This window comes from Ursus americanus, chromosome 29, assembly GCF_024610735.1.
Source record: "Ursus americanus isolate L20-20 chromosome 29, mUrsAme1.1.p, whole genome shotgun sequence".
NCBI lineage: Eukaryota > Metazoa > Chordata > Mammalia > Carnivora > Ursidae > Ursus > Ursus americanus.
This window is the reverse complement of record NC_142155.1, coordinates 5,379,971-5,524,149: the sequence shown is the minus strand read 5'-3', so window position 1 is coordinate 5,524,149 and position 144,179 is coordinate 5,379,971. Positions and strand designations below refer to the sequence as shown.

The following is a 144,179-nucleotide window of genomic DNA, read 5'->3' as shown; positions in this document are numbered from 1 at the left end:
AAAACAAGCCTGTGGCTACATAATACTTCATGGTGGAAGACTACGTGCTTTTCCCCTTGTTCCCATTTGGGAATCCACTTTTACAACTTTTATTAAACATCCATATGACTCGGTAGTTTCATTTCTAGAGATCTACCCAAGAGAAATGAACACATATCTTCATAAAGACTTGTACAGGAGTATTTATAGAAACTTTATTCATAAAAGCCTCAAGTTGGAAATAATCAAAATATCATCAACTTGTGAATGAATAAGCAGATAGTGGTATATCCATATTATGGACTACTACTAACTGTAAAGAGGTACAAATTACTAATACACACAACAATGTTGATGATTCTAAAAGGCATTATGGCCGGTAAGACAAGTTACAAAAAAACCCTACATATTATATTATTCCATCACATGAAATTCAAAGTGATCAACATTTTCCAGAGGGTGAGGATCAGGAATTAACTGCAAAGATAGCATGCAGTGACTTTTCATGGTGATGGAAATCATGGAAACCATATCATGATTGTGTTGTGTTTATACTACTGTATCCAATTGTCCAAACTCGTTGAAGTACACATTTAAACTTGGTTAATCTTATTTATATAAACTGTACTTCAATAAAACTAACAAAAATTTTTAGTAGGAAAAAAAGGAGTGGGGAAAAATAGACCATTCAGTGACTCTCCTTTGTTCATAGTAAAGTTTGTTGAGTAAATCACAATAGCCACAGGAATAGGGGTAAGAGAAAGGTTGCCTCAAGGCGTGGATGTGGAACAAAGAGGAAACAAGGAGTTTCTGAAATGTACATAGAGAACTGGCAAAAGGAATAAGCTACTTTTGGCAATAGAGAAGGAGTGACTGAGGAACTGTTAAGGGAGAGCCATTTTGACTATGGAACAGTTAAAAGAGAGCCAAAATTTACATTATTTACATATATTGAGCTGAGAACTTGCCTACATTCTCCGTCTAACTCACCTTCTCTTTCTCTTACTCTCTGTATTCACTCTTACTTTTCTGTCAACTCGTTTGCATTTTCCTTAGTGCACTTCTCATAGTTCCATGCTTGACACTATCCTTTATTCACTTTACACCTTTTGCCTCTTTAGGTCAATCATCCACTTGCATGTTTCAATTATTATACCAATGATGGCAAGCTGGGAAAAGCCACAGAAATTCTTTCTTCCCTCCTTATTGTCAAGTGTTCTTAGGAAATAAGACTAGCTATCTAAATTGGGTTTGGGAATAGAAAAGGAAAAAGAGGCATTTATGGAAGAAGGCAAGAATGGGCAAACACGAGGGAGATGAACGTTTGTTGGTATTTCAAAATTATTATCCTTTCAGACTGAGTAGTATCCTCTCTTAGCATCCTATGTTTGTTCTCTGAAGAACATGACACACTTGAAATAATTTGTTTAGTACCTGTCTTCTGGTCTAGCCTATAATCTCTCTGAGGGTCTGTTTTACTCACTTCTAACCCCCCCAAAAGCAAGCAGGGTACCTGGCGCTTAGTAATCACCCAATAACTGTTTGTTGCCTAACTAACTACTCTACCTCTCAGACTCGTTGGCTCATCCAAGCTGAGCTTGTGCTCTGTATTGTTTCATGCCCCTGTGCATTTATTTTAATGATTCTTCTTCATGCATTGTCCAATCTTCCCAATTTTTTCCTAACCACCCTCCAAGCCAAATCCACCAGAAAAATTCTTACTTTTACTTCCAAACCTAGCTTAAACATCATCTCTGGAAAACCTCCCTGACTTCCCTTAACTGGAGGTTTGTGCAACCCCATAACCTTGTACAACCTTCCCTTATAGCCTTGTAGCTAGCTCTGTATTGAAATTATGTGTTCATGTCTGTTTTCCCTTCTTAGCTGGTTCTGACCCTTCGCTGCCTGCCATTATAGTTGTCACATAGTGGACTCTTAATACATATTTGTTAAACGAATGATATCTCCCATTGGTTATGTGATACATACAGAGAAGTATTATGCCTAGACAATTATTAAGTTTGTGAAGAGAATGAGCCCTAAATTCCTCACATGAAAACTAGTTAAAAGCAGAGTGAATCAACTTCTACAAAAGCAGATGTCAAACTTCAAATCCTTCAAGAGAGCTGTTTTTGGAATTTCTAACCACTGCTATAATGACATTTAAATAAGTAGTAAAGCAACCCAATTTTGTCAAGTTCTCCAAAGGGAAAAATCATAAATTCATGCCTACAATGCCTTTAAAATCAAAGGGGAGCTGCATTGGCTTGGAAATAACTAAATGCAACGTTATGAAGAGGTTTATGTAAAAGAAGTTTTCATATGGCCTAATTCAACGTTGTGTAAGGCAAGTGCCTTAGTTAACTGTTTTTTGTTTGTTTGCTTGCTTGCTTGTTTTTGTTTTGTTTTTTTTACCTACTTACTTCCAGGAATTAGAATTAAAATGTCCTTACTGGGAAATTTCTGACCAGGACAAACAAAAGAACTTTGTTGGCACATAGGACAAATAATGCCTGAGTGTGTGTCGTTTTTAAGTGTGTTAGTTCTGTAAAATGATGGTCTAGTTGAAATGAAAGGACTTTAAGATAAGTACGAAGAGGCCTCAACTTCTACAACTTTTACCAACATGCTAGAGAAAGGGATGTGTCGTCCAGAATTGGGTCTGAAGTTAACATATTCAATTCTCCCCTGTGACACCAAGATTTTAAAGCAGGTGATCTTACTGATGGAAATGAATACAGTTCTGATTGTTTAAAATAACAACAGCCATGTACAATTTAGAAGCAAAAACCTCACCCCCTTCTTCCTGATTATATATATGACACCCTGTTACAAATACCTAAAAATCATTTTAGGTTGAGATGATAAGTATGAGAGAAACCATAGATAAATGTGTGAACTGTCTATGATTTGCTAGTCTCAGGATTCTTGGTGGGAGTGGGGCAGGAAAGAACTAGAAGGAGATCTGAGTTCTAGGTTCCAGTCAACTATATTACTTGAGTCGCTTAAGGAAAATTTCAATTCCCTCCTCACATAAAATAAGCCCTGCCTGCGGGAAGCTCCATGCCCAGAGCCAAGGCCAACTGTATACTTTGTACATTCTGAAGGAGTGGAATTGTGGTCACAAAGGATCTTCCTTTTTCCTTTCATTTCATTGAACTCAATGAAAAGAATTCTCCTGGAAACATACAACCTACTGAGATAGATGATTTCACTTCTACTGAGAGATCTTACCGCAAATTCCATTCCACTCTGGTCAAGCCTCTCCTAAAATATACACCTAGAATTAATGTTAAACTGTCATATGCTTGTGAAAATGTTACACTGCAATTATTTCCTTCATAAATTAGTCATTTATTCAATAAGCATTCTTCAACAAAATTTACTGAACACATACTAAGGGCCAGATATTGCCCTGCTTATTGTCATCGCCCTCCTGGGATATATGATCTGGTGGTAGAAGCATACCATGATAAATGAACAAGAGTGAACCCCAGTGTAAACTATGGACTTTGAGTGATGATGTGTCAATGTAGGCTCATCAATTGTAAAAATGTACCACTGTGGTGGAGAATGTTGGTAATGGGAGAGGCTGTGCATGTGTGGGGGCAGAGGGCATATGGGAAATTCTATACCTCCCTCCCAATTTTTCTGTGAACTTAAAACTGCTCTAAAAAATAAAGCTTTTAAAAAATACATGTATAATAGAAGAAACATATATAAAAAATGAACAAGTAAATGATATGATTACAAATCACAGTAAGTACAATGAAGGAAATAATAAGGAATAAAAGAAAGCAGGTGAAGTGACTTATTTTACCTGTGGGTTTCAGGGTAAGTCTCTCCAGGAGGTGATATGTAAGTAGAAATCTGAAGAATGAGAGGGAGCTGGCTATGGTGTGTGTGTGTGTGTGTGTGTGTGTGTGTGTGTGTGTGTGTGTGTGAATGTTCCAGATGGAGGAGAGACATGTGTAAAACTCTGAGATGGGAAGAAGCAAGGCAAATGTGAGAGGCTGAAAGAAGGCCAGTGAGTGATACCAGAAAGAGCTGAAATTTAAGAGGAAGAAGCATGATCGTGCAGGACTGTATAAAACAAAGTAATCAGTCTGAATTTTATTCCACAGACACGGGAAATACTGAAGGGTTTTTCAGCAGGTACATAATATGATTCTCTGTATCCTGAAAAGATTAGAGAACTCAAGAGTGGAAGGAGCCAGGTGAGGTCTGTCTTCTTGCCTGCAACTAGCTGTTAATAGTGAGGAGAACAGGTGCTGTCCTTCAGGGCCTAGCCCTGGGCACAGAGAAGGCATCCGATGCATGCTTATTAAATGATGAATGTAATATTTACATTCTATGATCTGGTGTACTTTGTTACAATAACATTTATAATAGTAATGAAACAAAAGGTGAGTGTTTTAAAAGACCTTTCCTTATGAGACCAACAACACCTGTTTAATTTTTGCAGCTAAAATTGGGTATCAAACAAAACCACATTCAGCCAGGCAAGGAAGATGAAGAGCTGAAGGAAGAGAGATGACAATTTTTTTCCCTCTTGCCCATGATCCTATTTCCTCCAACTCATTTCTCTGTGAATGTCTTTGGCTAATTTAAGGAACCTATTCTTGACTACAGGAACCATATGTTGTTTCTAAATGTTATGCCCTTAGAAACAGCTTAAGTTTTTTGGGGGGGGTTACTCATACTTGATCTTTATAAAAAGCATCATCATCATAATAAATAATCTCAGTAGCAGTATGATCTTTTGAATGTTTGATGGAGATAGTAAAATATCTCGCTTTTGCTTATTCATTAAAGCCATGAAATTCTGCTATTAGCTCTGCATGTGCAATAGGACCTAGATTTTTCACTCCATGATCATATAATTCTGAATAACACGTCATTTGATTCAGCAAGTATCTGATTTACATGTGCAGGTCCACAACACTTGAAAGATCAGGAATATATCTCATGTTGTATTCCACATTTCTCTTTTGGGTATATTCACCTAGTCTAAATTATAAAAACAGAGCCGAAATTGATTCTTGATATGTACAACCAAATCTTTTGCTTATTATTTCTATTTAATTTGCTTTAATAAAAAAAAAGTCCTTATTAGATGAAACGGCTCTATGGCCAAAATTATGCACCGATCAAAGATGTAGGCCCTTGGGCTCTCTGATTTTGTCCAGTTCGATGATGGCTAAGAGCGAAAGGGGAGCCAACTATGGTATCCTTGGGTGCCATGCTCAGCCTCCACAAATCCCTACTCCTTCAAACACGTGCTGAAGGCCCCCAGAGTGGCCAACATGTTTTCAGAATAAGGATCTTGAGCACAAGTCTTTGAGAATCAGTATCCGTCTGGTGTGGCCTTTGCTTAGAAAGGTGGATCCTATAATGCAAAATTCTTCAAGAAATTAGGGATATGAAAACTATTGTTTTTAAGAATAACTTACAACTAGTTAGGAGTTTTATATTTTTCAATCTGTGAGCAGCATTATTACCTCTAGTAATTACAATCCAAGATTGATGTATAGCTTTTTCATGATGATGATGATAACAATAATAATATTAATAATTTATAACGTTTTGAATGATTACTATTTGCAAGCTCTGACACTTCCTTTGTATCATCTCATTTATTCTTCACAACAACCCTATAAGCCAGATATTACCCTCTCCCCTTTATTGGTGAGGAAATGGAGGCTTCGTGCTTTTAACCACTCTCTCTTAACGTTTCTTACAAAAGTAGTTCTTTCTGAGAAAGGAAATTTGTTAGAATATACTGTTCTCCCTAGTCCTGAAGAGGCAGTCCAATGACTTTGTTATCTTTACGCTCACTTCAAAGCTTTCGTCTCTGGACAACTTGAAATTGTGGGCCAGGATCTGTGTTCGATTAGTAACAATGTATCTCTATTTTTCTTAACGGTTAAAGAAATTGAAGCTCAGAGGAAATGTATAACTTGCCCAGAGTGCGAATTACAATTTTGCAGCAAGAGCCAGGTTTAACTTATGATTCTACTATTCACTAGCATTGCTACATTTGCCAAACTTTTAAACCTCTCCTAGCCTCTGTTTGTCTTAAACCATGCTGATAGGAATGCCTATAGAATAGGTTCCTAATTGTCAGGATCCTATTGTGAATATTAAAACAAGAGCCTGGGGGCGCCTGGGTGGCTCAGTCATTAAGTGTCTGCCTTCGGCTCAGGGCGTGATCCCAGAGTTCGGATTGAGCCCCGCATCGGGCTCCCTGCTCCGCTCCCAGCCTGCTTCTTCCTCTCCCACTCCCCCTGCTTGTGTTCCCTCTCTCACTGGCTGCCTCTCTCTGTGTCAAATGAATAAATCAAATCTTAAAAAAAATAAACCGAGAGCCTGCCACAGAGTAGCTCCCCAATGAAGGTAGATTATCACTGTGACTTCCGTTTGTGAGCCTCAGACAAGAGAAGAGATGGTGCCCATTTCTCTCCAGGCATTCACAGACTTTACCCGGGGTGTGCTTTTCTTGCTGTCTAAGGAGGGAAAGTTCCATGGAAGAATTGTTGACCTCAGTTTCCTCCTGGAAACAAATCTGAAATTTAATCTTGCCTTGGTGACAGTAGCTGCAAGCTATGACCATTAGTTGTGTAGATTTATATGTTCTTTTCTTAATGCACCATAATTATATATTTTTACATTGGCAGGGTAATGGGTTTGTTTAGGAATTAATGACATTAATAACATATAATAATATTGTTATGAATAAATTAGTATGAATAAAGTAAAAGGGGGCATGCATAGACCAATGATGAGACTATCACATGAAGCAAGGATTATTATTTAACCTGATTCTATGCAGCTAGAGTTCATCAAAAATAAAACAAAACAAGAAACTTCACCCTTTTTCAAAAACTCTCAATGGCTCTCATTGCATTAGGCCTCTCATGGGCTTTAAGCTGTGATGTCTAGACATTCCCTATTTCTTCATTTCTTTAACATAATGGAAGGAAGGGAAGGAAGAAAGGTGGAAGAAAAGAAGAAAAGAACAAGAAAAAAGGAAAAGGCCACAGGACTGATTGATTCTTAAGGTCAGTGAAGCTCATCTGAGATCAACAAGTCATTCTTTTTTTTCCTTCATAATCTATCATAAGATAAACAAAATAAAAAAAAAGTTGACTTGAATACTTTCTATTTGTTCCCATTTAGTAGGAGATGAATAAATCAGTTAAGATGGAATAGAGCATACAGATGATTAATGAGTAATTTGGTTACTATCTTCCTGAGGGGATACATATATAGAATACACATATATATTATATATATAATTTGTATATAAATAAATAAATTTTAAAAAGGAATATATAGAGAGGAATATATACGTATATTCCTCTTGCAGGATGAAATTTGAAACAACATATAGAGGAAATAGGCTTCTATGAATTTTAAAGAAGTCCTCAGTGTTAGAAAAAATTCTCAGTTGCATGCTTTTACCTTTGGATTTTGAAATGTTAAGACCTTTGCTCTTTTTCTTGGAGAGAAAGAAAATGTTTGTAAGAGTTGAAATGCCAGAAGTCATTCTTCATGCCTTTCAGGCCTGGGATCAAAAACCCCAGGATGGGCAGATTAAGAACAAACAAAAGCTGAAGCAGAAGATGTCCAGCAGAATTCTGAACAGGCCCTCTTGCTCTTTGACCATTCCTTCTGGCATTAATTCATTTCTAGCTAACTACTCTGGCCTCTCCTTGATTCTCTCTTGGTACATGCTTTTGCTCACCACCTTGGTTACCTAGACTCCCCTTGCTTGCTCTTTTTTTCTCTCTCTCTCTCTTTTCAATAACTCTGTTGGGGCCCAACCTGCCTTTGATCCTTGGTTCCAGCTTCTGGATTTGCCCTGTACCTGTGTTCAACCGAGCTCACCTTGACTCCTTTTGGTTTCTGATTCCCATTTCAGGGAAAACCTTTGCTGAAGGTTTGCATGCATAGTTACGCCTCCTGATTGCCTCCTGCCTGGGTCCTCCTCAGCTACACCTAGCCAGTCTTAGAGTGTGGACCAACCAATATATACGTATATCTCAAGACACCTAACTATCCATCTATCTATCTATCTATCTATCTATCTATCTATCTATCTACCTATCTATGTCAAGCTTAATAATCAATATCAATAGTCTCCATTTTGGGGACTGGTGATGAACTTAATATGTGAAAGAATCCTAGTTTTTAAAAAGCATTTTCTAACAAAAGCAAGGCCCACACTGGCTGACTTCTATGTGGTGTATGGATTACGATAAACGAATGAATAGAACAGTCGTATGTGGCCCGGACCCTCTTGTTTATGTGCTCCGATTGTACAACAACAACAAAAGATTCAGAGGATGATAATTTTTGTCCTACACTTCAAGCCGACTGCTTGAATGTGATAATCAACTGAATAAGCATTATGGAAATACTCAAAATTAATGGTTGAAATTATATCCTAATATTTTAGTTTTATTTGTAGCCCAAGCCTTATCATCTATTTCAAATTTAAATTTAAAGAGCTCTGACTAATAATTACAGCTTCCTCAGCATATTTAAGAAGACCTTTCCTTAAACATTTGGTTAGCTTTGTTATTATTATTTTCAATTAGTCAATTCTGTTCCAGCACTAATATTTTCATTTCATGTTCATTTATAACATCTATACCTCATATATAAGCAAAATTCACTTCTAGATTACTGCTGTTATAAACATTGTCACCAGTCATGGGAAACATGCCAGGGTACCCCAGCCTTTATCACAAGGCATTGTATCATAAATATTGAGATACACTTTAAACTCCTTTAAATGGATAGTTGGCTTAGTATGTATTTTGTGTCATGTTATGTTTATTTAATGTTGCATAAATAATATATTATAATGCTATTAGTAATTCTTTTTTAAAAAAATATTTTACTTAAAGAGTAAGCAAGAGAGACAGAGCACAAGCAGAGGAAGTGGCAGGAAAGGGAGAAGTGGGCTCCTTGTTCAGTGAGGAGTCCTAGGCAGGACTGGATCCCAGGACCCTGGGATCATGACCTGAGCCGAAGGCAGACACTTAACCGACTGAACCACCCAGGCATCCTGCTATTATTAGTAATTCTTTATTTCATGCTACTTGTGCTACCAACCAATTTTTAAATAAATAATTATTTGTTTTCTTTTTAAAAAATTAAAACAGAACCCTAACATAAATAATACCTCAAAAATTGCAACATACACCCTCCATTCTCAATTTTCAGAAATTTTACTACTCATGGATTTATTTAGCCATTTATTCACTAAACATTTACTGAAATCTTCCATGTGCCCGGCACATATTACTAATATGTGTAAGTACATATACTTACTAATGTAAGGTGCTGAGTATATGGATCAATAAAATATGATGATTCCCTCAATGATCTCATTGTCTAGATGAAAAGTCAAGAAATCATACAAATAATTATAATACACTACAAGTTAGAGTTATTTATAAATTGCAGACACAAAAGGCTCTTTTTCTCTATAAGATTCAGCAAAATGAGGGATGAATGATGCAAAGATGGAAGAAACAATTCTACATGGCCCTCAAATCTGTTTTGTATTTGCAGTTTTCAAGGAAAACTCCATTTCCAGCTCCCTTGCTGTTAGGCAAGGTCATATGAGTAGTTTAGGTGAATAAATTCTGAGCAAAATTCAATGTGTTACTTGTGAGCTGAGGCAGTGAAAAGCCCCTGTGTTATTTTCCAGTGTCTCTCACTGCCATGGGAACCAATGGGGCCTCATGTTGGTGTGGGGAACCACATGATCATAGCTGCCTAAATTCATGAATCACCACATCAAAGAATTGCCCTGGAGAGCTGCTTAGCTCCGCAATAGTTTTGGTGGAAGGAATAAACAAAAACAATTTTTAATTACACCATTTGATTTGGGGATTTTTGTTTTTGCAGTATAGTATAGACGATTCTGACCAAAACACAAATCTGAAAGTCAATGCTAATGGGCATACAATTCAAAGGAGGCAGAAGAGGATGGATTCAAGATCATAAATTAAGAGGTTTGGAGAGAAATGGGACCACTTCTTCCTCTGACACATGTAGGAAAGTTTAGGAAGGGACAAAAATACAGAAAAATTTGGAGGCTGAAAAGGGGAATTTAAAGGAGTTTATGATGGACACTACATTCTTGTGACATTAGAAATTAAGTCATCTGCCGAGAAGGTGAGTGGTAAGATTGAGGGAAATAAAATTACTGAGCAGTTGAGGGGACTGTTACTATTGAGAATGGGAAATGCAGCCAGGTAGAGAGAAGGGAAGGGATGCAGAGCAGCGGTAGGCAAGTGCCCAGCTCGGTCTTTGGTGATGCATTTGCAGAAAAGTCAGTCAGCACGAGTTTGCCATTTGTTATAGCTCTGATTGCCAGCCCGAGAGAAAGAACAGAAAAAACAAATAACTACGCCTATAGTAGGGCTTGGAAAATAAGTTATAGTACAAGGAGGATATCTCCAAATAATTAAAGAGGCCCGGGAAAGTATAGCCGAAGGGATTGACAGTAGTGTTAAATCCAAACAGGAAGAAAGTGAAGTCAGGGAGTCTGATAGAGCCAAAGACTCTACAAGAAACTGTATGTTTTGGGGCGCCTGGGTGGCACAGCGGTTAAGCGTCTGCCTTCGGCTCAGGGCATGATTCCAGCGTTATGGGATCGAGCCCCACATCAGGCTCCTCCGCTATGAGCCTGCTTCTTCCTCTCCCACTCCCCCTGCTTGTGTTTGCTCTCTCGCTGGCTGTCTCTATCTCTGTCGAATAAATAAATAAAATCTTTAAAAAAAAAAAAGAAACTATGTTTTAATGGGGTTAAAGGGAAAGTTTAGCGGGACTGTTGGTGTAGAAATAGTAAAAGGCAGGAGGTTATGCTTGCAGAGACAGTAGTATAATACAGTGGTTAGGAGCATGTTGTCTGCTCAATAGCAGCTCTGCCCCTTACTAGCTACAGAGCACTAGGCAAGTTAGTCACATTTTTTTTTTTCTGTGCCTTAGTCGCTCATACGACATTTTAAACAACGCTGAAGGATTTTTGTGATGACTGAATGAGTTAATGTACATAAAGCTTTTAGAATTGTGCTTGGTATAAAGTGTTCTATAAGTGTACGCTGTTATAATGGCAGAGTTTACGTAGCTACGAAGTGGGCGTTGAGGAATAAGGAGATGAGCACTGTAGATGGAAAAAAGATTAAGGAATTGCAGGATGGGGATTTGGTGAATCACTAATGTGAACACCGTGTATTCTCAAGATGCTAAGGAGAAACAAATAAAATAAGATTGTGGGGGTGGCTGGGCGGCTTAGTCGGTTAAGTGCCTGACTTCAGCTCAGGTCATGATACCAGGGTCCTGGGACCGAGCCCCATGTTGGGCTCCCTGCTCTGTGGGGAGCCTACTTCTTCCTCTCCCTCTGCCACTCCTCCTGCTTGTGCTCTCTCTCTCTCTCTCTCTCTCTCTCAAATAAATAAATAAATAAAATCTTAAAAAAAAAAAGATTGTGAGCTAATGTGACATACCTCAGCTGATGCAGTGATATCATAAGGTAATGACCATGAAGAGAGTGGCGTTAACTACAGCAGGGTTCAAGATTGGCAATTCTGTGGTGTGGGAAGGTTGTCTACCCTAAAACTTGTCGCAGAGACACAGAGGGCATGAAAACATGAACAGCCTCTTCTTTCAAGAGTTTTCAGAAACTTTTGTCAAGAAAAAGCCATGTTTTAGTCAATACAGCAAGGAACAGAAGAAAGAGAAGGGTTTAATTAAGCAAAATCTGTGGGTATATATAAATGAAGAGTCCCAGAGTCACTTTGGACAAAACTTTTTTTTTTTTTTTTTTTAAGGAGAACAGGTAAGGGCAGGATAAGAGAAATAAAAGGTAAGAAATTTTCTTTCTTGAAGGGGAATGTAAAAGTACTCACTGAGCCATTATCATGGAGTAAGAGATAGGGAGGTAAGTTACCTTAATTTTTTTTTCAAATGAATAGCTAATTATGCAATTTCTAATATGAAAATATTTTCTAATATGAAAATAAAATTTTTGTTCACCTCAATTTGACATATCCATTTTCTTTTCTACCTTGACCATGTATGATATTCTTAAGAGGTATGTATTCTTAAGCATAATCAAGAGTTGACTGTGGGGCCCTTTTATTATGCAAATAAACTATAAGTGCATTTACACATTTAAAATTGTTAAGGAATAAATAATTCCAATGTTATTTAAACTATTCCAAATCATAGAAAATGATGTTAAGCTTATAAATATATTTTATGACGTTGGCATTATGTTCATACTAAAGCTAGCCAATAATAAAAGAAAAAGAAAGTAATGGCCCAATTTCACTTAAGAATATAGATACAAAATTAATAAAAATATTAGCAAATAAAGTCCAGTATGTATCAGTAGTGACCCAGAATAATTTATTGCCAAAATGCAAAGATAGTTTCACATCAGGAACATTTTTAATAACATAATTTATTACATCATTATTTCAGTTTAAAACCATATTAATAGATGCTGAAAAGTCATTTGGTTAAATTCACCAGCCATTTCTACTAAAACTGCAATCAAAATAGGAATAAAAGGAAACTACCTAAACATAATAAATACTACTTATACAAAAACCAAGAGCAAATGTCATTTAGACATTAGCCTAAGAGGCTCCAGTTTAAAACTGTTATGAGGGAATTTGCTCACATCCCTATGTATGTGATACTTATTTCAAAAGCAATAGTATGGTTCTATACTAGAAATAATCAGAATTAGAAATGTAAGAAATAATCCACAGACAATAATATAAAAGCTTTAAAATATTTTGAAAATAAATTTAATCAGAAAAGTACAGGCCTATAGGAAGAGAACCACAAAGTCTTATTGAAGAGCTCATCCAAAGCTGAACATATGGAAACATATGTGCCATTCTTGCAAGAGAGGACTTAATTTCATAAATTGTCAATTCTGCCCATGTTGTTATATACACTTAATCAAATTCCAATTTAAATCTCTTCTTTTTAAAAAATTGAATTATCTTACCTTTTATATGGAAGAATAAATGTCCAAAAGAAGCTAAGAAATGTATGAATATGAAAAATAATAATAAAATTCCTTGCCAGATATTAAAATGTTATAAAGTCAGCATGATCAAAATGGTTGGGTATTAGCATAAGGTTAGACTAATAGATTTTCATAGACCAAATCAAAAATTGCAGAATCCATGAGAACTTAATGTAGGATAATGGTAGGATTTCACTTTGAAAGGGAGAGAATGGTTTAGTAAATGAATACATTTTATTTTCATATTAGAAACTGCATAATTAGCTATTCATTTGAAAAAAAGTAACATTGGACCATTACCTCACATGATATATAAAAACATTGCATTAATCTTAAAAGCTAAAAAATTATAAAATTTTTAAAAGATGAAGTTTAGGGGAGCATGTATATAACGTATATGTTGGGGATATCGTGAAAAGCAAGTTAGTAACCAGAATATTAAGAAAATGCACGATTGACCCTATATAAAAAACTTTTTCTTCGGGCAAAAAATACCTGTGTTAGTGAGGATGCATTCGGCTTGAAGTACCAAGAGATCCAAATCATACGGGCTTTAACAAGAAGGGAATTTATGGGCTCACATGCCTAGAAGTCCTGAGGCAGGGTGGCCTTTGAGAATGATTTAACTCCGTGTCTTTATCCAAATCATTTCTCTGTGATTCTCTCATCTTTGCCCAGTTTTTTGAATTGGCTTCTTCCCGAAGCTGGTATCAAGAGGGCCATAGCAGTTTTTTCTAGAAGTGACATCTACACTTGACAATGACTAGGATAAAAAGAGCCAATTTCTTCTCATGACCTATTCTTTAGAGTGAGCAAAAAAACCTTTCAGCAAGTTTCTTCTCACATCTCATTTATCCTAACTGGCTGCATTTCTGATTCCCCGTGGCTAGGGAAATGAGCTGATGGGCTCAGGCCTAGGTGTGTACGCAGAAAGGATTGTCACAAAATTTGTTTTTCTCAGTGTGGGGGATTTGTGTAATTTTTACTTTCTTCTTTAATATCAGGTAGAATTTTTAGAAGTTAACAGGCATTACTATTATAATAAAAATGATTAAGCTAAAATTATTTCATAACAGATTACTGAGGAGACTATGGATTTATATATATTTTCTTTTTATAATATCATTTCTCTTTTTCTCCTGGCAGGGAGTCTTTTTTTTTCTTTTTAATGTAATCTTCCTTTAGAACTTTATCCTACATTAAGTTCTCATGTATTCTGCAAACACAAAATATTATGTGTGTACGAGAAACAATTTTCCTCCAACAATTTGCAATGAGTTTAATTATGTTTTGTGAAACATTAGCACCACAATTAACACTTACTTCTCATCAAGCCTCTTTGCTTAGTTGGAACAATGGTACGGTTGACAGGCTTGAATTATATTTCTACCTCAACAATTATACTCATTTTATGTCCTTGAAACCATGATAAGTTATGCCACTCTCATCTGAGAAGAGGAAACACACCAGTTCCTTTTGATCTGATCTGATCTGTCTAAGAGTGAGTGTGAACGAATTCCTGCGGAAGCCTGAGCATGGTGGCAGCGGGTGCAGGGGAGAGGTACAGGGTGACCCCACACTCGCTGCACCAGTTGTTCTTACTGGGGCCCTCATTCCCCAGGAAATGCCATCCGTACTACCACCCAGAGTGGGTTATTTTTAGCGCTGGGTCTGCTTGGGGAAACTGGAGAACTTGAACACTCACCAACAAGGAAGTTGAAGAGAAGGAAGGCTTAAGAGAGAAAGACGAGATGCTTTATCTTTTCCTCCTGTGATTTTATTCATCCAGTTAGCAAGGTCTAGGAGATAACGAAGAGATAAAATGCTGAGTAGTGAGAGATGCTGGGTGAAGGGAAAATAGCTGCCAGTGAGAAGGAGTGTGGAACATTCTTATGTGTAGAGGAGGTGAAGCTATGGAATTGAGTTACTCAAACTTAGAGGGAGAGTTAAGGGCAAAGAGGTTGTTCTGGTGAAGTTAGTCAGTCAAGACCTGAAGTGAAAATCCTTAAGAGTTTGGAAGACTGGCTAAAAAAAATCAGATATGACTTATGATAACTTTCCAGCTATGTTAATTTAGGCAAATTACTTAAACCTCTCTGAGCCTCAGGTTTTTATTTATAACATGTGGGTTTTAAATACCTACCTCATAGGGTTATGAGGCTTAAATGGGCCAAATGTATGTAAAACACTCAGCATGGTGCCTAGAACATAGGAAGCACTTATAAAGAGTGGCTATTATTAGTACTTTGGTTTAATTTCTATGCTCCGAATAGAATTGTTCTAGTGTTCATAAAGAGGCAAAAAATAATAATAAACTACATGGCAAGGGGGCCATTTGAGTTCTTGTTCCTTATACCCATACACTCACACACAGGGAAACAAATTACAGATGTCTTCTTGGCAGCATAATCCATCCATAATGAGGCAATGCTCAGGAGAGTTATTATACTACCGTACTCGGACACTGTCCACCTCTGTTTTGTAGTTGTTCGGAAAAGAGGGAAAACCTCTGAACTATCATGAACGTGGGTCAACTGTAGCCTAAGTTTGAGGGCAAACCACAGTAAATCAGTGTATCTCCTTTAGACACTCGTTGCTAACTAAATGTAATAGTTTCCAGGGGCCAAATTAAATAAAAGATAGATAAATGCACTAATAGTAAGACAATCAAAGAGTGATAAAAAGCAATGTCGTGCACAGGACCTCAAGTTGATATTTAGGAAAGATTATTAATTGAACTTCAAAATGAGAAAATATAAAATTAATATTAGAAATATAGTTATGTGTTCTAAGCAAAAGTAAAATAACTCACAGAAGATATTCTTGCACTGGCCAGGACTTGAGACTGTATGACTTCTAAGGTCTTCTAACTCTCAGGAAAAAGTAATATTATCGTTTCTTTGCATAAAAAAACACAATGAATGTTGTCTCTTTTAATCTTACCTTCTCTTCAACTTGATTTTCCTCAGTTTTCCAGTGAAAAGCAATTAACACTAAAAGGCTTGGCAAATGGTATTTCATAGTTTATATAACAAACATCAGCTCCACTCTTCAGGATGACTTAAGTTATTTTGGCTTTCAGAGAATTTTATAAAATTTTATAATTCATGTTTTAAAAATTACCAGCAACTTTCATTTACATTTCTTTCTTATTTTTAATTCTACAAGTTCTCTCTCTCTATATATATATATACACACATACACACACATATATAAAATCCTTTCCAATGCAATCTAGAAAGAGATAAATGTGCAAAATTTTTTTCTCCCTTATCTTTTCCCTCTCCTTGCAACAATACCCTATTGACTGTATCCAAAATTTAAAGTTAACAGAAATAAACTTTAATTCTTTTTCCATGTGATTTGTTTGAGGGAAGACTCTAAGTGACCTGGAAGCTCCCCCCCACCCAATTTTTAGGTTCTGGAACTGGGAGATAGATAAAAATATATATATAATCACAGACAGAAGGAGTCTAAAGCAGGCTGTTGCAGTACAAGGCTCCCAGGAAGGAGATCCCGAGATAGAGATCTGTGTGCACAAAATATACTGGACTGTTCTTGGAACTGACAATTCCAGGGGAAGAGAAGGAGGCAGGAGGGGCGCAAGAAGTTGGGCTGTAATGTACTCACAATAAGACTTTAGCCAGGTCCTGGGACTGAGTTAGGGAAAGGGGCCTGCCTTTACACTGAATATGAGATGCCTAAGGGAAGGGGCCCTACTCTAGGAAAGGAGGCTCTCTGTGGCTGAGGGAAATTCCCAGAGAAAGCTTAGAGCTGATGGCTGTCAGCAGGCAAAGCTCCTAGCTTCCGAGAGAATAAGACCTTTAGTCCCGGAGGGAGAATCTAAGCGGTGTGGGACTGGATCCAGAAGTCACGGAGGACAGATGTCATCATCCCTGGCTATGAATGTGAGGTGGACTGACAGTTGAGATAATATTTGTTTGCTCTTCCTTCCCCCACATACATATTCCTGTAGCCCGTACTTGTCTGCCATTCCATCTGCTATTATCTTGGCAGAGGGACGAAACAGCAGAATACAGAGAACACAAGCATTGATTCTTTGCTTTGGAGTTTCAAAAGGTTTGGCCTTGGCAAAGACAAACTATGTGGAAGAAAGCGGTGTAAGAAGAGAAGGTTTCTCAACCTCTCCCAGACTAGATGAAGGTTCTGGGGGCTTTGGCAAAGAGAAAAGCAGGAAGGAAAACAGAGACCTTGGAGGATTGTGGATTCCTGGGGTGGAACTCGGGAGCTGAGAGCACAGGAATGAAGACAACACTCTCCCTTCCCTCAAGGAATTTACAGAGTAGTAGGAAAGATACATTACACAAATAAATGCAATAAATCGAATTGACTATTATGATAGATCATACAGGAAGGGAACCTAACCAGGCCTACACATCTGGGAATGACTCGCTAGAAAAGAGGTATTTAGTTGGGAACCTGCAGCATAAGGAGATACTGTCTAAATAGAGAATAGAGAGAAAAAGTGTTTCAGGGAATAGGAGGACGTGTGGAAAGTGGTGGAGGAAGAGAATGTGATATGTTTTAGAAGTCAAGAGAAGTCCAAGATGATTACTGGAATGCAGAAAGAAGAGGAACAGCAGGAAAGGTAGGCAAGCTCATTGGGACTTTGGTGCTGTAATCAGTAATGGAGGGATGGTGGTCAGAACCCTGGAGGAACCCTGGGAATGTATGAAAGCAAATGGATTGGAGAGGTATTTAGGAGGGAGCATTGACAAGACTTGGTGATTGATTGCTGTGAGAATGAGAAGGAGCTTGTGGCAAATATGAAAGGATTGCCAGAAAATACTGAGGACCCTGTTTAGGATGATGACCAAGAACTTTATAGTAGCACAGATTCTCTGGGAATATAGTGTAAATCATAGCTATGCATTCATACATACCCATGAATCGGGTTATTTCAGAAGACTTCTTTGCCTTTGGGCTTCCCACTCCTATGGAGTTATAGACCTGGAGAGAAAAACTACCACTTTGAGTTTACTTAGGGACTCCCCCCATGTGCAGTGACTTCCTAGAGGGAACGGACTTGCTAAAAGGAAGTGGAAATAGGAGGACAGACGGAAGGGAAGATTGGGGGTCCTAAGGAAGTTCACTTTTTTGGCAGCTCAAAGTTACACTTTCTGGTGAGCTTCACTTATTGATTGATTCGTTCAGACTCTTTTCTTGAGCACCTCTTCTGCAACAGGCACAGTGCGTGCAAGGCCTTGTGAAAGAGCAAAGGAGGAATAGCAATTAGAGGGCACAGCCTCCCCTGGCAGCTCTTTCAAGGCTGCCTCCGATTCACTAGCCCTAAAGGATCACCCCAACCTTAGTGTTGGATTGAAAATATGCAACTCCTCAAATTAGATTGGAACTCGTTCAACATATCTTCCTTCCACCATTTGGGAACTTCTCCAAGTGTGAATCTTCCTGCTTCTCGTGGAGATAAACACCGTATCAGCTATTTCAACTCTCGTCTGCTTAAAGTCCTCAAACAACACTCTTTTGGGGCTCCTTTTTACTTTTCTGTCCTTAGGCTGATAATGGTAATGCTATTAGCTAACATGGCCATCTCCCTTTCTGTCCTACCCATGTACGTCATCATGAACGTATCTCAAGCAAGAACACCCTTGTTGCTTCAGACCTTCAGAACCCTTGACTCACGCCTCCTCTTGCCCTTTTCAGCAAGCCTGACGTAGCCTATAGACAGTCTTTAAAGCACGTACTCATGGGTTTGGACACTGCTTGTTCTTCACTAACCTTGTCTTTCCTCAATGGCACAACCTTTAGTCCCTCTCGTTCCATTCCCCATCTTCCCTCCTTTCCTCCAGTTTCCCCCTCTTTTCCTCTACTCTTCTTACTGAGTAAATCATTAACGGAAGCAGAGATCTGTAGTAATGAGAGCTGGGCAGGAGTTGAGTTCTCTTTCCAACTCTCCATTGGAAATACTTTATAGGTCAGAGACTATTGGGATATGGATCATTCTACCAAAATAATAAAATATTGCTATTAGCTTACTGGGCCATTTGCTAGGTATATAACTTTAGGTGAGTTATCTCTAGGCTTCAGTTTCTTGTATGTATAATGAAACTAGTATGTGACTGATGAGTAGAGATGGATTTATTAGGAAGCCTATGAAACTTAGCTGGAACTGCCCAGATCCTTTTCTAAGGCCCAGTAAAGGGCCATGGTAATTTTGGATTATTTTCTTAAAGATCCATCCTTCCCCAAATCATGTAAACTTCCAGCCCTATCAAACTTAGCTCTGCCTCTACTGATAGAGTTTTGTAAGAATGAAATAAGCAATGCATGTGAAGCTCTTAGCACATGCCCTTGAAGCTATTGCTATTACCATTATTAATGGTAATACTACTACTATATTATTTATCTACAGGAAAGATTGTAAAAGGCTTAATCAAAATTAAAAATCAACCCCCAAAACTAATATAACATTGTGTTAACTATACGCAAGTGAAAAAAAAATTTTTTTAAATGTTAAAGTCAAACGTTAAAAGCTATAACAGTGAATGAAAAACACATTTTTCCAGTTTTTATAGGGCTTTGTTATAGTATATAATAATAATATTTTTTAAAAGTTTTCAAATTAATTTTTAATTTTAAGGGTAATGTATGATTATTATACAAATTGAAACAATATAGTTACATAAAAATCTTGAGTTAAAAATAAAAATCTCTTTTCTTTTTCTCCCCTCCCTGGCCATTGCTCCTCCCACCCTAGAAACATTCTCCTCTCAGTGTAACCATGGATTAAGACTTTGGTGTATATTTTCCAAATCTTAAAATGTACTTTGTATTTGAACATAAAAAATTCTATCTCACAAGCAATACAAAGGTAATTTTTTGTTTTTTGTTTTTTTAAATTTCCCCCTCTTGAAAACTAGCACAGAAGAGCAATACCGAACAGGTAACTAAAGGGAACACATACACACACAGCACACGCATATTCCTAGCAGTTTCCTCAAATTAAAATACCCAGAATTAGAGGAAACCAGGACTGTCTTCTTACAGATTTTGCCGACTCATGAAAGACCGTTATACTAAGTCTTATGAGAGAACGTTTGCTGAAGACAACGCACATATTAGCTCAGGGTCAACCCTTGCTGAAGACCAGTGCTTCGGCCTTGTTCTACGCAGGTCGGGGTGTGAAAGGGAATGAGAGCAGCCTCGGGTAAGGGTAGGCAGATGGTACCAGCTTCCTGTCTCTTTTATCTTTCTGCTTCTTCGTTGTAAATATTGTGTACCAAGTTCCTGTATTGAGGAAGAAATAAAAATTAGTGTTGCTTCTGTATGAATTTTTTTAAAAATTCAAGAGTATGCCAAGCATAGAGAGAGATATTAGCTATTAGAAAATTCCATAGAGGGGCGCCTGGGTGGCTCAGTCGGTTAAACGTCCAACTCCTGATTTCCGCTCAGGTCGTGATCTCAGGGTCGTGAGACCTAGCCCTGCATTGGCTCTGTGCTGAGCACGTGGCCTGCTTAAGATTCTCTCTCTCTCCCCCTCTGCCTGCTCCCCCCGCACTCTCTAACAACAAAACTCCTTAGAATACGTGTACAGGTACTATAAAAATGTGTACTATGAACGTTGTAAAGACTTCTTGGTAAATTTTTTAAGGTATTTTTTTGCTACCATTATAAATACTACCTTGAAATTATTTCCAGTGCTTGATATAACATTCAGCTTGCAAAACACATTCACCAAAGAAAGAGTTAAATAGATTACACATTTAAAAACCTCATAATCTAAGGGAGAGATGGAAACAATCCCCGAATATTATTTAAGACCTTTGTGTCATACTCTTCCAAAAATAATTATTTTTCAGAAAGAACATAGATGATTGTTCTTATAGTTTAATTCTTAAGGACTTTTCATAAATACTTTTTTAAATGAACACCTTTCATGAAGTTTCTTTCCAGTTTAACCTATTAAGTGCAGTTTAAAATCAAAGAACGGCTACGGTTCGTAGTAAAATCATTAACAGGATTTACACAGAATTTTGCATGCGTCTATGTAGTCATAAAATGTATTTTGTAGCTTACGATAAGAAATGTGAATAAATGAAGCTATAATTACATATTATTTTCTCTAACTTATGAATTTGATTTGTTTTATTGTTTTGCTATGACCTACATAAATAAACCAGTTCAAATATTAAATTGTAAGGGAAATATACGTCAGGTCAGTTAACAAAGAACCTAAATTTAAAAATGTATACTATAGAGAGAAACCTGTAACATTGCATACGTTTTTATAAAAGAGTTATGGCAACTTTTAATATGAAAGGAAAGCTCTCACTTGAGTCATTAAAATTCCAGACCATCTTAAGACACACACAAATTTCCATGGTAAAATCATGGTTGGCTTGTTTTCCTTTGAATATATTGTAGCACAAAGTCTATTTTTTCTTGTGCAGTTATGTGCTTACTAGATTTCTCTTCCTCCCTCTCTCTCTCTCTGACTGTCTCTCTCTCTCTCTCTTTCTCTCTCTCTCTCTCTCTCTCTCTCTCTCTCACACACACCTTTTACTAGTTATTTCTTTTTCTGCCATTTTGGTTTGTACCCACAAACCATAGCTAAAGTGGAACTTGGAAGTCCAAGTCCAACAGTACTAGAATTTGATTGTGAGCAATGAAAACAAACCCTGCCTAATTAAACAGAAAAGAAATTTGTTGGAAGAATATCGGTTAGCTCACAGAATCAAAGGGAAAGCTGACGAGCAGCCCGGGGAAGGCAGACGTAGAGCAGTTGCAGAGATCTAGGTACAAAGGACCAGTGGACAGTGTCCTCAGAAAGCTCAATGGACTGAATCTGCACTCATCCTTGTGCTCAGGACCCAGATTCGCAGAATTAGAGTTTACAAGGCCACACCTTGACTGAACATCTTCACTGAAATTATCATGAAGAAGGCAGAGAGTTGGGAAGACATAGATCTCCAGATGTAAATCGAGGTGTGGTTTCCAAAAATAGGAAAAGATTCTGGGAGTTGAGAGTAGTATATATTCTTAGGTTCTAAAATATAGCATATTGTAACAACTGTAACATTTATTTGTAGTTGCTATGTATGGCTTTGATCATTAATGGTTAAAACATTCATATGGGAGGATATTGTAGCCAGCAAGGCTTTAATTAAGAATAATAAATAAGGTGGCTTAGCCAGTTAAGCATCTGACTCTTGATTTCAGCTCAGGTCATGAACTCAGGGTCATGAGATCAAGCCCCACATCAGGCTGTGTGTTCAATGGGGCTTCTGTTGGAGATTCTCTCTCTCTCTCTCTCTCTCTGCCCCTCTCCCTGCTCACATCCTCTCTCTCTCTCTCAAATAAATAAACCTTAAAATCAGTCAATCAATCAATCAATCAACCAATCTTTTAAAAGAAAGAATAATGAATAAGAAAAACAAGGACACTTCTTATTTATATTATCTCCCTGCTCCATCCATTTGTTACTACTAAGCTTTCAATGGAATATGCAAACATTAAATGAAAATTTTCTTTGCACTTAAGTAAGTACAGGCAACATGCGAAGACATTGCATTGGGCAATGGAAAATGGCTGTGAAGTGAAAGATAGTCTAGGGATGAAAGGGGAGAAGAAGGAGGAGAATAAAGAAAAGATGTTTTATTTTTTCTGAATTTTTAAAAAAGATTTCATTTATTTATTTGAAAGTGAGAGACTGAGAGAGAGAGAGAGAGAGAGAGAGAGAGAGAAAGTGCACAGAGGGAAAGGGAGAGGGAGAAGTAGACTCCCTGCTGAGCGGGAGAGGGATGCCAGGATTCTGGGACCATGACCTGAGCCCAAAGCAGATGCTTAACTGACTGAACCACCCAGGTGCCCCAGAAAATGTGCTTTAGACAGAAGAGTAAAGAAGCAGCACACCTGTAGTGTTATCAAAATGTGAAAACAGAATAATATTAATGGTTAACGCTTCGTGCTTGCTCTTTGCTAGGCGCAATTTTAATTGTTTTCTATGTACCAATTTATCTTTGAGACAGATCCTATTATTATTCCTGTCTTACAGTTAAGAAAATGATAGAGAGTTTAAGCAAACTGCCCAGGGTAATGTAGCAAGAATGAGGCAGGTTTGGGATTTGAACTCAGACGAGTCAGGCTGCAGGGTCTGGGCATTTAACCACTACACTATACCACGTCTCTGCACATATGTAACAGCTGAACAATCATCCAGTATAAATTTAGTAGGGTTGGTCTATTTTAGACCAATTCAAAATACAGAGCCAGTTTAAAAGAATAAATTAGTACCCACAGCTATAAATATTCTTCTGAAAATTACACTATCATCTCCTTTATATAGCTGCTTCTTTTTTTTTTAACCGTGGGCTAATCCTCCCCCAGATTCAGCCTTTATGACAGAATCTTTGACCAGAAATTAATACTTGACTAGAACAGGGGAAAATCTGAGCCATTGGGTCTTCCTAGGTTAGAAAAAGAAAACTTCTTTTGAAAATTGAAAAGTGTGGTTATTTTGTTTGTGTGAATAGTAATTCTGGCTCATAATAATTCCTAGGTGAGAAATGAGGTCTTGTGAATTTGAAGAAAACCTGACAGTAAATTGATGTATTCTTGCAAAACAATCTGGTTACAATTCCCCCCTCAGATTTAAGTAGTAGCATTATTGTGAAGAGTTATAAAATTTCATATTCAATTACAGGGCTCTTTGTTTTCTTAGTCCACTCATTTTTATAGCTATGAATTTATATAAATACATTATCTGGAGATACATAGTCATGCAAATAATTTTGTTTTTGTTGTGGTTGTTGGGTTTTAATTGGTAACTGAAAGAATTTAGGGATGAAAATCATTAAAAAATAAACAGCATGACATACCCAATCTCATAAAAGAGATTCACAGCACAAACATGTTTGAGGGCTCATGTAAGAGATAACATTTTGGTCACTGTAGAATTATCTTTCACTAAATAATGAGAATCTTAAGTCTAGAGCCTGAACCTTTTCTCTCAGAATTCTCTCCAGATTCTCAAACCCATAAACATCTTTCCTTCTTCTCAACTTCCATGACACTCACTCTCTCTTCAGTGTATCGTTGGTCCTCATCATGCCCTTCCTGAAGGATAAACGACTGTTGTTTATGTGTGTATTGTTATTATCTTGCTGGGCTGTACGGTCTCCGAGGTGGAGATGGTGATTCACATTCCTCTGTACCCTCTACTACAACCTACCACGTGGTAGGCCTTCAGGAAATAGACCTTAAGGAGATATTTGATCAGCTAGATACCACATTGGGTAATTCAAGCTAAAAACTTTCATTAGAGAACATTATTTAAACAGTCTGTTGGTCAACGTTGACTCAAATGGGTGATTTCAAAGTTCCGTTTCACATTAACTGTTTACATGCAAATATATCTGATTAAATGCATCAGGGAAGTCAGATTTAAACAATTGTCTTAACTGCAAAAACAATGTTGATGTGGACACATATGGGCCATGTCTTCTATTTTATTTATTTATTTTTTTCTCAGTATCTAGTACATTCCTAGGAAAAGCCCAATAATTGCTGTGTGATGTTGAACGTGTACCATCTCTGTATGACTACAGTTTTGCAGATGTTTTATTATTATTTCCACAGATGTATTTTGATAGATTTCTGTATCTCTTCTCAACTCTCTATTTTTTTTTTTTTAAAGATTTTATTTATTTATTCGACAGAGATAGAGACAGCCAGCGAGAGAGGGAACACAAGCAGGGGGAGTGGGAGAGGAAGAAGCAGGCTCATAGCGGAGGAGCCTGATGTGGGGCTCGATCCCATAACGCCGCCGGGATCACGCCCTGAGCCAAAGGCAGACGCCCAACCGCTGTGCCACCCAGGCGCCCCTCAACTCTCTATTTTTAATAAATAATTTGAAGTCAGAAAAAAATCAGTTGTCCCCAGCTAATGTAAGGAAGCAAAACATAATATCTCTTTTCTGATAAGTAAGCCACACTTTCCATATGCCGTTAACCTCCACTTCTCTTTCTTTCGGGACCTTCTCCTGGTTTAGAGAGAGTTGTATGAATATGCCTGGCGGATCTACAAGTTAAGTTTTGCCAGTTGTACAATGTTTAACAATTTCAAATTTTCACTGGCATCTGGAATTAAATGGAAACTCCCAATAGTATTTTCATGCCTATTTCATACCACTTCTGTACTAATATTTCCCAAACTCACCTTTCCCAAGTGATGAACACACTGGCCTTGGTAGAGAGTTTTCACCCTCTGGGACTTTGCCAAGCTATGAGTACATATGGTAGACAATAACTTTGGGTGGACTTTGGGTGGTAAACAGATTTCAAATGCAAAGTTTATGTCACAATTCCCTTGGAAGTTTTGTAACATTATAAACCAGAAACTCGTACATGGAAAGGCAATTGTCTTTTTACATAAGGCAGCTCTCTGTGTAGTTCCAACTATTCCATTTGCATACAGCAAAAAATCCACGGTGAAGGCTGAGCATGTTAAAGAAGTAAGAGTTTGACCTAACAGATGCTAGGCACACAGTCAAGCAGCACCAGCTTTGGACAAAGGCAGCGATCACACTGGGCTTGTGGTTCGTTGGGGCTCAAGGCTTGGAGCCCTCTCTTCAACCCAACTAGTTCTGCTGAGAGAAGGACAATGATTAGCATTTCCAAATCAAAGACATTTTGAGTGTATGGCGGTTTGCTGGGTTTAAGTCAAAGTTACTACAAAGCTATAAATTAGGCCCCAGCCACACCATCAACGTGGCACCATGCTAGTATTTTCCAAATTTATTGACAATGAAATACTATAAAAATTTTAGTGCTCATGTGGGTTTGGATAAAGGTACACAGTACAGAAATGATTTCATATACTCCTTAAACTCAGACAATGTTTTATATGTCAATTACACCTCAATGAAAAAATTAAAATTTAAAATCCATTTGAAACAGAAATGACCTCACAAATGAATGGAATTCTGTAAGAAATGATTAAAAATAGATCTGTGGCTTTAAAAAACTATATCCAGACTCTAATAACAATAATGAGAAATTATAAAAATTAAAGTATTTCAATTGTGAGACTAAAATGAAAAGAATGATATGTAAAGTTAAGCATACATTTTATAATTTCATTAGAAAACATTTCACACAAAGCCCCCCCAACATTTTAAATTAGCAAACTGATTTCTTTCTAAATTACTAAGTACTTTTTTTTTTTTAAAGATTTTATTTATTTATTTGACAGAGATAGAGACAGCCAGCGAGAGAGGGAACACAAGCAGGGGGAGTGGGAGAGGAAGAAGCAGGCTCATAGCAGAGGAGCCTGATGTGGGGCTCGATCCCGGAACGCCGGGATCACGCCCTGAGCCAAAGGCAGGCGCTTAACCGCTGTGCCACCCAGGTGCCCCTACCAAGTACTTTTTTAATATTAGAAATAATATTCTTGATTCATACTTCAAATATATTTCAAGACTTTGTTTTTATCATGAAGTTTGAAAAAGAAAAATCATTTACACAGCTCTACTGAAGAAAGGAGAAGAGCACGATCATCATGTTTCGAGAGTTCGGCATCTTGAATTATGCTGCTTTGCATTTCCAGTCCAGATATCATTTTAGAAGCCCAGAGCCCAACAGCCAACTGCTTCTCCAGGGCTCCATCTGGATTTCTCACGGGAGCCTCAAATTCGGCTCGTCCCAGCCGAACTCCTTGTGCCTTCACCCCGCACACCTGCTCACTGTGTCTCTGGGGCAGCTTCCTCAGGGAAACGGCATCACTAGCTGCTCAAGCCAGAAAACTGGACTAGTTCTGACCTGCTCTTCATCTGCCCTAAGTCCACTCGGTCCCCAAGCCCTGTCACTTGTACTCGACGAGTAGCTCACGCATCCATCCTCCTCCCCCTGCTCCCTTGGTCTGCGTCACCATCTGGCCTCAGCTCCCCTCTCCTGCCGTATTCCCCTCCACTCCTCCCACCTGTTCTCAGGTCACACTGAATCATTCGTAGTTTTCCCAGCATGTTCTTCTGTTCCGGAGTTTCTTTGACCTCGTGAAGAATGCTGTTCCCTGGCCTGGAGCACCTTCACACACTTGCTCACTTAGCTACTGCCTACTCCTTCAAGTCTCAACATAGATAGAGTGTTTTCAGGAAGCTCTATCGGCATCCCACCCTCACTTGTATGTCTGCTAGTACAACCTGGCACATGGTGGCCCTCAATAAATATGCTCGGAGCTATCTGATCAGCTAGGTACCACACTGGATCGTTTAAACGAAAAAATGTCATTTTCCCTCTGTTCTTCCTCCATGCTCCCTTATCTCCCCCATTGTGCATTGTTTTAAAGGTCTATTGACTTATCTGTTCCTACGGGATTGTTAGCAAGGACCTCTTCATTACCTGTCAAAGACAGTGGCGCCAACTAGGTGCCGTAAATATGAACAAATTAACATATAGTCCATCGAAATCCCTGAATCTATTACCCTGCCCTGCATTCTTTCTTTTTTTCCTTTGAGATTCTATTACCAGCTGTAATATAGTCAGAAGCTTAACCAACTTTGCCACCCAGGCACCCTCCAGTGATTCTTAATTTTAAATCAAGGCTCTACCCATGGGACTAGGAGCCACCCTCTGCTGCGTATCTTTAGTGAATCTGCTGTTAGATATTCAGTGTTATTCATCATAAGTTTAAGTACGGAATACATCAGGTAGCCCTAGGCCCTGTGTCGTTCCTGAAGAATGTGCCTCCATGTTGCTTCCCCATGTAGGGAGGTTGTATTCAGACCTGGTCCTCTGCTGCCACTTGGCTCCCCTTCCACAACTTCTCAGCTAAATCTGCAGCCCTGGACTTCTGGTCTAATTACCACGTAATTGGCTTGAACTCGTCTTCCTGTCAATGTCCTTGCCTCCTGGCCCAGAGCTGAGATGTACCGACTCTTTGGTCCTAATTCTTGCATGCTTGGGGCCGCGTGCACAATCGCCATTATCATTGCCTTCAGTGAGTGCTCTCACTTTCCAGAGGGGCTTCTGATCAGCTGACCTGTCTGATCCTCATAGCAGCCAGGGAAGGGAAGGTATTCATCATTTCAAAGCCTTTTCTATGTGTAATGGGGCTGCAAATTTAATAACTATTTTTCTCATAACTGATTTACTGTTTCTCACCTACTACACGGTATGTTTTAAATTTAAGGCCACTTTAACTGAATTTATGCTGGTTTAATCAGTCTTTTTTGGGCATGCCAGTACCTTTTGGGCAAATGCTTATTATATGAGATTTTCTCTACTTCCCCTTACTCAACTCTAAGATACTATTATGACATCATGTGAGGGGGGTGCTGGTGGGGAGAATAGTGACGAGAAGGAGCTTTGGACTCAGATGGTGACCTCAGTGGACCCTCACTGGTCTCTATAGTTGAGTGCTCGATCTGGTCCCTGAAGTTGTGACTGCTGATTGCTCACAGTCCCATGTGCCCTGTGGACCATTGTAGGGGCACCCACCACTGGACTGTTTCCCTCTTTGCCTTGCCCCTGGATCTTGTTAGTCTACTGGGTTATTCTAGATCTTTGCTGTCCCCACCAGGGCACACAGGCATTTCTGAATCTTCTGCTCACGGCACACAGACCAGGAGAGCCAGGAGATCAGACTCTTCGGACCAGACAAATTCTTTCTACCAAATGTGATTGCTGGGCATTCATGCCACATCTTCTCCCAAGGTTCTACAGAGGGAGCGAAGCAAAGGCCCTCTGCCTTCAGGATTCTCCAGCATATTTAAGGTACTACCCATTTTGGAAGGGCTTCTGCCTGGGTCTTACTTTCTACCCCTGTCTCTCTTCTGTTCTGTTTGCTGCAAATCTCCCTTAGCCAAAAGAGATAACCAGACCACTCCTTCCCGTCTCCATGATCTTCCCAAGTTACAGGGTCCTCCCTCAGGTCTTATCTTGAATTCTGTCTATCCTGGGTTCTTGGTAACTTCCACAGATAAAGTCAATATGGAGCTAAAAATTTTTAGAAAATTGCACAGTCTTTTTTTGGTGTGTGTGTGTGTGTGCGTTCAACTTTTTATTTTAGTAAAATCAGAATATGCATAGTCTTTTGATAAAGACCAGATTTCAGGGTTATTTTCTTGCTGCAAACTCAAAACCCCTGCTTTGGATATTAAAAGCTGATTATTAAAACCTTCTTTATTTTTGCATTCCAACTATAATATAATCCTAATGCCTTGGGCAGAATGAGCAAAGGTCACACATTAAGAAATGCAAAGGAGAAAAACTCATTAATATATATCAAAATATTCCCATTACAGCATTGATTCAGAGAAAACATATTAACTATAGCAAAATTCCACTAATTTGGACTGGATGGTGAGGTCAGTCTGAATTAACAAAATGTTTAAGTTATTGACTATTACTAAAGAAATGTAATATTAAAGTATGTAGAAAGAAAATAAAATACTATTAAAGATAAGAAAGGTACAACTATTACTAAACATTTAGAAGGGCTGGGCTCTAGATATTTTTTGTGTGTATACATATATTACACATACATGTCAATATATAGAGATATGCATATATTTTATACATACACGTGGTGTACATATTAAGTTCTATATACATGTGAGCCAATTTATCTTTTCTTGAGAGAGAGAGAGTGAGCTTGTGCGAGTTGGGGGGTCATAGGGACAGGGAGAGAGAGAGTTTTTTTAAATTATTTTTTATTTATCTTTTTCAGAGTGAGAGAGAGTGAGCACAAGTGGGGGGAGGGGCAGAGAGAGAATCTTAAGCAGGCTGCACACTCAGCACAGAGCTGGATGTGGGGCTCGATCTCATGTCTCTGAGATCATGACCTGAGCTGAAATTGAGAATCGGTCACTTAAACAACTGAGCCACCCAGGTGCTCCAAGCCAATTTATCTTAATAACTGATTTTAAGAGAAGGAAGCAACACAGAAAGATCGACTTGCCTGATAGTTGGTAAGTTGTTTTGCTAGGTTTGCCTGGCTTTGGAATCCCAATGGATAACTTTCATAACCCTATTTTTAAAAAATGGGGGGCGCCTGAGTAGCTCAGTTGGTTAAGCTCTACCTTTGGCTCAGGTTCTGGGATCGAGTCCTACATCATCCTTCCTGCTCAGCAGGGAGACTGCTTCTCCCTCTCCCACTCCCCTTGCTTCTCCTCTCTCTCTCAAATAAATAAATAAAATCTTAAAAAAAACGAATTCTATGAAGATAACTTCAACCAATATATGAAAAAATGTAATTAAATATTTTGTATAGAAATGACAATCCTTGAAAATGTTTTATTCTTCTAATATTTTATGGTGACACATGGTAGCTGCACTTGTGGTGAGCACAGCATAATGTATAGAGAAGTCGAATCGTTATGTTGTACACCTGAAACGAATGTGACGTGTGTCAACTATACTCAAATCAAGAATTTTTTTTGGATGTTTTATTTTTCTAGTAGTAGATCAAATTTTTTTGATTGTTTATTTTTTTAAAAAACACTTCGTAAATTTTACAATGAAATTTTTAGTGACTAGTTTACCTAACCATTCAGAAAGTCCTCACTAAAGGGATTCATCTTAATGAATTTTTAATATATGATTTCCACAGAACTAAACATAATCTTTCCTTAAGACATTGGCATTTCATTCGCTTTCTCTAGCTACCATATAAGAGATAAAAATATTTAGTCAATTCACTAAAAAAAAAAATCACGGACACTTAACATCTCTTAAAACCAAATAGCTACTTGAACTGACTGAATTGGCAAAATAGAGAAAAATTCAAAATTTCAGACTCTAGATTTAATTAGGAAGATATAAAAAACAAAATATATGTATAAATTACTTGCTTGAAATAGAGGACTTACTGTTCAATATAGACAGAAATCTTAGACTGAAAATGACTTGAAAATTAAAACTATAAAAAATCAAAATTTTACGACAAACTATAACAAAAATAATTTAAATTTTTAAAATTTATTTATTTCTTTTAATTTTTGAGATAGACAAAATGACAGTAAAAGAATGATTTAAAAATATTTTCTTAAACTTAGTGCCCAGATCTTGCTTTCTAATACCATTCTCTAATGGAAGAAACCAGGGTTCCTTGGAGAAATGGCTGATTCTAGGACGAGGGCAGGGAACATGCATGATGAACCTGGGGTATCTTATATGCCAGAAAGTACGGGAGTATTTACAAAACAACACACACACACTCGCAATGATGGGGTATGACAAAGGGACACAGGAGCCAAGGGAAAGAGCTCCTAATGGCCAAACCTGGAACAATTTGAGCAACAAAATAAAGCACTATAGGATTGTATCCAAAATATAAAATAAATATGCATGAATCATACCAATATAAATGATTGAATAAATAAATAATAAATAAAGGAGTAGAGAAAAATCTCCCATGCAGAAGCATTCAAAATAATTTATGTACTATACCACCTACAGGAGATGCAACATAATTCCCTATTTCATGAACATGGGTTTCAGATAGAGCTGTCCTTCCAAAGGGAGTTCTGTGGAAAGAGGAGAAAAAGAGTTGCTCTATATTGAAGAAGCCTGACAAATACTACCTCAGCCAGGTGATCGAGGTTAACATCAGTAGCGATAAATCATCGGTATAGTATGTACCTTTGATATGATCGGATGAAAATGACACTTTACCTGTGTTGTCTTCCCCTCCAAAGTCCTTAATCCTAGATCAATCTTGAGAAAGACATCAAACAAATCCCAAGTGGGGGACATTCTACAAAATAATGCACCAATACGCCTCGAAACTGTAAAGGTCATCAAAAACAAGGAAACTCTGAGAAATTGTCATAGCCAAGAGGAGTCTAAGGAGATATGACAACTAAATGCAATATAGTACCTTGGAGGAGATTGTGGAACAGGAAACGAACGTCAGGTAAGAACTAAGAACACCTAAGTAAAGTATGGATATTAGTTAATAATGGCATATCCATATTTGTTTATTAATTATAATAAATGAATCATCTTCATGTAAGATATTAATAATGGGGGGGTAGGTGAAACAGGTGACGGGGATTAAAGAATGCACTTACCATGATGATAACTGAGTACTGTGTAGAATTGTTGAATCACTATATTGTTTACCTGAAACTAATATAACAGTGTATGCTAACTATACTGGAATTTTAAAATAATTTAAATTTAAATTTAAAAATAAATAAAGATATTAATAATAGGGGAAACCGGGTGTGAACTCTCTGTACAATCTTCACATTTTTCTGTAAATCAAACTATTCTTTAAAAAAGTTTATTTAAAAAAAAAAAGCTACACGTGGGTATTACATTGAACAGCACAGTTCTATACTAATATTCAGGAAACACATAAGACTGAAAAGCGTATTAAATTATACGACAGGAGGCACTCAGTAAAATCTAGGCTGTAGAAAAGACCAAAATAATATGGGATACGGGAGAAGTGGGTGGGGGTACAGATGAAGCAATATTGGCCATGAATTTGTAATTGTGAAGTTATGTTAGGTATATGGGAATTCTTTATTTTACCCTTTATGCTTATACACATGTTTAACATTTTCCATAATAAAAAGTTAAACGAAATAAAAACTACAAAGGGAAAATAACTGTCTAATAAGCCTTCCTGTATAGTACTCTATTTCTAAATAGTAAAGTGTTTTCCACCTACATATCACCAATACTCAAAATAGCAGTTTCAAGATAGAAAGTGACATTTAAGCTGTGTCTACAGGAAGCCAAAAACCTACTGGTTGATTTGATTAATTCAGACAAAGAGCTAGTCAGTTTAGAAGAGGGGGAAAAAATCAAACTGTTCGTTTCATTGAATAACGCCTTGTATAGTGCTATGTACATAATAAGTGATTAATATTTGCTGGTCAATAAATCAGTGAATTAAACATTTGTTCTGACACTTCAGTGAAGACACAATGAGGCTGTGAAAAGCAATTGCAAGAGAACTCAGAAAACGAAGGTAAAAGGCTAGCTCTGGGCAAAACAGTGGAGAAGGCAACATCTGTTTTCCAAATATTCACATGCAAAGAACATCATTGCAAACACACACGGCCTAAATTCATGAAAAGAACAAGAACCCGCTCTTCAAACTATCGGTAGATTAAGTTGACAAAATTCAACCCAAAGTTGTTACAATAGATATTTGTGCTGCTAAATTGGCATTTCAATGATTTATATACGATACATATTTATGTAAGTCATATTGTAGTATATCGTGTTACCTCATTTTGTGAATCAGACAAAAATAGGTAACATTATCCCTGTTTTTCAGGTAGAGGATAGGCTCTGGGAGGCCTCCTAGCATTGTCAGTGCCAGAAGCAGAGGAATGGGGACTGGAACCCAGGGGTCCTGGCACCAAGTCCGGTGCTCTTTATAACACTTAGCTGTCTCTCAAGGGGAATACATAATATACTCTTGTTGCTTCTACTTGGATTATGTTGGAAAGAAAGTTGGCACGAATAAATCTCTCTAGTTTAGGAACACAAATATCCTTTTCTTTTGCCAATCTCTAGTATTTAAATAGTGTCAGTAAACTGGTGCTTCTTTTTAATGACTGTATATTATGAGTAGTCAGTATTCTGGGCAACGTAATGCTCCATTAATATTACATTCTGTTCGTTCAGTGATGCACAGCTGAAATCCAGAAATCGAGCTCTGTGAGGATGGTAAACATTCTTCTCAATATTAAATCTTTGATGTTGAAAAGAATATGTATTAAAGCATATTAAAATATTATGCAACAACTTTATAATAGCAATTAACACAAAGCTCATCATTCTGCTCCATTATTTGGCAAATGGCTTTATTCTTTCACAGTATCTTCCTCTAGGAGGACTTCTATTCCTCCTCAGTAGATTTCGTCCATCTATTTATCACGGCTTCACTACTGCTTGATTTCATTTTCCTGCCTATTTTATGTGCAAAGAAAACCATTCATAATAGCTTGTGTGTGACTGTTTCTCACCTCCAGTCAATGACCATTTCCATTCAAACTATTTTAAACAATGTCTTGGAATCAGTCCATCCCTTGTTTTCGCGTATATTCTATATCTTTTTCCAACTTTCCCAAATGACTCACTTTTTGCCTTTGTTTTTAATTAGAGGTTCCTCTTACGGTTTCTTCCTGAGTATCCCCTTTGGAGCTAGACAGATATTGTTTTGCAGAGCAGAAGGTCCAGCTGAGAACAAAAATACAGACACATATTTGTTGCAACAATGTGTAAGTGGGTTTAATCAGAATGCAGTTTAACGGTTCGAATATGTCCATATTTCAAGGACCACAGAAGAACTTAACGTTATATGCTCTCTGTTTCAGCAATAGGAACAAACCAAGCTGTCAAACACTGAGCCAGTAGAAGATGAATGTACTTCCAAAATCATTTCCCTGATCCACCGCAAACAGCTTGATCACACCGGAGAACGTGACCCGTGGAACTGTCCACATGTATTTCCCTGCTTTACCTCATGCAGAATAATCAAACTGAAAGTTTTCGAAATGTTACTTCAGAAACACACCGAAAAACTGGAAGAGAAGAACTAGGATTTCTGGGTTGGAGATAATTCCTTTGGGCCACGCAGAGGGGCAGTGTATGTACGTGGGAGAGCCTAGAACTCCAGTGAGGGTCAAAGACCGGGACTTGGTGCTGAGCGGCAGGAAACTGGTCTTCCTAGAGCTTTCACACCGGGGACTTAGGATGCCATCTGCTTGTGTCATCAGGCGGCTCACTTCCCTGCTTGGCCAGGTGTATTAGTTTTTTATTGTTGCAGTAACAAATTGCCACAAACTTAGCGGATTAAGGCAACACGGATTTATTATCTTACAGTTCTGTAGGTCGGAAGTCCAGTGAGGGTCTTACCAGATTAACATCAATGGGTCAGCAGGGCTGTGTCTGCTTTTGGAGGCTAGCGTAGCAGGTGGAGTCTTTCTCACAATTATCGCTGACTCTTTTGGCACCACATCTCTTTCTCTGACCACCGCTGGAGAAGCGTCCCCGCTTTTAAGGATCTGTGTGATTAGATGGGTCTCATCTAGATATTCCAGGGTAATTGCCCCATCTCGAGGTCTGTAACCTTAATCATATCTGCAAAGTACTATTGTCATATAATGTAACATGCTCACAGGTTTTGGGGAACAGGGAGTAGATTTCTTGGGAGGCCATTATCGTGCCTACCACACCAGGTGAAGAGTAGAATGATGAAAGACTTTCCGGCGTCCACCTTTCAGCTTCTCCTTACCTTAACCTACTGACTGGATCTGGGCCTACCACTGTACACCCAACATATTCTAACCCTACACTCTTCTTATCACTTAGTTTTAGCCCACCAGGTTTGAAAACCATACCATCTGTAATTTCCCCCATTATTCGCAACAATACCTAGGATGTGGAAGATTTATAAGAAACAAATTGCTCATAAATAAATTTATAAGAAATAAATTAGAAGAAATAAATAAAAATTTATAAGAAATAAGTTGCTTAACTGAAAAAAAATATGTGTTAATTAATTCTCAGTAACAATCTTGCCTCTACACATCAGCTATCTCCTGGGGGGGGCAAAATTTTTTAATAAAATTAACACACTCATTAAAATAGTACAATGAGATGGTCATAATATATTTAACAATGGCAGCCAATTGGGATTCTTTGAATAAATAAAACTGAATAGATGGGTTTCTTCAGAGGAGGACATTCAGAGAATTCCCACCTTCCTTTTAGTCTATGCCCTAGGTAGCCTCAGGAGGACAGAAGATTATTGTATTGTGTTCTTAGGTCCAAATGAATAAACGTTATTTGTCTATTAAAAATTATGGTATTTTATTTTTAAAGAACTGTGCTAGGGGAGCCTGGCTGACTCAGTCGAACATCTGACTCTTGATCCCCAAGACCCATGTTGGGTGTAGAGATTACTAAAAAATAAATTAATAAAAATGTAAAAAAAGGTTAAAAAAGAATTCCAGCTTAAAAAAAAACTGTGCTAATACAAGTTTTGGAGGATATTTATCTTTGCTACAATTTTATTGGTGAATGAAATTAAGTTTTTTTTAATATTATATAAACTGAAGACAAAATTGAATTTACCTTGGGGTGCCTGGGTAGCTCAGTGGCCAAGGGTTGGACTTTTGATTTTGTCTCATGTTATGATCTCAGGGTCGTGAGACTGAGCCCTGTGTGGGGTTCCATGCTGTGCATGGAGCCTGCTTAAGATTCTCTCCCTCTCCTCTCTTTCTGCCCCTCCCGCCACCTAGCCTCTGCTTGCACTCTCTCTCTCTCTAAAAAAAAAAAAAAAAAAAAAAAAAAAAAAAAAAATTAAAAATATTGAACTTACCTTGAAGATAATTAAGCTTAAACTTCAAGTCCCTTAATTTTGTAGTAGTATTTGATCATATTTTTCTAAAGAAGGTCACAAAAATTGCATAGGTTTAAGACCCCATAAAACTTGGGGCCACCACTGACTGGAGGAGTTTCCTGTTTGAATTGCATAAATGTTTAATAGTCATAATATTTCTTTACAATAAATATATTTGGTCATGTTATTTTGCTGTTCTCTACATCTTATGTGTGACAAACTATTTTATTTGTTCACAATTTTTTATTCCTCTCCACTTTTGCCATATTTCCTTTTAATGCAACATATTTCCTCACTGTACTGACTTTGGACTTGCTTGGCCAATGGATGTGAGCAGATGAGAAGTATGCTGTGTCCCAGCAGAAAATTGTAATATCCTTGTGTAATTTGGCTCTGTCCCTCAGCTTCTGCTCTCTACTATGAGTATTACCTGAAACCCAGAATGAGAAGATATGTAGAACCCAGCCAAGCTCAGCATAAGCCCTGTAGACCTATAGCTTTCATGTAATGTGAGTGAGAAATAAGTATTTGTAGTTCCATTGAGATTTGGGCATTGTTTGTTATTGTAGCAAAAGTGATTATCATTCTATTTACTTTTCTATTTCACAGTAAGGTATCTATCTATCTAGCTAGCTAGCTATCATCTATCTATCTACATCTATCTAATCACGCTAGTATTTTCCGGGATTTGCAGTATATATATTATACTCTTTGGTTGCCTTTAACAAACATACTTATTGATGGTTGCCAAGGACTAAGTCATTAAACTCATGCCTTCTCCTCCCCAGAGACAATCCTTTTTGTGTGTTCTTCTTTTTTTTTTTAATTATTATTCCTTTTCTTCTTCTTCTTCTTTCTTCTTTCTTTAAGTGAATTGGCGGGTACACAAGGAAGGAAGCTTGTATCGTTGGGGACTTCAGATCCCAAAACTGTGTTCCATGCTTACCATTTTCTGAAAATGCAAAATCCATCCCTTTCTGTTTTCTTGAAGTTAATTCATAAAATATGTGGGTTTTTCTAATTATTTTTAATTATGCCCCTACAGAATTCGTGCAAATTTCCCCCACTTGTTTATCTGAAAACCCATTATGTGAAGTGAGGCTATGTCCCCTGATGGGTACCATTTACATTTTAAAGCATCTAAGGAGTTTCTTCTGTGGATGCTCTCCAGTGTAGCCAAATTAATGTCATTTCAATCTTTTGCATTTCCATTAAATTTCCCCAATCAGTAATAACAGATGTTATTTGTGTGTGAGTTCATTAAATACATTATTTCCTTAAACATACAAAATTATCAGGAAATCTATCCCTTCCCTACAAGGTGCTATGATTCTAAACTATCAACTTTTTTGATTATGTAAAATGTATCACAGTTGAGATATCTTAATATATACCTGTTGAAAACTCATTCTTGGTAGAAGGATAAACTGTCTTTGAAAAGCAGCATGATATTCTCATTATTTTACAATTGCTCTGATGGGCCTGACTGAATGTGCACTCCTTGGCTCTGTTTCAAACCACTCCTAAATCTGAATTGTAAAAAAAAAAAAATCTTTATTTAAAAAAATTTTTTAAAGAAATAACCACTTGCAGTTATGTAAAATCTTAAAACTATTTAAAATATCCTAAATTTAAGCAAAGGTAACAAAAAATTAATATTCAATAAATTAAGTTAAAAAATAACCCAGGATGTAGTGAATGCTAGAATATCTTTATGCCTTTTTGTATGTGTGTGTGAGTTCACATGTATTTTTAGTCTAAAATAAAATGTCCAAGAGGGATTTCAAGGGAGATTATACCATAAATTATAGTAGGTACGCAACAAATGTTGAGAGAATAGATTGGACTGAGTTAGAGAAACGTATTTTTTTTTTTCAGGTGCTAAGAAAATGGAAAAAGGCGCTTTTGGAACATTGCATGAATATCTAAATTTAGGTTACATTGATACCTATTCGGAATTGATTGTGAAAAGAACACCTGTAATAGCTTGACTGTATTTTTTCTTCTATTAGACTGAATGTTCTTTTAGCAAAAAGAACTTTTATTTCTTTTAGGTCAAGACTAGTGGAGTGTACAAGGCCATCTGTGAACAGTGTTGTCTGAGGTTGACTTTTCCATTACTGAGGACAGTGCCATGTAACTGACCAAGCATGGGGCAGAGCCTATCAGCACTGGATCCAGGCATCATGGAGCCTCGGGGTGAATCTTAGCTCATGAAGTGCCAGGATGCTTTGGTCAAACATTTACTCTTTCTAAATTTCAATGTCTTCACTTGTAAACAAGAAATAGGATGCCCATCATACAATTGCTTTAAAACGTAGGATTCTGGAAGGAAAGTGCAGTGGGCTGGATGGTGGTTCCCCCAATAAAGATATTCATGTCCTAATCCCTGGTTTGTGTGAATGTTAACTTATTTGAAAAAGGGTCTTGGATATTTAACTAAGTTAAGGATCTTGGGGCGCCTGGGTGGCTCAGTCATTAAGCGTCTGCCTTCGGCTCAGGGCGTGATCCCAGTGTTCTGGGATCGAGCCCCACATCAGGCTCCTCCGTCGGAAGCCTGCTTCTTCCTCTCCCACTGCCCCTGCTTGTGTTCCCTCTCTTGCTGGCTGTCTCTATCTCTGTCGAATAAATAAATAAAATCTTTAAAAAAAAAAAGTTAAGGATCTTGACATGAGAAATCATCTTAGCTTGGTCACCTGGGCCCTAAATCCAATGTCAAATGTCCTTTTAAGAGTGAGATAGCAAGACATAAGATAGACAAAAGAGAAGGTTGTTGCAGGTGGAGATTGGTGGGAAGTCACCATAAGTCAAGGAATATCTACAGGTATCAAAAGCTGGAAGAGGCAGGGAATGAATTATTCCCTAGAGCCTTTGAGGGAATGCAACCCCTCTAAATGCTGGCACCTTGATTTCAGACGTCTGGCCTCAAGAAGTGTGAGAGAATAAATTTCTGCTTTAAGCCACTCAGTTTGTGGTAATTTGTTGCAGTAGCCATAAGAAACTAGTACATAAAGTTTGTGGTGTATAATAGCTTTTAAATAAATATAAATTTTGTCCTTTTATTCTCAAGTCTTCATCATTGGAGAGTACATTTTAAAAAGGTACCCAACATTCAGTGGTCCATATTTAGGGACTTTGAAGTTATTCATTCGCTGAATTCACTGAATGTGAGTTTCCACGTTTCTATGGTCCTTAATATAGAGTAACCGTTGGAGCCTAAGATGTATCAACAGAAAAGTAGACTAGTGGGTCAGTGGGAGAGGTACTGACATTGGGGGCCGGAAAATTGCTTTAGGAAATAGTCTCAAGCCAGCCAATGTCTCTAACGTTTCCCTCCCCTGCCCACTAAATCACTGTGACAGTCCTAAATTTCCCACCTTTCCAATTGCCCCCCGCCCCGTGATACCAGCCTCATTTAGACCACAGGTCTGTACTAGGTCTGCACTGTGCAACGTAGATTAGGCCTTTCAGACTTGCTCTATATCTCCTCAGAAAAATGACTCTCAGCCTTGCTCTCTGTCCCCAGAAACTTTGTCTAAAACTGGCCCCATAGTTGCTTCCTACTTCAGATATTCTCAAACAGGCTATGCTACCCCGGCCCCCCAGAACTCACTCTTCAGTACTGGCTGCGCAGCGTCCCAACAAGGAGGGGAAGGACTTGGGAAGGAACAAAAGAGCTCAATGTGATAAAAAATATAATTCATATATTTGTGTATTTGAAGCTATGTGTATATATGATGCATTTCATGCCATCTAAAAATGTAAGATATAATGTAAATTTTCAAAAGATAGATATAATGTATCACAAATGTTGTATATTAAATTAATTTTTTTAAAGTTATGCTTGCCCGAATTAGAAAAATGCGTCAAAAGTCTTAATATTCACAAGCTTTAACTCAGTAGTGTCACTTCTAGAAATCTATCATAAAAGAAAAAAAGTGTTAAGTGTGACCAAAGAACTATACATAAAGATATACTTTGGAACATTGCTCCTTATAATACAAATTTAAAACAACCTAAATGTCCAACAATAGAACAATGAAGAGTGGTCATATAAATTATGGCATACTTAGATGATAGACTCATGGAACAATTAAAAATCATTTTTACAAATATTTTTTAATGATGTGGAAAACACTTTTGATAGTAAAAGGTGGTATATAAAATTTATTTTGGTCAGAAGAACTGAATAGATACTTTTCCAAATAAAGAAATCGGACATGTTTCCAATAGGACAACTTCTATACAAATGACCAATAAGCATATGAAAAGGTACTGATCGTCACTAATCATCAGGAAAATGCAAATCAAAACCACAATGAGATGTCACCTCACACCTGTTGGAAAGGCTATTATCAAAAGACAAGAGATAATAAGTTCAGGTGAGGATCTAGAGAAAAGGGAACTTTGTGCACAGTTGGTGAGAATGCAAATTGGTGTAGCTACTATGGAAAACAGTATTAAGGTTCCTCAAAAAGTTATAAATAGAACTACCATATGATTCAACAATTCAACTTCTGGGTATATGACTGAAGGAAATGAAATCATTATCTTGAAAAGCTATCTGCATCCACATGTTCATGGCAGCATTATTTACAATAGCCAAGGCATGGAAATAACCTAAGTGTTCACTGATGGTTGAATGGATAAAGAAAATGTGGTGTAAATCCACAATTAAATATTATTCAGCCATAAAAAGAAGGGAATCCTGCCATTTGCAACAACACGGGTGGACTTTGAGGGCATTACGCTAAGTGAAATAAGTTAGACACATAAAGGCAAATACTATATGATCTCACTTGTATGTAAAATCTCAGAAAACTAAACTCAGATACAGAGAATAGATTGGCGCTTGCTAGAGGTGGGGCCGTGGGGGAAATGGGAAAGGGGGGTCAAAAGGTACAAACCTCTAGTTATAAGATGTGATGACTTATAAGTGTGATGACTATAGTTAATACAATATTGCATATTTGAAAGTCACTAAGAGAGTAAATCTTAAAAGTTCTCTCACAAGAAAAACGATTGGAACTATGTGAGATGATGGCTGCCAACTAAACTCATTGTGGGAATCATTTTGCAAAATATACATATATCAAATCATTATGTTGTATACCTAAAATGAATACATTGTTACATGTCAATTATATCTCAGTAACACAGGAAACACATTTGTTCTATTTAAAAAATTGTTTATTGCATCCAAATCAGAAAAGAATAAGATTATCTCTGCACACGATTTAATCTTAGATGTAGAAAACCCTGAAGATTCTACAAAAAACTGCTAAAAATAAACAAATTCAATAAAGTTTCAGGACACAAAATCAACACACAAAAATCAGTTGCATTTCTATACACTAATAATGAAAAATCTGAAAGGGAATTTAAATAACAATTCCATTCATAATAGCATCAAAAAGAATAAATTGCTTAGGAATAGGCCTACTGAAGGAGGTGAAAAAAAGACTTTTACACTGAAAACTACAATATACTGCTGAAAGAAATGTTAAAAAGAGAAAAAAAAATGGAAAGATATCCTGTGTTCATGGATTGGAAGACTTAATATTATTAAGATGTCAATACCGTCCAAAGCAATTTGTAGATTCAATGCAGTTTCTATCAAAATCCCAATGGCATTTTTTTCAGAAATAGAAAAAAATCATTCTAAAATGTATGTGGAGTTTCAAAGGTCTCCAAATAGCCAAAACAATCTTGAAAAAGAAAATCATAGGTGGAGGCCTCATACTTCGTGATTTCAAAACATATCACAAAACTATAGAAATCAAAATGGAGTAGTACTGTCATAAAGACAGACATTTACAGACAAGAAAAATAGAATAAAAAGCCCAGAAGTAAAACCATGTGTATATGGTCAAATAAATGATCTTTGACAAGGATCCCAAGACCGTTCAATGGGAAAATGACAGTCTCTTCAACAAATGCTGCTGGGAAAACCGGATATCCACATTCAAAAGTATGAAGTTAAACCTTTATCTTATTCCATATACAAAAATTAATGCAAAATAGATAAAAGGCTTACACATAATGCCCCAAACTATACAACTCCTAGAAAAAAACAGGGGAAACTTTGTGACATTGGATTTGGCAATGATTTCTTGGATAGGACATGAAAAGCGGAGGCAACAAAAGCAAAAATAGACAAATGGGACTGCATTAAACTTAAAAACTTCTGGGGCGCCTGGGTGGCACAGCGGTTAAGCGTCTGCCTTCGGCTCAGGGCGTGATCCCGGCGATCTGGGATCGAGCCCCACATCAGGCTCTTCTGCTATGAGCCTGCTTCTTCCTCTCCCACTCCCCCTGCTTGTGTTCCCTCTCTCGCTGGCTGTCTCTATCTCTGTCGAATAAATAAATAAAATCTTTAAAAAAAAAAAAAAAAAAAAAAAAAACTTCTGTGCATCAAAGGGCACATCACCAGAGTGAAAAGGCAACCTATGCAATGGGAGAAATGATTTACAAATCATATATCTGATAAAGGGTTAATATCCAGAATATACAAAGAACTACACCTCAACAACAATAAAACAACCTGATCAAAAAATGGGCAATGGACTTGACTAGTCATTTTTCTAAAAATGATATACAAATGACCAACAGCATATGAGAAGGTGTTCAACATCACTAATCATGAAAGAAATGCAAATCAAAACCACGAGGAGGTCACACCTCACGCCCATTAGGATGGCTACCATCAAAAAGACAAAATAACAAGTGTTGGGGAGCCAGTGGGAATCTGGACTCTCTTGTGCACTGCTGGTGAGATTGTATAATGGGGTGATCATGTGGAACACAGCATGGTGGTTCCTCGAAATTAAAAACAGAACTACCCTATGATCCAGCAATTCTACTTCTGGCTCTATATCCAAAAGAACTGAAAGGGACATCTCAAAGAGATATCTGTACATCCATGTTTACAGCAACTTTATTCCCAATAGCCAAGAAGCGGAAGCAACCCCAGTGCCTATTAATGGATGAATGGACAAAACAAATGTAACATATACATACAGTGGAATATTATTCAGCTTTACAAAGGAAGTACATTCTGCAATATGCTACAATATGGCTGAACTTTGAGGTCATGACACTGAGTGAAATAAACCAGTGACAAAAAGAAAATATTGCATGCTTCCACTTATATGAGATATCTAAGTATCTAAAGCGGTCAAGTTCATAGAAACAGAAGGTGGAATGGTGATTACCGGGGCCTAGAGGGAGGGAGAAATGGGAGTTGCTATTCAATGGGTATAGAGTTTAAGTTTTGCAAGATTATAATGTGAATATATAATGTGAATACACTACTGAACTGTACACTTCAGAATGATTATGATGGAAAAATACTTCTTTTGGAAAGCTTTCAGCATTGTTTGCAATACATATAATAAAAGAGCAGATGTAGAAATAAGAGAACATGGAAAGTAGGACATGAATCCACTTTCTGTTTCTACTGATTTGCATTGATGAACTTTTCATTTAAATGGAATCATATAATAAATGGTCTCTTGTGACTGGTTTCTTTCACGAAGCATTTTTTTGAGGTTCATCCATGTATCAGTATTTCATTTTTTTATTGCTGAATAATATTCCATTGTATGGCTATACTATATTTTACTAATCCACTCATCCGTTAGTGGGCATTGGGTTGTTTCCACTTTTTGGCTAGATTCTTAAACTGCTAATAATTTTTCCTACATGGAGCCCATTTCTTTAAGGTTGCTCTTTATGAAAGTCTCATTGGGTTTATATTAATCAAAGACATTAAATGACTGCTATTCAGCATGACAAGATAGCATGAGATGTTCAACTATCAATTGTCCTCTGAGATGATCAATTATTACACTAAGCTGATATAGTCTCAGTCGAAAAAATAGAAACTTGACATTTAGTTCACACAGCTTTAAGTTAAGTGTCCCATTCCTGTAAGGTTTTCTGATATAATGAAAATAATGCACAGATCCCCATCATTACCTCTGAGGCCATTGAGGGGCCTAGAGATAGGACCTGAGGTTAGGAGTTGCTGTTTCAAATTACAGAAGAGTATAACAAGACTTAGCTTTATTGTTTTCAATTACATAAAGTAACAAGGACTAATTTCCAAAGCATTGACATAAAATATCCCCAGGGAATTTGGTTTAACGAACAGCTAAAAGTGATCTACGATGAATGCATTTGCTATTGTATATAAATGGTGCTTTTAAGGAGCATTAGGGTTTTCTTCTGAGGGGGTGTGGAATCTAGTTTTGCCTATTCATATGTTTTTGGTGCACACAAAGGGACCCTCACCAGGTCGTCCTGAGCTGTGATCACCAATGGTCCCCAGAAAAGTGAGCACAAGTCCTCTCTCCTTACTGTCCTCCCATGCTGCTTGCTTCCATCCCAGGAGGAGATCTCATCCCAGGGATCTGATTTCAGCACGTGGAAGAGGCTACTTTTTCCAGGGGTGACACTCTCAAAGGACTTCAAAGGTCTAGCGATTTCAGGTAGAGCCCTTTTCTTCTGATTCCATTTTAGCTTCTTCTTCTTTTTTTTTTTTTCTTTTCCAACACTGTGTACAGCTTTGCTGCTCTGGTCTGAGAAGCAGAAGCAAGGCAAAGGGAATGGAAATACTTGAATGAACTTTCGAAAGGAGAGTATGAAGTTGATGAGAAGGTAGGTAAAATGCCATGAAATTGAGGCTATCCAGAGAGTAATGCCCTTTTGGATTCTCCCCTACAAATACAGTCGTTCAGGAGGAGCTCAAGCTCCTTCTATCTTGTGACCCCACCATCATCGACACATGGACCAGTCATCACAGAAGGGGTGGCCAGACCTGCAATAATGTACATCATTACTTCCCAACTTCCATTGGCCAGAACTTACATGCCCCAGCCTAACTATAAAGGGGCCCAAGAGGAGGTTAAAATGGGCTTGGTAAACACCTGCAATGTGTCAGCCGCACCAGCTCTGGGCTGGGGGATACACGCTGTTTTCTGTTGTTCTCTGGAGGTCTAGTTCCATTGTCTCTGGAAGAGGTTCCTTGTCACGTTGTAGTGGTGACTTCTGAGATTTTGGTTTGAATTTAGTGATGGATGGGGATTCGTCTGGTTCTACGGGCTGAAACACCATTTCAATAGCATCTAATAGTACCTAGATCAAAAGTCAGACATTCTGAAAAAGCACAGTTCCAGAGTTTTGCTGAATCCTCTGATTAAGTGGATTTGGTTTAGCATGATTAAGGTAGAAGCCAACAGTCCACTCACTATAGCGTTGGCTTTTTCCTGATTAGCCTTGTCGGAATTTTTTTTATCACTGAAAAAGTTTCACTTTGGTGAGCAGTGTTGCTGGAACTTTCATTTAGCCTATGTGCACAAAGGACCACAACGTGACTGTAAGGAGACGGTAGAGGCCCTGTGGTTAGGAGCACAGGCTCTGGAGCAGACTGCCTTGGTGTCACCTGAGGCCATCGGCTTAATTCTCCGTTCCTCAGTTTCCTTATTTATTCAAAGGGGCACGAGGATGGTGATACAGTCCCCACCTGGACTAATACTGCGGATTACCTTGTTTATGTTCTGCCTCTGTCCTTGGGTCCTTTCTCTCTTTCAGAGGTTGAAAAGCTAAAATTCTGCATTTCTCAAACTCCTTCGCAGCTAGGGGTTTGGCTGTGATTTAGGTCCCATCCATTTAGATGGATTTATTCGAAATTTGGAAAGCAGACACTAGGAGGCCATCCTCTCCTCCCACTTGGCCATTTTACTGCTGGCATGAAAAATCCCGGAGGCGTGAGGCTCCCTCGGCAGCAGTGCTCCAATATTCTTCTTCCAGCTGCCTGGGTGTCAAAAGCTGTGGCAGCGGTAGCAGCTTTTTGAATTTGGATTCCTGTTCTGGGACACGGTTTGTAAATGTCCTGGCTTCGGTGACTGTGACGGTAAGTGCTCTCCTAGTTAGGCCAGTTCTGTATTTCTCTGGAAATTACTTCCGGCGGTCCTGTCTAGAGCCTAGTCCTCCCGCCCACCTAACAATTTTCTAAACACCTAACTCCCTGTATTAAACCCCACCTTGCTTGAAATACTTAGAGTGGTTCCTCTTTTTTTTTTTTTTTGGAGTGAATCCTGATGGAATCAATATCTCATAGGGTTATCGTAAGAATGAAATAATAGGTGTAAAGCACTAAAGCCCTGTATACATCAGTACTAGATACCTGTGAGTTTTATTAATAGGCAGAGTAATGACCAAGAACGTGAAATGAACTCTTACAGGATTCCCAAAGTGTTCCATGTTTAGGGATGAATCTGGCTCTAGCAACATGTCACCAGCAGCAAATAAAGTGGAGTTTAGTCAGACACAGTTAATTTGCCCACATTCCTTTCACATGCTAATTCAGGAAAAGCTATTTGGCCCTCTGCTGACCCCATCACACTGATAATTGCCATTTCACCTGGTCCCGAAAGGGCATAACCCCAAGTTACTCTCTAGCTCTTGGACTCCGTGAGGATGTCGTGGAGGAAGAGACAAATGCATCAGGAGCAGGGGTATTTTATTAAAACTCTCTCCTTTTAAATCAATCTATTTAGTTACAGAAGCCAGCTAAAGATAAATAACTGGCTATTCTAAAACAAAGGCTAATATAAAAGAAGAAAATGTGCAACAAAGGGAAATTACACTTGGTCACTCTGAAGCTTCCTTTAAGATTTAAAAGCCTAATTTCGCACTCATTATTTCAACCTGAAATTCATTCAGTCTGCCTTTCTTATAAATTACCTTTTTAATACATACTTTGCATCAAGCCACAAGAATTAGCTTCTTTTGCTGTTCCTTCTACTGAGCCCCTATTTTGAATCTGAAGTAGCCATTAACCTGCCGTGTGAGAGGAATTTACACAACTCAGTATCATTAATGAAAATTGAATGGCTGCTGTTTGAGAATGGCAGGTGTTTGTCATCAGTGATGATGATGATGATTATAATTTTTTGACCAAAGAGGGTTTATTTAACTAGCTCTTTCTGGAACTTAGAATTCATTTTTACACTGATACCCTTGCAGAACTGATACGCCTCATACTGTCGAAGAGGAATTGCTGGGTGCCACATAGAAGAGAGCGACCAGGTGGACTTTAATGAGAGTCTTCCTAACACTTTTATTAGCAACTTTGGGCAAGAATTATTCCTAAGTTCCTGTTTCTTCATCCATGAAATAGGAGTAATAGTTTCTCCTTAGATTTATTATGAAGATCAGAGGTCATAATATATATAAAATGCTTAACACAGTGCCTGGCTCAGCAGATCTATTGAGTTGGGTTTTTTTTTTTTTTTAATGTCTATTTATTTACTTGACAGAGAGTGCACAAGCAGGGGGAGCGGCAGAGGGAAAGGCAGAGGGAGAAGCAGCCTCCGTGCTGAGCAGGGGTAGAGCAGGGGCTCGATCCCAGGGCACTGGGATCTTGACCTGAGCGAAGGCAGACCCGCTTAATTGGCTGAGCCATCCAGGCGCCCCCAATGAGCTATGTGACCAAAGGAAAGTTGCTTTAGTTTTCTCACTAACACTTCTTTGCAGAGTATTAAGACAAGTTTGTGTCAAGGCCTAGCACATGTATGTATCTATCATTTTGCCTATTATTATTATTCTTTACAAATAGTCAACTCTTTCTTTGAATAAGAGTATTAGGCTAACATAGTACTCCCCAAATACCTTTTTTACAACTGTGATTATTTACCGAAGTTGATGAGGGTATTTTCCTTCTTAGGCTGAAAAAGAAAAGAAATGCATGATTGTCAACGCAAATAACTTTTGATAGCATTTACGGATATAACCTGTGTAATATATAGAACCTGTTGTAATTTCTACTAGGTGTTCATTGCCATCACTTTTTGAGCACCTGGATGATGAAAAACTTACCCCCTGCAGAGCCTCCTCTCTTTCCTTCATAATTTCTCAATACCATTTGATTTGATAACTTTATAAACTCCCTTCAATTTCATATCCATTACTAATTTATTGCTAAATCTTACTCCTTCTCTCTTATCATATTGGCACTGAAGTCTTATCTCTTTAAATTGTTACTCTCCTCCTTTCTCCTTGACCACCTAGAAAGCTGGAGATATTTTCTCTATTGTTAAAGCTATTCAAAATTCTTCCAGATAAAATATCAGTCCACACATTTATAATTTTCCATCTCGAGTAATAAAAACTTCTCCTGTTGGCCTTACTTATAAATCACTTTTGTTCACCAAAAATCATTTTTCATCTTTGTTCTTGTAAGAACATACCCTTACTGACCTCCTCTTTTGTTAACTGTGTTCCTCTCTCAGGATCTTCATTACCTCATGAATCTAGTTCGTCCTCCCTGCGTATCTCTTGCAGTCTGTTTTGGCTAATCTTTTATAAATTTTAAGGTGCGAAGCAAGCCACATCTGAGAGGACTTCAGTCTCTGGGTGGCTATCCTATTGAAATCATTTCTCCTGTATCATTCCAGAAAGCACACCCAAGTATTCACTATTTACTAAACTGAGGCTTGGAAGCCAGGGAATGTGTTATGTTCTGGTCACCTGTGTATCCTCAGCACTTAGCACAGGTCCCAGCACAAAGACGCCTCTTCACATTCCTGGATAGCCAGCGCCTTCCATGTGCCTGACAACCTGCCAGGCTCTGGGGACAAAAAGGGGAAGTAGGAGCCGTCCAGGGCTTTGATGAGCTCATGATCCAACTTCAGGCAGTGTGAAAAGGACAACTTATGATTCATTGTGATGAGTGCTATAATGGAGGCATGGACAAAGTGCTGGGGGACACACAGACAAAAAATCTGCCTGGGGAGGGTCAGTCAAGTTTCAGGAAGAAGCTGCCATTGGAACAGGGCCTTGAAGGAGTTTCTGTCAGAAGGGAATCTAAGCAGAATCATTCCATAGACAGATAAGCTGTTGAAGCAAGGTGGAAAACGGCAGTCTATTAAGAGCAAACATTCTGGGCTCTAGGTTATAGTCAAGATCTTGGATATGTCACTTATCTGTCTTCCAATTTCCCATCTTGTAAATGAGAGCGACACTAACAGCATCCCAATCAAAACTTCTGTGAGGATGGAGGCACCTGGGTGGCTCAGTGGGTTAAATGCCCGGCTCTTGATTTTGGCTCAGGTCATGATCTCAGGGTCGTGAGATTGAACCCCACATGGGGCTGTGCCCTCAGCTTGAAGCCTGCTTGAGATTCTCTCCCTCACCCTCTGTCCCTCCCCTACACCCCCCCCACCCCCTACTCACACACTCTCTCTGAAATAAATAAATAAACACAACCTTAAAAAAAACCCAACTTCTGTGAGGAGCACATGAAATGATGTGTGTGCAAACTCACTTGTAAATTTTATTTTATTTTATTTTATTTTTTTAAGATTTTATTTATTTATTCGACAGAGATAGAGAGAGGGAACACAAGCAGGGGGAGGGGGAGAGGAAGAAGCAGGCTCCCAGGGGAGGAGCCTGATGTGGGGCTCGATCCCATAATGCCGGGATCACGCCCTGAGCCGAAGGCAGACACTTAACCGCTGTACCACAAAGGCGCCCCTCACTTGTAAATTTTAAAACACTATATGAAAGTAGCTTAATTTTAATATATGCTGTACATAGGCCATGAAAGTTTATATTCCCTACTTGAAATCCAATAGATAACATTTATGATTATAAATGATTTTAATAATATATATTATTATATTATATAGATTATGTGATACATACTTATATTTAATTGTATAATTATATATATGTAAAATTATATATAATTATAATGTTATAATTATATATAAATTTAATAATATTATGATATAAAACATCAATCCCTAGGGAGAGAAAAACACATTATTTAGAATTATGGATGCATAATAGCAGAGGAAATACCTGAAAGCATATGCCTTTGGGGAAAGGGCCTGCTGGAGAAGTGTGTAGCACGTCAACTGTTAGGTACTACTTGACTTCTAAAGCATTTGATTAAAAAAAATAAAGTACACTAAAATTAAAAAGTTGGAATGGAGAAACATAGAGAAGGAAGCTTATTTGTACCCTCCATACCCTCAGGCCCCCAAACAGGAACAGAGGCCCCACCTCTTAGGACCTGACCTCACACCCAGGTTCGTTTCCATCCTGACTTTACCGAGAGGTTACTAAGGTTCTAGACAGGTTTTTCTTAACGGTGGCCATCCCATGCCCTCAGAGGGCATTCGGGTTTTTCGTGGAGTCATCATTAGTTGTCACAATGACCAGAAGCCGGGAGGTGTTGAGATGGGTCTGGAGGAAATCACTGGCATTTCCTGGGCAGAGACCAGGGATGCTGGACATCCTGCAGCGTGGGAACGGTGCCACACAGCATAGCATTGGCCTACATCTCTCACAACTTTCTCATGTCCTCACTGGACATTCACGTAGATTAAAAAAAAAAAAGTCCTGGTCATAAGTTTTTTGTGTTTTTGGTTTCTGTCTTTTTTAAGAGAGGGTGGTGGTGGTGGGTAGGGGCAGAGGGAGAGAGAGAATCCCAAGCAGGCTCCACACCCAGCACAGAGTCCCACGTGGGGCTCAATCTCATGACCCTGAGATCATGACCTGAGCGGAAATCCAGAGTCCCAGGCTTAGCTGACTGAGGCTCCCACGCGCCTCTACACGCTGAATATTCTGAATACCTTCTGCACACTTGTGACCGTCGTGCCTCGTTTGGAACTTGAACAAGGGTTGGGCAGCATTTCAGAAACCCCCACGACCAGCTGCAGCGTCCTCAGCGCATTCGAGCCTCGAGCGCAAGTGCAGCCGCTGCGCCCCCCGATTGCAGGCGCACTAGAAATGCAGTTAACCCCGGTTTCAGAGTTTCCAGGATAAGGGCAGTGTGTCGCTCATTCACCAAATACGTGTGATTTTTCTTATATCTAAACTTCTGTTGTGCAGCTATCTACTTCATTATGTCTTCTTGTTAAGTCATGGTCAAACATTTACATATAGAAATAGTCTATTATAGATTTCTTTTAAATTCTTCTACATTGTGGAAGAATGGTGGGTTTTAAAAATTATGCCGATAGGTATATTATCTATAGACATTAGTTCAGTATAATAAAGGGGATGTTAACAAATATTTGTTATACAAAGTGGGTGCCTCTGACCGGGTCTAGTACAGCTGTGCTGAGAAGGCCTGGAAGTTCTCCTTTGGATTTGACCTGGGTCCCTTCTGTCACTGCTTAATGGTGCTTTCCATTGTCCGTCATTTCTCCCTCCCTTTGGGGCTGGAACAGAGCTATTCAGAACCACCTTAAAATCGTCCTTCTTTTTTTCAAGCCCAAAGTAGAAATGATGTAAGATCTTAGGCTCACTAGGTTTGGCATTACAAAACCTTTTTCTGGATAGAAGTTTGCATGGCTCATAGTTCAAAATCCATGTTCCTGTGCAGTCAGCCAAAAGACGGCAGCAGCTTTTCTGCAGTCTCCCCACGGCGGCCTTTCTTGAGTGGCCCCCACTGGCCATAGGACTGGTCTCGCTTCGTCATCTGTGGGGCCTCCTATGTCTCCACCCCCAGCGCTGGGGCCTGCTGCACTCTGCATTCTGGCCTTCGTACTGCTAATTCACCAAGCTAATTAGGCTAGTTAAGGGTCCATAAAGGCAGAAATCTGTTGGAGTTTAGTCTCATTCATTTCTTTTAGAAAAACTTGCAAGGAAGCTCCTGTCAGCTTTTGGAACGGGAACAGAATCTCAAAGGCTTGGCATGAGAAACAGTTGAAGGTGCCAACCTTCCAGGCCAAAGATTCTAGTCACAAAGAGTCCCAATTCAACTTTTTCCCTTGAGGCAAACTTCAAAGTATGCAGAATCTAAAAACTCATATAATGAAAATAAACCAAGGAATAACACACTTAGCTAAGACTTGCTGGAAACACATTTCTCCCACTGTACCTCAATTCTCTCTGCCTCCAGAACAGCCTCATGGTACTTAATTACTTATAAGGAGGACGAAGCCAGGTTTCTGATGTTCACTCACTTTATTCTCCTTGTGTCTGAAAAGTTTCTTTTGCTTGTGGTAAAAAATCATATTAAACAAAGTTATATAGCTTACTATGTGCCAGGTAGTGTCCTAAGCCCTTTAACAATATTAATTCACTTAATCTTCACAACATCCCTATGCTATAGGCACTTTGATTATTTTATTTTATACGTGAGACTACATGTAAACACCATTTCCTGTTTCCTTATGGTGATGTGTGATTTCTTTCTTTCTTTTTTTTTTTCTTTCCTATGTAATGTTTTAGGACAGTGCATAATTGTATTTTAGAATCAAATTTTTTTAATGATAGAAAAAATCAGAAAATGATTATAGTTGAGATCAGAGCAAAGCATAATCTCAAGATACATTGTTTGGAGTTGTGGGTTTTCTGTTTTAGATGAAATATAAGCCACTTAAGGAATTCCATAGAGGGGCACAAACTAAAACCTCTTAAGAGATTCGTTTGGCCATTAGGCTTCAGTTAGCAGAATAAAGCAGCTCCAGAGGTTTAATCTTTTGGATCTCTCTTGTTTTTATGTACTCTTGGCATTGCCTAATTTTTTCCCCCCACTAGTGAATTGCTTACCTCCAGGCTTTTTGGGGGTGGCAAGAGAAGAATAGCATCCTCGCAACCTGTGTAAGGGCATTGTTCACACATCAATGCACATATTCAAAGAGCAAATGCCCGACTTTGGTGACTACTGCAGAGAGTCATTCACGCTTTTTGCTTGCACCTATATAGTACCATTTGTCTGGAAGCTTTTGTAACAATTTGATTAAAATTTAACGCATATTCAGCTAGTTGATTTACAAAATTACCAAAGTGCTTGCAAAGTCTTGGAATTTGTGGCTTGTTAAAATTAGACCTTTCCTATTGGACATTTTGAATTTTGCAAAAGAAGAATATAGGAGCTTCACTTGTTAGACAGATCTTTCCTCATATACTTTCTTTAGGGTATTGAAATTTTTGCCATTCCTATTTTTGAATTCTGAAGCACATGTCATTTAGATTTGGATTATTGTCAACTATCAATTAGTGGAGAGAGGTGTGGGACTGCTCTCTCTTTTAAAGCATTTTTTCCATGCCACTGAAATTTTACAGCGGGCCTCCTATTAACTAGAATGGTCAGAGAATGTGGAGGTCTTGCTGCTTGGGTAAGGGGAAAGTTTATGAGAAAGCCCATTCTGTTAGGACTCTTGGACTTCTTTATAAAATTAATTAGTCCACTTAATGGCCTTAGAAAACAAAGTGTGTAGTATTACACATCACTGAATCTTTCTTTCGGGGCAGTGTCTTGCTGTGCCTCAGGGTGTTCATTCTGAAGGTCCATTATTATTATTTTACATTTCTGCAGTTAGAGAACGAGGACACAGGACTCAACCGACATTGCTCCCTGGACCTATGTACTCTGGAATTCCTTTCACTCGTATTCCTGATGGAGACTTGTTTCCTTATCCACAAGATGCACTAGCCCTGGCACGGCCTGCCAGGGTTTAAATCCTGGTTCCAGCATGTACTCACTGTATAATCTCGGGCAATTTAGTTATCTGTCCCTAGGTGTCCTTTTCTGTGAAATCGGCCAAATCGTAGGTCCTACTGCAATTCATTAATGTTTCGGTTATGAGTATTAAATACGCATGCAAAAGTACTAAGGAGAACGTCGGAGCTTGGTGTTGGCCACGCTGCAAAGTCTAAGGGTACGATTCCCAAGACTGTCCTCTCTTCTGAGACCAACTGCAAGTTTGTGGAATTCTCAAAACCACTCCCGGGGTTGATAATGTGATAAAATTGGAAGGATTCACAGAACTCACTGAAAGTGTGTTACACTCATGGTTATGATTTATGAAGGGCAAGGATACAAATTAGAACAGGCCATAGGAAAAGACACATAGGGCGGAGACAAAGGCAAAGCTTCCATTTTCCTCAGGATGTCTTACCCTTCTGGTATAGATGTGTGGTCATACACAGGGAGCACTGCCAAGCTGGGGTGTTAACCAGAGCTTTGCTGGCCAGTGTTTATTGGGGCTTTATTACATAGGCATGGTTGATTGATTGATTGACTGCCCATCAGTCTCCAGTCTTTTTACCTCACCCTTCCCACCCCAGTTTGGACTGATACCCATGGCCCACGGGGCCCACCAGGAAAAACAAAAACACTTCTATCACTTGGGAAATTCCAAGAATTTAAAGGTTACTTCTCAGGAGCTTTGGGTCAGGCCAGTCTTTTTACTTTACAATCCGTCACAGAGTAAGTACTCTCCTAATGGGTATGAGTATCGTTATTGATTATCATTATTAATTGTTCTCTTTCTTCTGTAAGAAGATCAAAGAAAAACACTGTTTCCCCACTTCTTTTCCAACTTTTTATTATGAAAATATGCAAGCATACAGAAAAAAATAGTACAAGGAGTTCCTGTATACCAACCACTAGATCTGACAATTAATATTTTGCCATGTTTGTTGTATCTACGTAGATGGATATATGTATACATATGTGTGTATGCATCTGAATTATTTGAAAACGTTGCAGTTATCACAACCCTTCATCCCTAAAACACTTCAGAATCTATTTCCTAAGAATAACTATAATACCATTTTACACCTTAAAAAATGAACAATAATTCTGTAAAATGCATTGTCCAGACTATATTCCAATTAAAGGGAAAATTTGGGGTGATTGAGGAGCCCAGTGAATTGCCAGACTCCTCTTCCTTGGACACTGTGCTCATCCCGTCTCATCTCTGTGGAAGAATCCAGGGTGGCTCCGTGTTTCTTGCCGAATCAGGTCCAAACACTGGTGACTGCCATTCAGTGCTTCTGTGACCATGCAGACCTCACATTCCTAGCCTACAATATCACATTCCCCCATACATTTACACCACATTTCCTGAGTTGTTACTGTGTGCTAGGCACAGTGCTGAGTGATTTATGTTCCTAGTCTCAGTTCTCTCTGCTTCCCACCATCAACCTTCTACTCCAGTCATCATGTATCCCTGTCTTTCTGCACAAACTGGGCACGTTGCCGGTTGGGAGGAGGAGTCATCTGGTCACCCAGGCCTGGTTCGATAGTCTTCAAATAGTGTTCCATGGGCTCAGTCAATGAACATTAGGAGCTGCCCCAAGGGATGAGGTGATGGCCAAGAGGGTGAGTCATACACCCCCTGCAGTTTCCCCCACCACTATCAAGAGAGAATTATTGGTATCTTACTGCTTTAAAAATGGCTTTATAAGCTATTAATCAAATCTAACCCAATCATTTTACAGAAGAAAGGGAGCAGGCAATGGCTAATCAATTTATTCAGGTATCCGAAACATAGTTTTGGGAGATGAACCTACTCCAGATATATTTGACTCTAGCCTTCTTCAAGGCTGTTCCCTTGTCTGACAGGTCCTTCTGCTCCTCTCTGGCTCATCCAGGACTCCTTAAGAAGTCAAGAGCCCTCTGCTTTTCCCACCATTGAACCTTCCCACGGCTGCTCAAGATAGTTCTGAACTGAACATGTTTAACCCTTAATATTGCATGCTAGAGTCTTTTCCTCTTTTATGTGCCATAGTTTTGCCTTCCTTTGAGGTCAGTAGTACTTTGAAAGTGCAGAGAGCAGTTTGGACGTTTAATTTAGTTCACCTAAACATTTCAATAAACATTCATTAAGTATCTACTATGTACTGAGCACCAGTTAGGTGCTTTGGAGAATAAGGATGAAAAACTCCCTGCCTCCAGATGCTCAAGTTCTACTTGAGGAAATAGACAAGGAAACATCATTTTACAGTAGCAGACAAATAAAATAAGTATGGAACATAAATCAGGAAAGGTGCTATGAGAACGCATGGGAAAAGCAGCGCACTGTGACAGGAAAGGTCAGTACAGTTTCCTTTTGTTGCGATCCACCACGGGACACATTGTAGACATTCAACAGTTGTTGATTAATGGAGGATTTTACTGAAGCTCAGTTTTGATGAACCAGTATTCAACTTCTTAGAGAAAAAAAAAAAAACCCAGCAGAAATGCATATAGCCAAGGCCTGTTTTATCTCTAAGAGCAAAGCCAAAATTCACATCTCTTTTTGGGTTTGTTAGTACTTCTGTAGCAACGTTCTCAGAACACGGTAGTTGCGTGACGGTTGCTAGGTCAGTGCAGCTCCTGGGACTCTGTATGTGCTCAGTAAACCAGTTTTTAAGCGTATCATGAATTACCAATTCCTTTTGTAAAATTTCTTTAGTTTTTTTTAGAGGGGGAAAGAGAGGGGTGTGGGAGAGAATCTTAAGCAGACTCCATGTTCAGTGCAGAGCTCGATGTGGGGTTTGATCTCATGACCCTAAGATCGTGACCTGAGCTGAAATCAAGAGTTGGACACTTAACTGACTGAGCCAACAGGTGCCCCATTCATCACCAATTTCTTAAATTGAATTCCATCACAAAAAGTAAACATATATTTTTAAAATCCCCTTACTCTGATTTAGAGCCTACTATTAAAAGACCTCAAAAACTGTGCAGAAAAAAAAAAGCAATATTTTTAGAATTCAAAGGAGACTTGGCTCTAAGAGGAAAGCTACATCAGATGCCCACAAAGGTCAATCCAGTTCTGTGATTCCCCGCTCTGAGGCCACTCTCCTCCCATCCTCTATTCCTTCAAAAATCTGTTTCACCTGTAGAGTCATTCAAATTCCCCCAGTGATTTGTGTGACTGGGGTCTTTGAGTCAAAAAGACATCAGTGGAAGAGCCATGAGAAGTACTCAGGACCAATTATTTCCTGGAAGAACAACTAAATATTCATTATGCCAAGCCCAAATTGTTATTTTTCACAGGCACTTTATAGCAACCAGGTGAATTAATACTTTAAAGATGCTATTCATCTTTGGCCTAGTTTCTTGTGGGATTGTTTGCGGCTAACATCTTTCTCAAAATGGAGTCCATTAGAGGAACTACATGAAGGGTTTACCATGAGGAGATTAGAACTTTGTAATGGCTCTTGTAAATACACATTTATATGTGTTACTAAGTAATTAATGTTGGTTTCCACTAGATTCTAAGCTCCTTAAGAGTAGGGACACTGACCTTCTCACCACTGAATCCCTAGTGCCTCGCAAAATGCCCAGCATTTAGATGTTCAATGTATTTTTGATGAATGGATAAATCTGGAAGACACTATTTGGTGCAGTCCCAAAGTGCTCTTTGCCCTGTAAACATTCTTATTAGACATCAGGATGAACTCATTAATCAAGCTTCCAAAAGGGGGAAAAACTGAGGAAAAGTATAGGTTGAACCATATGGAATCACTGTTTTTGAAGGTCTGTAGGACAGGAGAAGATAGGCATTTCATATAGTTCAACCTAATGTCATTGTTTTGAAAATTTTCTGCTTGCATTTCTCAACTATCTGAATTTATGAGACTAATTTAAATGCATTATATTTTTAAAAAAGGTCTATGTCCTCTGACCATAATCCCTAAGGATGTGTGAGAGAGACCGAGGTGTTTCTGAGGCAGGGGTGTTTTCAGATGTTTGAGGGATTGCTGGGTGAAGAATTAATTAGTTCTGTGTGTCCCTGGACCTGGTGAAATGTACAAGGAGATGATTCTTGGCTCAACAATGAGAAAGTACTAAGTCTTGGAGATGTTTGAGGGATAACTCTTTTATGACCAGATGTAAGTCTGAGGAACTCTTTGTTGGTTCTGTTATAAAGGGGAATCAAGCCACATCGGAGAGGAGCTAGATGACCTCAGGTATTCTTCCCATCTTCAGAGTTGATGATTTGGCTTCAAGGAACTCAACAAGACCCATTAACCTAGGTCCAGGTGTATTTACCTCTAAGCGAGTATTCCCTGTTTAATTGTTAAGTGCTTTGTGATCTGGAAATAAAGGCATTACCTATTGTAGTGTATTTTTCTAGAAAAGTGAAGTTGGGTCTAAATTAAAAGTATGTGAGTATACAGCTTAAATAGGCATTGTTATAAGAATAATACCACAACCAACAGAAAAATGTTCTTTAAGTTATGGTATTGGTGTTTTAAAAGGCGTTAGCTTAAATACAAACTAAGTGAAATAAAGATGGTTTAATTTTTATGTTAATTTCAAGGAAGACTGGCCCGAATTGTGTTTTGTATATTTGAGTTACACCATCCAATTAGCTTAATTTGGAGATGGACATAGCAATGGTAACAACCCTGAACTTGGTTCTTCCCTGTCTCTGGAAGACCACATCCATTAGGCCTCTACTATATGTCGCAAAGGAGAATGAGACAATGATCCCTTCTTCCAGGACCTCACATCTCATCTGCTTCATGTTTCGACCAAATATAATACTTCCTGAACACTTACTTTGTACCATTAACATATAACACCCTAGACAGTAGGTGCTATTTTTATTTCTGTTTACAGGTGAGAACTCTAAGATCTACCGAGTATAGAGAGACTGAGTAATCTGCCCGTGGTCACACGGCCAGTAAGTAACAACGAGGATCTGAACCCAGGCAGTCTGGTTTCAGAGTTCATAAGTTTTACCATTACACTATATTGCCTTCTAAGTGGAACACGATTCTTCCTTTTGCACTATTCAAAGGAGACTGACTGGAGGCTGACTGCCTACAACGAACATACATGATATACACTCATCTATGCCTACTCTGCTCCTTTGTATTCACCCAATTTCAGTTCAGTTGGCATCTACGGAAAACCTACTGTATTTTAGGCACTGCGCTAAGTGATTTCACAGTGACCGTCTCATTTGATCCTAACAGCTTTGTCAGACAGATATTAATTCTATTTTGAGGATGAGAAACTGAGAGGCAGAAGTTAAATGACCTGTCGGGTTTCACACAGTTAGTGAGAGAGAGTGCTGAGATTTAAAACCAGACCCCCTGATTCTAAGTCCTGTGCTTACAGTAGCCTTGCAAACGTCAGTTTTTAAGTGTACACGTCTGTGGGTTTTAGTATATTTTCAAGGTTGTGCAACCATTACTACTATTCCAGAACATTGTCATCACTCCAAAACAGAAAACTCTGTACCCATTGGCAGCCATTCCCCACTTTCTCCTCCCTCCAGTGCCTGATAACCACGCATCTACTTTCTACCACTATGCATTTGCCCATTTGGGACATTGCATATATATGACATCCTATAATCAGTGGTTTTGGGTGACTGCCTTCTTTCTCTTAGCATGGTGTTTCATCCATGTGGTAGCATATCAGTACTTCATTCCTTGACTAATTTTCCATTGTATGGATATACTTACTATATTTTGTTTATGCACTCATCAGTTAATGGACATCAGGATTGTTTCCTGATGTTTTTGGCTTTTTTCTTTCTTAAAATTTTTGTGATGCTGATTTTTTTACTTGGTTGCTTGTACTTTTGGTGTCATACCTAATAAACCATTGCTTAATTCAAAGTCATGAAGTTTATATATAAATATCATTTTAAAACTTGGATTTCAAAGACTTTCTCTTCTCCCGTGTAGGAGAGATAACCACAAAGTTTCCTTTGCAGTTTTAAATTAGCCTGAGCTCTATTTGGCACTGGAAAATTGGGTTCATTTCACTAGGGGATGAGAACATTAAAATACAGAATTCATAAGTTTTCTCCCAAATTAATTTACATAAAGTACTTATCACAGGGCATTAAATAAGTTATAACTATTATCTTAATCATTAAAATTATTCTGGGAGATTTAAATCAACATTCTGAATAAAATAATAAATAGAAAATAATAATAAAATTTTGGAACTCATGATTAAGTGAAAAGCATTCCGAAGACATGTTAGCATATGTGACAGCTAAAAGTGGAGATGACTTCCCTATGCCTGCTGGGTTGGCAAAAGGGTAGTGCTTGTACCTCAAGCCAAGAGTGAAGTCCCCTAAAATTTGGGGACAGGAAAAAAAGCCTTTGTTTGAAATTCCTTAATTATGTAAATGTACATTCAAGATTTTATGGGACAGTTCATCTAGTGTTGGACTTGACTTTCAGATTATCTTTTCACATGACTTAAAAATGGGAATTTCAGGGCCACTTGTCTCCGAGCCCGCTCTTATCCCACCACAATCCATGGGGCCAACTCCAGGGAGAATATTAGGACTAGCATGTATGATTATACAAGCAGCGCATTGCTTAACTAGAGGGGATGCCAATGACTCAGTCATCGTAGATTCATAGGGTTATGATTTTTCCATCAGATTAGCAGACAGGTGTTTTGGAGAAGGAGGCCACTTTATAACATGTATAAGTTCACTGCTGGGGTAAGCAACGTGGCAGTCATGGGTATGACCAAAATTTCCATCTGTTTGCAGGCAGTGTATCCATCAGGTCAAATTATGGGGAACCAAACTTGGGCTCTTATGTTATTTTGGTAGTTGTCTGCTCTATAGTATTCCCTCACTTTGTTAATATGGTAATGATAATGCCCATAAACTTTATTTATTTTTTAAAAATGCGGGGCTTGAACTCATGACCTCGAGATCAAGACCTGAGCTGAGATTAAGAGCTGGATGCTTAACCAACTGAGCCACCCAGGTGCCCCAATACCCATAAACTTTAGTAGACACATACTAATGACTTAAGAATCCCTGATCTTTGTGTATTGGAATAAAATAGCTTCAGTGGTCATTGTGAATAATGATATTTTTTCACGAATTATTAAAACATACTGATTCCCTACAGAAAAGTAGTAAAACCTCATAACTCACAGAAGAAATTCAAATGACCACTAAATATATGAAAAGTTCAATTTTACTGGTAATAAATCTAAAATTAAAGCAGTGAGACATTATTTTTCATTTACTAGGCTGACCAAAATAAGACTGCTGGCAAAGGTAAGAAGATGGCATTTATATGCTGTTGATGGAAGTGGATGGGTACAACTTTTTGGCAATAATCAAAATGTCAAATGTACACTTCTTTTGATCCAGACATTCCACTTCTAGGAAATTATTTAGTTGAGTAGAAATATCTAAGTAGGCAAAAGCTTTGTGCCTAAGAATGTTTATTGCAGTATCATTGGCAGCACTGCAGTATTAGAAATAATCTTTATCTCCAACTATAATTTATTGGTTGAATAAGTTCAAAATAGAATGTAGAATGTATATAATACTCTCTCCTTTAAAAATTACATGTGCATATGTGTGTGTGCATGTATGTTCATATATATATGTGTGTGTGTATATATATATATATAGAGAGAGAGAGAGAGAGAGAAAACGGTGTGCGGTGTTCCCTCTAGGACACAAGAGTGGGAGAAAGGAGGACTTGACCTCTCTCTTTATGTACTATTGTTATGTCTATTTTAAAAATATAACTTGTAGCACTTTTGTCATTGTTTAAAAAGTAGACCTGTGAAGTTTATACTGCATTTGTGAACTGGAAGCAAGCCAGCAATATAGTTTAACTGTGTACTGACTGCACACTGAAAATATTTTCATACAGCATTCACAGGGTACAGCTATTTTCCTTTGGGTAAAAGTGGTGTTCAGCATGTCCAACACGAATTAAGGTGCATTTTGTAATGAGAAGCCAAAAACAACTATGAATAAGACTAGTCTGTACATAATATGGCTGGTAAAGGCAGTTGATTCACAACAGACTTGGGGCAATTACACAAGTTCTGAGCCCTCCACTATAGGCTAAGGCCCCGAGGAACAAAGGGCTTGCTGCAAGAGAGTCCTAAACAGTGCAGGTGCTACTTTCCATCTTAAAAGATTCAAGTCTTCATCTAAGAGGACTCCCTAGAATTCAGCTTTCCTGGGGTGCTCATGCAGTCTCCAAACTTCTCAGGAACGCAAAGAAATAAAAAAATTACATTGACAAAGTAATTCCTCTGTCCCTGGCACTCCTATGTCCTTCCAGAAAGAGGACCCCGGTATGGTCTGAACGCCTGTGATCCCCCCAAGTTCCTATGTTGAAATCCTACCCCCAGAGACGATGGTATTAGGAAGTGGGGCCTTTGGGAGGTGCTTCCAAGAGGGTGGAGCCCTCATGAATGGGATTACTACTCTTAGGAAAGAGATTCCAGAGAGCTCCCTAGCCCCTTCTGCTAAGGGAGGACATAATGAGAAGTCTGCAACCTGGAAGCCAGCCCTCACCTAACCATGCTGACACCTTGAGCTTAGACTTCCAGTGTCCACAACAGTGAGAAATAAGTTTCTCTTGTTTATAAGACAACCTGTAGTATTTTGTTACAGCAGCCAAACAGACCAAGACAGGCTATGTTTAAAATTCAAAAGACCAGGTTCGAATCCTGGTTTTGCTCATTCCTGAAGGCATATATATCCAAGTCCCTATTTCTTAGCCTAGAAAGGAGCTCTACCATTACCTGTGCCCCCTCCTTTCTTCGGTTGATGCAAGGCTAAAATGTGGTCATGCTGGGTAAAGAGTTTCAAAGTGATGAAGTCCTCAACAAATGCGAAAGTATTTTAGTAAAATGTGATTTAGTGTATTTTGAAAGTGACAGATTTTTTTCTTTTTTTTTAAATTTTATTTGACAGAGAGAGAGAGCACGTGCGCATGCACAAGCAGGGGGAGCAGCAGAGGGAGAAGCAGGCTCCCCGCCGAGCAGGGAGCCCGCTGTGGGGCTTGATCCTAGGATCCTGAGATCATGACCTGTGCCGAATGCAGGCGCTTAATGACTGAGCCACCCAGGCGTCCCAAAAGTGACAGATTTTCAAGGTTCAGCCCTCGTTTATGGTTTTTCACCAGCTCTGGTTTAACAGAACTCTATTCTGTTTGTTAAGACCTTTTAAAAAGTAGTGTTTTGTTAAGTTTATTATATGGTGACCATTGCTGACCACTTCTGGCAAGTGTTTTAGATGTAATTCTTCCACGCTAGCACTCATAGATGGCTTTATTAAAATAATAACATTTTTAAAGGCCCAACAATTAAGAAATAATCCTGTTTGGCTTATTAGAGATACCGTTATGGCACAAACTGTAACTATTCTTCACATCTTCTGCAACAACAAAGTGAAACACTGCCCAAGTTTAGTAAAGACACTAAAGAGGCAGGTATTTTGCAGGCAAGAAAACCTTTTATTTTAAACCACAAATAGTCAGCAGGTGGCCACAACTATCCACGTTTCATTAAAATCACATAAAACCTAGGTACAAAAGCACCACTGATTATTGCTCTAGAAAAACTGCGTGAAAAATTTAAATACGCACAGAAAAAACACCACAGTATGCACAGGACTCGATTTTTAAAGCAAGCGCATGGAATGCTGAATCAATCTTACACACAGCTTCCAATATCAAACTGGTATTTATTTCACTTGAGGATGATGGAAATTTCCAAAAAGCACGACTATGAGAAGATAAAACGTCCATCCTTATATATTTTTGTATGCCAACTAGTAGAATCCTAAAAAATTAGCATTTACAAAATACTTGGTAAAAATAGCTTTTAAAAGTTGCCCCGAGAGGTACATAAAATCAACCCCAATTTTTCACGACAATTCATTCTCCCTTGTTATCTACAGATTCAGTTTTCTGTGCCTGTGAAAAAGAAAGGGAAAAAAAGAGACACAGTTACTATTAAAGCTACTAGAAGCCAAGGAAAAGTCTACCCAACCAACACACACACGCTTTGAACATCTGTTTTTTAGCAGCTCTAGTGCAAAACCTATTTCAGCTCTGGGTGTAGAACAGACAAGGCGGGAATACAGTACGCAAACGCTCTGCGGCATTGATTGCTTTCTGCTTTTCAAACGGCCGCAGAAGCTTTACCTGCAAGCTCCCACTGCTCTTATACAAAACACCACACTACTATGTGCTTCTAGTCACTGCAAACATGCAGAATTTTCTACTGTACCCTTAACTCTCACTGTTTCGATCTGCCCCTTTACTGACAGTGTGCTGGGTGGGGCACCTCTGGAGGCTGAGACATTAACAGTTGAGCGAGAGATGAGGATCTGCAATAACATTACGGGCAATAAAGAGAGACATTATGAACGTGCTATCACCGGCTGAAGCGTTGAGCAGTTTCCTTTAAGACACTGAGTCAATCAGTGGGAGGTATTCATGGAAAGTACCTCTTCAGCTTTAGTTTCACCATTTTCAGATGGTGCAGTACCTTCCTTTCCAGCTTCTTGCTTTTCCTCCTTCTTCCCTTTAGCACCTTTGTTAACCTTTGTTCCCGGTTCTTTCTAACAGAGGGTCAAAGCACAGGGAAACAAAGCATGTTAGCCAGGGTGTGCGGTCAGTGAAAACCCGTCGGCCTCGTGCAAACCCAAGGTGAAGCGGAGCCACGGCCCACGGAGGAGGGGGGGGGGGAGGGAACCGATTCCGCGGGGCTTCAAGTGAGTTACACCGGGGCTCTATGAAAATGCTAACGGGCTGCTCAGACTGTCCACTGACGTTCTCTTCTGGGGAAAAGAGGGGGGTTCTCCTCGTGTATTTGCTCCGTGGGCCTCCTCTCTCGCTACAGAGAAGTGGTTCTGCCGCGGAGAGCAGCAGCAGTGGGGACTGAAGGACGAGGCGGAAGCCAGGGCAGAAACCAGCAAGAGAAACTCCTCACGTCGGGCCGTGGGGCTCGAGGGACCAGAAGGCTAAGAAAATGCTTGAAAATGAAGCCCCGTGTGAAGAGAAGTTCTTGTTTTTAAGACGAAGCCACAGAAGTGAGTTCTGCGTCAGAATCATCTACTCATGCCACAAATACACGTAGTTTCTTTTTTTAATGAAGATTTTATTTATTTATTTGAGAGTGCGCACGCGCGCGAGGGAAACAGAGCCAGAGAGAGAGCGCACGCGCGCACGAACAGGGGGAGGGGCAGAAGGAGAAGCAGGCTCCTCGCTGAGCAGGGAAGCCCAGGTGGGGCTCGGTCATAACCTGAGACAGAGGCAGACGCTTAACCGACTGAGCCACCCAGGTGCCCCCCGTTTTCAAACAATTCACAACAACGCTCTGAAGGGCAGAGCACAGAAAAACTATTTGGGATACGTTTCTTAATAATTCTGTGCTTGTCTCTTTTTCAAAACCGGATGTGTGTACCTACCTCAGTAGGACTGATGTGAGGGCTTCATAAGAAAAGCAATTAGAACAGGGTCTAGCATAGAAGAGCCACATAAATGTTTGCTGATGTTAATTGTTTGCCAGTATTAATTATTGTATGATGAGTCATCAGCCTAGCCCAAGACCAGTTACAGGAAGTCAGATCCCCTCCCCCAACCCCTGGAGCTGCTGGCCGCTGTGCTGCCAGGGCCCAGCCTCATGCCTTCCCAGCCACCATGTGAGCTGCATGCTGCTACCAAAGCCCTCTTGGACGTGAGGCTTCTCGGAGCAACACGCTCTGACTTCCTTCGCCTTTATTGACCGAATGGGAAGCACTCTCCAGGTAAAGCATAAAACCGTGCTTTATGTCTTTTGAGAAAGACTGTTAACAATGGCGACAATTTTCTAGTCATACGTTTAGCCTGAATCCATAAATGTGATCTTTCCTTGGATGAGTTTTAGATATGGAATCCTAATTTATTCATTGTTCAAAAAGCCAACGTGGGGGAGGGAGCACCTCTTACCTTAGCAGATGTTTTTCTTGGTTTAGGTTCAGGTTTGGGTGGAGCAGGTTTCTGCAAAGATAAATTAAATTATACAAATACTGAAAAAGACAACCCTCAGGACCAAAAGGAACGCAGCAAGACTGCAAAAACCAACAGTCCATTTTTTGACTATGATTCTGTTCATTTAAAAATATTTCGTTCTATTTTCAGCATCAGGTAACAGCATAAAGATCTGTGCATTTCATAACTATTTTCATCCTGAGTTCTCAAGTGAACAGCAGGTGAGATTTAAAAGCCGACTCATTATTCCCCAGTCCAGAGTAGCTCTCCAGGAACAGGCTTAAGCGTCGGTCTCTGATGTCTCTGTACTTCCTTTGATCACAGCACAGCAGCAAGAGGAATGACTCAGGCCCTCGGCCAAATGACTCAATGAATTCGGTCATACTAGCCTTCCCAACAGTCTAGAAATCACAGCACAATCGCAGGCAAAGCCCATCCGGTAATGAAGACTGCTGCCTGTGAAGTATTTCAAAATCATTTCCACATCCTTCCACCTCTGATGTCGATTTCCAGTTCTGTAGCCAGGCTTCTTCCTACTTTCATCCTCTCCAATGCCAGCTCAAGGTGAGAGAAGAATCTCTCACCCACCCAGACACTGACTGGGCTCACTTGCCCCTAGAGCTCTTTATTAAGATCATGATTATAATAATAAAATGTCCACTGTTAGTTTCCAAAGTTTAAGATTTTTCTTAAACTTAGCCAAAGAGTCCACGAAGAGACTATTCTCTTGATTCCTGTGGCTCTCTTCCCCATTGCCATGAGTGGTGCCCGCCCTGTGGCCAAGGTTCCCTCCACACCAGGCTTCAGCCCTCTCCTGCTTTCCAGGGCTTCTAGACTGGGGGGAGGGGCATGGGGACACTGGGGAAGATACCGGGGTTAAGCCTCTGATTTTCTATAGCTATTTCAGGGCAAATATTTCTCTCATCAGGCTAGAAAAAAATAAGTGTACTTCTCTCGGAGCACTAGGGAGTATGTTTTTTGTTTTTTTTTTTTAAAGATTTTATTTATTTATTTGACAGAGATAGAGACAGCCAGCGAGAGAGGGAACACAAGCAGGGGGAGTTGGAGAGGACGAAGCAGGCTCCCAGCGGAGGAGCCTGATGTGGGGCTCGATCCCAGAACACCGGGATCACGCCCTGAGCCGAAGGCAGACGCTTAACGACTGAGCCACCCAGGCGCCCCGGGGAGTATGGTTTTTAAGCAGAAAACACTGTCCAGGGTCTCCCCCTCTGGAGAAAAATACGCGTTCCTCCCCAATGCCTCTGGGTGGTTCAGGTTCACATTGAATATAGCCCTGTTCCTCACGACATAAAGGAAAATCGTAGACAGTGCAATTCCAGAAGACTGGCTGTTAGACATGACTTTCCGAATTAAAAAACAAACAAACTGGGCTTGAGAAGTAAGGGATGTTTTTATTAATCTGAGCACCCTAAATCTGTAGTCTGTTTCCCAAATACAGCAGCTTGCAGAGCTCCTAAATTCTCAGGATTTAAAAAAATTTTTTTTCAGGCTTTGATATGTGGTATTAACATATATTTGTTTTCACAATTTACAGCAAATCATTTTCTTTTATATTTTCTGTGAGAGACCTCTCCCCGATTCAGCATTTAAGTGTGTTGAATGGGCAGGAGAGGATGAGGTTCTGTAGCCCGTGGTCCCACTGGCCACTGAGGACGCTCTGTGTCAGCAGCACGGGCAATGAGCTCAGTGGAAGGTGCTTATACTGCTGGTTCATGGTGCTCAGGAAAAGCCTGGTTTTAAATTTTGGCTTTTATTTGATTTATGAGGTCTATTCCCGTAATGGGCTAGAGACCCACGGACTACAGCGGCTTGTAGTATTATCTAGAGTTAAGCCTACAGAAGTTAAAATATAACTACTGAACCATGGTGGAAGTTAATATTGGACAGAGCACACCACCTTGAGGGGGCTTAGTTTAACTGTGTACACATACATGTCCCGGCTCTTAATCCTTCTGGTGGCTCGGATGGCGCTTCCTTAGGTTGGGGTTCTCGTGAAACACTGCCTCACCCAGCCCACACACGCCTATACTTCTGAACTCGTCAGTGCCCTAAGAGCCATTTCTGCATTGAGTCCCTGCTCTGTGCCAGCCACAGGTGTTGGCCGAGGATGAAACCCGGCTTCCCGGAGGGCCAAAGTAGCGAGCAGCTCTTGGCGGCCAAGACTCCAATGCCTTTCTCCCTACATCTCAGTGCCCAGCATGGGCTGCAGCTATTTTAACCAAATTCCTCCACCAGAGCGCCAGGCGACCACCTGTCTTGGCAGAATGAGGGCTGGGCATCGGCAGGGCAGCAAGGAGCACAGCACGGTGACAAGGGCTGGAACGCATTCATGGCAAGGCTTGGACCTAATGATCTTAACCCCTGTCTTTTCCCCAGGCCTCAACCACAGAGGGAGACTCTGAGTGGCAAAGTGGAATCATTCCTTTCCCAAAGATTCTCTGGTTCTGAAATGAGGCTACAGCACATGGAGTCCGATAGCTTTCAGCACATTCTGATGGAAGCTTGCACCGCGGAGACTCCGAATTCTTGTCCACTTTAGCACATCATATGTGGAATCTGAAGGTAGGACTTGGCTTACTGTGCTTCTTTTGCTGCAGACATCTACCCATATCCGACAACTTCCTGGGCTTTACATTCTTGGTAATGGGGTTGGCTGTGTGACTTTTCACTGACCTATCTGATCAAGTGAATTGCTTGGCAACACTGATCACATTTGCTAAAAATTCTGACCCAGGTAATTTCCAAAAAGGAAATAAAAAAACTCAAGGGAAACAACACCTTAATCTTCCTTCTGCTGCTTTGTCCTGAATGGGGGGGGACATGGACTCACAAGAACTAGCGACAAGGGGGTTCTAAAGTACTTACCGCTGACAATCTGGCAGACCGTCTGGTGGGCTACAAAGGAAATGAAAAAAATTATGTATTCTTATTATACCCGACCAAGTTGGTTTTTAAAAATTCACTCCTGGTATCTGACTTTGCTGAAAGAGTATAATGGTATGGCCCCCATCACCGTCTCCAGGTGAGCACAGGAAGGCATATTTCAAGTGCCCTGGGTACCATAACACTCAAGAGGAAGCTTTCTAAAGACATGTATACGCACTGTTCAAAGGAATGGCCTTTCCTAATTAAGGGTGTAAGAAAAAGAAAGGAAGATGAATTTAGGTTCTGACCCATAATGTACTTTTGTGATAAAACGAACAACAGGAGCATTGAGGAGCTATTTAAGAACTGGTTTCAGTCTGACTCTTGTTCCTTACAAATAGAACAAAAACTTGTACATTAATACAAAAAAAGATGTATGTAATTGTGTAGAAACAAAAAGAAGAAGGAGTTCCCTGATGTGTCACTATGTTAGAAAGGAGAATGATGACAAATCTTAAGCAGTTAACAAGAAAGGCTTCCTTTTACTTGTAACAGGTATTTATATTTATTTATCTGCTAAATGTGTATGCTAAATTAAATATTTAGAGTAAAAAGCCCATTAGTCTTTTTTTAATAAAGATTTTTTTTAAAATTTATTCATTTGAGAGAGAGACAGAGAGTGAGCGAGAGCACGAGCAGGGGGGAGGGTCAGGGGCAGAGGGAGCAGCAGACTCCTGGCTGAGCAGAAGTGGGGCTCCATCCCAAGACCCTGGGATCATGACCTGAGTGGAAGGCAGATGCTTAACCAAATGAGTCACCCAGGTGCCCCCAAAATTCACTCATCTCTTCTTTTAATTTGGAAGTTTAGAAAATTTAGAAAAACTGGGTTGAGATTGGTATTTTTCAGGAAATCTTTTTCTCTTCAAGGACGGTGCAAATTAAGCAAATGAGACTGCAAAGAAAATTTAAAATAGCCAAACTGTTGTAGGCATTTCAGAAAGAAGCATGCAGAACTGATATTCTACTTACCATCAGTAAAAGATGGCTCCCCAAGGGATCTCCCATTCTGAAAGTACAACCGCCTTTCCCTAAAAGTGTTCCAGAAATAAATACTCCATCCTTTTGTCTGTTGTACTCACTGCTCTGTCTCTGGCAGAACACCTAACATATAGTAGATTCTCAAAAGGAATGTGCTGAAAAAATGAACCCGATTTTTCCCCTAATTCTTGCTGCCTTATGCAGACGCTGCCTCATTACGAGAGCTTAAATGTTTCAAATAATTGTCTCAAGGGGGTCAGCAAAAATGGTCAGTAGGAACCCGTGCCACAACTGCAAGGAATTATGGAATTCTTGAAGCTGTGCTTAGGTCAGCATAGGTCAGCTGGTCAGGCCAAACTGGAAGAAATATTTCTTGCCATCTTCACATCTAAGAACTTTCTTCCTGAAAATAGCCGGAGGAAGCTAAACTCATCTTTCTTTAAACTACAGAAGGAAATGAAGGGCCAGAGCCTCCATGAATAATTTTAACCCTGGGGTCTCAAGGAAAGAAATCAGAGCTGGACTTAAGGCCAGCTAGCAGAATGTGCAGAGACCAGGAGACGGTGCCGGTGAAGCCGTGGCCGTGATGTATTCACTGCACCGAGGAAGAGGTTGGCCAGCTCGATGCTCAGTATGGGAGGAACGCCTGTATCAGATTCGCCACAGTAAAAACACCACGGTGACTGCTAGGATCAGCACGGGCACATTCATGACAGTGCACCCAGGAGTCACAGGGAACCAGAACCCAAATCCCGCGATGCCTTTCTTAGGATGGTTAGTTGCAACGAACTGAGTATCACCAAAGAAAAGACAACATCAGCAATTAAACCAGGCAGAAGTAACTCATGCTTCTTCAAAACGCTCTCGGAGCATCCACTAATTACCAAAGAGAGCTCAGCTGTGACTTCTGTCTGGCCTCAAGAACCAGCCCACCATCTCCCAGGTGAAGCAGAGCTGGCAGGAGAGTGTTCAGAAAGAGACACTCTGGGAGATAAAATGGCAGCCTCTATGCTCAAGAGGGGTGCATGGATCTTATCTGAAATCCTCCTCAGTTGGTGTCAACGTATGTGTACCACATCGGCCTTCCCTCACTGTTCACCTCCTCCGTCTCATGTCTGTACCCCTACTGCACGAGACCCTCTTCTCCTGCAGTTCTGTAGCTCCAGTGCCTAGCAGGGGTCCCCAATAAACACCGAGGTGAAGGGAACAGGTAAGCACCAGACATGTGTCGTAGTGTGAACTTGAGGGGAGCCGTGCTGAGGCCACTGCTCAGTTACTGTCCAGGCTGGGATCTGAAAAGAGGCCAAATATATTAACTACTGCTTATAACTGCCTTCCTATCCCCCAAGTAGTGGTCGGGAATAAAATCTCATTGAAGCGAGGCCAAAGCACACGAAGAATTTCCCAGCTCTGGTGCTGTCGCTCCTTTCCTCTCCATGTGAACCCCTGAGCACACAGAAGAGGCAGACGTCAGAGAGCCCTCTGGGATTTCCAGATGTACTCCAACCCCAAGCAAGCACTATTCTTCAGGGCCCAAAAGCTGTTCTGATCCAAAGGACTCCCTATCTTTTTATAATTCAAAGGCCCAGGACAAGAGTTTCAAAATAAAAAGCCTAGGAAATTAATGCAAAAACAAGGTCTGCCTCTCCAGGCTGTCTAAACCAACCGTCTCTAAAAAGCACATCTTTTACTGTAAAATCATTTTATGACTTTCTGTCTAAAATTTACCAGCTCTTCTTTCTTTTACTATAAAAAAAGGACTTCTCTTAAATTTTCCTTTCCAGTAACCATCATAAGAGATTTTCTTTTTCCCTGCTAACAGTGGAGGCTGAGACGAACCTTTCACTCACAGGCAGAAGCACGGTTATGCATGCGAGTGTGTTCACCTTCCTGGAAAGCTCCATCAGCTTGCAGAGTCTTAAAATCTATAAATGATCGGGCTGTTTTATTAGATATAAAATGGACGAGACTGCCATTTTTTCCTCCTTAAAGCACTAGAATTTTAAGTATTCATTTGAGACTCGGACCGTTGGGCAGGACCAGTATGAAAAAAAAAAAAAGACAATAAGAATTTTTCTCAATTTGTTGACTGTGAATCCTTGGGACAAGTGGCCAAAAGAGTGGTTCTCAGAGGAGGAAGGAAGACTTTCAGAATGACACGTCACCAAGAATTAACAGAGACAAGAAATGGGAGGGTTTGTCACTGTGTTGTGTAGGGGCTGGGCACAATGAAATTTTTCAATGAGCATTTGATTAACTGATCATTCCCTGGGTTGGAGTAAATTCTGGTGAAGGCTACTCTGAAAGACAGAGTCTTTTACTTTAGCATCCTGGTGCAAAAGAACATGGAAGTCTAATTTCACTATGACAAAGTTCACCGGGTAGCTGGGTTCAAGTAGAATCACTGGACTTCGCTGAATACTACTTGAAATATATGGGCCATTCCAATGGGATCTGGAAGTATGTTTAGTTTTATGATTTCTTAATGCTCCTAAGCCTGACCATGTACAGATCTTCCTCAACTTCCAATGGAGCTCCATCCTCATAATCCCATCGTAAATTGAAAATATCCCAAGCTGAGAATGCATTTAATATGCCCAACCTCCCAAACATCATGGCTGAGCCTAGCCTCCCGTCAATGTGCCCAGAACACGTGTATTAGCCTACAGTTGGCCAAGGTCATCTAACACAAAGCCTGTTTTATAATAAAGTGTTGAATATCCATGTAATTTATTGAATACTATACTGAAAGTGAAAAACAGAAATGGTTGTCTAGGTACAGAAGGGTTGTACACGTATCGGCTGTTTACCCTCGTGATCACTGGGCTGGCCGGGAGCTGCGGCTCACAGCCACTGCCCAGCGCCACAGCGGAGTATCATTCCACAGACAGAGCTAGCCTGGGAAAACAGCAAACCGAAAGCATGGCTTCTACTGAATGAGTATCGCTTTTGTACCACAGTGAAGCCAAAAAATTATAAGTCAAACCATCACAAGTCAGGGACCATGTGTACTCGCAAACAAAAGCCAGAAGTCAAGTTGCTTTTAATTTCCAAAGACAAATGAGGAGCCAAATAGAAATTACCTCTTTGCAAAACTGGGAAGTGGGGAAAGATGGATATCAGTGCCTTGGCTGGGGAATGGAGAGGACAGAGAAAAGGCACAGGATAACCAGATTTATGATTACCACAAAAGTGGCATGAGGATAGAGGATTTTGAATCAGGAGACTCAGATATCTTTCCTGGTTCTGCAATACACAAGTTGTAACATCTGTGAAAAATAATGTATTTTTCTCAGGACCTTGTTTCCTCTAGTAAAGCTGGAAATAATAATATCTGCCTGTTATCAAAAATAGCATTTCTGGGGCGCCTGGGTGGCTCAGATGGTTAAGTGTCTGCCTTTGTCTACCTTCAGCTCAGGTCATGATCTCCAGGTCCTGGGATCAAGCCTCATGTTGGGCTCCCAGCTCAGCGGGGAGTCTGCTTCTCCCTCTGCCTCTCCCCCCACTTGTGCTCTCTCTCTCTCAAATAAATAAATAAAATCTTAAAAAATAATAAAATGAATAGCATTTCTCTGATGTTCATTATTACCTTTCCTGGCTTTATTTTTCTTCATAGCAAATATCCAGTGACTTTTATTTTACTCTCCTTCTCTTTCCACTAAAATGGAAGTTCCATGAAGGAAGGGATTTTGGCTTCTTTTGCTCACTGTGGAATCTGCAGAGCCTACGACAGTGCCTGGCACATTACAGGTGCACAAAACATTTCTGCTGAGGAATGAATGTGCTCTGCCCTCACTTCGGGGCTATTGCAATGATCAGATAAAATAATGAATGCGAAAGGCTTTGTAAGCTGCATATTATTATATATATATAATATATATATTATATATATTATATATATAACATATATAACAATATATAACAATATTAACATATTGTTGTGGTCTCTTATTGTCCAAAAACTATACTTTGCACCATGCCCTTCAAATATCATGGCCGTGGAAGAGGATTTTCAAAAGAGGATCCCTCTTTGTAACTGATATCTATTCCCTATGGTCAAGCCTATGCATATTCAATGACATAACTAGAAAATTCAGTCAATTCAGTGGGGAAAAAAATCAATCAATATACTGTCTGACAGTTCTTACCTTAACCCACCAGCTAACTGACTGACCTTTTCACTTTTCACACAATTGTGTTGATGTCCTGAAGACAAATCATAAATTTTAATCTGGTCTTGGCTTAAATGACAGGGAAAGAGTTTTTTTCTAGGAATGATTTTTGTTTAGCAATAATAGAATACATATAATAACATAAAGTAAAATACTAAAAATAATAACATAAAATATATAAATAACACAAATAATTACAATTCTGAGGCTAAAATAATATGTATAAGGCAGCTGGAAAAGCAAGAATTTCTTACATATATTCTAACCAGCTTGACTGCTCTGTGCAGAAGGATCGGAAAGACTGTTTACACTATCCAAGATCTATTGTGTGTAATGGTTTCTAGGTTTTCTGACTGACAGATCAATTTAAATAGCAGTTCCTAAAGAAAAATCCAAACGCATTTTGTGTCCAAATCTAAAAATTACATTAAGATTTGTTACACTTAGCCAACTGTCCTACAAATTACATTTTGCCATTTTCAAGAAAATTCATGCATTTATCATTTTTTGGTTGATTCTAGTGTTTGTTTAGTAACTTGACATGGGACTGTAAACTTCAGCTCCCAAACTTTGTTAGACACTGAATGCTGGGTAAATGGATGGTGGGGCCTAGGTTACAGGCAGTTTTGTGTGTTTTGCTTTTAAATTAATTTAGTTATAGATTCTGTTAAAGATTTTCCATTTGGCAGAACAAATTTCCTTGTACAAATTTTGTGGAGGGGTTCTGCTATCATGACAAACTCCTCTGAATTTTTAAACCACACTATGGAATCACCCAATCAGAGAATCTGTAACCAGATACTGTTGCTGTCTCTCACATGACCCCTTTTAGTTCATAAGTTCAAGGGGAAGAGCTGCAGTTTTTCTACACACTGTAAAGCTCTGTGCCAAAGTGAATGGCTGTCATCAGAGTTAGCATCTAATCTGCTACTTTTTCATCCAACTCCTTTTTGAAGTTCATGATATGACCACGGTGGGTAAAGGCAACCATCTCTCTCGATTTCTTAGCTTTTTGGAGGTTTCTGTACTTTAATATAGAGCTTCTTTGAATTGTTACCTAATTAATTATCCTCAGCCCTAAGAATTCTCCTGATTAAAAAAAAACTTTAATATTTTGACATTTTGTGTCTTTTCACAGTTTTTTACTTTAGAGACGACTCCTTTTAGGCAAATATTCAGAACTAAAAAAAGAAATTTATAATTCACTCAGTGGAGCAGAGAATTTATTAAGTCAACAGTCTTTCATGTCCTTGCTGTGAAAGGCAGCCTTTGTTCTCCTTGATGAATTTACCTATTATCTCACTCTTTGCCCAGAAGGAATTCTCAGTATCCACTTTAACAGACAGCAGGACCGACAGGTAGAAACACAAACAACAGAGTAAGTGGAAATGCCGCATCAGTGTACCCGACTGAAATTTACCGAGGCCCAGATACACTCCACAGTGACACCTGGATCTCTGGGTTATGTAGTCTCAACAATCTTATTCAACACTGCATTCACTCAGACGTAGACAATCCTAACACTATTAAAAAATTCCAGTTAAAATAACTAAATACAGGATGTGGAAGATACACTTACCTCCTGTTTAGTTCCTTTGGATCCATCCTTGCCATCTGTATTCTCCGGAGACTAGAAAGAAAATATTTCAGTGAATTGTATGTAAGAGAGAAAGCACACATTCGAGGCAGATTTGAAAAAAAAAAAAAGCTATTTCAATTTACAGGACCACATATGTCAACAGGTATTTTGTGGAGAAAAGGTACGTTTCTAAGAGGATACGCTTTACACACACACACACACACACACACACACACACACACACACACACACACAGCATTTGTCTGCATACCTGCTCTAATTTTAAAACAGGAGTGGTGCAAGAACTGATAGGAACCCCTGTTTTTATTGTGCACTCACCCTGAGCCATTTGCATTCATTTTTGATGATTCCACCACTAGTTAATGAACAGGGACCCGGGAGCCAGAGGCGGCAGGGCCAGGACTCCAGCCCACGTTCCAGTCACTTTGTTTCTCTGAGATGAGGGCACGATGGTAAGAAAGCTCAGCCTGAGCACAGGAGCGTCGTTTTGTCCCACACTCGCCTCGCTTTGATTTCTAGCCCACGTCTTGATAAGACCTGACAAATGTGTCATGGATTATTATCCTTCCATTATCAACTGCGGCATCTCTAGCGAACTCCCAGCCGGGGCCGGACAGCCCAACGCCCTGCCACCCCAGCTGACTTGTTTCCTGATTTTGATCCACCCCCGGAGCTGCACCTGCCCACTCTGGTGACAGCCCAAACCTGACTCCTTTATGGGAGCACAACAGTGCACACAACTGTGGGAAAAATATCCTTAGATTTGGGTGACACGGTGCAGATCCCAATATATTTTTATTGGCTACAGGCAGTAAATAAGATGGAAATGATGAAACTAATTAGAAAATTAAACTATTTCACACATTTTAAAACCATATAAAGGTGGAAGGTGATTACCCAATCTCTATGACAGGTGGGCAGAAGATATGAATAGAGTTTCCAAGAGAAAAAATACAAATAGCAAACTGACATTTGGTGTAGTGTTTGGCTTGAGCAAAATGAAACACCTACGCGGTAATGCCTATTCTGATAAAATGGGGAAAAAATTTTTAAAAGATCATAAAACCCACTGTTTGATGGGCCTGGTGACACTGTAAATTAATATGATATTTTCAAAGAAATATCAGAAATATCAGAGCAAACTGGCACTCTGACAAAGACATAACAGGACTAATCATATGATGATGCACTAACTCTAGTTTTGGAACCAGGACTCAAAGAAAGACTGTAAAAATACCGTTTTAGTGGTACTGTTTTTAATATGGAGTAAGTGGAAACAACTCATGTGATCAGTAAATAAGAGAGAAACATTTAAGTAAACTATGTAATTCTTAATGTAATGGGATTAAAAATAGGCTATGTGAATACATAGAAAGTCCACATAAAATAATGCTAAGTTAAAAAAACTGAGATTATAAAATAACATGTAAAACACAGATCAGAAGTAGATGAAGTCTTTTAGAAAGTCAAAAGCTTTTCTTCAAGGCAGACGACCTAGTAAACCTCCAGTTCTCCCTGAGGGCTGCCTGTTACCCACAGTCTGTCAGTTCACCTCTCTCCAGAACCTTGCACATGCATCTATCTTGCTTCCTCCCTCACTCCCTCCTTCTTTCTTTCTTTTTAAAGATTTATTTATTGGAGAGAGAGGGAGAGCACGAGTGGGCGGAGGGGCAGAGGGAGACGGAGACAAGCAGACTCCCCACTGAGGAGAGAGCCCGGCGGGAGCCCGGCGCAGGACTTGATCTCACGACCCCAAGATTATGATCTGAGCAGAAACCAAGAGTCAGATGCTTAACCCACTGAGCCATCCAGGCGCTTCTCATGGAATTCTTGTTTCCCAAATGAACCAACCATTTTCCCCTCTTTCCTGAAACCCTCTCTATCATGAAGGGAAACAGAGCTGCTCTTTTCTGTTCCCCACTCTCTTGCACAGGAATTTCTAATTCACAGATTTTGCTGTATCAGCCGGCCAAGTTGGAGACAGCAAAATCTTACAAAGTGTGAGCATATGAAGGCAGTCCATACGTGAACCATTTGGCTTTGCTCAATTCCATGCTACAAACTTGACCCTTCTGGCCACAAACGAGACCCTCTGTTGTCAAGAAGTGCTGGGCTCTTTCCAGGCTGCAGTGCATTAATGATAGCAATACAACTGGGAGATCACTTTCTAAACACTGACGTGTCAGATGCAAATTACTGAAAAAAAAAAAAAGAAAAAAGAAAAAAAGAAACCTGGAAAGATGCCACACACACACAAAACAGGTATAACTGAAGCTGTTAATGACTTCAGCTGAATGAATAGAAGCCTGGAAATGTGAAGAGCTTCAACTCAAGGCAAAGATGGTTTCTTTGGCAATCTCTCCTCAAGTGCTTCCTATTAACAAGCATGTAACAAATTTAGTCAGAAACAAGCCAAATAATCTTTACCCTGGGATCTGTATGGTACTGTAGCATGAGTGCAAGTCAGGACACGGGCTTGAATGCTGGCTCTCGACCTAGGAGCTGCTGTGGTCTGCGCCAGTGAATTATCAGTGGTTCAGTCTCTTCATCCTTGAATGACAGATGATAATGACATTGGACTCTCAAGCATCACGCTTAAGGCCAAGTGAGATGTTAGAGCATTTCATAGATGGTCAGTTTTTATACAGATGTTATGCAACGAAATATGTATCTTATTGAGTCTTTAAATTATCAAATGTCAAATTACATTCAACAGAACCTTAAAGGTGAGCACATCCAGATTCCCAGTAACCTTGTCATCTGTTTTTGTTGAACAGAGTAACATGGAGTAATTTCAGAAGGAATTACCATTTCAGACTGTCTTATCACACACCCTATACACCTTTAACTCTTAGCCATGAGGCTGGAAACAGGAAGGAGGGTACGGTATGAAGGGACTGAAACAGAAGCCCCAAGTTTTTGTCCCAAGGGATTGCGAGGAAAAAAGACAAAGGGGGAAATGGGAATTGGGGGTGTACACTGATGATCTCAGACGTACTTCAACCTTCTAGTGGGCTGATGGGAAGGAAGAGGTGAGTTAGATGGGATTTGAGGAATTCCAAGGGAGAAAGGTTCTCGTCTCACTTCCTAGGACAGGGGAGGCTTGTGCTAATCAAGTTTGAATCCAGAATGGTCAAGAGGGTAGAGAACCATAGTCAAACAAAAAGGTCTCATTCACATATCGGAGGCTACTTTAGCATCCGAGTGGCAAGGGTAGTGAACTGAGAGCCAGGACGGGGGTGGGAGACATACATGCTAGCCGGATGGAAGGCACAGCAGGGATTCCAAAAGTTTGGGGTACCACTGAGAGATGATCTGAGGGCAAGTCAGCAGGAAGGTGGACCACTGAACACCTGGTGACCGATGGAGACAGAGAATCAGCCAAGAAGGCCTGAACTTTGGCAAAAATCAACAGGTAGTTGAACTTTTTTGAATTACAAATTCTGAAAATGAAAGTAGGCTCATTGAAATAAAAAAGAAAAGACCCTCGAAACATAAAGCTCTAGACCAGGGACAGAAAATATAATAAATTGCCATAGACTGTTGAGGAATTAGCACAGAGTGCAAAAAAGAGCAACAAAGGAATGAACACTATGCAAGAGAGGTTAGCAGACGCGGTGGTTAACTGAGAAGTTGCACATATACCTAACAGACATTCTGGGGACTGGTAGGAAGGCAAAGACATGGTGGCTGAGAATTTTCCCAAATTAAAGTCATGAGTCTCCAGATTGAAAACTTACACCAAGGAACAAACTGGAAACAAAACAAATAAATACAATGAAACATGCTGTAGTAAAACTACAGTAAAGTGAGAAAAAATCTTAGAAATTATTAGAATTAAAAGATAGATTATCTACGAAGAATTCTCACCAGCAACTAAAAATGTAAGACATATGGAGTAATGTTCAAATAGTTGAGGATAACTGTCAACCTAGAACCTTATACCCAGCTATCACTTAAGAATGAAGGAAAAATAAAGATATCTCAGAATACAAAGACTTAAGAGAGTTTACCATCAACAGAGCCTCCCTTTCAATAAGGACCTGTTATTAGTAGATCAAATTTAGCAATTAGAAAAATGAATTCAGGGGCGCCTGGGTGGCGCAGTCATTGAGCGTCTGCCTTCGGCTCAGGGCGTGATCCCGGCGTTCCGGGATCGAGCCCCACATCAGGCTCCTCCGCTAGGAGCCTGCTTCTTCCTCTCCCACTCCCCTGCTGTGTTCCCTCTCTCACTGGCTGTCTCTCTGTCAAATAAATAAATAAAATCTTTAAAAAAAAAATGAATTCAGATGGAAGCAAAGTATATATGAAGTAATGTCTGGTAAATCTAATTAACTATTATTACTTGTAGATAATAATACCTATTTTTTCTGTGTTTAAAAAAGTATCAATAGAAATCCTAGACCAGTGCTGTCCTATAGAAATATAACATGTAATTCCATATTTTCTAATAGCCACATTAAAAAAGAAAAAATAGATGAAATTAATTTTAATATTTTATTTAACTGAATCTATCTAAAATTGTATCATTTCAATGTGTTATCAATTTACAAATTATTAATGAGGTATTTTACAAAGCTTTCTAATACTAAATCTTCAAAATGCAGCATGTACTTTATACTTAATATAAGCACATTTCCACTCAAATGCTAGGTTTTCACCAGAGTACCTGATCTATATTTAGAGTTCATAAAATTTATAGTAGTCTCACACATCCAGGTCGTTCCAAACATGTTTAAATTTTTTCAGTAACTTAATCTAATACAAGTTTTTGAATTTAAATTGATTTAAGTAGAAATTTTAAAAATTCAGCTCATTCTTTTTTTAAAGAGTGCTTAATTGCCTCATGTAGCTAGGGGCTACCATACTGGACAGCATAATTCTAGACCATAATAACCACAAAAAATGGAAGCAGGATGGATAGATGAGAAGTTAAAGCATGCTAGGGTCTGGAGGATGATACAGACACTGAATCATTTTAGACTTTGTTAAAATAAAATTTAAAAGATAGCCCTTAAAATTTTTACCATAAGGAACAGGATCTATAAACTTCCCAAATCAGGAGGGGTAGAATAAAGCAAATTCTAACAAAAAAAGTAAGGAAAGAAAAGAACAAATAATAAATAAAAACTACAAGATAAGTCCTTAGAAAAAGTCCAAATACATTAGTAATCACAATATACCTAAACAAATTATACTCATCCATTATAATGTCAAGTGATGGAGAAAAATAGAATAATATATGTGTATGATTCCACTTTTACAAATTTTAAAACATGCACAAATCCGTATTAAGGATTTACATATGACACATACATCATAAAAGTATAAAATCATGGACTGGAAGGATACACAACAAATTCTTGATAATGGTTACCTCTAGGGAGGTTGATAAGGGAAGGGAACGAAGAGGATGTTTCTAAGGAAATTTCAACTTTAATGTAACATTTTATTTTGCTTATAATAAAATTTGTGAATTTTGAGAGCTGGGTAAATGAATATTATATTATTATACTATTTTCTGGATTTTTCTGTATTTAAATTTTTTCCAAATAAAAATGTTAGCAATATTGAGGGAAAAAAAGACTAGAAGCAAACTTGTTCCATTAAGTCTAGTTAATGGAACAGTGCCCTAACACAAATTCCAGGACTAGATTTATCCATAGCACTTTCTGCACTTCTTAAATGACTTATAAATCTGGTTTATATACTGCCTCTTTCTTTTCTCTTCAAGACATACATTCATAATTGCTTCAACTGGGTTCATAGGAAGGCCCTGGAGTGGGCAAGGTGGGAAGCCAAGAGCACAACCCCATGGATGCAGAACGCTCCTTGGGCTAGCGCAGGAGGAGAGCTGACAGGCGGAGGACGGGTTCCTTCAGCAGCTGACCAACTGTACCATCCCCATTCTTTGCCTACGAAGACATGCCTGAGCCCTGCAATGAGGATGCAAAAATGCACTAAGGGGACACAATTGCAGAACCAGCCGTCCTTATCAGGAAACCAAGAAAAGAAACTTGGAATTTTTATTCCACAGATGATCCATAAGGAACCATCAGGAAAAACTACCCAATTACTGAGCTGCTTTCTCTTCCAATAAATAGCAGTTATCACTGGATTGAGGGGCACTAGGGTGGCGGTGGTGATAGGCCAGATTCTCTCCCTCCAAATTCAGGAAGATATCAGAGAAGATGCGAAAATCCTTATACCCTTCAACAGTTGCTTGGGAACAGTTCAAATGGCATGAGCCTGTGGATTTATAAGTGCAGAGAGATACTGACGGTGCTGCCCACAGCTGGGACGTGCAAGGCTAGCACCTGGCTTGTGCCATCGTTCTAAGCCACACAAGATGAGAAAGGGGAAGGCTCAGGATTCTCAGCAACAAGGGCGGGGCCTTATATTAAACTTCCAAAAAGTTTTTATTGGTAAGTGTCAGCTCTTAGTGATTTTCTTCTAAGATTGTAAGTGACAAGGGATATTGCTTTATAAGTTAAGTGAATTACTTGAAAGCCTAAAGTGTGTATGAAATTCAAGCAACCGTTTTCCAGAACAAATCCAGTCTCAACTCCTGGGTTGTCCATGCCAATGTGGGAAAGCTGGGAACGGATGTAACAATGCAAATAAACCAATAATTACTTCTTTTAACCTGGGTAATGTATTACTTTGAGGTGATTCTTCTCTAACTTGCTGGCCAATATTTTTTTAAACTTCTTATTACTTAAAATTTCTTTAAAAATTAATTTACATTTTCTGTTACAAACCAAGGCTGGAGAAAAGAAGCAGTCTAAGAGTGAGCTGGTTAGCAGAGAAAATTCTGGGAGAAAAGATCCAAATAACCCACCCAGAGAAATGTGCATATAACTAACTCTCTTGTTGTTCTGCTAAAATGAATATGTAACTCAACTATTTAACACAATGTTAATTTCCCCCCCAAATGGAGGCACTGCCCATAAAGTTCTTGAGGTTTTTCAAAGAAGAGGTAGTTCTCTTAAATACAAATATTCCTATGACACATGAAATAGACACTAAAATTTTTATTTAAGCCACAAGGATCATTACTTAACATTAGCATGGTTGTTTTTCATTCATTCTGTAGCTCTATGTTTGGGATCTGCCAATACTGCATTACTTTTTAAAATAATCTTTAAAAACCCAATACTTAGAAATGAATCACATTAAGAGGGATAATAAACTAATGTTAAATTTCTCTGCCACCTCCTTCCTTATGTCTATTAATTTCATCAACTTCTATAAACCTAAATTCATTTACTGAGGTCATGCCAGGCTAGCATGTCTTCCCAAAATGTTATTTTGTTGTTAGAGATAAAAGTAATTGAGTTAAAAACCTGGCTGTAGAAGACTGGATGAACGGAAATAAATAGCAACTACCTTTTTTCTGAGAGATACTTTCAGGGTATTCAGGTATAAAAGATAACAGAAAATAAAGAAAAAGCCATGTTCTAGGATGTTCAGTGAAATTTTATTAGCATAAATATATATAATGCAATAATGGAAGCATATCTTTAATATGAAATAAACAACCTTAAACATTTCACACATCTCTTTGGTCTGAATCGCCTCTTCCACCTGAGTTACGTTTTTCATGTGAGTGGTTTTGTACAGATGGAAAAGCACCTGACTGAAGTCAGAAGCCTGAATTCCAGTCTGGCTCCCATCTCCCTTCCCTCTGCCTGCGTTTCTTCATGAGTACAACTGAAAGATGATGGGCCCAAGATCGCATTTTCCTGACTTACTTAGCTGCTCCTGTACGTATTAACCACACTACGGAAGTGTCACTATGTATATTATAGGGATGCCTATAGGTACTGGGGTTTTGGAAAAGGACAAAACAAGGGACCCTGAATAATAATAATAATAATAATAATAATAATAATAATAAATAATAAACGACATCCATTGCACTTCCATGCAAGGCAATGAACTAAATGTTTTAATCCTCACGACAATCCTGTGAAGTTGGTAAGGTAGCATCATGTCCATTTTATAAATGAGAAATTGAGACCAGAGAGGTTAGTTAGGTAACTTGCTCAAGATTACCCAGTTGGTAATCTTGCTGGTAAGTGGAGACCTGGGATTCAGACTCAGGTAGGCTGGCTCAGATTTCACTCCCTTGAGCATTACACCTCTCAGAGTGGTATGTGTTAGTTTTCTGAATTTCAAAATTGGGTGCAGATCTAGGATTGTAGAAGAGCAAAAGGTTTCCAGATTGGGAAATATTTTAATCTGTAGATCGAGCCGAAGAGCACATAAAATGTAGTGGAATGTTTCCTATCCCCCTTCATTGGTGAGCCTCTTGGAATGAAAATAGACAATTTCCCATTAAAAATGCTGTATGTTGAGATGCACAAAATGTGCCAGTCTGGGTTTCCGAATGGTCACATACACAGATAAAAGTATTTTCATCTCACTATTAAAACTAAAGACAAAACACCAAATCACTTCTATCAGTTTTTATAGCCCTTGACAGTTTCCAATGACATTTACATTGTTGTTGTATTCGATCCTCTCAATAGCACGGGAGTATACGTGGGCAACCTTAACATTCCCATTTTACAAAGAATAAAAGTTCAAAGAGGTCAGGTGATTTTCCTCTGGTAAAGAGTGGTAGAGTCCACTAGATCCATGTTTTCCAACTTTTATTCCAGGGATCTTTCCTGATGGCTACTTTGTTTCCTTATTTGCCCAGATATGAATTAATTACTAGCAAATGGTAAACACAGTTATGATGTTCCTTGTATTTTTGTAAAACTGATAATCAGTTAGGTCTGATGTGATTGACATGTGACCACAAAAAGGGGGATAATAAAATTAAAAATTGTAATTAAGAGAAGAGGTAAAAGAAAGCAACGAGAAGTAGAAAGAATATAGTTTTAAAAACTGTATTCTACGGAACACATACAGAACTTCAGAACGAGTCTTCAAAGCTTCACATTTTGATCACCTCAAATCTTTGGTGTTTATCTCCTACATACACTATGCTTAATACTCATGACTTCCCACAAAGTAGAATTTAACTAATTCTGTGCAGTATTGTAAAAAAAACACAGCTTATACCCGAAAAGAAAAAAAAGAAAGAGGAAGAGAGAAAAGAAAAAGAAATAAGAAACCCAACACCTCTCAGGGTAGACTTCGTATTTACCTTTGCATGGGGTCACAATAATCAAAATATAATTTTAAAATAATATCACCTTACAGTAAATGTCTTAAAAATAACTTTCGTAATTAAACATTAATCTTGGTAATCCAGAACCTGAAATAAAAATCCATTCAGTCCTAGGTCCAAAAGATTTTCCAAATTATAAAGCTTTTATTCTTATTCAAAGAGTTCCAAAAACAAAAGCACCTGCTCATTTTTGAAATCCAATGCCTTAGTAATAGTAACATAATACTTACATTACAGTGTCTCAATATATTGTGTACTATGCCACATACTTATGTGTTTCTGATCACAAGGGAGTATCCCTATTATTCTATATAGAACAAATTAATGAAGACAATATATCTTGGAAATAGTAAATCCAGCAGTTTATGGTAACTGGAGAAAATATTGATTCTTAGACTCTCGATACTCAAAGATACCAATACTTGGGTGAGGACATTGTGCATATGCATATCTTGTATATGACCCTATGGTCCATTAGTTAACTGAAATACCCAGAAGGCTTCATGGCAATGTGCCTCTCCCAGAACCAGAGGCCTGGACCCTGAGACCCACCTTAGGGCATGATCACAGATAATGATGACTTGTTGGGTAACTTGGAAAAAATGGCATCAGCCTAGGTCTTAATAAAGACAACATTTAACCAAATGGTTGCTCGCGTATTTATAGAACTCTTGATTCTCCCTTGTTTCATTCACTGGGCACCTTAGTTTAAGTAAAAATACACGAGGTTCTCAGAAATAAACATTTATGGGAAGTATTGTGGTATAATAGTTAAGAGCAAAATTCTTGGGTTGAAGAGGCTGGCTTAGAATTCCTGGTTCTATTACCTTCTTGCTGTGTGACCTGGGGGGAATTCCTCCATCTTACTAAATCCTAATATTCTCTCATGTGTATGAGAAAGGCCGTGGGGCTTGGCAGTTAACAGCACAGGCTCTGGGGCCAGACTGCCAGGACTGCAGTCCCAGCTGCGCCATTTCTTATCACTGGGGCCTTCTGTAAGACGGCAGTTGGAAGAGTGCATATACCTTACTGGGTGGTCAGGAGCATTCCATTCATTAATGCAAAGTGCTCAGAACAGGGCCTGAATTACAGGAAGCCATCTAAATGTTGCTTATCATGGCCGTCATTATCATATGTGCGAGATGAGAATAGCTCCATATAACTGTTGTGAGAACAACATGAAATAATACGAAATTACACCATAATACTTCCCATATGTGCTTGTTTCTAATAGCTTCACATACTTTGGTTTAAAATAAGATGCCTAATGAATATAAAGCATATAATAGCTAAGGTTTGGTACATCCAGGCATTCGATAAACGGTAGCTATTTAAATTTTAATAGTAATAAATATATTTATATGTCGTTACCGATATGTTTCCCTTAAAGTATTAAATTTTGCAACCAATTTTGAAATTCAAAACGGTTTTTCCTTTTTCCCTGCTTCTGAATATGTGTATCATTTACTTTATGTGTGATCAACTATGCATTCGCCTTTGGCACGTCTAAATGGCCCTATTTCTGGATGTGTCCACAAGATAAAATAATAATGGACTCAATAAATATCTTGACCAGGAACCAATGCTTGATGTGACTGAACTCTTCTAAGACAGTGAAATGGGCAAAAAATAAGCAGCCAGTGAAAAAGGAATTCAACATTTTGATTTGGTTTGTTATCTTCAACACTGATTTTTAAATTACTCAGGAGACTAACATCATATTTCAACATACTAGGTACTGTGAAAGCAGACAGCTAAAATGGTGTTTATTTTAGTCACCATTTCCAAATTGTACCCTGCAGGAAAGTGGAATATATTTAACTTCGGTGTAAACAAAAGCGGTGTTTTAGGTAGAAAATACAGGAAAAGAGGATCGTTTGATAACTGATTTGCCAAGGGAATTTTAATGTTATATGGAGATATTTTTAAACATATTTTTTCTTTGAGAAAAAAACAACCTTGTAAAAATGCACCGTGTTAAAGCTTATGTTCCTTCAAAAACACTACATTTGTTATTCAGTTGTTGAACACCTACTTCTAGAACGGCAGTTAATTAAACATGCAGGGTGAAAACTACCCGCTCCCTATCCACTGCGTGTGCCGTTTGTCCTTCAACGAAATGGAAGCATGGTGTTTATCAAATAAGCCTGCTATTGCACTGTAGTTCTCTGAATAACTGAAAATATCATCGTTCCAATAATGAACACCCACTGACTGTTTTACACACGCCAGGTGCTATGCTAAGTACTTTGCGTTCACCATCTCATTTAATTCCACCGACAACCCAATGGGGTAGAACATACCTGTATCCCTGTTTTACAGACAAGAAAATGGGAGTCTTAGAGAATTAGGAACTTGGAAGTTTAGGCCGAAGTTAAGCAATGTCCCCTAAATCATAGAGTTAGTAAACAGTACATGTCAGAACCATACCAGGCTACCTCCTCACCAAGTTATGAAGTAATTAAAGCTACTAGTTGCTTCCCTCGAAAATGATTCACTCGTGCGCGTGTTCAACGAATAGTTCTACCACCTGTGCTAGGGGCGTGGGATGTTAGAAACACCACAACCATCAAATATCTCATGCTCAAGTCAAATTAGGAAGATTACAAAGTTAATTCTAAATTAGGTAATCAAATAAGGTGTGCTAATTTAGAAACATGGTGCTTGTCAGACAACCACCTTTAAATACAAGAGGGTGGTTGGGGCGCCTGGGTGGTGCAGCCATTAAGCGTCTGCCTTTGGCTCAGGGCGAGATCCCGGCGTTATGGGATCAAGCCCCACATCAGGCTCTTCTGCTAGGAGCCTGCTTCTTCCTCTCCCACTCCCCCTGCTTATGTTCCCTCTCTCGCGGGCTGTCTCTGTCAAATAAGTAAAATCTTTAAAAAAAAAAAAATACAAGAGGGTGGTTAAAAAGAAAGGCATAAAGGCCACGAAGTCACTTAATCTTTACTAATGAGGGAGGGCTATTATCGCACACAATGTAATCTCAACTGCAAACAGGCCTTGACTTTAACTTCCTCATACTTCAAAGAAAGCAAGACTTCACAGAAAATCCAGTGACAGAGCACCTTTAATAACAAACTAGCACTGATCTCCTGAGATTTAAAAAAAAAAAAGAAAAAAGCTATAACCTCCAACCCTTTTAACCAAACAACTTCTTGTCAGTGTTTTTTTCTTTGGACATGTGGTCTGGCCAAACCTTCGAATTCTCATAGCCTTTCTTGTGGCTCATTATCATTTCTTGCCATGAATTATAAGTACTTACATATGTATATTACCTGCCCTATCAGATTAAAAGATCCTTAAAAATGAGGGCATCTACTTATTCACTTCAAAAAGGGTTGGGAAAAAACACAATTCACTTATTTTCCCAACAGGATGGTACTCTGCATAAAGGTGATGCTCAATAAATGTTTATTTAACATGAAATAAATGAATCAATGAATAAAATGTACAAGCCTGTCATTTTGCAGCCTTTACTCAAACATAGGTACCATATCAATATTAACTCAATTAAACTCAGCAAGCATTTATGGATGGCATACTACATGTACTTAGGTCCTTTCATAGTCATACTGGAAAACTCAATATGGATAAGAAGGCTATTCATCCTAAATTGATTGACAGCTTCAATTCAATCCCTATTAAAATCATGGGAGGTATTTTTGCAGAAGTTTATAAGCTGATTCCAAAATTTATATGGAAGTGCAAAGAATGTAGTAGACAAAGCAGTTTTGAAAAAGAACAAAGGAGAAGAGTGATACAACCAGAATTCAGATCTTACTATAAAACCATAATAATCATGATAATGTGGTACTGACATAAGGGCAGACTTATAGACAATGGAATATAACTAAGAACCCACAAAGAAACCTTTATATTTATGATGAACTGGTTTTTCACAAAGGTACCTAAGCAATTTAGTGAGAAAAGGAGGGTCTTTTCAACAATTGGTGTTGGGAAAACTGGCTATCAACATGCAAAAACAAAAAACAAAACCAACGGGACAGTGACTTTAAACCCTTATCTCACACTAGATACAATATTAACTCAAAGTGGATCACAGACCTAAATATAAGAGTGAAAACTATAAAACTTCTAGGAGAAAATATTTGTGATTCTGGATTAGGCAAAGATTTATTAGACATGACACCAAGTGGATTTTTATGAAAAGTAAAAAAAACTTCTGTTTTTCAAAAGGCATCATTAAGACAAATTATTTTAAAAAGTCACAGACTGGGAGAAAGGATCTATAAACCATACAGCTAATAAAGGACTTGTATTTAGAACACTTAAAGAACACTAACAACTCAATAAGACAAACAACCCCATTAAAGAATGGGCAAAATATCTGAATAGACATTTCACCTAAGAGATAGATTTTGCTGGTAAGTTCATGAAAAGATGCTCATCATCATTAGTTATTATGGAAATGTAAATTAAATTTATTAGAATAGCTGTAAGCATAAAAAGTGACAATACCAGGATGTAGAACCCTGGAACCCTCATCCATTGATGGTATGTACAATCACTTTGGAAAACAATTTGAAGGTTTCTTAAAATGTTAGAAACAGACTTTCATACCACCCACCAGTTCTGTGGTTAGGGAACTTCCCAAGAGAAATGAAAATATGCCCATCAGAGACTTACATATCAATATTCACGGTATCGTTATTCATAATAACTGAAAACCAGAACAATCCAAATGTCCATCCATTTGTGAAATGATAATCAATGGAGTATCTTTGGGAACAGCAAAGAAGGAAGTACTGATTCATGATACAACACGTATGAACCTCAAAAACATTATGCTGAAAGAAACCAAACACAAAAGGCTGCGTATTGTTTGATTTCTTTTATATAAAATTTCCAGAAAAGGCAAGTCTATAGAGTCAGTAGATTAGTGGTTGCCTGGAACTGAGGTGGGAGCAGAGACTCGACGCAAACAACTTGAGAAACCTTTTCATTGTGATGGAAATGGTTCAAACTGGATTATAGTAATGCTATACAACTCTATAAATTTATTTAAAATTACTGATTTGCATACTTTGAATAGATGAATGGACATAGTAAGTAGATCATACCTCAAATATGGCCTTTTTTTTTTTTTTTTTTAAGGGAAATTAGACTCCCATCCGCACTGCTTGATAATTGCTAGACAGTCAGTGTCATCCAGCACTTGGCAGGATACTTACAGTCCTTTTTACCAGATTGGCTTTAAAAAAATCACATCTCCCTATTCTTAATAGTATACATTTCTTTGATCTCTAGCAAAACTGAACATTTCCTCTATTTGAGTCTGCTATTTCCTTATAAGGATACACATCTTTTCCATAAGGACATGGGAAACTTTTGTCTTTTTAAAATAGCAAACTTTTTTCAGTGATACGTGATACAAATACCTTTTCCCAGTTTTTCATAAATTTTTAGATTGTGTTAACAATGGGTTTTTGTCATACTGAAATATTCATTTTTATGCAGTCACATCCATCTGTATTTTCATTTACAGAGTCTGTCTCTGGTGTTATGACATGTGATATTCTTTTGAAACATTAATCAGAAACCTTGAATATTGTTAAGCATCCCTTGTGCCAAACCCAACATTATTGGGCCTCTTCACTTTAAGAAAAGAGATAAAACCTAATATCAAATTTCAAAGCTAGAGGCAGACAGCCTTTTCTTCCTTAAGCCTTTGAGTGTAAAGAGATACTAATGTTTATACCCCAAATTCATGGAAAATTGCCTCACTGAAGAATTTCTGATGTGATACACTAGACATTTCCAATAGCTCCAGTGATGAGGTACGGGGAAAAAAAAAGAAAAAGACGTGAAAATGTTTGCTGTTACTAATCATGCCAGGACCATGACTCTAGGCCTCGCTGGCTGATTCCTCTTTGTAGAATATCATATCATCACATCATAACGTGACCACGGCAGGCATTCATGGATGTCTGACCAGAACAGCCTAGAACTCAGTCACTCATGATCTCACCACCACCTCCATTCATGCATATTATCATTTTCCCTGCTATTCCACTCACTACTAAAAAGTGGTGGGTGAGCCACCACTTAGCAAACTCAGAGATCTAATGCTAACTAAGGAACTCCTTACTGTTGAGTGCATATTGCTTCAAAAAATTCTACCACAGTTATAAAAAAAAATTGGTTTAATATAACTATCATATGCAAAGATATAGATAAAACAAAGATATGATTAAGAAATAAAAGAACATTTTATATTAATGTGGATATTATGGCCTTTAAGTTGTATAACTGAGGCCTGCTTATATTAAGATAGAATCAGAAGAGGCATTCAAATGCCTGACAAAAGAAAATGACTGTTTTTCTCTGTATATATTCGAGTCCTAGCTACACTTGCAAGATCAGCCCAAATTCAACTTTCTTTCCCTATCAGTCCTATTGCGTTTAGAATCTATACCTAAACTGTATATTCTGGAACACACACATACAGTTTTAATGTTGATTCAAGTGCTTTGTGCCTGCTACTCTTAACACCTTCAGCGAATTAAACATAAGCTCCATGAGAGCAAACTATGCATCCCCATGACACTAAAGCAGTGCTAGGATTCCAGCTCTTACTCTGCAGAACCTGTTTAGGCAAACAGGGGTTCATTAAATAACTTCTCTTGATTTCTGGAAAAAGAAAAAAACGGGCCAAGATGGCACTTAAAAAAAATTATTTTAACGTAGAACAGGCAGTCCTTTAGTCAAGAAAAATAACGCGGAGAATGTAAATGCCTTAGCAGGTACCCTAGCTTTATAGCTCTCGAGTGCTAGGCACAGTTCGCCTTCAGTTCTTTTCTTTGCATCTAGGCAGGCTTTACCTAATGACAGGGGTTTCCAATGTAAGCTCCAGTGACCTCCAGGATTCCATGAGGCAGCTCTAAGGTGTGATTGATAGATGGGATGGCCGTGGTAACTATGTTAAATTTGTGGCTGCTTCTGTCCGGGTATCAACTTTAGGCTCCAGGTATAAATGAAGAGCTTTCCTATTAATCAAGGACAGGTTTTCCATCTCTGAGGAACACGCTGATGTCCTGAGGGATGACATTCAGGTGCTTGGACGCAGGCCTGCCCCTAGTCCCAGGATGCCTGGCTAGCTTCTTCACAGGAACTCCCTGCCTTCCGGAGAAATACAACAATAACCAAAAGCCAGTACTGTTCTTTTCTTCCCTTCTGTTTCCTTAAGAGAGGTGGACAATGAGAGCAAGTAAGAGTAATGGTTTCACCAACTCTGGCCCTTCAACAACAACAAGGACTCCCGCAGATCAGGGTCTATTGTAATAATGGGTTTGTGCACACCTAACTTACTGTTCTTTTAAATTTGTTAATAATTCTCAGGAAAAGGGATGGCACGAATTCACTCTATAACTCATCTCTTGATGATTGATTCTTTTGACTCTACTAGAATTCCCAACCTAGTCATTAAACCTCAGATAAATGGTGAAAATGGTGCCATCATTTTAAATACCTTCGTTCTAGTAAAACAGGCCTGGAAAGCAATATCATAAACAAATTTAAATAATGAATCTCAACTATTACTACTTTTAATATGCCATCCATCTTCTCAGGTTCCTAATCTCTTTGCATTTCCTACATTCGTCTTGACCCACCCACCACTCCATCTTTGGTACTAGCTATTGGTTGGTGAAACGCTGGGTAACTCAGGTCTTTAAACCCTAGTTCAATGGCGTTAACGCCTCTGAAGGTGTGCTGAGGAGTAAATGAAATAATACAAGTCAAACTCTTCCCACAGTGTGAAGCACACAGTATGTGCACAATAAACCCTAAGATTAAAAAAAACAACAACAAACTTTTGTTGTATTTTTTAAAAAGTGGAGGAGACAAGTTCCCATCAAATTCTTAGTAATGGCAGATAAGGCAAAAGCTTCCGTATTTTTAAAACTTCAATATTTTAAAATAATGCATTCAGGGACACAAATCAGGCCGTAGTCTTTAACTGACAAAGCAGGATATTATTTGTAATTTTGACTCAAATTTAAGACACTCACTGGTTTACATTCCTGGCAGGCAGTGGGAGGGTGCAAAGCATTTTCTTAGTTACAGCCGCCACACACCGGTTTTCTCAGGGTGGAGAAAAACCTTCCCCACTCTCCCTCCCCGGGACAACTACCAGTCGCGGTCGGACTCCGGGGGGAAACGTGCACCGCGGAGCGAGATACTTCGTGTCCCGGGCCCGCGCGGAAGGGGACGTAATAGTCCTCAAGGAGCTGAAGCTGAGACGAAAATGTGCCCAGTTCCCTGTGAGTACCGACGGACGCGGGAGCACGCGCACCCCGCCTTTCCCGACTGAGTGTGGGCTTGGGTCGCCGGTGTGGACCCGGTAGCCCCTGCCCTTGGCCGCCACAGTGGGCGCCACCGGCGCTGTCCCGTCCTGCGCGTGGCGAACTCCGCCGCTCCCGCCGCGAACTGCCAGCAGGTCCCGGCCGCCGGGCCCCGCCTGCGCCGTCCCCAGCCCTGATTGACACGGGAGTTGGTACATACGGGTCTGCAGCGGAGGCGAGCAGGGGGTGAGTGCTATTTTAAACATGGCTTTCCCTTCCCTTGGCCTCAGAGCCAACGCGGCGCGCCCAGCCGTGGACTAGGCCCACCTGGGAATAACCCCAACATCTGCCCGACTTATTTATTTTTTTTATCTCCTCGGCATGGACTTGTTTTTCCCCCAGTCACTGCTTTCCCTCCACACTAATCACAACCCGGCAGTTTCAAAGAGGAAACTCCCCTCCTGGAAGGGGGAATGGAAAGCTCTTTTGCTTCTTGTTGTTCGAGGTGGAAACCATTCCAGCTAGCATGAGTTCAAAAAGAAGGGAAGCCGCGCCGCTGGAGAGAAAGTAACAGTCAGAAATCGATGAGGACAGAGGGAGGGAGAGAGGGAAGGAGGAATGTCCGCAACAGGCATCTGAAAACAAGCGTGGAGAAGCCAAGAGATTCGCCGCAAACCCCTAGTTACTACCAAGCGCATTCCGCGCAATCCACCGCAATGACAAGATCTGCTATAAGCACAATTTGAAGGCCTTTGAAATCTTTTTTGGTAAGACTTACCTTTCTCTTCGGCATAATGACTACGTTCGTGCAGCTAAAAAGTAAAGCAACGGGCTGGAACTGCAGACGCCGCCGCTGGATGCCGCCGCTGCAGCTGCTCACGCGCAGGGCACGGCGTAGCCCGGCCTCTCCGACCTGCACCTCCGCGGCTCCCTCCAGGGGCCCTCTACTCGCTCGCCTCCCCGCTCCTCCAATGAGGAGCCCCGGCAGCCGGCCGCGAGGCCCCATTGGCTGCGGCAACATTCTAAATTCCACGAGGGCACGCCCACCTCAGCGCACACGGTAAGCGCTGTTGTAGTTTCCACTTCACCGAAAAAAATCTGCCTGGTGACTGAGCATGCCCAGTTCAACTAGTAACCGCCAAGCCACACGGTCCTGGAGTTTCATTGTTTTGCTGCTCCCTGTTTGGATCCTGTCAGTAGGAACAGTGTGGGCCTTTATAGTCAGGAAAAAGAGTAAGATTGGACATACCAACTTTATAGTGTAAGTATATGCACAGCAGGCACCTGATACATTTCCTACCCTGTAAAGGCTTGTAATGAATATTAGGTCATGGAGACCTTTAAGAGTGAGAAGATATCCTGTTCTGGGAGAGTGTGGCAATTTCTAAGGGTCTCAGTTTCCCCTTCTAGATATCTAGTGACAATAATCTCTAAAGTTACTTAGCTTTAGTTTCCTAAAATCTGTGATTACAAATCACTCACTAATTCAGCCAACTTCAAACTAGGCTTGAAGATGAATAGGATATGTTTGTTATGGAAATTAGAAAAAGAATGAACAAGGTCAGAACAGATTATTTTATATTTGAAACATATATTTAAATAAATACATTTAACATATACATAATTTAATGTTTCTCAGAGTTCTGCAAGGCATTAAGCTGACATTGCAGAGACACTTCTGAATTTATTTTATAAGATCAGTTTTACCCTGATAACAAAACCAGGGTAAAATCTCAAAGGAAAAGAGAGCTATGGACCAATATCCTTTATAAACATAGACACAAAAATCTTGAGCAAAATTTTAGTAAATCAAACCCAACAACATTTAAAAGGGTAACACATCATGACCAGTGAGGTTTATCCTAGGAATTCAAAGTTGGTTTAACATCTGAAAACTAACCAATGTAATTCATTATATTAATAGAATAAAGTAAAAAACCAATATGATCATATCAGCTGATAACAGGAAAAGCACTAGTGAATGCGTAAGCAAACTGTGGTAACCATTTACAATAGAACAATACTGAGCAATAAAAAGGAACAAAGTATCTCTACATGAACGAATGCCAAAAACAAGATGCCACATGAAAGAAGTCAAGTACAAAAGACCATATTGAATAATTTCATTCTTAAGAAATTATAGGAAAAGCAAAATTAGGCAAGCTTAGTTTCATAATCATATTAGAAGGCAAAAGTTCACATCATAGGAAAATATATTGAAGTCTTACACCACAAACATGGTTAAATCCATTTTGGTCATGCAGAGGCTGCAAATATGCATTAAATAATGTCATCAAGTAGTTAATTTTAATGCTTGGCTTTTTTCATTATTAATTTTCAAAGTAATGAATTGACATCCTAGCAAACTCCTGAAGTGGTCAATGACTTTCTTTTTGTAATATCTTTAGGAACTCATGGATTTTTATATATTTGATGTGCTTCAACCCTATTGCCATTATTACTATTTTTTTTATGCTCATATTGCCCTAGTATGAGATCTTTTTCAAGCTGATGTTTTTGACAGATTTGTCTTTGATAGATTTATTGCTTTCAGGCATTCAGTGGATCACAATATACTCAAAATAACTTGGATAAAACCAGTTCTTTGCTTGAGAATTGGATAAAAACTTTGAGGTTAATAATTTTACCATAAAAATAATATTTATAATGGAGTTGTCCCGGAAAAGAATTCATTTGCAAAATTTTTGGTGGTTAAAAAAAAAAAAATGCCAGTGAAGACATTTTTAATAAGATATGTGTGCGAAGGATGCTGGGTAGCACTTGTAATCTGGGTTGAAAATTTTTTTCTTCCCCCTGTGATGGTAAGCAGCTCACAATTTGACTTCTTCAGTTTATATTTTTCAAGGCAAACAGTCAACAGCAAACAAAATTGTGAATGTTTTTACTGCACATAATAAAATAGTTGCAATGAAAATGAAACTTGCTAGTTGGATAAAGAAAATTGATTGTGGGAACCTTGAGTCATTTGAGCCTCTTAGTTCATTTTCAAGTGACGAAAATAACAGATTAGTTTTGAAATGAGTAACAACATCAATTCTCTTTCCTTTGAAGTGGATTGCACCTGCCTGAGCAGAACACTCCAGAATGAGGGTTCTCCCTGTAACTTCAGTAGCTTTAAGGCCTGAGAAAATAAGCACGGACCTGTGGAGGAAAGAGGAGTAGGCAAAGAGAATGGTTTAGTGGGTAGCTAGAATGCCAGGTTAGGAGATAAAGACACCTGACTGAGCAGAAATGAGCACGCCTCATACAAGACAGTGAGGAGGCAAGGTCAACCTGGTAAGTAGAAAAGACTCATTTGTATATCAATATGTTCTGCTGAGTGTTTCACTTGCTTCAAAACATCAACCTGTGAGCCAGTAAAGTCTTGTCTACAAGATGTGGAGACTGTCTTAGCCAAGATAGACAATGGACAAATGAAGGGAGTTACTGCCTGTGAAAGAAAGAAAGATTAGCAAACAGACCTCTTTTCCAATTCCAATTCCAATTCCTCTTCCCTTCTTTCCTACTCAAAACAGCTGGACTCTTGGACTCTTATTACCTACCTCAGCATTTTTCAAAACAGCAGGGCAAATCCATTGGTGGTATCATGACTATCATTAAGGAAGAGAAAGAGAGAGAAGGGAGAAGAAAAGAAAGGGCAGAGCATGGAAAATGTCAAGGTGCATTTCACGTGGCAAAGGTAAGTAGTGTTTTCTAAAATGTTTCCATTTTTCGTACATTCCCACACAGACACACACTACACACGTACTTCCATGGTTGCCTATGCTTGCGCGCGTGTGTGCAGCCATGTGTGAGTGTTCTAGGTTGTGACTTGAAATGTATTTTTACTGTACGTATTGGTGAAAAGACTTTAAAGCTACTTCACAGTCCTAATGAATCTGGGGGGTTCCAGCAATTTCTTCCTCTGAAGAAGGGTGCTTAATCTTCAAATCTTGAAAGGAAGTTTTGAAGGGAAATGATCATCTCCCTCTCGATCTGTTCCTTCTTCCCTCTTTCAGGCAGGCACAGGCAGAGTTTTGCTTTATTTAATGGCAATTTGCTGGAGAATTAGTATCTAGAATCTGTATACTGTTGCTTCCAATAACTCTAATTCTGGAATAAATTGTTCTTCAGCAAATTGGCCAAAGAATTCCAGGGGTGAGTGAATTCGGGAGTGTAACAGAACATCAAAAACAACTGACAAGAGGTGGCAAAGGAATCCTGTATTTTGTTCGTATTTTTATTAGTCAAATCTCTAGTTTGCTGGATGCTAACTTTTGAAGAGACCGTGTTTAGTTTTTACAAAGTAACCGGGTCTGAGAGCCACCAGCCCCAAATCACAGCAGCTGCCTGATGCAGGTTCCCAGGCCCTAGGCCCAACTTACTGAAGCCAAATTTTTAATGACTGGACCTACTTACTGAAGCCAAATTTTTAATGACTGGACCTGCGAGTCTGCACTTCAAACAAGTATCTCCTATGATTCTTTTATGTATGTATGTATTTACGAGAGAGTGAGAGTGGCGTGCACAACTCGGAGGGGCAGGGGGAGAGGGAGAGAGAATCTCAAGCCAACTCTGCATTGAGTGCGGAGCCCGACATGGGGCTGATCTCCCGACCCTGAGATCATGACCTGAGCCAAAACAAGAGCCGGACAGGTAACTGACTGTGCCACCCAGGCGCCTCTCTCCTACAATTCTTATACTAGAACTTGAGAATTTTAGGCTAGGCCTTAGTTCTCCACAACCATTTGCCGAATGCCAGTACTTAGATTGGAATGATGTAAAAGCTTGCTGCCTGCCTACTCAACACACTTCCAGAGAAGGAGCATAATTCTGTGGGTGAAGCTTTCCTTCCATGGACCTCACCTTGTGCTCGTGCTCCATCTCCCCTCAGTTCCAGCTTTGCTTGGCATTACATGCTTCCTTTGCATTCTTCTTCCTCTTCTCTACTTGCAAGGCCTGAAGGGTCATTAAAAACTGTGCACTTGGAGATCCCTAGAATAGTACCGCCTCCCATCTTGCCTGGCAGTGCTCTAGGCAGCTCCTTGAGTCCCTGACAAGATTAAATTCCCTGGCCGCACATCCTCAAAGGGAACCTAACCTGCCCAAAGCTCCACAAACCACACACTTTCAGTGTTTTATTATTGCAGTGATTGTACAAGCATACCTTGTAATTGCATTAACAGCAGGGGGGCCGAGACATTCTGTGATCTTCTAACAGGAACCAACTTGTCGTTTTTCCCAGCTTTGAATCAGATTTAATCTGTGTGCTGATTCTTTACCCTATGTATGTTCTCCACAGTTTTCCCACCCCCAGTCTTTTTCAGGTTCAATCTCTGCGTTATTTACCTCTCCTTCTTCTTGCTGCTGCTGCTTACACTCATTGGAGTATAATTAATTTGCTCTTTGTAGCTCCCAAAGGACTATTTGGGGATGAATTAGCCATGCTCAGTAGCTAGAACCAGGGATCGGGCTACATTTGTTCAGCCATCCGTTTCTGCTGGTTTGGTAGCATGTCTGGTGCTAAGAGCCAGCCGTGTTCAAGGAGGTGAAAGTTAAGGGAAGGGACTCCTGAAGCTTTATGGTGAGGATGCAGCAAAGTAGGGACACCACTCATCCCCTTAGGGGAAAAGCCACAAGCTGCAAAGTGCTAGAAGCTAGTTAGGGGCTGTTGCAGGTCTCCCAGACGGAGTTATGCATTCTTCTAGATCCTGCCATTGGCAGTGCATCTCAGACAGGACCGCACCCTGCCTTCTAAGCTGGGAGCTTGGCTACCTATTTCTCATGTCTTCTGCATTTCTTCAAACCTCAGGATCCTTGGGATCTTGCAAGAAACATCCAATAGCCCCATTCCTGTCACTATGCACGGGGGTCCTGCCTTTCAGGGCAGATCGAACCATTTACTTTCCTCAGTGAAAACAACCAAAATCCAGGCTTAGGGAGATGAAAGTCAAATGAATCATTCTGGAAAACACTGTATGGCAATTGGTGAAGATTTTTCAGGTTAACTTGGTTAATAATGGTCATCGCTCTCAAGGCAATACATTTTTACCCAGCAGTGGAAAAGTAGCCTGAAAAGTGCCATGCTCTTTAAGGCTGTTTATACACCGAGTTGTTATTGTTGCTTTTTTTGAAGCGTGGAATTGTGTTATTCCCACAGAAAATCTCATCCTTTCCCCCTTTCTTATTCCTACTCCCACTTCTGGTTGTTGGAACCTTTAACAAATTTTTAAAAAATTTTTCCTTCCAAATAATCCAGTTTACCTCTTTATATATAGGATATGTCAAAACTTTTCTGAAGTTTTAACTATTTTTTAAGTAAATGCTCATCAAAAAGCCCTGACTTTGGAGCCATGAGGCTTGAACTCAAATCCCAAGTCATTGAACTGCAATCCCATTACTTAACCTCTTTGAAATCTGCTTTTTTTTTTTTTTAAAAGATTTTATTTATTTATTTGGCAGAGAGAGAGATAGCCAGCGAGAGAGGGAACACAGGCAGGGGGAGTGGGAGAGGAAGAAGCAGGCTCCCAGCAGAGGAGCCTGATGTGGGGCTCGATCCCACAACGCCGGGATCACGCTCTGAGCCGAAGGCAGACGCTTAACGACTGAGCCACCCAGGCGCCCCATGAAATCTGCTTTTTTTGTTGCTGTAAAATGACAATGATGATGTTGATCCAAGGCAGACACTGCTAGTCACCAACCCAATACTCACACTAGTCTTCGCTCTCACTGACAGACTTCTGATTCTTGGCGATAGGCCTGGCCAAAGCAAAACAAAAACTTCAGTTCTCCACTTCCCCAGCAGAGACAGGTTGCTACCTGACACTGTTTTGGTGAATGAGATGTGTGCAGATGTCACAAGGTCATTGTGTCAACACCACCTATAACAAGGCAGGGGTGGACCCAGTCCCACAGCTGCCTTCTACCCCTTTGCTCTTCCCCTTCTTCCATCCCAGAAGTTGATAATAATGGCTAGAAGTAGAACATTTATCTTACGTCCAAGAGGATGAGAGGCACAAATCAAGGATGAAAGAGAAAGACAGGGATGTGGGTCTCTGTGCTGGCCCTGGATTGTACCACTGCACTACTTTTTATGCATGGAAAATAAGCACCTGCTTGATCAAACCATGGTAGGTGGGTGCCTGTGACGTGCAGCTGAATATAATCCTTAACTAATACACTACCTCATAGAATTGGTGTGAAAAGTGGAGACAATAAACTATAGGAATGCACATGTGCCTGCAGCATAATACTTAACATATTTCGTTTGAGGAAAGTATATTAGTGTTGTAATGAGCACTGGGTATTATGTAAAACTGAGGAATCACAGACCTGTACCCCTGAAACAAATAATACATTATATGTTAATTAATTGAATTTAAATTAAAAAAATAAACTAAATAAAAATAAATAAATGTTTATTAATACAGAAAATAAAGAAAGTATATTATATTCCCACATAGATTATAAAATAGAACACAGAAAAATTTTAACTTTTCCTGAATGCCCAAGGGCCTGCTTATGAATGTTTAGTGTAAACCTCTTAAAATGACTTTAACATAGGCAGGGATAAGCATTATAAACAAGTTTTATTGTTGCTGTAGAATGTGCCACCCTCCCCTGTGGCCTGCTGCCATGGGTTAAGGGGTGGCTATGCTGGCTTGTTGCTCAGCTCCATCTTTGTTGTAGTATGCCTCCCTGTGCTGTAGATGCTAGAATCTGAAAACCACATCTCAGAGCCCACTGCAGCTCGGGTTCTGGGTGTGATTTGGATTTGGCCAAGTAGATGCACTAGCATGAGATTTGGAAAGCGGAGATTAGGAGGAGGCCACACTAGGCTAGGTCTGCTGTGTCTGCTGCTTTCTGTTTTCCTGCAACAATATCAGCAGAGATCCCAAGCACCGGCTCTGTGGGTTTTGCTAGGCAGGACTCCCTGCATCCACTCTGTAGACATAGACTGTAGAAGGTGTGGTATGGTCTGGAACTGGGAGCAATGGTGGCTTCCTGATTGAGAAAGTACTTTTATTCTCATGCAGTCTTGACACCAGTGGAGTCCTGACTTCAGAAGAAACAGAGCTCCTTTGATGACCTGGTTCTGGGGTGTGACTTTGTGAGTTTTCTGAAAGTGAAGGGTGGAGTGTGTTTCTTTAGTCTTCAAAGCTGTCCTTAAGCCATTGACTCCTTGAATGTATCTCTTCCTCCTTAAATTAGATACAATAAGTTCTGTTCCCTGCATCTGAACTCAAAGCTATAGAGCTTCTACTAGTGTTGTTTACAAAATATTTCCAGCTTTAAGGGGCACCCCTTCTTCCTTTTGAATCTGTGATTATGGAAGCAGATGTTGAGATGCAGACTGTGTGTGTCCCTGAGTGACCACTGTGAACAGAACCCTTTGAAGTCCCCTCCAATGGATATGGTACACAAGTGAAAATAAACCTTTTATTTAATCTATTGATATTTGGGGGAAATTTGTCATCACAGGATTATCTGTCTTATTCCGAAATGACATAGAATTTAGAACCTAAGAGCTTGGGATGCTGTTTTAATAATAAAGTAAACCCTAAAATATGTGGCATTGGCTTAACAGCTGGTCAGAGAGAATCATAATAAACTATTGCTGAACACTGGAGGAATGGATTTTCTGGTGGATTTTCTGAAACATTTGGAAAAAGTGTTGCCTGCAGTAAATTGGAAGGTAAAAGGCATACCTAACTTTAGGGAAGAGATTGAAAACATTAATATTATCATTTAATTGGCTGCTATCACAATATTACAAGAAAGAGATACGTTTGGAGAAGAATCAGTCAGTTTGCAATGGTAAATAGAAGAGACTAGAGAGGCTACAAATTCAGGGATTCAAATGCAACTGCTTCTCAACCCAAACAGTAAAGGATAAAATTGATACTTTGAGCCACAAGGGACTATTAAAACTCAGCTTTGTAACAAGAATCGTATCACTGAGCATGGCCTGAAATTCTTTTCAATTGGACCAAATGGCTCAAAATAACATAAAATTGTTCGGGGGAAAGGTGTTCTCACTACTAGGCTCAAGGAACCTACAATTAGGAAGGGAAGGAAGGAGGAAGGGAAGGAGAGAAAGAGAGAAAGAAAGGGGTAGAGACAGAGGTGGAGACAGAGAGACAGAGAGGGAGAGGAGGAGGGAGACAGGTGTTGGGACAAGAGAGCACAGAAATATGACAAAGTCATATGTCTAGGAAGGAAACATGGGAGTAGGTAAGATGTCAAACAAGTTTAAGTTTGGAAGATGGTTTCACTGCTAAAAGAGTCACCAACCTGGATTAAATGCCACTGTGGCTGTTTGAGACCTAAAATGACCCTTGGGCCCTTGAATAAGAAGTATGCTGAGAAAACTGTTCAGTCTCTAAGGCAAATATATTCTTCACTGCCTACTTCAGACAAGGTCAAGAAGAAAAATGGAAAAGGAGGAGCCTCCCAAAGGGAAAATCAATGACCATGGAGATAAATACAGAGGGGCGCCCTTCCTAGGAAACCTACATGAAGCCTATTCAGGGAAATTCCTCACCTTTGGGGTAGGAGGCATAAAACTTCTGCTCAGTCTAATATCAGAATGTAATTGGCCGGTGACTGCCACGTGTTTCCCATTCTTCCTATTTTTATTAAAGGATTAGTTTATTAAAGCATTTATTAAAGTCATGCTGATGCTGCTGCAGCACAGGGAGGGGCAGGTTCTGGATCAAGAGGAGATGCACGTGGATCTGGTGTAGTCTCTGATATGAAGACGGCCATGCATCACCCAAGGATCCTGGGCTTTGATCTTGATGTCATCACTGGGACTTTCAAGTTCTCTTCGCTCAAAAGAAATTGAGTAAATGCATTTTGTTTGCAGGAAGGAGGGTGAAAGAAATATTTCATGCCCGGAAGAGAAGACTAGGGTAATAGCACTGTTCATCGAATGTGTCGGCTTTACGTCTAATGGGATTATCCTCCTCCTCCCACCTTTTAATGTTAAGTCTAGCTACGTAACTTACTCTGGCTGATTAAATGTGAACATAAGTGATGTTTGTCTTTCCCGAGCACCATTTTTTTTACTGTAGTAAAAACCACATAACATAAAATTTACCGTCGTAACCACTTTTAAGTGTACTATTCTATAGCGTTCAGCATATTCATATGAATGTACTTACAAAACCCAGAACGTTTTCATTTTGCAAAACTGAAACTCTGTACCCATTAAACAATTTGTCTTTTTACCTCCCCTCCCCCCCACCCCGTGACCACCATTGTACTTTCTGTATAAATTTCACTACTGTAGGTACCTCGTATAAATGGAATCAATCACAGTATTTGTCGTTCTGGACTGCCTGTTTTACTTAGCATAATGTCCTCAGGTTCATCCATGTTATAGCATGTGACAGGATTTTCTTCCTTGTTAAGGCTGAATAATATTCCATTGTGTGAGTATCCTACATTTTGTCTGTTCATTCATCCGCCTTTGGACATTTGGGTTGCTTTTACCTCCTGGCAACTGTGAATAGTGTGCTATGCTGAGCACCATTTTTTAAAGTCAGTGTATGATTCACCATACTCTCTCTTTTTCCTGCTGTCATGAACAAAGGAGCAGACATTAAGATGAGCTTCTCTCAGCCTGGATCCCTGAATTATTGAAATGAGCAGTACTCCCTGCTGGCCTGCATTGAGCATGTAGGTAAATGAGAAATAAGCCTTTGTATTTTAAGCCACTGAGATTTTGGGGTCCTTTTTCTCCCCCTAGGGAAAACTGATAAGGTTTTAACTTTTAAAATTAAAATTTGACTCTTTCAAAGTTTACAGGGGAAAACAATGAACAGAGGCTCTCCCAGTGGGAAAGGCTGCTATGTTTGAACCTTATAGCTCCATTGCATCACATTGGTTATACCTTCTTCTTGAGGGTTTTTGTTTGTTTGTTTTGTTTTGTTTTTTTTGTTCTTGTCTTGTTTTCTATGGCCATATCCATGACTTCTCTTTCTTTAGCTGGCCAAACCCTGGAGAAATCCCAAGTCCCCATTTCTCATTCCTTATCTATTTGTCCTGTTTTCTATAATTTGGATGGTCAACATCATTGCACCCTATATATTTGATAGGAATGCATTTGAGCATCAAAATCCCCTAGTAACAGACGTTAGGAAGATAGATGTTAATTTTCTCCTTCACATTAAAATCACAGGGTTGAGCGGCGCCTGGGTGGCTCAGTCAGTTGAGTGCCGGACTCTTGGTTTTGGCTCAGGTCATGATCTCAGGGTTGTGGGATCAAGTCCCACATCAGGCTCCAGCTCTGGCCTGGAGTCTGCTTGGGATTCTCTCTCTCCCTCTCCCTCTCCCCCTACCCGTGCTCGCTCTCTCTCTCTCTCTCAAATAAATAAATCTTTAAAAAAAGAAAAAATAATAAAATCACAGGGTTTATATGGCAGCTCCATGACCAACTGGGATGCAGTCTCCAATCTCATTATTCTGTCATCCTCATTATGCAGCTTCTGTGTCATCTTCCAAGATGACTGATCCAGCTTTATTCCTCATGTGTATGATTTGGCCAGCAGGAAGGATAAAAGAGAAAGAGAAAGAAATGTTCTCTTTCTTTAAGGCAACTTCCAGAAGCTGCATATAGCACTTCCACTTATATCCCATGGTAGAATTTAGTCACATCAAGCATATTAAAGGAAGCTGGGAAACATGGTCTTCCTTCTGACCAGTGATGTTCCCTGCTTTCAGTAAATAACATGGAGGTTCTACTTTTGAAGAAGAGGAAAATAGATATGGAGGTTTAACTAGCTATGGCAGGCAGAATAAACTGTCCCACAAAGATATCCGCATCCTAATTCCCAGGATATTCCTGTGAATATGTAAAGATGGAAAAATGACTTTGCAGTGAGGACCTTGAGATGGGGAGATTATCCTCAACTATCCAGGTGGGCCCAGTATAATCACATGGATTCTTAAAAGGAGAGAACGTTTCCTGGCTATGGTCAGAAGGCAAGCGTGACCACAGAAGGAGTGTCAGAGAAGTTCCATGTGAAGAGGACTCAACCCACCACTTCCGAGTTTGGAGAAGAAAGGGGACCATAAGCTAAGGAATGCAGATGGCCTTTAGATGCTGGAAAAGGCAGGAGAACAGATTCTCCCCTTGAGCCTCCAGAAAAGAATACAGCCCAGCCAACACCTTAATCTTAACCCAGGGAGACACGTTGGACTTCTGGCCTATGGAACTGTAAGACAATAAATGTTTGTTGTCTTAAGGCACTGTTTATGATCATTTGTTAGAGCAGGCATAGAAAACTAGTACACTAGCATCTCAGCCACAGTGCCTCTCTTTAGCCACCCAAATATACGTGCACACTTTTTTCTTCACACACAGAATAGACTCACTTTCTGGCTGAGGGAAAAACACCTTAAGTCCTGTCCATCTCTTTCATTTACTAGAACCCCCCTCTAGATCTTGAATCTAGTCTAGTGTTTTACACTATTTTGACTAACATGTCTTGCTGGACCAAAGAGAAAAGACTCTAATGAGGCTTCATGTTTGCTTTTCACCCTATAAGGAAACCATGAGAAAATTTTGTTACAAGGTGAGGATCAATTGACTTGACTTAGGAAGGATTTGAAGAGCTCATGTCCCAATGTAAGAATTAGCATTGCCCCCAGCATCGCAGCCCATTTCTAAGAATTTCATTTTGGCTACTTCCCTGTACTGAGACCCCTTTCAGAATATATAACCTAGTGTGTCAATGTCTTTAGACTGGAGAAGTAATCTTCATTTCAGATGCTGACATGCCCCTCCTTCCTTAAAGGTTTAAATCAAACATATAAAAATCCCTGTATACTCTTGATTTTTCCCTTTATCAAAATGGCAAAATTAAAACAAATGGCATTCTGTTCCAGTTAGGATATAGGAAGTGTGACAATCACTTCCATCTTTAAATGGAAAAAAAAAATTACATAAATTTAGAGACTCATATTTTTTTTTTAAGATTTGATTTTATTTATTTGACAGAGATAGAGACAGCCAGCGAGAGAGGGAAACAAGCAGGGGGAGTGGGAGAGGAAGAAGCAGGCTCATAGCAGAGGAGCCTGATGTGGGGCTCGATCCCAGAACGCTGGGATCACGCCCTGAGCCGAAGGCAGACGCTTAACCGCTGTGCCACCCAGGCGCCCCTTAGAGACTCATATTTTAAAAGAGAGAGCTATTAAATGCAAAAAAAAAAAAAAAAAAAAAAAAGCCAAAGAAACTAAATTCCAGAGAAGGGTCAATTCCTAGCAATACATATAAATATATAATAATGATAGCAATGTAGCTGAATTTTTTTCAGAAATCACTCAGAAGTGTTATTTTCCAGTGAAAGTAAAACTATTGAAAAATTTAAAATGATTCATTATTTTTAGTAATCTAAACTTTAGGCTTTCATTTGATGTGAAAATGTAACTTTTAATTTAGTTGTTAAATTATGCAGTTATCGTTGAGTTTTCTTTTTAGCACTTGACATGACTGATAACATATCAAATAATTTTTATCAAGTTAAGCAGTAAAATATGAACTATTTTTATTTAATTTTCAAACTCCACCATACACCTGAAAGAGTGAGGAGAAACATCACCAGGCCAACAGCAGCCCATACCTGTATGCAGGCCACCTCTGGAAATGTGACTTTGAGATCAAACAATTGAGCAAGAGAAAGTCCTCGATTCACAGCCTTCTATTAGCCATAGTTTTGTAGAACTGACCTGGCATACATTTGGTACCTTCCATGAATCCAAAGTCAATGCTGCTCATGTGATACCCCTAAAAACCCAAAACTCAACAAAAGGAATGAAATACTAAGGAATAATATTTTATTAGGTAGAGTTGCACTTTAGAGAGCTGCATTCCATTGTAATACTAAGTTTTTTCCTAACACTCTCCAAGGAACAATTTTTGTTCTGTTTGGTGCAACAGTGCCCCACTGAGAATGCATAATATACATGAATTTAAAACATTGATAGAAAATATTTATGAAGTGCGTACTTGCAAGAAAAATATATTTTCCCTTGAATTATATACTTTAATTTTTTTGTCTTCTTACATGTAATTTTATATGTACAAGGGTTACTGCCCCCCTCCAAAAAAATTCCCTAACTTGAATACAGAAGTCAGTGATGCCAAAGTTGGTTTAAATAGAAATTCATTTTGGAGTGCACTTTTTCTAGAGACTTCAGGGATCATCTTGTATGGTGTGTCCAGTCTAAGATCTTTGAATAATTACAAAGGTAATAATGAGATGTTGTGAGCTATTTTCAATATTTCAAAATGCCTTGACAAAATCCTACTTTTGCTGGGCTTCCCCCCTCCCCCGCCATAATGTGCTCAGATTTATAGGTCTTTGTTCTATAAAAACAGGACATCAAATTGGTGCTTAATTACCTGATGAAATTGACATCTCCTTCTGGCCCAATCACCTACACTGCCCTCTGCCTCCCACAGCTTCCTCCATCTGTGTGGCCACCATTCCTAATCCCCCTTAGAGATTTGTCAGAATTTTTAACAAAACAAAAAAATGAAACAATTGTTGCTCACCAAGTGACTTTTGCTAGACATAATATTTTGAAACACAAGGTCCATGGTTAAGAATTATTAGCAGGAGAGTTTAGTAGTGAAAATGTTTCAACCTCTCATCTGGTTTAATGTTCTACAAAGGTCTAATGAGGTCAAATGCATTTTCCAAGGTCATGCAACTGGTTAATGTTGGGGATAGGACCAAGTCCCAAATTTCTGACTAAAACCTGTTATACTATTGACTATATTAATGCTGTCATCAGCATCAACAGTATTAAACACTTGTGCCATAAGTGGCATGAAGGCCATTTCCTGTGGATAGAGGTTAGTAGCTGCCTTCACACCCTAAGGCTTATAAGATCTACTTCTCCCTGCCTGCTTGTATGCCAGGGTATTGTCGTCAGCCCAGACACAGCAGAAGGCTGGGAGGCAGAATACTGGTGCAGCATTTTTGACAGATCGCTGAAAGCAAGCTCGTGTTGTCTGTGACTGCTGAGTTGCTCTGTGATAATTGTGGTTTGCAACAATGTCCCTAAGGCACTGCAGGTTCCCAGGATGTGATATGAAGTATCAAAGAGTTATTATATTTGGAACAGTTTTAGCATTTACCATATTTGATAGTATTCTAAGGTCACAATATGGCAACTCTTAGTCAAACACAATTTGTTTAATTGGACCTTAAAATAAGATTTCTGGAATACAATTTAATAGAAAACTCAAGGTCTAGAGTCATATTGCTTATTTTTATAGTTTATACTTGCTATTATAGTTTTACTTTTGCCTCATCAAGTCTTTGCTGACAATTATGGTATGGGTCTCAATGATTTTTTTTTTTTTTACTTGTTCAAACTACTTAACCTTTTGAGTTCTTTAAAACACAATTAACTCATCAATTATGCATTTGTTCAATAAACTATTGAGCACTTAGTATGTGCCAGATTTATGCTAGGTACTGGGGAGATACTGGTGAAAATAGATCTAAAACTTAGGGACAGTGATTTTTAAGGAACAAATGAAATTATAATTGTGATGAGTGTCACTGAAGGGAAGGAGTGGTAGTGTTACAGTTTATTAAAGGCAGATTTGATAAAATTGGGAATAACAGAAAATGATCCCTTGAGGAAGGAATGATTAAGCAAAAGTCTCAAGAAATAGCCTTTAAATAAGCAAAGAAGGCAGAGAAGAGTCTTCAGGCAGAACAGCATGTACAAAGTCTCTGTGGCAAGAGGGTGGTTCAGTGAAATAAAGGGCAGTGTTGCTGGTGTGGAGAGAGGGTTGGAGGTTATTATATGAGATGATGTGAACTAGGACCAGATCATGCATAATTTGTACGCATTGTTAGGTCTTTTTGCTTTATTTGGAGAGCTGCTGAAAGCATTGGAGGAGGTGGGGTGATTAAAGTTTGTTTTGGAAAATCATTCTTACAGCTTTGTAAAGAATAGATCAGAGAGGTAAGAAGGAGGTATTGAGGGCTATTAGGAGATTATTTTAAGAATACAAGTGATAAATCCTGATTGTTTAGACCATGGACTCTTTTTTTTTTTTTTAAAGACTTATTTATTTATTTTAGAGAGAGAAAGGTGTATGCCTGTGAGTGGGAGTAGGGACAGAGGAAGAGAGAGAATCCCAAGCAGACTCCCCACTGAGCATGGGAACCTGACACAGGGCTCGATACCACAACCCTGAGATCATGACCTGAGCCAAAACCAAGAGCTGGATGCTCAACCAATCAAGCCACCCAGGTTCCCTAACCATGAGCTCTTAATAGGGGTGATATCACCCCCAACAGGGAAAAATTGGTTCATTGGGGTCAAAAAAATCTTAGCTATCATTATTATTATAGTTTGTGACCCTCAAACTCAACTCTGGTTGATAAAATCTTATTCCTCTGTATTTAATATCTCTCATTGGGTTTTAGTGTTGTTTTGAGGTATCACATGAGCAACATTGGCATTGGATTTTTGGATGATACACAAAATGTATGCAAAATCAGTGCTACATAACAACGGAATAGATGGCTATAATTAGGACTTTCTCTTGCAGGATTATTTGATCTTGAATTCATATTACAAGAGATGGTCTGAGTATGGGGATGGGCTACTTTTGGCTACCTTAGATGTTGTTTATGTTTGATCTTAATGCTTTTGTGTATGAGTTGGGCTTTGAGAATTAAATGAAAGCAGTTTAAATTTTGTTATTTAATTTGACAGAAGTTAATCAACTCATCATTCATCTTATCAAATGTTGAAAAGAAACATGTCAACAATATCTGAATTGGTATCTAGCAGCTAATTGAATTTTATATTCTAATATCAGGCAAAAGTCAAAGTCAAAACTAAAATAACTTTAAGAAATTAATTTAAAAAAATTAATTCAGTTTTTAATAACTATTGCTGGAAAATACAATTTTATTTATTTATTTGAGAGAGAGGGAGAGAACGAGCAGGGGTAGGGGCAGAGGGAGAGGGAGAAGCAGGCTCCCCACTGAGCAGAAAGTGGGACAGCAGGCTGGATCCCAGGACTGTAGGATCATGACCTGAGCCAAAAGCAGACACTTAACCAATTGAGACACCCAGGTGCCCCTGAAAAATACAATTTGTTGATTGTTTTAAGAAAAACTTGACTACATGTCTATTATTAGTATGTATTTATATAAATTTCTCATTTGCATTTATGCATATATTTGGTACATTGCAACTTACATAAGCATATAAATTATATTAAAATTTACCTAGTGTAAATTGGGAAGGGAAGGGATAAAAGTAGAGGATTGCTATTTTCCACAGTAAGCTTCATTTAACATTTAAAACAATGTACATGTACAACTTTGATAAAAATTAAAACTTGTAGAAAAAAGGTTAAATGACATACTTTATTCAAAATCATCAGTCAGACTACCTGGTTTGTAATAAATAGCTAATAATTTTTTTTATCCATTAGAAAAGAGTTACACAGCAAATACAGTTTTAAGGTTAAGTTAAATGTTGTTAGCTTTCTAATTTACCTTTTAACTTCAAAATTTCATTTAGCTATTCTTAATCCTATAGTGAATAAAAAAACTTCTTTATTCAATATACTTACTCTTTTTGTATATAAATCGCAACTATACAGTGTATTTGTGGTGTTTATATTTTGTAGATAGGGCAATTAAGAAAAAATGTCTAAAAAGGCTTCTTAGGACATAATAATGAGGAAAAGATTAGTAAAAATTATTTAGATTAGGATGATGGAAGTAGAAATGCAGAAACACAGAAAATCTGGGGGGAGGTAAGTCAACTAAGATTTGATAATGAATGGGATTTGAAGAGTGAGAGAAAGGAAGTTGTGAAAGATAATGCCTAAGTCTAGTTTACACAATAACAAATGATTCAGCCAGGCACTGAGATATGGAAGCACTGGGAGAGTACCAGGAGTTTTTCATTTCCTTGTTTATTTTGTGGAATCTATTAGTGTGTATGTGTGTATTTGTGGGCAACATTTAATGAAAAGGTTTGCAAATACTGACTTTTAGGTGCCTATAGTAGGCAGAATAATGGTTTCCTCAAAATTTCCACATCCTAATCTCTGGAAACTGTGAATAAATTGTTACATGGTAAAGAGGAATTAAGGTTATGGATGGAATTAAGGTTGTTGATTAGCTGGCCTTAAGATATTAATGGTAATCCCCAAGGAAACCAATAAGAAAATAACTGAGATATATGGTAAAAGATAAATTCTATAAGGGAATTAAAATAGAACACTAGAAAGTATTTAACACAAAGTAAGGCAGTAATTGAGAAATTGAAGAATGCAAAAGACACAAAACACATATAAAACAAACAGCAAAATAGAAGAATAGAATAAAATTTATCTGTAGACCTAATGGATGTCTATAGATAGAAAATCCTAGCTTATCAATAATTACATTAAACATAAATGGATTAAATTCTTGAGCTAAAAGACAGATTGGCAGATAGATTTAAGAACAAAAAAACAAATTAAAAAGACCCCAATGACCCAGCAGTATGTGCCTGAGAGTCACTTAGGATCTAAAGACAAAAACATGTTAAAAGTTAAAGGATAGAAATGAGATACTTGTAACCAAAAGAGAGTTGTAGTGGCTATACTAATACTAGCCAAAATAGACTTAAAAATAAAAATTAGTTTTATAATTTATAATACTAGAAAGGTGAACATTTTATAGTGATATAAGGTTAATATGCTAGGAAGATACAACAAATATAAACATCTATGTACCTAGCAGAGGCTTAATATGTATGAAGCAAAAACTGACAAAATTGAACAGAGAAATAGTCAATGCAACAATAATACTTGAAGACTTTGATATCTCACCTGCCATATGAATAGGGAAATAGAAGAGCAACAAAGAAATAAATTTGAACAGCATTATAAACCAACTAGACCTAACATCTATAGAAAACAACCCAACAACAGCAGAATATATATTCTTCTCAAGTGTGCATGGAATGTTTACCAGGATAGACCATTATGTTACGCCATTATGTTAAACACATTTCAAAAAATTTAAAAGAATTGAAATCATACAAAATACGTTCTTTCAACTACAATTGAGGGAATTTGGAAATAAAAAAACAAAAGGAAATTTTGAAAATTTACCCAAATGTGGGAATTAAACAATACACATCCGAAGAACCAATGATTCCAAGAAGTCACAAGGGAATTTAGAACATATTTGGAGATGAATGAAAGTAAAAGCATAACATACCAAAACTTATGGGAAACAGAAAAAAAAAAGTAATCAGAGGAAAATTTATAGCTGTAAGCTCTGAGAATAAGAAGGAATATTTTAGATCAACAATTTAAACTTCTATCTTAAGATGTAAGAAAAAGAAGAGCAAATCAAACTCAAAGAAAGAAGAAGGGTGGAAGTGATAAAGACTAGAATTGAAATAAACAAAATAGAGAAGAGAAACATGATACAGGAAATCAGGGAAACTAAAAGTTAGTTCTTTGAAGAGATCAATAAAACTGACATATTTAACTAGACTGACCAAGATAAAGAGAGAAGATTTAATTACTAAAATTAGGAATGAAATAGAGGACATTGTTAGCAACCTTACAGAAATAAAAAAGCTTGAAATACTATAAATAATTATATGTAAACAAATTTGATTGCCTAGATAAAATGGACAAATTCTTATGAAGATACAAATTGCCTACACTGACCCAAGAAGAAATAGAAAATATACATTGATCTATAATAAGCAAGAAGGTTGAATAAGTAATCAAAAACCTTGTATCGAAGAAAAGCCTGGGACCATTTGGCTCCATTGGTGAATTCTACAAAGTATTTATAGAAAAATTAGCACAAATCCTTCAAAAACTCTTCCAAAAAATAGGAGAAAAGGAACACTTCCTAACTCATTCTGTGAAGCCACTATTACCCTGATACAAAAGCCAGATAAGGACAACACATGAAAAGAAAACTACAGACCAATATCCCTTGTGAATCTTCAACAAAATACTAGTAAACCAAATCCAGCAATGTATTGAAAGAATTACATAAAATGATCAAGTGGGATTTGTTCCAGGAATCCAAAGTTGTTTCAACATAAAAAAAATGAATCAATGAAATATACCATATTATAGAATAAAGGGGAAAAAAAAACCCTCAACATGATCATTTCAATAGAAGCAGAAAAAGCATTTCTGATAAAAATATTCAATAAAGTAGGGGCAGAAGGGAATATCCTCAAAGTAATAAATATCTATGAAAAACCCATAGCTGATATCATACTTAATTGAAAAAGGCTGAAAGCTTTCCCCCTAAAATCAGGAACAAGCAAAGAATGTCTGCTTTTATGACTTCTGTTCAATGGGAGGGGAAGGGGAGAATCCAAGTGGAGTGAAAGAAATAAAAATACCTCTATATTATAGTTAAGTTCAACAAGTTTGCAGGATACAAGATCAATATACAAAAGTGAGTTGTGCTCTATACATTAGATTAAGTAATCCAAAAATGAAATTAAGAAAATTATTTCACTTATAAAAGTATGAACAAGAATAAAATACTTTGGAATAAATTTAGCCAAAGAGGCACAAGATTTGTACACTAAAAATTGACATTGCTGAAAGAAATTAAAGAATGCCTAAATAAATGGAAAGACACCCAGTGCTCTTGGATTGGAAGACTTACTATTGTTAAGATGGCAATACCACTCAAATTAACCCACAGATACAATGCAATCCCAATAAAAATTTCAACTGTCTTTTTTTTAAACAGAAATGGAGAAGCTAATCCTAAAATTCATATGGAATTGCAAGGAACCTCAAGTAGTCAAAATAATCTTAAATAAGAAGAACAAAGTTAGAGGACTCACACTTCCTGATTTCAAACCTTACTTCAGAAAAATCAAAGCAATGTGGTACTGGCATAAGCATAAATCTATAGGTCATGGCATAGAATCAGAGTCCAGAAATTAACTCATACATCTGTTGTCAATTGATTTTGGACAAGGGCGCCAAAACCATTCAAATGGGGGAAGAAATAGTCTTTTCAACAAATAATGCTGGGACAGTTTGATATCCACATGCAAATGAATGAATCTGGACCCCTTTCTCATACAATATGCAAAAATTAATTCAAAAGGAATCAAAGACCTAAATGTAATATCTGAAACTATAAAACTCTTAGAGGAGAACATATGTGTAAATCTTTATGACCTTTGACTAGGCAATGGCTTCTTAGACAACACCAAAACCACAAACAACCAAAGATAAAATAGCTACATTGGACTTCATCAAAATTAAAAACTTTGGGGTGCCTGGATGGCTCAGTCGGTAGAGCATGCAGCTCTTGAACTCAGGGTTGTTAAGTTCAAGCGCCACCCTGGGTGGAGAGATTACTTAAAAATAAGATCTTTAGGGGCGCCTGGGTAGTGCAGTCGTTAAGCGTCTGCCTTCGGCTCAGGGCGTGATCCTGGCGTTCTGGGATCGAGTCCCACATTGGGCTGCTCTACTGGGAGCCTGCTTCTTCCTCTCCCACTCCCCCTGCTTGTGTTCCCTCTCTCGCTGGCTATCTCTCTGTCAAATAAATAAATAAAATCTTTTAAAAAAAAATAAGATCTTTAAAAAAAAATTAGAAACTTCTTTGCATCAAAGCACATACACATCCAGAAAAGTGAAAACCCAACCCACATTATGGGAGAAAATATTTTATCACAAATCTGACAAGGATCTAGTATCCAGAATATATAAAAAATTTTTAATTCAACAATAATTAGAAAGGGGCAAAAGATTTGAGTGGACATTTCTCCAAAGTAGATATATGAATGGCCAAAAGGCATATGAAAAGATACTCAACATCATTAGTCCCTAGGAAAATGCAAATCAAAACCACAGTGAGATATTACTTCACAGCCATTAGGATGGCTATAGAAATAAAAAAAGAAAAGAACAAGCATTAGTGAGGATTTGGAGAAATTGGAATCCTCTTACTCTGCTGGTGGGAAAGTAAAATGGCCCAGCCACTTTGGAAACTGTTTGCAGTTCCCGAAAAGGTTAAATATAGTATTACAATATGATTTTACCCCTGGCTCTAAAAACACACGTTCATACAAAAACTTGTACCTGAATGTTCATAACAGTATTATTCATCGTAGCCAAAAGTTGAAAACATCCCAAATATCCATAAACTGTTATCAATGGATAAACAATGTGTGGTATATCCATACAATGGAATATTTTTCAGCCATAAAGATCATGAAGTACTGATACATGGCACCACAGGGAAGAACACTGAAGTATTGATACATGCTACCACAGGGATGAACTAAGTGAAAGAAACCAGACACAGAAGGCTATATATTGCATGTTTCCATTTCTATTTCCATAATAGGCAAATCCTAGAGACATAGAGTAAATTAGTGGTTGCCAGGAGCTGAAGGAAAGAGGAATGAAGAATGATTGCTGAGGGGAATAAGATGTCTTTTTGGGGTGATGGAAAAGTTCTGGAATTAGCAGTGATGCTTATACGACTTTGTAAATATACTAACAACGATTGAATTTTATGCTTTAAAATAGTGAATTTTATGGTATGTGAATTACATCTAAATTTAAACAAACATGAGGAAGGAGGCAGAAGAGCATCGAAGAAAGAGATGCAATGTTGCTAGCCTTGAAAAGTGAGAAGGGACCATGAGAGCAGGGAAGGTGGAAGGAGTGAAGGTGAAGGAGTGTAGTGAAGTTAGGGGTAACAGGAATGGCAGCCACAGCATTGAATCCAAATTTTTTGAGGAGAGTGAAGAAATCTTGAATACTCATTTTGGAGAATGGGAGAATAAATTGACCAGTGGGATATAGTAGTATTTTTGCCCTTTTCAAGAGCCTATTTAAGGATTTATCTGTAGTAGTTTGCTACTGTTGTCTTAAGTTGTTCACAAATTATTTTATGTGTCTTAGACTTTTCACCCCAAATTGTATTTTAAAACTCTTCTGATTTTCTCTTGATGCCTAGAACAGGGTTGAGAAAGCATTTAGAAATATTTTTGGGTTGATTAACTGGAGTATTCAATTAATCAGAATATCATAGTTCCCAACCTTTCCAAATAAAGGAGGTTTACTATAACATGTTTGTAAAAGGCAAATAATCTAGATGTCTGTCCCCAATTCTGATTTCAGTAGAAGGCTTCCATTAAAAACAGGCAAACAAACAAAAGGTCAGTTACAGAATATCTGTTTTAAAGTTCAGAAGAAAAAAACAAAAAGACTTTATCCCACAAAAGCTAGAAGAACTTTTATTTTGAAGTTAACAAACCTCTTTATTTTTTAAGTTTATAGATTCTTTACCATTGGAATATACATTCACACTGGTGTCGAACAGTGAGAAAGCAAAATCCTTTTTGAGGAAGCAGATGGTGAAATATGACATGAAGCGTGACTCTGGGCAGAGATAAGGAGCCTCCTTCTGAACTCCTTCTCTACCTGTTAGAGCCCACAAAAATGTGTGTCTTTGAAATTGAACTTCTCTGAGACCCTGTTCCATTCAAGAGGCTGATGAAAAATGTGACCATATAGCTACAAATGGAAGTCTCAGAGTATGTGAAACATAGCAACCAGGAGAAAGTTCCAAGGAAATCACCCAGCAACAATCAGGAACTTGAAAACAAAGCAATCCGGTAACCAAAACATAACCCAGACCTGCCAAGGAGTCAAGGAAAAAAAAAACAACACTCGATGCAGCGTGGAGATGCTCTGTGTCAGGTTAAAGGCAGCAGAGTAACAAGACTTGTACTTGCTTACTCATATTTACTGTATGCCTACTACGTGCCAGTGCTTTGATGCAGGAATTCTGATTTGAACAAGAAACAGTCCCTGTCTTCAATAAAATAATAATAATAATGTATTCTTTAAACCCCAACAACACAGTGTGGTAAATGCAAAGGTAGGTCATCAGCAGAGTGCCATGGGAACACAGGGTTGGGGAGTTAAGAGCCATGTTTAATTTGAGGTGTCTTTAGGACACTCAAGTGGATCTACTCATTTGGCAGTTGTATTTACAGGTCAGAGGTTGGAGCAGACAACCTGAATGGTGATGCTGGTGATAGGAATGTGTATAGATTGTAGTGGAAGTTGTGAGTTTGGAGAAAACCACGGAGAAACTCATGAAAATGAACTAAGAGCTCTGGGGAGCATTGGCATTTAAAAGAGAAGCCAGAAGAAAGGAAGATGGAAGGAGGTAAATAGAAATCAACCGGAAAAAGAAGCAGCAGGAGACGGAGGGAAGAGAGGGCACCAAGAAGAAGTCAATGTTGCACAACACTCCAAAGTTTACATTGAATTTGAAACCAAGGAGGTCATTGGTGACATTCATCAGACCAGTTTAGATCAGTGCTGGGTGGAAGCCAAGTTACTGTTGTTGAGAATTTATGCTGGTTGAGGAAGGAGGGGAGCAAACGTAAATATTTCCATGGTATTGTAAAGAAGAGTGTTACAGTGTTTACATTTGAATGGCACCCTTTGACACAGACCTGCTAGTGGCTATTAAAGTTATCACTCTAGGCTGTATAAAGACTCCTCCCTCACTTAAGATCTGTGATCAAACCCTGAGAAGCCAGGAGAGAGTGCAAAGTGAACTGACACTTTACAACAGTGATTGAGTGCAAGGTCCTATAAGTACATGATTTCATTTAATTCTTACAAAAACCTTACAATAAAGTTATGTTAGCTTAAGAGTCAAAGTAATAATAAAAGTGACATGTAAGTTAAATAGCGTTCCTACTAACCTCAATGATCATCACTTTGCTTTGATTTAATAGCCTCAGAAAGACCTTTTATTTCTCTTGCTCATGGTTCTTTCAGATTTTGAAAAGCCTTTGGCCATCAGTTGTCGGAATATTGCATTTAGGGTTTGTTGCAAGCTGCATCATGGGATCATTGCCTACATCAGAGCAACTGCATCATGGGATCATTGCCTACATCAGAGCAACTGCATCATGGGATCATTGCCTACATCAGAGCAACTTGCTGTTGGGGCTCAGGTCTGCTCACTTGGCTGATTCATCTTCTTCCCAGGTGATCCTCAAACTACTGTTTCTTTCAACCTCTATTTTTCCCCCTTTTGGTCTTGATCTGAAAAGATTGTGTTGTGTCTAGAAGCTGTGTCCAATCCTATGATGATTTTCTTCTCCTGGAAAAATGTACTCTGAGGATCTAGTTTAAATTATTCACCTGCTACTTGTATTCCGATTTCATATCAGGTTAAGCTGTGTGAAACTGCTGTTTTGGGAGGTCAAAAAAATTAAATGCCAGAAATTCCCCGTAGGCTTTTGGTGATCACTTGAGCTTCGTGGAGGAAGTGATGGGAATATTGATTCTTGGTATCTTAATTTTTATGCAATTTTTGTGTATTTAGCTTCTATTTTAAGATTTGTGTTGTTTACATAATTAGTAAGTTCGGTCTATTATTTTAGTGCCTAGGGGGTACAGTCACTTTCATAGAACAGGACCTCAAAATGGAATAGGTTAACTGAGGAATTCTGTTTAAAGCTCTCTCTTGTTTAGAGAATGTATATCCAAGAAGCTGAGTTTTTATAGCAGTTTTTGAAATAAGAAACTATCAAGAACTGGTCTTTCCAGCCCACCTGTGAACAGCTCTAGGCACTTAAATCAGGTCTTTGTGTTGCTGAGTAATGTACCTTAGACAAATTCAGATCTGAAGCTAAACCTTACCCCATTTTCAATTTCTCAAACAACGTGTGAACAAAACCATATTTACTTTAAGTATCAAGCTGTGTGTTTATGTTGACAAAAAATATTAAGATGAAATCACATAGACTAAATACCTACTTGTTATTTGGTTTAAGAATTCATTTAAATACATTCTTATTTCCTTGAGGCTTAGACTCTTAGATCAGAAAGCCTATTTATGTTACACTTTAAAATCAAGCTATTAAACAATTCACTGAACACAAGCAGAATTCATCACCTCCTTCAAATCATTCTGGAGTAGAATGAAAGAACCTCAAAGTGGAAAGTCATCAAATCCAATCCCAATCCCTTATGTTTGAAGAGCCTATAAAACAGCTTCCATATAAGAGTTAATGAAGATATTACTTATACTTTAAATAAATATGACTTTAACTTCAATCCATTTGTCCTAACTATAATCTCTGGTTCCAACATAAACATATCTAATCCACTTGTAAGTGACGATCATTCTGATCTTTTAGGAAAACTATGATACCCCTTCTAAGGTCAGAATTATTGTGTGATTTTGATGTGTAGTGTTGTTTGGGGGGGAAGGGAACACACAATATACTTCCATTCTTATGTTTCCAGTCATAATTTCTACCTTGCCATGTGATAGTGATATTTGTGTGCCCAAAAAAGCCCCAAGTTCAGTTTGTGATGTTTGAAAATAGACATATATTTAATATCAAACAATAATATATAAAATAATTCATATAATTGATTCTTATACTTACTAGTATCTTTATTTGGGAAAAATAGTACTGAATCTAGAAGAAAAGAAATGAAAGGACTAGACAAGTGGTCCCCAAATCTAAAGAAGTGTTTAAGAAATGTTTTCTTATTAAGGAATTCAGAGAAAAAAAAATAAAGTTGGAAATAGAAAAGGTATAATTAGCCCTGAAAGTGGTCACTTGTTAAAAATAAGACAAACCTTTTTGGGAAGAAGAAAGGAAATGGTTGCCTATGGGCTAATATTGTTGTAGGAGAACTCTCAAGCATTGCAAGGGCAGGACTATGAAAGTGTGCATAGCCAGTTTTAAATTAACTGTGCTAAGTGAAGTCTGAGGGGTTCCAAGCTATCAAAGCGTGTAATGGTTTAGGAATGGAGTTTTGTCTAAAATCCTTAGTAAATTACCAATATGGAGAGTGGGAGAAGCCTTGGTGTTGGGCGCTGTTAGTTGAGGCATAGAAGAAACACAACAAGGTGAAGTAGAACAGATTCCAGAGGCATAAAAGGAGAAACAGGGATGGCAAGTCTTGGCCTTTCATACCTGTGACCTTATCCTAGTGTGGTGTAGTCAGAGAACGTTAGAGCTGGAAATGACCTTGAGAACCTCGGCTTCTACTGCTTCATTTTCAGATGACAAAATTGAGCCTCCGAGAAAAGCTATATGATGGTAGACAGGGATTTGAACTGAGTAATCTTGTTCCCATTCTTGATGAACAAATTATATTATTTAATATCATCTAAGCTGTTCTCATTAGTTATTGCTAAGGTGTTATTATAATAAAAGTGATGCAGTGGGTGCGTGTAAATGGGAATGAGCAGTGGTATCATCATTACTATTTTCACTGAGCTTTTGAAAATGAAACTCCACATCCATCCTAGATCAAATATTTGAATAATCCCCTAGAAGCCTAAAGACCAGATTCTAGATCAAACCTCTAAACTGCTTTGTTTGTCCAATTTCTGGCCTTCAACATTCTTGGTGGGAAATGATTATCGACCCTCCTCAAAGAGGGTATATTGACAAAGCACAGGTTTTAACGCCTCCATTGGATGTTGCATGGAGAATCAGAGCTGATGCTCTTCTTTGCAAGTGAGAGGCCATGGTGGGCAGATAGGTCAGAAAACGCCAAATCTTTGGACTCATCATCCTTCATCATCATCCTTCTGTAAGCCACCCTCATTGGTGGGACAGAGCACTACCAAATGTCTTGACAGAGCTCTCGTCAGCAGAAGTGTCCAGCTCCCAGAAATGAATCCAGTTCATGGTGTTTGCTCTTTGCTCCTGGTGACAGGCCCTTCCAGGGGCTGCTCCACTTGTCAGCCACATCTCCTGAGGAGAGAATGCTCTTCTAGAGTCTTCCAAGTGCCAAGCTCAAGCTCCTTCAGGAACAAGACAGCTCTATTATTTTTTCTAAAGGCTTCTCATGTTGCAGCTCCTGTTTTATTGCAGTGTTTTCTGAACTTGGGCTTCAGATGCCTGAGAAGCCATTGAATTACCCCAAGAAAATGTGAATCAGTATTTACATCAAGTATGTCTGTAACTGAAAAAATAACATTAATTAATGGTTATTGTGCTTAATATCCTGCACTGTGCCAAAGCCCATTGTATACATTTTCTCATTTAATCTTCACAAAAATGCGGGGCACCTGGGTGGCTGACCTGGTTAAGCATCCAACTCTTGATCTCAGCTCAGGTCTTTATTTCAGGGTTGTGAGTTTGAGCCCTGCATTGGGCTCCATGCTGGATTTGGAGCCTACTTATCAATAAGTAGATAGATAGATAGATAGATAGATAGATAGATGATAGATAGATAGATAGATAGATAGATAGATAGATAGAAAAAATCTTCACAAAAGTGCTATGAAGTTGATAGAGTGGCTACTTCTATTTTGTAGATGAGGAAACTCGGCCTCAGAGATGTTAAATAAATTGCTTAAGATCACAAAGCTAGCAGATGGACAGTAGTCAAACCCAGGCCCTCGAATTTCAGAGTCTATAGTCTTAACCATGGTATATCTCTTACATATGTGCAATTACTTTTTTACAAATATCTGTATACATTTTGATTAAAAAGTTATAGATTTAAAAGCATTATACAATTTATAGTAGATGTTTGTTATTTTGTCTTTTCATTATTTTTCTACACTGAAAATTCCTCAACTATTAATGCTTGATACATGGTATATTATTTTTTAAGAGCTTTCTTAAGAGTCTTGCTCAAAGCCTTTTAAAAATATAATAGAGAAAAATAACTTTGTAAGTTGATGGAACATCACACTAACCCTAATCTCTTTTAGCAGCATTCTGCTGTACCTTGGGAAGGGACCCCACCACTGATTATGCCCTTGACTGAAATGAGCACCAAGACACCTTTCAGTAAAGACCTTGAGTTACATTAATCACCAACTCTGACACAAATAAATTGAAATAAAATAAGGAGAAATGATTTTAATTGACTAGCTATTTTATTCATTTGTTTATTCAGCCTTCTAACAAATTTTTATTGGCTCCTAGCAGTCATTGAGTTAGAAACTAACTCAAGAAATGGTCTTGGGCAATTGCAAGACAATATGATACCTGACTAGTTATTTTGCCTGTTAAAACTCTTTCCTTATTTTTTGTATTTATATTCTATCTACTCTCACTGAAAAGAAATCACTTAGCAAATGGAAAACTTAAGAAATACAGATGTTAGAATTTCACTTCAAAGAATCATCAGGTCCCACTTTGCCTGCTCCCCAGGCTTCCAAAATTTCACTGGCTGTGGGTTACTCTACAGGGGTGTTAGATATGCTAGCTGCTAGCTACATCTTTGAATCCAGTTTGGCACATACTATATGTGTGCTCTGTTCAGGTGCAGATGGGGATTCCAGGAAAAGTTCTCAAAGAGCTTTTACTTCTGCTTTTGATTCTTTTTTTTTTTTTTAAAGATTCTATTCATTTATTCGACAGAGATAGAGACAGCCAGCGAGAGAGGGAACACAAGCAGGGGGAATGGGAGAGGAAGAAGCAGGCTCATAGCGGAGGAGCCTGATGTGGGGTTCGATCCCAGAACGCCGGGATCACGCCCTGAGCCGAAGGCAGACGCTCAACCGCTGTGCCACCCAGGCGCCCCTTCTGCTTTTGATTCTAAAGAGAAATCCTGAGTAATAGATTTTTAGGAAATTCTATTTCAAATTTTTAAGTTAGAATCAGGAGCCAGGCCAGACAGAAAGAATTTAAGGAGCTTTTGATTATCTAGAAATCTGCCTCAAGACAGATTTGCTATCCCAGTGACATGGCCCACATGTAAAAACTGGGTTTGCTACTACCTCTGGGCTTGAAGCCCATTGTGAGTAAACTGCCAGGTACAGCATGCTTGTGAGAACCCTTCCTTGCTTTTTAGGACTCCTCTTTCCCACAGTCTGTGTTTCTATCCTGAATGCTTTGACAGTGTGGAAGCCCTGCTACTGGCCAGCAGACTTGCTTGGTACTGTCTGCTCAAGTCACCTGTCCCAAATCCTGCAAAATCCTTCCTACCTGTTAGGATCCCTATTAGATGGTTTGAAATACCATGGCTTATCTTTCACCTGAATGTTGCTCTTTCCATGGATAATTATTTTCATTAATTTGACAAATATTTATTGAGTGTCAGGCACTGTTCTAGGACCTGGGAATATAATAGTGAACAAAAATAGAACAAAACAATAAACCCCGCCTTCATGGAATATTCTATAGATACCAAATTCTGGTGAACTGGGTTCCTTCTTCATTTGCCACCACTAAATACTTTTCCCTGTACCTGAAAACCCTATTTCTAGGTTGTAATTCTCTATAGTCTGCTGTCCCACTGCAGTAAAGAGATTCCATCTTTCTATAAAATAAGAGTGTTACATGAAAAAAGGGTACACAACCAAGAGCAAGTACATAGAGCTAGCAAAAACCTGGAGATCAAAATGAGTTAAGGTTTGCAAAACTGTGGGAAGCAATAAGTATAACTTTTAAAGTTTGCTTTAAAAAAAGGAACTAAGAGGCAGTAGGCCCATTGGGTGGCATCAAGGCAGCAGTGATCTATTGTTGAAATAGAAAAAAACCATGCTATTAAAGCTCAGTTTTACTTCTGTCTCCTTACTGGAGAAAGGAGAGACACATTAGCAAAAGAAAGGGAAGCCCAAGGTGGAAGAACTTAGTTACTTTAAATAGTCTCTTAGTTCTAATAAACTGCATCCCAACGTTTTGTGAAAAATGTGCAAATTACATTGTTGATCCAATCTGAAAAGTAGAACTCTGAAGAATGGTAGAAATGCCACTTTACTGGAGATGCATAAGTACTGTCTCTATTTTTAAAAAGTAGAAGGGAAATTTTTCATAATCAATGCCAGTGACTTGATGTTGGATTTTTAAAAGGTGTATAAACTATTGACTAATAGACAAGGCCCATAGACCTTTTTTGTGTGTGTGTGTGGACTTATGGATCACACCTGTGATGTGGCCACTGCCAGAGTGGTCTTCGTGTGTTGGCCTTGGGCATGAAGGCCCCAGGAGTGGCACCTGAATCTTCTTCAGTTGCTCCAGGTCTTTACAGAGCTTGTTTTCCAGACCATTAGCCAGGACCTGCATGTAATTTTCATCCTTCATGTCATTCTGTCTGTTCTAGAAGCAGTCTGTGATCTTGTATTGGCTTGGATTCTGCATGAAGGTGATCACTTCATCCTCAGTGACCTCTATTTATGAATCAAAGTGTATGTTCCTCAACCCCACACAAGAATGTCTTTGTCCCACAACCTTATTGGCAATGATGGCAAAAGCTATTTTCAGCAGTCCAACAAATGGTGGTGGTGAGTACTCAGAAAATGTGCAGGAATTTCTGAGTTCCCTAGTAGTGTGGTGGTAGGCAGGCCTCCTGTGGAAGGAGATGTTGGATTTTAAAGAGTTGGTTTGGAAGCTTAGGTCAGGAGTGGGCATACGATGACCCACAGTCCAAATCCAGCCCATTGCTTATTTTTGTCAATGAAGTTTTATTGCAACAAAGCTATGCCCCTTTGTTTATGACTACTTTTGTGCTCTAAGAGCATTTTTTTTTGAGAATTTGCAACAGAGACCATAGGACTTGCAAAAGCCTATTTTTACTAAGTGTAAAATTTGCTATATTTACTATGTGTCCCTTTATAGAAAAAATTTGCTAATCCCTGCTCTTGGTAAGGAAGCATGGGAACTAGGACTTGAGTTTGCTGAGAACTGTCTAATGAAACAATTTTGGGGTGGGGGAGGGGTCAGGTTTACTGGATATATAGATCAGAGAAATGCTGTTCACGTTGAACACCCGGTGTTCCTGAAAATTCAACCATCATTTCTAGAGTATTTATTATATGCCAGGCACTGGGAATGTGACTATGAATAATTGTTGGGTAGAGGAGACACATCTATAAAGGAATAATTCCAAATAAAGTTGTACTTGCTATGAGAGGGGTGTGTTCAGAATGATGAGAGATCTCTGAGTGGGGAGTTTACTAACCTTAAGACAAAGTGCAAGTTGAATACTAAAGAATGAGTGGGAATTAGGTCCTTGGTGAAGTAAGATATTCCAAACAGATCTGTTTCAGCAGTGGTACAGAGCACAAGGTAGTATGTTTAGTGGGAGAATAGAACTCAATGTGATATTGTTATAAAGTGCAAAGTGAGAAATGGCAGGTGATGGAGGTTGAGGCCATGTTCAGAGAAGGAATTTTTGCCGAGTTGATGAACTCGAACTTTATTATAGAAGCAAAAGAGAAATACTGAAGTGTTTTATTTGCTGGAGTAAAATCGTCACATTTGCAAATTAGATGAGCCTCTTTGGCAATGATGTAAGTAAAAATAAGAACCCAGGAGCCTGGCTTAGGTGACATTGGTAGAATCCAATCAAGAAGAGGTTAGTGCCTGAACTAGGGTAGTGATGGTATGGGTTAAAAAGAGGAACAGATGTGAGAAATATAGGATGTGAGACAGACACACTTTAGGGATGTTTGATTTAATGATGCAAAAGTACGATAAGTCAAGAATAATTCATAGATTTCTGGTATGGTACCTAGATAAATCATGTTATCAATAGCTGATATGGGAAAATTAAGAAGAGAATCAAGTTTGGGCATTGGAGAGATGATGAACCAGTTCTGAACATGTTGATGTGAGGAACTTGTAGGTTATCTATTTGGAGATTTCTAGCAACAGTTATATCTGAAGCTTAGGAGGAAGATGGGACCAGCCAGCCATGTGTAGAACTAGTGGTTGAAAATATACTGGAAAAGCATGTACATTAGAAAAGCAGGGATCCCAGTGGAACCATCAAGAAGTCCAACATTGTTGAGCGATGAACAGAGGAGAAGTAACCTGTAAACAAGACCAACAAGGAACTATTAAAAAGTCAGGAAGATGGATGGAACTAGAGGGTATTATGCTAAGCGAAATAAGTCAATCAGAGAAAGACAATTATCATATGATCTCACTGATATGTGGAATTTAAGAAACAAGGCAGAGGATTGTAGGGGAAGAGAGGGGAAGAATGAAACAAAATGAAACCAGGAAAGGAGACAAACCATAAGAGACTCTTAATCATAGAAAACAAACTGAGGGTTGCTGGAGGGGAGAGGAGTGGAGGGATGGGGTAACTGGATGATGGACATTGGGGAGGGTATGTGTTGTAATGAACACTGGGTATTATATAAGACTGATGAATCGCAGACCTGTACCTCTGAAACAAATAATACATTATATGTTAATTGAATTTAAATTTTAAAAGAAGAAAACAAAAGTCAGGAAGAGGGCTCATTTTCCACAAATCCCTTATGAAAAATGGATAAATGTGGTCTGGATAAAAGTAAAATTAGGCAAACTGAAACTATTTGAATGAGTACATCCAAATGCACTGATTAATGCCCAATGTCAGCCTGGAGAGAGGACCCTAGAAGTGAGAAGCAAGACTCTCCACTGTATTTAGCATTTCAATTAATGTCTTAGATAAAAAACACCTCCTTAAATGTTTGAACTACGAGAAGCTGAGAGGAATAAAAAACCTATTACATAAAAAAATTAGGAGGTGAGAAAATCTTGAATGACTACAGCCATAGGTTCTATCTAATAAAACAAAATTTTAAAAGGATTAGAATTTCAGTAGTAAAGTGTATGATGGGAAAATGTGACTTAGCATTTTATCATAGAAAGAAAAAACTTAAAGGAACTAGTTGATAATTCAGTTAAAATAAGTCAACAGCATGAAGTAGCTGCAAAAAAGAAGTAAGCTGATTTAGACTGATTTAATTGGAGAATAGTGTCTACAACAGTGGTTCTCAAACTTTCCTGCACATGATAATCCGTTGGGGAATTTTTATCACTCCTTCTGCTCCATACCAATTAAGTCAAAATCTTGGGGTTGGGGGGTGGGTGGTGGGGCCTAGGCATCAGTAGAAATCCCGAGGTGATTCCAGTGTGCAGCCATATTTGAGAAAAAGTGAATAGGATTGAAAACAAAAAGTAGGATAATGTTTTTAACTAGAAGCAGGAGACATAAAATCACCCGGGGGTATTGTTCAAAATACACATGGCAGAACCCCTTCTTCCCGAGGTTCCAATAAGCCTTTTAGTTGGGATTCTGAGGCACCACCCTTCTCCACCTGGGTTGAGAACCACTGGTCTAGAATAGCTCTACTCTGTATTGCTCAGACCATCCCTAAGGTCTTGAGTTTGTTCTGGCTACCTCCCTTGACAAAGGCCAGTAGATTAGAAGTCTCAAACTGGTGGCCACAGGCCAGATCTTTGTTTGGTCCTGGGAGACAGGGAACAGTAGGGATTGGGAGGGTGGTAGCTAAAAAAAGTGAAGCATTGTTAATATTTTAAAAATTAAGAAATTTCATATGATCTTGATTTTCAGGTTCCCTTAAAAACTGGTGAGATCTGGCAAATCTGAGCCCACCTATCTCCTTACAATAATCTCGTAGAGCCAAGTCATGGCTGCCCACTTTAGAGCAGGGCTGTACTCTCTAGCCCTAAGTTCACTTATTTACATTTTCAGACAAGCTCCCAAAAATGCTTGAGTTGACTACCCCTACTATAGACCAATGGATCAGGTGCTAGGGAAGGGAGCAGGAAGGTGGAAAAATCTTAAAATTACATCTTATAAAGAGTGCTTTAAAATATCTACAGTATTAGAAGAGAAAACCCAGTAGGGTTCTTCACATTCTTGGATCATTGTCGTGTGGAAGAGGAACTAGATTTTCTTGGGCCCAAAATGAAGAAGTGGGACGACTGGGCAGAAGCCACTTGGAGACAGATCTGAACTCCACATCCCAACTAATTTTCTAATAAGCAGCACTGTCTAAAGAGGAAGGGATGCCTTTGGAGATAGTGAGTTCTCAGTCATGGAGATGTGTTGGGCTAGATTTCTGACACATCTGGGTGATGAGGCAGGCTTAGGATGGGCTTTGGCGTAGAAACTGCAGTGGGGCTTGGAGTTGGATGTGGGACCCGATGCCATTTGACCAGGGATTAGTGTCTGGAACCAAGGGGCAGTTACTGAAAACTACTTCTTAATGAAGTGTTGGATCACAAACAAAAGGGTTTGAGTTCATATTGACAATCCAAAGAGAGCTAAGCAGAGTTAAATGGGGTGCGAATTAGGGAGAGCAGTTTGGAGCCAGTAGTGGTGACAGGGTGATCTGGAGCAGTTCCTGAGTTTAGGGAAAGGAAAGGAAAAGAGTAGGGTGATATTGGCAAGACTAACTCCAGTCTTTCTATCTTAGGCACAGTTGGGCCGGAGCGCTAAAGGGACTGTCAGTCCTGAGGTGGAATGTGTGGGGGATACTCTAGCATTACAGGAGACGTGTCTTTTAACGTGCTTCCTCCTTGTGGTAGTTTCTGATTCCAGCTTTGAAAATCACCACACCTGAGAGCCAAGAAGAGTTTGCATAAATCCTGCCTTTTCTGATTACGAATTTGTGTTTTGGGATGAAGTTGACCGTCTTCCAACATTTGTAATCTTTTTTGAATTGTATGAGGAATAAGGTTAGGAATGATTTCAAAATAACTTCAAAATTAATGAACCCATATTCATGTGATATTGGACTTTTTCTTTAAAATACTTTGAAATTTTTCTCTGATTGTAAGATATATGCTCTTTGTTAAAAAAAGAAAGAGAGAGAAAAAATCACAAGAAAATTAGAATCACCCACAATTGTATCACCTAGAGATAAATGCAACATAGTTTGGAATGTATTCTTCCACTCTTTTTTGTGCAAGAGGAAAAATTTTTTTAAAGATTTTATCTATTTATTTGAGAGAGAGAGAGAGAGAGAGAGCCTGCTCCAGCAGGGCGAGGAGCAGAGGGGGCGGGAGAGGGATAAGCAAACGTCCACACTGAGCTAAGAGTGCAACGAGGGGCTCGATCCCATGATGCTGAGATCATGACCTGAGCCAAAATCAAGAGTCTGCTTAACCGACTGAGCCACCCAGGTGCCCCAAGGAAATTAAAAAAAAAATTAAATATGAAATAAAATTTTTAAAAACTTTTACCTAACTTTTTTCACTGAAGATATGTCTAACTTTTTTTCATACTTAAATATGGGAGATGCATAGAATGGTGGATAAGAATATGCATTATTCTGCACGTACACTGCTGTGGGTCTTGAGTCCACAACGTAGAAATTCTTTTTTTTTTTTTAGGTTCCTAGACCCGATTCTAATGCGGTAGTGGAGTTTTCCCCTCAACACCAAGCAATTCTCAGACACCAGCAGAGTGTCCAAGAATTCAGCTAAATTCTGACACTGTCTACCTGGAGATGGCATCAGATTCCACAGGTTAAGAATTCAGTCCTATAAGACTGCACCCCTTATGCTGTGCATGCCAGTCGCAAACCCCAGGCTGTTACCTCGATGACCTCCTCCTTAGGTTCGAGTAGTTTGTGCGAGTGGCTCACAGAACTCAGGGAAATACTTACATTTACCAGTTTATTAAAGGACAGACTGAAAGATATGAATCAACAGCCAGATAAAGATACATGAGGTGAGAACCCCTAGTAAAAGGGGCCTCTGTCCTCGAGGAGCTTGAGGCCCGGCCTGATGGCACGTTGAAGTGTTCTGGTTCCCCATGCATGGAAGCTGCCTAAAAAGGAAAAAAAAAAAAGATTAAAAAAACCGTCCTCTTTGGTTTTTATGGAGGCCTCATTACATAGTCGTGATTGACTAAGTCACTGACCATTGGCTGATTCACCCTCCAATACATCTCTCCTCTCCAGAAATTAGGGAGTGGGATGAAAAGTTCCAATCTGATAATCACATGGTCTCCTGGCAACTAGCCCCTTCCCTTGGGGCTGACCAAATATCATCTGAATGACCAAATATATATTTCTTGTAAATCATTGTATCACATTTTTCTAAAAAAGATGGCAAAAAAATCTTGATTAGTTTTTTAACTGGCCTCAAAACCTAATAATAAATGGACAATAAAATATATACAGGGAAATTTATAGATCACTGCATCCAACAAAAGCGGAATATATAGTCTTTTCAAGTTTTACACCGAACATTTACCAAAGTGGACCATATTCTGAGTAATAAAAATGTCTCAATAAGTTGAAAAGTATGCAGGTCACATAAAATATGTTTTCTGATTACAATGGAATTAAATTAGAAATCAATAACAGAAAGATGTGTGGAAAATCTGCAGCTATTTTTCTGGTATCAACAACCCATAGGTTGAAGAAATCAAAAAGAACATGACAGTGTGTTTTGAACTGAATGAAAATGAAAACACAACATATCAAAATTTGTGGAGTATCTTTAAAGCAATATGTAAAGGGAAAATTTATAACACTAAACATCTATGTAAAAAAGAATAGGATCTCATATCAAAGTAAAGGATCTAGAAATTGCCAAAACAATTTAAAAAGAACAAAGGTAGAGGGCCAATACTACCTGATGACAAGACTTATTTTAATGCTGCAGTAATCAAAACGGTGGTATGACACCAAAATTATGATCCATAAAATAAAATGTTGGTAAATTAGACTTCATCAAAATTAAAAATGTTTGCTTTTCAAAAGACACCACTAAGAAAATAAAGAGATAGGGGCTCCTGGGTGGCTCAGTTGTTAAGCGTCTGCTTTCAGCTCAGGGCGTGATCCTGGAGTCCTGGGATCAAGCCCCGCATTGGGTTCCTCCCCTAGGAGCCTGCTTCTTCCTCTCCCACTCCCCCTGCTTGTGTTCCCTCTCTCGCTGGCTGTCTGTCTCTCTGTCAAATAAATACATAAAATCTTTAAAAAAAATAAATAAAGAGATAATCCACAAGCTGGGAGAAAATATTTGTAAATCATATTCCTGATAAAGGATGTGTGTCCAGAATATATATGTGGAACTCTTAAAACTCAATAATAAGAAAACAACTAATGAAGAATGGTGAAAGATTTCAATAGATGTTTCACCAAAGAAGATTGGTGATAGCTAATAAGCAAACGAAAAGACATTCAACATCGTTGGTTCTTAGGGAAACACACATTAAAACCACAGAGAGATGCCACTGCACACCTGTGAAGATGGCTAAAATTAAAAAGGTTGACCATCCCCAGTGTTGGCAAGTGTGTAGAAAAACTGGAACTCTCCTGAACAGTTGGGAGCATAAAAAGGTATATAACCATTTTTAGAAAATAGTGTGTCAGTCTTTTAAAAAGTTAAATCTCCATCTACCACAGACCTGGTCATTTTTCCTCTTATTTATCCAAGGCCAAAGAAAGCATATGTCCATACAAAGATGCGAACATGAATGTTCATCGTGGCTTTGTTTGTAGTATCCCAAGTACCCATCGACAGGTGAATAAATAAATAAATCGTGATCTACACAGACAAGGAAGTGCTATTCTGCAATAAAAAGAAATGAACTCTTCAACCCATCAACATTAGTGAAACTCAAAATAATTATGCTGATTGATAACCTAGACAAAAAAGAGTACATACTGAATCAGTCAATTTACATGAAGTTCTAAAAAATACAAACTCATCTATAGTGATAGAAATCAAATAAGTGGTTGCTTCAGAATAGAGAGGGGGTAAAGGAAGGGATTACAAAGGTGTAAGAGGAAGCTTTGGGGGATGATGGATATGGTTGTTTGTTTTTGATTTTTTTTTTGGAAGATTTTATTTATTTATTTGCCAGAAAGAGAGAGCACACAGAAGCAGGGGGAGTGGCAGGCAAAGGGAGAAGCAGGCTCCCCTGCTTAGCAAGGAGCCTGATGTGGGAACCCATCCCGGGACTCTGAGATCATGACCTGAGCTGAAGGCAGGCGCTTAACCGACTGAGCCACTCAGGTGTCCCGATGGATATGTTTATTATCTTAAATGTGGTGATGGTTTCTCAGGAGTATCACACTAACCAAATTGTACATTTCAAATATGTGCGGTTGATTGCGTGTCGACTATGCCTCAAAAAGCTGTTTTAAAAAAGAATAAACTCATGTGTGCCTCCTTTTGAGCTCTGTGCTCAGGTTTCCTACACACATGCTTTTGGGGCTGCTTTGGTTGGTTACCTTAACTGTTCAGCATATGGAATACTGTGATCATTGAGCTTCCCTCATAGAAACATCTTTGGGGGCGCCTGGGTGGCTCAGTCAGTTAAGCACCCAACTCTTGATTTTGGCCCAGGTCATGATCTCAGGATCATGAGCTAAAGCCCCACATGGAGTACCATGCTGAGCACAGAGTCTGCTTGAGATTCTCTCTCTCCCTATCCCTATGCCCCCACCACTCATGCACCACATATGTTCTCTCTCAAAAAAAAAAAAAAAAAAAAAACCCCAGAAAGAAAAGAAAAGAAAGAAAAGAAACATCTTTGGTGACTGAAGATAGCCTCCTAACCATGCTTGTCTGTCTCAGGATTGAACCCAAGGTAGTCAAGTCTCCTCCATCCTTTTTCCAGGCAATGTCGGAAAGTATAGGATACCACCAGATTGTGAGCCCCCTGGGGCAGAAACTACCTGTCATTCAACTTTGTCATCATGGAATCATCATAGCCAGGGCCTGGCAGGTGTGAAGTATGTATTTGCATACTGAAATGAATTGAGTGGAATCACAGTTTTCTGAACTACGGCTGCTGAATCTACTCATCGGTTTCCTTTGGCCAAGAATTTTATAAGGAGTCCATTAACTCAGGTAGCTTTTACTTTTGGATCCAAGGTGCGTAGTCCCACAGCAGACAAATTATCTGGCCATTTTGCAAGACTGGAAAATGATGCTGGAGTATTTGGCAGCTGAGTGTGACTATTTAGAATCTTGGCCTGTAGCCTGTGTCTCGCCTTTCTATCGCCGCAAACCTCTAGCTCTCCAGGTTATAAACCGTCAGTCAGATCGGTTGTCCAGCTCTTTTGCATTCATCCTTGAAACCCTGCCCTACTGCTTCCACATGCCCAACATAACGGTTCTTGACTGTTTACCAGTGAGCGCCTCCTGCTCCCACTCCCAACAAACAAAAATACCGCTGCAGGGAGCACGGGCTCACGTTGCTTTCTCGTGGTTCCCAGCCCTCGCTGCACATCGGCCTCACCTGGAGAGATTATAACAACATGGTGCGTGCCAACTCAGGCCAATTAAATCAGAGTCCCTGGGTGTGACCTCTGGGCATGAGGTGGTTTTTGTTGTTGTTATCGTTGTTTTAGCTCCACAGAGAGCTCCAGTGTGCGGCTAATTGAGAAACACGGTTCGGTCGATGGTATCATCTTTTTGTATGGAAAGTCAGCACTTTCTTAATACATCTGAAAAAACCTAACTGACTGCCTTTGTTATAGCCTTTTCGAACTACGTTTTCCTGAAAGGCCAAGTGCTCTCATTGGTTATGTACAGGTCATGGTAGTTAGGAGAAGAGTTACCCTGTAATTAAAATAAAATGAAACTTAATTCCTGTAGGAAATTATATTGTACCATACAGTAAATTATACTTTTCATTGGGAAATTATAAAAAAGAATTTAGCATTGGCTGGAATAATATAATGTTTAATTTTTTAATTACATAATTAAAAGATAATTAGCAGAATAGGTAATCATTTGGCTAATTGCAGTGATGAAATGATTGCTTCCATAATGTAAATTACCTTCCGTCATAGTCAGTGATCTAAAGTATTTTCTAAACAGCTAGTGATATTTTAAATGTTGGATCATTTTATGAATAAATGGCCTGTATTTGGTTGATGGTCTCCCTCTGACCAACTTGTTAGCTGCACCAAGAAAGAGACCAGGAGACCAGTCATCCAGAGCTGTAAGGGACTGTCGGGATCCGGGTCTTAGCTAAGCAGGTTGGTGTCCAGGGGCAGGGAAAGGAGACTGCAGGTGCTCGGGCTCATTGTGGTGTGCTGGATATTGCACTTGTGTCTTTAAAAACTCTTGAGTCTCAGTTTTTTCACCTGTGAGGAGGGGATAATAAAACCTGCCTTGCAGGATTGTTGCTATTACGTGCATAGTAATAAAGCTCTTGGCATAATACCTGGCATACAGTTAATACTCAAGAAATGAGAGTAATTATTATCTTTTAAGTTATTTTCTTTGTACCAGAGCTCTCTTATATTGTTCCTGGCCCTTTATTTGGCTGGCCATAGAGAGGACCTGTGGAAACACAGGGACACCCCAGAGTTAGGTCACTCGATTCTGGATAACAGTTTCTGGTGTTGCGAGATGGAATGCCAGGTGGGGGTGAGGCTAAGTTCATTTGTATGGGTCTCTCCTCCACTGCGGAGGGCTTGGGCATCGGGGCAAGCCCAAGTCTTCAGGGAGAGGGTATCCTTGCATTCAGCATTGAGGCAGACTCTCCACTCTAAAGGTAGCTGCACGGATCCGAACCTAGACAGCGATCAGGAGATGTAACAGTGGAAATTAAGCCTATTTAACAAACACTCCTACAGAGATCTGAAGTCTGTTTTCTGCTGTTAGGAAAAACTGTTTTTCTTTTTCATATTTTTCAAGGTTTTTACTTCCTGACTTTCCTTTCTCTGACATTGTACACACTAATTGAAGTTGAGCCAGATGCTCTGCATCCGAGTGGAGGGATCTGGAAAGGCTCATCGAGATTTGTGCTTTTGAAACGGGTTTTCAGTCTCCTGAGCTAAGTGACTCAGAGGGGCCAACAGCAGAAGTGGATAGGGTTCCACATACCACCCACTGTCTCCCCACGTCAAATTCAGCGATTCTACTTCGATCTGTTTTGTTTGTTAGGGTTTTTGAATAAAATTCTACTTGCAAATAAGGATTCTTCTACTTAAAAAAAAGTTGAAAAACTAGAGAATTAGTAACTCTCCCATTTTATAAATGGAGCTTAGCATTGTAAAGCGACTTGTTTGAAGTTACAAATTTAAAAATTAATAGAACTAGGACTCGTCATTAGTTCTTCTGATTTTCAGTCCAAAGACATGGTCCCCTATATCCGTGCCTCTTAGAAGATAGGGAAAAGCAGGTAAGAATACATGACACACTTTCCAGGCCGCGACTGTGTGAACACATTGCAAGAGAAATCTTCCAGCAAAGTGAAAGGAAAGCAGCAAAATCTCAGCATCTTTATAGTGGAGTTGTCACCCTAAAGGAAAACCATACAAAAAGGGACACAAAAAGGGCATATTTTCTCTTCATGCATCTCTTCCCTTGGAAGCTTTCTATTGTGTTGCCAAGTAAGCAACACGACTTGAGGTAGGCACCTTGGAAGCCCTACAAAGGTTTGTACGTCATAACTAGGAGTGGCGGGAGGGCCCTGTAGCACATTCGTTTCATGGCAGATCCTCAGGAAAATGTTACAGAGAAACTCAGGTATCTGTATTTCTCACAACTGAGGCTTAGGACTCCTTAATTATGGATCATCCCTGGCGGTACCCAGCTGTAGCATTAATGGGCGATCAATATCTGGCAAAAAGATGTGCCTTATTCAAAGGTATTTAATGGAACCCTGTGGTTCCCATCAACCATACTCCATACATTCCTTTTTCCTTTGCCCAAGACTTTAGTTATGTTCTACCCTAGTGGTCTCACTTCAAAGTGTGACATGATTCTCTCCTGGAATCTTGATTTCTTTTTTTTTTTTTAAGATTTTATTTATTTATTCGATAGAGATAGAGACAGCCAGCGAGAGAGGGAACACAGCAGGGGGCGTGGGAGAGGAAGAAGCAGGCTCACAGCGGAGGAGCCTGATGTGGGGCTCGATCCCATAACGCTGGGATCACGCCCTGAGCCGAAGGCAGACGCCCAACCGCTGTGCCACCCAGGCGCCCCTGGGTAAGGTCTCTCTTATTTCAGCACCCTCCACCGTCATCTTAAGCATTCCCACAAACCCCCCTTTAGTTAATATACAACTAAGTAAAACAGAGCGTTTGCTTCTCTCCATTCCCGGTTCACGCAGAGTACTGTGCCTAAGTTCCTCCTGTATACAAATTCCTGTGCTGCCGAGGAGAAGAAATCCTCTGTGTGTGTAGGGTAGGTGAAAGGTTGAGTGTTGAATGAAAAGAACATGGGCAAACATCTGCACAGGTGAAGAAAAGTAGTCAGTTTGAGCCAAGAAATGAAACACAACCATTAGTTAAGTTTTGAGTGATCAGGACTGGTGATATGATCTCACTCCCTGGTTCACCACGGTTGTGCAGGTATGGCCACAGAATCCCTCCTGGGGCAGGACTGCAGATGGAAGCCAGACCACGTGGCAATTATTCTCTTTAGTACCAAATTGCCTCTGAGAAGCTTGCCAATCACTATTGCTAAACCTCCATCCAGATTCTTCTACCTTAATTCAATGGCCACAACGTTATTCTGATTGGCAACGTTCGGTGGGGTGGTTTTGTTTTGTTTTGTTGGTTTGTGTTTGTTTGTTTTAAGGAGTAAAATAAAGACAAGGTAATCATGTTGTTAGCAAAAAGTATTCAATATAATGTGCTTTGGGTTGTTTTAACATTACAACTTAACTAAATTGACCTTGGTTTTATACCAGTTGAATAGAGACGTATTACTCTGATTTAACAAAGGGCTGAAAGAATCATTAAAACCTAAAATTTATGCGTGCACCATCTAACTACCTCTCTGTAGCTAAATGTAATTGCAGTTTTCCAGCAAAGAATTTGTGGGGAATTAAAATCAAAGGAAATAAAGGCTTGGGAAAGTAGCACCAAAATGGATGGAAAATATGAAATTAATTATTTCAAGTCCAAAAAAAATCTGTTTCTTATAAAGAATTGGAGATCTGTTGCACTTTAGAATTATTTACATTTTTTCACAAATGTTCTCACTGTCAGTGGAAGAATAATATGTGAAGAAGTATCTTTTGTCACATGAGCCATGTAATAAAGAGCTGGGAAAGGGTCCAAAGGACTCATCCCATCCAGTCCTCTGTGTCCAATAGGATGATGACCTCAACTGCTTGAAATAAGTGGTTCCCGTCTACTTTCTTTCTTTTATGTAAAAACAAGCAAACAACCAAATAAAAAAAGGAAGACCTGTTTTTCTTCTTGATTTTTAGAATTTCTTTAAAGAAAAATTTATCCCAATATTAAATATTTTAGACTCTGTTAGTTCTTTTCTTTTTTCTATTTCATGTAGTATCAATACTAGGAAAAGGATCGAGTTATCAGCAATGTGCTAAAAATTTCCCAACACATATGACTTTAGCTTTACATATATAAAATAGAATGTGCTGATTTGAAGGGGATTAGTTAGAATTAACAACATTGAAAAAAAGGAAAACGGTAGAAGAAAACCTTAGTGGCGCTCCTTCAGCCACTATCCAGGGGTGTTAGTCAACAGACTTGAAGTACTAAGATCACACTGGGCATCTCACATCTATTTTGAGATCAATCTATTAGGATGACTTAGCTTGCAGACATTAAACTTGAAATTCAATTGGGCCCTGATTCAATATTTATCAAGAAAACTTCTATTGTCATTAGGATTTCCGTGAAGCTCTGTCCATAAAGAGAAAATAAACTTCACCCTGGACAGACCATAGAATGTTTAGTTGGAGGGGCGCCTGGGTGGCACAGCGGTTAAGCGTCTGCCTTCCGCTCAGGGCGTGATCCCGGCGTTATGGGATCGAGCCCCACATCAGGCTCCTCTGCTATGAGCCTGCTTCTTCCTCTCCCACTCCCCCTGCTTGTGTTCCCTCTCTCGCTGGCTGCCTCTATCTCTGTCAAATAAATAAATAAAATCTTAAAAAAAAAAAAAAGAATGTTTAGTTGGAGTCCAAGCTAGAAAACTTATTCTGGGAGCAAGCAGCCTCTAGAAATTCTTTGGTTTGTGCCTGGGAAACAGGTGAAAGGAGTTCTGCTCCCTAATTTGCAACTGGTGGTGCTAAGAATCCACACCTGGGCTGGAGCGTGTGCAAACAGATATGAGGGAGCCAAATACAAAGCCAGAGCCCCGTTTCCTCTTCAGAGAATGTGCGTCTGAGCTGTGCCTAGAGTGGGTAAGTCTCCAGAGTTAGTGAATTCTATAGGTGACAAGCTATGGGTCTAGCAATCTTTGGAGCCAGATGTGCTTTTCAGTCTTGGAAGCCCTTCCAGTGAATGAGATTTTCCATCTGTAAAGCCACCAGATGAAATCTGCAAAGGTAAGCATCCAGATGAATTTTTGATGTGTATTGTATATCTGCAAGAGACCTAGATTCTGTAACTTTTTTTCATATTTAAGACTCTGCACTTTTTAATCTCTATGAGCAGAGGAAGGGGTGTTTGCTGGGGGAATATTCGTCATTAATAAAGGTGGATTGGCCCGGAATTTCTAAATGGATCTGATTACTTCTCTGACAACTAGGTGATAATTTACTTTTACACCTATAGTTCCACTAAGATGTGTGCTTTCTGTTTGGACATATGGTCACACGTTGAAGATTTCTCTAGCTTTTACTTATTTTTATTTATATCCTGGCAGAGTTGATTATCTCCAGGGAATACCGGTGGCGTGCTCAATGCTCAGCTAGAGAGTGGCTCTGGAGATAGACATTTTTAATTAAATTAAAAATTCTCCAACACATGCTTATGTAAAAAGCGAACCTGATAGTGCAAGGATGCTTGTTCCTGAAACAAATCTGGGACAAATTTAAATCTGTATCTACTCAGAGCCTGTATATTATAGTTATTTTCTGCTTACTGTACTGGGGTTGATGTGGGTGGAGATGTAGAGGGAGAGCCAAGAAAGAAAAAGATTCCACGCACATAAATCTGAAGATGATATGTTCACTTATTTGCGATATGTAAAACTAGACGTGTCCTAAATGGCTGATGAATTAACAAAATTACCAAATGCCTTTTGGGCATCTAATAATTATGTGATCTTAATACATTTTTTAAAAGTTTGTTGATGCGAAGAATAATGATGATAGCTTTCCTGATATCCAACCACACTTGGAATCAGAAATACACTCTACTTGTTCATACAGTAGCCTTTGAAACTCCAGTTCCCTGAGTTGAATGGACGCTGTGGTTGCTGCTCAGGTTCCACTGTCAACGGAAGGCGCTTCCCCCCCAGCTGTCAGGAGTGTTGGGGTTGCTGATGGCTCGCAGCTGAGTCTCCCTGGGAGCAGTCTGTCTTCCACGACCGGTGCAGAGCTCTCTGTGGGTGAGGCTGGAGCCACTGTTGTAACCAAATTACCGTTCAACTTCTCTCCTTACCTGGGCTGCGCCTCTCACTTTCTTAAAGGTGTTGTTTTTGAAAGCACCTGCCAAAACACCTTTGGCAGGCATATTTCTACGTCAGAATCTATCCAGAGAGCCTGGACCTAAGACAGAAGCAAGTTGCATTTTATTTGCTAATATTTTAGTCAAAATGTTTGTAGCTGCAATTTTAAGTGAGATAAGTCTAGCATTTCTTAAAAAATCATCAGGCTTTGGAATTAAAATTAATCTGACTTCATAAAATTAATTAGGATTCCCCCCCCCCACCACCCCTTTCCATGGCCTGGAAATGTTTAAACATCGGAATCCTCTTTTATTTAAAGATTAAACCCATATGGTCTTTGGGCCTTTTCCACGATAAATTCTTAATCACCAGCCTGACATCTTCTGCAGTGATTGGCAATTTAAGTAACTTATATTTTGTTAGGAAATCATTCACTTCCTCTGTGTTTTCAAATTTGTAGCCATCGACTTGTAAGCAGTAATCTCTTATAATTCTTTTAATCATGACTGTATCTGTGGTTTGTCTCCTTCTCATTTTTAATCCTGCGTATTTTTCCAAGAACCCTCTTGTGTGTGCTTACCATGTGCACTCTCTCCTTTAATCAAGTTCATAGAGTTTATCTACTTTATTGGTCTTAATTTTTTTTGACTTTTGGATTTATTTATCCTTTATCTGCTTTATTTTGGTTTGAAGCTTTTATAATTTAACTTTATTGGGGTGTGGTCAAGGAAGACAGCTTGAAAATATTTTTTTCTATGTATTTTGAAACTTCATTGTGAAGCTTTTCTCTTTGGCCAAATACATGATTGATTTTGTAAATGTTTCATGAACCTATGGGAGAAAATATATAGTCTCTACTAAAAGGGATTTAAGGTTCTACATATATCAGATAAAATTACTGACTTGTCTAGTAGGTGTATTCAATTCTGGAAGACCTCTGTTTAAGTGTATCTAATGGTACTCTTATCAATTCTCCTTACATTTCCAATAATTTTTGCTTGTATTTTTTAGCTGACAAATTATGTGAGCCTGACTTTCACTGAAGTTTCAAACTGATGTTACAGGGTGTTACATAATTAAATATTAAACATTTTTGGTCTTAAAAGTTAATTGTCCTAGAAAGCAACTTAAGGGGCGCCTGGGTGACTCAGTTGTTCAGCGTCTGCCTTTGGCTCAGGTCATGATCTCTGGGTCTTGGGGTTGAGCCCCGAATAGGGCTCCCTGCTCAGTGGGGTGTCTGCTTCTCCCTCTCCCTCTGTCTGCCTCCCCCTGCTTGTGCTCTCTCACTCAAATAAACCAAAAAATCTTCAAAAAAGAAAGAAAGAAAGAAAGAAAAGCAGCTTAATGATCTTGATGAGTATTTAACTTCAATGTCATCAGAATCCCCTGGAGGCCAGAGTTTTTATGAGTCCAGAGTGGGGCCCTAAAATCTAATTTCAACAATTTCTCGGGTGATGTTAAAGCTGCTGAGGACCACACCACATTAAATACTATTTGATTTTGCTTATTTCCTTGAACCACAAAATTTTAAAACAAATGTTCTCCATTTTAATTTCATACGGGCCAAAATTAACCCGAAGTTATGGTTCCTTAGTATCTTTTCCTCTACCTAGTCTTGCTCCTTCCTTCAATTTTTTCCCAATTTATTGTTAAAATTCATTTCAAAAATGCAAATTTTACCATATGGCAAATCAACCTTATCTGATGTTAATATCCTTACTCTTAACTTTCATTTGCATTAGTTTGATATTTTTGTGTATCCCTTTATCTTTAACCTTTCTGTATTGCTTTAAGTTGTTTGCGGTTGGGTTTTGTATTTTAACCAATATGACAAGCTCTGACTTCTAATGGAAGAAATCAGTCCATTGATATTTAATGTAATAATATATTTCATTTTATCCTTTATGTCTACTTTTTTCTTTAAACAATGTTTTCTTTTTTTCCTTTTGCTGGTTTGATCAACTCACTACTTATGCTATTTCCTCCCTTGTTAATGTGAATATTCTACTTTTCCATTATGTCTGTTCTATTCTAACAGTAACAATCTGTTACCTGTTTTCTGTACTATCATTTTTCATGTGGGTAACTTTTTATGCTTGGAAATTCTTACAGTTTTGGGGGGGGAGGGTATCAGGAATTCACCTGACTATACCCAGATACATGTCCTTTTCTCACCACTCCTGCCTAATACTCAGCAATGTCTTTCAGTTTGCAGATTCCTATCTTTCTTCAGCTCAAGATTTTTTTTTCTATTAATCCAATAACTTATCTTTCAGGAATTCCTACTAGATGTTATAAATCTATCCTCAGATTGTCTTACCTGCCCTTTCCTAATTTCACATGCTCTGCTTTGAACTATTTCAATCATCTTTAATTCATGTGCTGAATTGTTTCATAGGGAAATTATAGCTTGTTTTAGATCCAGAAAAATGTGTGTTCATATGTATGCAGTATGCTTCATCTGAATCTTCCTGAACACCTTTTTCTTCATCTTTCTCCTATAGCAGTTCTTTTTCACCATGAAAGTTGCATTTGTCCAGACTGAGCTTCCTCTCTCTGGCTGCTGGGCCTTTTAGCTGGGTTTTTACATCACTGACTTGTTCTGGGCTGGTTACCCCAACTTGTGGCAGTATGGGGAGTGATGGGTGCTGGCAGGCCTGCACAGGCTGGCAGTTCAAAGGTTGGCAGGTTGCCAGTGTCCAGGTCAGCTACCAAAAGAAGCCACCAGGATCCCAATCTCTTCTCACCTCCATCCTCTGGAATGGTAGGACCTGGCACAGCCATTCAGCACTTGGTTGGCTTATTTAGTGGGGGGAATCTGACCCCTTAATGTGGGGGCATAGAATGATCTTTCCCCCATGGTAAGAAGATCCCTGGGGGACAAGCTTTTTCCAAAACTTCTTTCTAATCCTTGTCCTGGGCAGTCTGATGCAGGTCTCTCATTCTTGCCCAGCTCCAGAGGAAAGCTTCACTTTGGGTCTCTCCCTGGATGTCCTCAGAGCCCAAAGCCATGCTAACACCCAGTTCTGCATCGGTCAGAGTAACAGGTCAGAAATTGGCCTGATGCCTGGAGCTGGGAGTAGACAGGTGGGTAGCCACAATCATTTCCTAGAATCCCCTCTGCAGTCATTTCCTAGAATCCCCTCTTAGCATGAAAGATGTTAATTTTAGTGGGGTAAAACTAATGTTTTTCTTTCCTCTGTTTCCCCAGTAGCTTAGTGATTTTTTTTTATCCCGTTTTTGCATGAACCCCTCTGTGATACATGCTAATGTTTTATAATTGAACTATCAGTGGCCTCAGACAAAACTGGTCTGATAGCCCACTATTTCCAATCGTAATGGTTTAATTTAAATAAAATAATCATTTTTGGTAATTGGCCTACAGTACTTAATTGGTTTATACCAAATAATTTAAAATCACTGATCATTATGTTTAATTACCTAGGATAATAATTTTCACATAATCATCTTGGAAGTTTTTGCAAGAAGTTAAGCTGCTTAAAAATAGACATGACATACATCATATAGATATGTATATTTATATCTTTCTATAGATAAAGATATCTGGTAACCCATATATATATAGATATAGATTAGATAGATATATCTATATATAAATCAGGAGTGCCAGAATTAGTCCAAAACAACGACCAGGAAGTTCAGTTAAATTTGCATTGCAGCTAAATAATAAATTAAAATTTTATTTTAGTTTGTAAGTTCTTTTTGTAAGTATGTCCCATGCAATATTTGAGACATACTTATATTAAAATTTTATGCATAATTTAGCTGAAATTCAAATTAGAAGTTCTATATTTTATCTGGCAACACTAAAATATATATAAATATACAGATGGTCCACGACTTACAGTGGTTCAACTTACAAGTTTTTGATTTTACAATGGTGTGAAAGTGATGCGCATTCATTAGAAACCATACTTGGAATTTTGATTTCTTTTCTTTCTTTTTTTTTTTTCCCCTGGCCTAGCAATATGCAGTTCGTAATTCCTCCTGTTGCTGGGTAGGGGCAGCGAGCCACAGCTCACAGTCAGCCCTGTGGTCAGGAGGGTAAATGACCAATAGACTTAGAACCACTCTTTCACTTTCAGTATCGTATTCAATAAATTACATGAGATATTCAACAATTATAAAATAGGCTTTGTGTTACATGACTTGGCCCAACTCTAGGCCAGCATAAGTGTTCTGAGTGTGTTTAGGTAGGCTAGGCTACACAATGATGTTGGATAGTTTAGGTGTATTAAGTGAATTTTCAACTTACAATGGGTTTATTGGGATATAACCCATAGGGGTGTTGTGTGTATGTGTAGAGAGGAGGGAGGGAGGGATAGGGATGAAGATTAGTAATTGGTTATTTTTGTTTTGACATTTTTCAAGGCTGATATCACTGTGGCTGTGTTTTCTGGAAGGGATTCTAAACTATGCCAGAAGTAAACTGCATGAAGGTGTGAATCTCTCTAGCTCACTGATGTATCTCTATCATCTATCATAGTGCTTGACATAAGCTGTTTTCAGGGAATGTTTTGTAAATAACTGAAATGAACCAGTTCTTTCTGAAATCTAGAGCCCAGATGGTAACTCAAATGTAAGCAATAATATACATTTTCTACTAAAATGTGAAAATTTAAACTTAACCAGATATGTACCTATCCATCACTTTTATCTATTTTATTGGTATTTCATCATAAGGAGAACTTGCATTTTATTGGTATTTCATCATAAGGAGAACTTGCAAAGGTTTCAAAACTATTCTATTAAGCTAGAACTTGCTCATCCATTTGTCTTCTGGCATGGACCATTATTTCTGAGGAAACAGATTGGGTGTGTCCAGGTGAGGCTTCTCATCTTGCATGGGGAATATGTACATTCGTACCCCGGTTCTTGCATTTAATTCTCGGATGTTTAATGCTTATCACAAGTATTGTTGGAAGAAATCATATTGAGG

At 38.9% G+C, this 144,179-nt stretch overlaps 1 protein-coding gene and 2 long non-coding RNA genes across 8 annotated transcripts; 2 read left to right on the top strand and 1 right to left on the bottom strand.

The window, feature by feature from the left end:
• The first annotated feature begins 28,012 nt into the window (after positions 1 to 28,012).
• LOC123797464 (uncharacterized) lies at positions 28,013 to 36,312 on the top strand. Its single transcript, XR_006780955.2, has 3 exons — positions 28,013 to 28,797; positions 31,722 to 31,939; positions 34,365 to 36,312. It is a non-coding gene; the product is annotated as an uncharacterized LOC123797464 (long non-coding RNA).
• A 27,064-nt stretch (positions 36,313 to 63,376) lies between these two features.
• On the bottom strand, positions 63,377 to 94,142 carry HMGN3 (high mobility group nucleosomal binding domain 3). 5 transcript variants are annotated; one of them, XM_045804114.2, is made up of 7 exons: positions 93,885 to 94,047; positions 75,596 to 75,646; positions 68,807 to 68,836; positions 65,879 to 65,929; positions 64,396 to 64,509; positions 64,176 to 64,275; positions 63,377 to 63,859 (listed from the first exon to the last, which is right to left on the bottom strand). In XM_045804114.2, exons 1-7 carry the CDS (start codon positions 93,897 to 93,899, stop codon positions 63,846 to 63,848), a joined length of 375 nt encoding a protein of 124 aa, XP_045660070.2. In that variant the 5' UTR covers positions 93,900 to 94,047; the 3' UTR covers positions 63,377 to 63,845. The 5 variants fall into 5 exon arrangements, with proteins under 5 accessions (XP_045660070.2, XP_087713056.1, XP_045660085.2 ...); XM_087856930.1 differs by having other exon boundaries at positions 64,189 to 64,275; XM_087856932.1 differs by lacking the exon at positions 63,377 to 63,859 and adding an exon at positions 78,044 to 78,166 and having other exon boundaries at positions 63,866 to 64,275; positions 93,885 to 94,020.
• LOC123796609 (uncharacterized) lies at positions 94,056 to 126,187 on the top strand. Of its 2 annotated transcripts, none has more exons than XR_006780794.2 (4): positions 94,056 to 94,166; positions 96,643 to 96,806; positions 117,969 to 118,181; positions 124,227 to 126,187. It is a non-coding gene; the product is annotated as an uncharacterized LOC123796609 (long non-coding RNA). The 2 variants fall into 2 exon arrangements; XR_006780793.2 differs by lacking the exon at positions 94,056 to 94,166 and adding an exon at positions 94,176 to 94,367.
• Positions 126,188 to 144,179: the final 17,992 nt, after the last annotated feature.

What these genes read in the sequence shown, in the direction of transcription:
- HMGN3 (XM_045804103.1), bottom strand. Translation starts at nt 94,127, where the DNA reads ATGTTGCCGCAGCCAATGGGGCCTCGCGGCCGGCTGCCGGGGCTCCTC. An exon ending in TCATTATGCCGAAGAGAAAG is followed by an intron (nt 75,647 to 93,884) that starts GTAAGTCTTACC and finishes TTTTCTTTCTAG; the next exon opens with TCTCCGGAGAATACAGATGG. An exon ending in GTGAAACTAAAGCTGAAGAG is followed by an intron (nt 64,276 to 64,395) that starts GTACTTTCCATG and finishes ATGTTATTGCAG; the next exon opens with ATCCTCATCTCTCGCTCAAC.